Raw genomic sequence first — 143,602 nt, 5'->3', positions numbered from 1 at the left:
CATTTTCCCTGACCCCCAAGAAGAATTAACTGTCTATATTTTAAGATCTCAAAGAACTCTGTGTATACAGTTAAATCTCAATTAATAAGGGCAATGAGGGAGGTTACAAATAATCAAAAATCATAGAGAGAATCTGATTACAGCCTCCTTTATCTTGGAATGGATGAGTTGAACTGAGGTCATAGCCTACCCCTTGCCCCAGATTAATCACAACATGTAATTGCTGAGCACTTCCAGGTCCCCAGTGCACTCCAGCAACTTGGTTAAACTAGTCCTAGGTAACTGATCATACCTCCATTTAGCACTTATTTTGCTTAGAGATAGTTGTGTGTGTATGGGTGTGTGTATGTTTTAACAAGTACTTATATAGCAGTATGTGTCAGGCACATTCTAGGCACTTTACAGATAAGCCCCTGTGTGTGTGTGTGGTTTTACATATATATAAATATATATATATTACTATTTTTAAGTCTACAATTCAGTGGCATTAATTACTTTTATAATGTTGTGTACCATCACCACCACCTTCCATTATTAAAACTTTTCTATCACCCAAAACCCATTAAGAAATAACTTCCTATGCCTTCTCCCTTCAGCCGCTGTTAACCTCCATATAAGTCTCTTAACAACCTTATGATGTAAGTGCTATTATTATCATCATCTCCACTTAGAGATGACAAAACCACCATTAAGGGTTTCACAGCTAAAAAGTGACTGAAACAGAATTTGAATCCAGGAAGCCTGACTCTAGGGTTTGTGCTCTTAATATTTCTCTGTGGCCTCTCTCTCCTTCCTGCATATTATGGAAGCACTAGGCTCAGCAAATTATTTTTCCAAATTGTTGAAACTATAAGGTAGAGATGTGGTAGGGCCCAGGAAGACAAATATAAAAAGAAACAGTTGTTGCTCTCTAAGAATCTATCAGTTATTTATTGGGCGTAACAAACTACAAAACTATGGCTTAAAACAATAGCCATTTACCTGCTCACAATTCTGCAATATGGGCTGGGCTCACTTATGTGTTTGCAGTTAATTGGTGATTCAACCAGGACTGGAGGATCCAAGAGAGCTTTACTCACATGTCTGGCATCTCAGCGGGGATGGGTGGAACAGATGGGAGCTGGCAGGACCTCTGTCTCTCTCTTCAAGGTTTTTCATCCTCAAGAGACTGTCTCAGGTTTCCTTATGTGGTGTCTCAGAGCAGCAGCAGAGCAAAAGGGGAAGCAGCAAAGCCTCTGAAGTCCTAGGACTGTAACTTGCACAACGTCACTTCCACTTCATTTTTCTGGTCCAAGTGAATGATAAGGCTAACTCACATTCAGTGTGGGTGATGATTATACAATGGCTTGAATTCAGGGATGCATGATTCATTGGTGGCCAGTTAATAACAGTCTACCACCAGAAGCTTTTTAGTGGGGAAACAATGTCATAGTACATAGGGCATGAAACTGAGGTTTGTATAATAGATGTGTGTAACAGTGCAGAAGAGATATAGGGAAAGAAACCTCTGAACCTCTGGGCTGGGGTGGGTGGGAGAGGGGATAAGGATAACATCATGGAGGCGGCATTAACACAGGCTCTGAGACTTGGAAGATGGACTGTTTGGGAAGTTCATTTGGTGGTGGTCCACAGGGGAATGGGGGAAGTCAAGGAAGGGCATTCCAGGCAGATAGGAAAGCAGATGCAAAAGTATGGATAAATGATACAGGAAAGCATGCTGTGCTTGGGGAATAACAAATAGATCAGAATGGTTAGAATAAAGTAAACTTGAGGAAGAAGATGGGTGATGGGGTTGAAGAAGGAGGCTGAACGATATCAGAAAGTGGCATGAGTGCCATGCTAAGAAGCTTTCAAATGTCACCCTTAGGTAATGGAAGACCACTGAGAAATTTGATCAGGCACACACACAACCTGATACGTGTATTTGAAAATACTTTGGGAGTCCTTGAAAGGGAGATAAGATGAAAATTAGGAAGACCAGTGAGAAGGCAATTGCAAAATACCAAGTATTAGATGATGAGGCATGAAGACAACAATGGCATAGAGAGCAGAGAAGAGAAAACAGGTTCCAGGTATCCTTATGAGGTAGAATGTACAGGATTTGGCATTGAAGGAAGACTATAGAATGACTCCTAGGTTTTTGATTTTGGCATCTAGAGTTATGGGGGAAATTACTAATTTAAATTTTGGACATGTTGATTTTTGAGAAATCTGTGTGAGAATCAATAGAGACATGGAGTAGCCAGTTGGATACACAAATCTGAAGCTCAAGAGAGAGGACCAGAGTATAGATACTGTGCTGGTTTGAAGCTGTTTTGTACCCCAGAAAAGGTTATTTTCTCTTAATCCATCCCTGTGGGGGCAGACATATTGTGGGTGGGACTTTTTGATTAGGTTATTTCAATTGAAATGTGACCCACCAAATTTAAGGTGAGTCTTAATCCTTTACTGGAGTCCTTTATGAGAGGATAAAGAACAGAAAAGAGCCAGAGAGCTCAGAGAGAGTAACACCCAGAGAAGCTTGGAGGAAAGCTCCTGGAGGAACTGAGAGAGACTGAAGCCAGGAGCTGAAAGCAATGAAACCCAGGAGAGAAGGACCAGCAGATACCGGCCATGTGCCTTCCCATGTGACAGAGGAACCCAGGATTCCAGTGGCCTTACATCAGAGAAGGTATCATCCTATTGATGCCTTAATTTGGATATTTTCATGGCCTTGGAACTGTAAATTCATAAACTAATAAATCCCCATTGTAAAAGCCAACTCATTTGTTATATTGCATTCTGGAAGCTTTAGCAAAACAAAACAGATACAAATATAGGATTCATCAATGAACAGGTGGTAGTAAGAAGTCACAAGATTTCCCAAAGAAGGCATGTAGAATGAAAAGAATGGTGACTAGGGGACAGACCACAGGGGGAGAGTGACATTTAATGGGTAAGGAGAGGAAGAGGAGTCCATATAGGAAATTTAAAAAGAACAACTGGAAAAATTGGAGGAAAACCAGGAGGGTGCTGCACCACAAGACAAGGGATAAAAGAATTGCTAAGAAATTCAGAAAAGATCCTCAAATCCATGAGACTTGAAAATTGATCATTGGTGACCTTACTGAGAATATTTTTAGAGGTACTATGGAAGCACTATCCTGATTGCTACCAGTTGAAGCATCCTATGAGAGAATGCTGGTAAATGATGATGGTAAGGGGGAGTTGTGGGAAGAGTTTCTTCATGGAAAGCAAAGTGATGTACTCAATGGAAAGTGTGTGAACTTGGAGTGTGTGTGTGGGTGGGGCAAGGATCATAATAGTGTGCTGGGAAAGAAAAACTTTGAGCTCCTGACAAGTTTCTGCTCAATTTTCTTCTCAGTTTCATGCTAAACTTCAAGAAAATTCCTTTGTCTCTTGATTCTTTCCTTCCCTTTAATCCTTAAAACCAACCACTTTCATTGTAGTCTGGTATTTGTCACTATACAGAAGTGACTTTCAAAAAAAAATCAATAACTTTTGTGTTTCACCTAGGGTACATTGTAAAAGTCATTCATTATTTGTTCAAGAGAATGAATATGACTGATATTCTTAACAGCATACTCTGTGATTATGTCTAAATTATTTAATTCTGTTTTCCAAAAGTGAAATGGGAATATAAACCCCATTTTCTTGCAACTTCAGTGGAACATTGGAGGAGTTGATAAAATGAGATTGTAAGACACATGGAGCATCTCTGAGATAAGCAGCTATCATTATATCATCTCCCTAATAGGGCTATAGGAAGGATTAAATGGAATAATGCATGCAACATTCTTAATAAGTGCCTGGCATTTGATAGTAAATGCTTATAATTATATTTTAGTTTGGTACAAGTATAAAAAAGAAGGTCTAGCTATTTGGGGGTGCTTAGGTAAAAAATACTTAGGGTTAATGAAATATGTTTGGAATTTGCTAAAAATAATCTCTTATTTAGGGGGAGAATTGGCTTGCTATTGAAGATGTGGGTTCATTATTCTAATTTTGTATAGGTTTTAAATTTTCATAATAAAAAGTCATGATTTGACTTAACAGACACATATAGAACATTTCATCCAACAACAGCAGAATACACATTTTTCTCTAGTGCATATGGATCATTCTCCAGGATAGACCATATGCTAGATCACAAAAAAGTCTCAATAAATTTTAAAATACTGAAATCATACAGTGTATCTTCTCTGACCACATGTAATGAAGCTAGAAATCAATCACAAAGGGAGAACTTGGAAATTCACAAATATTTGGAAATTAAACAACATACTCTTAAACAATCAATGACTCAAAGAGGAAATCACAAGAGAAATTTGGAAATATTTGAGGTGAATGAAGATGAAAACACAACATTTCAAAACTTATGGAACACAGCAAAGGCAATGCTGAGGGAAATTTGTAGCACAAAGTGCTTTTATTAAAAAGGGAGAAAGACCTCAACCAGAGATTTAACTTCACTGGAGGATATAGAAAAAGAAGAACAAATTAAACCCAATGTGAGCAAAAGGAAGGAAGTAACAAGGATTAGAGTGGAGATAAATTGAGTACAGAACAATAACAACAACAACAACAACAAAACAGTAGAATCAATGAAAACAAAATTGTGTGCTTTAAAAAAAGCAATAATATCAACAAACCTTTAGCTAGACTAAAAAAGAAAAGACAGACACAAATAACTAAAATCAGAAATGAAAGGGGGGACATTACTACCAACCCCACAGAAATAAAAAGGATTATAAGAGGATACTATGTAAACTGTACAACAGTAAATTAAATAACCTAGATGAAACAGAATTCCTAGGAACACACAAGCTACCTACACTGCCTCAAGAAGAAATAGAAAATCTCAACAGACAAATAACAAGTAAAGAGATTGAATTGGTAATCAAAACTCCCCCAAGAAAGAAAAGCCCAGGACAAGATGGCTTCACTGCTGAATTTCACCAACATTCCAGAAGTATTAAAACCAATCCTGCTGGTACTCTTCCAAAAACTGAAGAGGAGGGAACACTGTCTTACTCATTCCAACAGGCCAACATCACCCTTATACCAAAGCCAGATAAAGATACCATAAGGGAAGAAAATTACAGACCAATATCCCTTAAGAATATAAATACAAGGATTTTCCAAAAATACTAACAAACTGAGTTGAACAGCACATTAAAAGAATTATACACCATGATCAAGTGGGATTTATCCCAGGTATGCAAGGGTGGTTCATCACAAGAAAATCAATTAATGTAATCCAGCACATTAACAGAATGAAGGAACAAACCACACAAACATCTCAACTGATGCAGTAAAGCCATTTGACAAAATACAGATCCCCTTCTGGATAAAACACTTGGAAGACTAGGAATAGAAGGAAACTTCCTCATAAAGGGCATATATGAAAAACCCACTGCTAGCATTGTACTCAGTGGTGATAGACTGAAAGCTTTCCCTTTAAGATCAGGAACAAGACAAGCATGCCCACTGTCACCACTGTTATTCAACACTGTACTGGAAATTCTAGCCAGAGCCATTAGACAAGAAAAAGAAATAAAAGGTATCCAAATTGGAAAGGAAAATGTAAAATCTTCCCTATTTGTAGATGACATGATCTTAAATATAGAAAAATCTTGAAAAAATCACAAGAAAGCTACTAGTGCTAATAAACTAATTCAGCTAAGTGGCAGGGTATAAAGTTGACACCCAAATATCAGTATTGTTTTTATACACTAGCAATGAAAAATCTGAAGTGGAAATTAAGAAAAAAATTCCATTTACAATAGCAACTAAAAGAATCAAATATCTAGGAATAAATTTAACCAAGGATGTAATAGACTTTTTCCCAGTTTGGTTGTATTATGTCCCCCAAAATGCCATGTTCTTTAATGCAATCTTGTGGGGGCAGACATATTAATGTTGATTGGGTTGGAATCTTTTGATTGAGTGTCTCCATGGAGATGTGAGTCAATCAACTGTGGGTGAAACGTTTGATTAAATTCTTTCCATGGATATATGGACCCTGCCTATTCAGAGAGGTTCTTGATTTAATCACTGGAGTTTTACAAAAGAGCTCACAAACAGAAGGACCTCAGAGCAGCTGCAGCTTAGGGAGACACTTTGAAGACAGCCATTGAAAGCAGACTTTTGCTGATGTTTTGGAGAAACTAGCCCAGAGTTTACCCCAAGAAACAAAGCCTAGAGACATTTTGGAAAATGCTATTTTGAAACACAACCTGGGAGCAAGCAGTCCCCAGCCATGTGCCTTCTGAGCTAACAGAGATTTTCCAGATGGCAATGGCCTTTCTTAAGTGATGGTATACTCATGCTTATGCCTTGGTTCAGACAGTTTATGGCTGTAGGACTTTAAATTTGGAACCAAATAAAACCCCTTTATAAAAGTCAATCCATTTCTGGTATTTTGCATAATGGCAGCATTAGCAAACTGGAACAGACTTGTATAAAAAAAACTATAAAACACTGCTGAAACAAATCAAAGATGATCTAAATAAATGGAGGGACATCCCATGTTTATGGATTGGAAGACTAAATATTAAGATGTCACTTCTCCCTAAAGTGATTTACAGATTCCATGCATCCGCAATCAAAACTCAAATAGCCTTCTTTGCAGAAATGGAAATGATAATCATCAAATTTATATGGAAGGGTGAGGGGCTCCTAATAGCCAAAACCATCTTGAAGAAAGAAGATTGAAGTTGGAGGACTTACATTTCCTGAATTTAATATTTTTTCAAAGTTACAATAGTCAAAATAATGTGGTACTTGCACAAGGACGGACTATAGAATGATGAAATTGAATAGAGTTCAGAAAGAAACCCTCACATCCATGACCAATTGATTTTTTTTTAATACATTTTTTATTGTGAAATTTAACATATATACATGACAGTGATAACTTTCAAAGTACGATTTAACAAGTAGTTAGGGAGTGTATTTCAAGACTGTTAGCGGTTACGGTTCCACAATTTCAGTTATTTCCTTATTATGAAATATAACACATATATAGAAAGGTGATAACTTTCAAAGTACAATTTAACAAGTAGTTATATAGGTAATCTCAAAGAATGTTATGGGTTACAGTGCCACAGTTTCAATTCTTTCCTTATTGTGGAATATAAGATATATAAAGAAATGTGATAACATTTAAGGTACAATTTAATGAGTAGCTGTAGAGCAAATTTCAAAGAATATTATGGGTTACAGTTTCACCATTTTAGTTATTTTCTTCTAACTATTCAATACCCTAGCATCTAAAAATATATATTTATATAAAGATTAAGTATTCATAATCCTTTCTTTTTTTTTATCTTCATTTTATTGAGATATATTCACATACCACGCAGTCATACAAAACAAATCATACATTTGATTGTTCACAGTACCATTACATAGTTGTACATTCATCACCTAAATCAATCCCTGACACCTTCATTAGCACACACACAAAAATAACAAGAATAATAATTAAAGTGAAAAAGAGCAATTGAAGTAAAAAAGAACACTGGGTACCTTTGTCTGTTTGTTTCCTTCCCCTATTTTTCTACTCATCCATCCATAAACTAGACAAAGTGGAGTGTGGTCCTTATGGCTTTCCCAATCCCATTGTCACCCCTCATAAGCTACATTTTTATACAACTGTCTTTGAGATTCATGGGTTCTGGGTTGTAGTTTGATAGTTTCAGGTATCCACCACCAGCTACCCCAATTCTTTAGAAGCTAAAAAGGGTTGTCTAAAGTGTGCGTAAGAGTGCCCACCAGAGTGACCTCTCGGCTCCTCTTGGAATCTCTCTGCCACTGAAGCTTATTTCATTTCCTTTCACATCCCCCTTTTGGTCAAGAAGATGTTCTCCGTCCCACGATGCCAGGTCTACATTCCTCCCCGGGAGTCATATTCCACGTTGCCAGGGAGATTCACTCCCCTGGGTGTCTGATCCCACGTAGTAGGGAGGGCAGTGATTTCACCTTTCAAGTTGGCTTAGCCAGAGAGAGAGGGCCACATATGAGCAACAAAGAGGCATTTGGGAGGAGGCTCTTAGGCACAACCATAGGGAGGCCTAGCCTCTCCTTTGCAGCAACCGTCTTCCCCAGGGTAAAACCTATGGTAGAGGGCTCAACCCATCAAACCACCAGACCCCTATGTCTGTGGTCATGTTAGCAACCATTGAGATGGGGTAGGCCAATACCCCTGCATTATCCACAGGCTCCTCAAGGGGGCACTACATCTTTTTTTCCTTGTTTTTCTTTTTTTTTTTTTTTTTAACTTTCCCTTCTTTTTTAAATCAACTGTATGAAAAAAAAGTTAAAAAGAAAACAAACATACAATAAAAGAACATTTCAAAGAGACCATAACAAGGGAGTAAGAAAAAGACAACTAACCTAAGACAACTGCTTAACTTCCAACATGTTCCTACTTTACCCCAAGAAAGTTACCTAATATAGCAACATTTCTGTGAACTTGTTCCTACTATATCCATCAGAAATTAACAGACCATAGTCTTTCCTGGGTATCCCCAGAACGTTAAATAGCTTATCTGTTCTTCTTGGATTATTGTTCCCCCTTCCTTAATTGCTCTCTATTGCTAGTTCCCCTACATTCTACATTATAAACCATTTGTTTTACATTTTTCAGAGTTCACATTAGTGGTAGCATATAATATTTCTCTTTTTGTGCCTGGCTTATTTCACTCAGCATTATGTCTTCAAGGTTGATCCATGTTGTCATATGTTTCACGAGATCATTCCTTCTTACTGCCGCGTAGTATTCCATCGTGTATATATACCACATTTTATTTATCCACTCATCTGTTGAAGGACATTTGGGTTGTTTCCATCTCTTGGCAATTGTGAATAAAGCTGCTATGAACATTGGCGTGCAGATATCTGTTCGTGTCACTGCTTTTCGATCTTCCGGGTATATACCGAGAAGTGCAATCGCTGGATCGAATGGTAACTCTATATTTAGTTTTCTAAGGAACTGCCAGACTGACTTCCAGAGTGGCTGAACCATTATACAGTCCCACCAACAATGAATAAGAGTTCCAATTTCTCCACATCCCCTCCAGCATTTGTAGTTTCCTGTTTGTTTAATGGCAGCCATTCTAATCGGTGTGAGATGGTATCTCATTGTGGTCTTAATTTGCATCTCTCTAATAGCTAGTGAAGCTGAACATTTTTTCATGTGTTTCTTGGCCATTTGTATTTCCTCTTCAGAGAACTGTCTTTTCATATCTTTTGCCCATTTTATAATTGGGCTGTCTGTACTATTGTCATTGAGTTGTAGGATTTCTTTATATATGCAAGATATCAGTCTTTTGTCAGATACATGGTTTCCAAAATTTTTTCCCATTGAGTTGGCTGCCTCTTTACCTTTTTGAGAAATTCCTTTGAGATGCAGAAACTTCTAAGCTTGAGGAGTTCCCATTTATCTATTTTTTCTTGTGTTGCTTGTGCTTTGGGTGTAAAGTCTAGGAAGTGGCTACCTAATACAAGTTCTTGAAGATGTTTTCCTACATTATCTTCTAGGAGTTTTATGGTACTTTCTTTTATATTGAGATCTTTGGTCCATTTTGAGTTAATTTTTGTGTAGGGGGTGAGGTAGGGGTCCTCTTTCATTCTTTTGGATATGGATATCCAACTCTCCCAGCCCCATTTGTTGAAAAGACCATTATGACTCAGTTCACTGACTTTGGGGGCCTTATCAAAGATCAGTCGGCCATAGATCTGAGGGTCTACCTCTGAATTGTCAATTCGATTCCATTGATCTATATGTCTATCTTTGTGCCAGTACCATGCTGTTTTGGCAACTGTGGCTTTATAATAAGCTTCAAAGTCAGGGAGTGTAAGTCCTCCCACTTCATTTTTCTTTTTTAGAGTGTCTTTAGCAATTCGAGGCATCTTCCCTTTCCAAATAAATTTGATAACTAGCTTTTCCAAGTCTGCAAAGTAGGTTGTTGGAATTTTGATTGGGATTGCATTGAATCTGTAGATGAGTTTGGGTAGAATGGACATCTTACTGACATTTAGCCTTCCTATCCATGAACATGGAATATTTTTCCATCTTTTAAGGTCCCCTTCTATTTCTTTTAGTAGAGTTATGCAGTTTTCTTCGTATAGGTCTTTTACATCTTTGGTTAAGTTTATTCCTAGGTACTTGATTTTTTTAGTTGCTATTGAAAATGGTATCTTTTTCTTGAGTGTCTCTTCAGTTTGTTCATTTCTAGCATATAGAAACATTACTGACTTATGTGCATTAATCTTGTATCCCGCTAACTTTGCTAAATTTGTTTATTAGCTCTAGTAGCTGTATAGTCGATTTCTCAGGGTTTTCTAGATATAAGATCATATCATCTGGAGACAATGACAGTTTTACTTCTTCTTTTCCAATTTGGATGCCTTTTATTTCTTTGTCTTGCCGGATTGCCCTGGCTAGCACTTCCAGCACAATGTTGAATAACAGTGGTGACAGCGGGCATCCTTGTCTTGTTCCTGATCTTAGAGGGAAGGCTTTCAGTCTCTCACCATTGAGTACTATGCTGGCTTGGGGTTTTTCATATATGCTCTTTATCATGTTGAGGAAGTTTCTTTCAATTCCTACCTTTTGAAGTGTTTTTATCAAAAACGGATGTTGGATTTTGTCAAATGCTTTTTCAGCATCTATTGAGATGATCAATTGATTTTTCCCTTTTGACTTGTTAATGTGTTGTAATACATTGATTTTCTTATGTTGAACCATCCTTGCATGCCTGGAATGAACCCCACTTGGTCATGGTGTATGATTTTTTTAATGTGTCTTTGGATTCGATTTGCAAGTATTTTGTTGAGGATTTTTGCATCTATATTCATTAGGGAGATTGGCCGGTAGTTTTCCTTTTTTGTAGCATCTTTGCCGGTTTTGGTATTAGATTGATGTTAGCTTCATAAAATGAGTTAGGTAGTGTTCCATTTTCTTCAATGTTTTGAAAGAGTTTGAGTAAGATTGGTGTCAGTTCTTTCTGGAAAGTTTGGTAGAATTCTCCTGTGAAGCCATCTGGCCCTGGGCATTTATTTGTGGGAAGAGTTTTGATGACTGATTGGATCTCTTTGCTTGTGATGGGTTGGTTGAGGTCTTCTATTTCTTCTCTGGTCAGTCTAGGTTGTTCATATGTTTCCAGGAAATTGTCCATTTCTTCTACATTATCCAGTTTGTTGCCATACAGTTGTTCATAATATCCTCTTAGAATTTTTTTAATTTCTTCAGGATCTGCAGTTATGTCACCTTTTTCATTCATTATTTTGTTTATATGGGTCTTCTCTCTTTTTGATTTTGTCAGTCTAGCTAGGGGCTTGTCAATCTTGTTGATCTTCTCAAAGAACCAACTTTTGGTGATATTTATCCTCTCTATTGTTTTTTTGTTCTCTATGTCATTTATTTCTGCTTTAATCCTTGTTATTTCTTTTCTTCTTCTTGGTTTAGGAGTGGTTTGCTGTTCATTTTCTAGCTTCTTCAGTTGATCCATTAGTTCTTTGATTTTGGCTCTTTCTTCCTTTTTAATATACGCGTTTAGTGCTATAAATTTCCCCCTTAGCACTGCTTTTGCTGTATCCCATAGGTTTTGTACGTTGTGTTCTCATTTTCATTCGTCTCCATATATTTAGCAATTTCTCTTGCTATTTCTTCGTTAACCCACTGATTGTTTAGGAGTGTGTTGTTTAACCTCCAGGTATTTGTGAATTTTTTAAGTCTCTGATGGTTATTGACTTCTAATTGTATTCCATTGTGGTCAGAGAATGTGCTTTGAATAATTTCAATCTTTTTAAATTTATTGAGGCTTGTTTTATGTCCCAGCATATGATCTATTCTGGAGAAAGTTCCATGAGCACTAGAAAAGCATGTGTATCCTGGTGATTTGGGATGTAATGTCCTGTATATGTCTGTTAAATCTAAGTCATTTATCAGATTGTTTAGGTTTTCAATTTCCTGATTGGTCTTCTGTCTGGTTGATCTATCTGTAGGAGAGAGTGATGTGTTGAAGTCTCCCACAATTATTGTGGAAACATCTATTGCTTCCTTTAGTTTTGCCAGTGTTTCTCTCATGTATTTTGTGGCACCTTGATTGGGTGCATGGACATTTACGATTGTTATTTCTTCTTGTTGAATTGCCCCTTTTATTAGTATGTAGTGGCCTTCTTTGTCTCTCAAAACATCCCTGCATTTAAAGTCTATTTTATCTGAGATTAATATTGCTACACCTGCTTTCTTTTGGCTGTAGCTTGCATGAAGTATTTTTTTCCATCCTTTCACTTTCAGTTTCTTTGTGTCCCTGTGTCTAAGATGAGTCTCTTGTATTCAACATATTGATGGTTCATTTTTTTTTGATCCATTCTGCGAATCTATATCTTTTAATTGGGGAGTTTAATCCATTTACATTCAACGTTATAACCGTGAAGGCATTTGTTGAATCAGCCATCTTATCCTTTGGTTTATGTTTATCATATTTTTCCCCTGTCTCTATTAATATCCTTTATTGTACCCATATTGAATCTCTTTAGTACTGAACCTTTCTCCAAGTCTCTCTGTCCTGTCTTTGTTTCTCTGTCTGTAGGGCTCCCTTTAGTATCTCCAGTAGGGCAGGTCTCTTGTTAGCAAATTCTCTCAGCATTTGTTTGTCTGTGAAAAATTTAAGCTCTCCCTCAAATTTGAAGGAGAGCTTTGCTTGATAAAGTATTCTTGGCTGGAAATTTTTCTCACTCAGAATTTTAAATACATCGTGCCACTGCCTTCTCGCCTCCATGGTGGCTGCTGAGTAGTCACTACTTAGTCTTATGCTGTTTCCTTTGTATGTGGTGAATTGCTTTTCTCTTGCTGCTTTCAGAACTTGCTCCTTCTCTTCTGTGTTTGACAGTGTGATCAGAATATGTCTCGGAGTGGGTTTATTTGGATTTATTCTATTTGGAGTTCGCTGAGCATTTATGATTTGTGTATTTATGTTGTTTAGAAGATTAGGGAAGTTTTCCCCAACAATTTCTTTGAAAACTCTTCCTTGACCTTTACCCTTTTCTTCCCCTTCTGGAACACCAATGAGTCTTATATTCGGACGTTTCATATTATCTATCATATCCCTGAGGTCCATTTCAATTTTTTCAATTTTTTCCCCATTCTTTCTTTTATGCTTTCATTTTCCATTCTGTCATCTTCCAGGTCACTGATTCATTGTTCAACTTCCCCTAGTCTTGTACTATGAGCGTCCAGAATCTTTTTAATTTGGTGAACAGTTTCTTTAATTTCCATAAGATCATACATTTTTTTATTTAGTCTTGAAATGTCTTCTTTATGCTCTTCTAGGGTCTTCTTGATATCCTTTATATCCCGTACTGTCGTCTCATTGTTCATCTTTAGTTCTTTGAGTAGCTGCTCTAGGTACTGTGTCTCTTCTGATCTTTTGATTGGGGTGCTTGGGCTTGGGTTATCCAGATCGTCTGGTTTTTTCACATGCTTTATAATTTTCTGTTGTTTTTGGCCTCTTGGCATTTGCTGAACTTGATAGGGTTCTTTTAGGATTTGTAGACCAATTGAAGTCCTTATCTCTAATTTATCAGTTCTACAGCTTCGTGGAGTACACTTTCTCTAACTAACCAGCAGGTGGCGTCCACGAGCCACCTGTTCTCCACAAGCCAGTTCTCCCCTCCTTAGCCTTTTTGGTGAGTGGGGGAGTGAGTCTTGTGGGGTCCAATTGGTGTACCAAGCTTGTGTGTGTAGTTGGTGTTGCCTGCCCGTGTGTGTAGTTGGTGTTGCCTGCCCTGTATATGGGGCGTGTTTCTGGGCAGTCAGGGAGGGGGGGTGGCTCTAACAATCAAATCTCCCTGGTGATCCTAGAGTTTTAAAGCTGCTGCAATAGTCCAATCCTTCAGTTCAGTCCTGCCACAGTTTGTCTCTGCCATTGACCCACAAGTCCTTGGTATTGGTGTATGGCTCCTGAGACTTGCAAGTTGGCCCCTCTTCCAGGCTGTGCACCCCAGGTCCTCTGTTGAGGGATGACTGTGCTATGTCACAGGTGAGTGCCGTCCCCCCAGGGCAGTTCTGGGCTGCTGGGCTGTGTTGGGAGGCTCCCAGTCTGCCGAAGTGATGGCTGAATGGGGCTTTGTTAATTCACACTGCTCCACCTTCCCAACTCTGGGACAATCAGCTGAGGTTGCAGGGAAGGCTAATGTCCACGCCCAGTTTTGTGGTGTGTGCCTGTTATTTGAAGCACTTCCGTCACACTGGGTTGTCTGGGGCAGCTCTGGGCTATGGGGCTGGCTATGGGCAGGAGTGTTTCCTGTCCACCAGGATGATGGCTGTGAGCAGACACCCCCCTTTTCTTGGGAAGTTGTGGTGTTTAGTGAATTTTCTCAGCCACTGGATTATTGCCTTTTGTCTCAGAGCTCTATTAGCTCTGCTCTTGTCTTGACCTGCCCAAATTGCAAGTCTTTGAAGCTTTCTGTATTGGGCTTCTTAGAGTAATTGTTTTAGAAAAAGAAAAAAGGATTAAAAAAAAGGGCCCTCCTCAGAGATCTAATGGGCTATTGAAATGCTAAGAGACAAAGCAATTAGGGCCATTAAGGAAATGTCCACAGGGCAGAGAGATCAGCTTTTCTTCGGGATTTGCATATGAGCCTCAGGGCCTGAGCTATGCCCTTCCCCTTTCTATGTTCACCAGAACTCCAAAAATCCTCCGCTTTTATTTTGGAGTTTTTCGTGTTGTTTTTTTCCATGCCTGTCTCCTCTCTGCTGGGCTGGCTGCTCTCAGATTCTCTGGTGTCTGGTCTCAGTCTATCTATGGTTGGAGTTTGGATCAGTAGAATGAGTTTCTGAGAAGGGCTGCCACTGCAGTTCTCCCTTCTCCTTCCCGGAGCTGACAGCCCCTCCTCCCATGGGACTGAGCCTGGCAGGGAGGGGTGCGGGTCCCCTGGCCACAGAAACTTACAGATTTCGCTGACTGCAGCAGTTCCACGTGTTCATGAGTGTTGTATGAAGTATGCCCAAAGTCCGATTGCTCTGTGGTGTCCAGTCCACGCAGTTCCTGGCTTTCTACCTACTTTCCTGGAGGAGTAACTAAAACATACAGGTCACCAGTCCGCCATCTTGTCCCGCCTCCCGGATTTCCTCACCAATTGATTTTTTAAAGCAGTTTTACTGAGATAAATTCACATAGCATACAATCCATCTAAGGTGTACAATCACTGTCTTCTAGTACATTCACAGAATTGTGCATACATCACCACAATCAATTCCAGAACATTTCACCCATTTTCATTATCTGACTTTCCTTCTAGTGACATACACAACCCTAAACCTTCCCTTTCAAACCCAATCACACCCAAATATCGCTGTTAGTTACACTCACTATAATGTACTCCGATCACCTCCATCCATTTTCAAAAATTTACAATCAACTTTATTACATATTCTGCACATATTAAGCATCAGTTACACATTCTCTGCCCTCATTCTATCTTCTGTTGACCTATGTTCTAGATATTAACACTGTGAATTTGCTAGTTACATTTAGTTCGTATTAGTGAGGTCATACAATATTTGTCCTTTTCTGTCTGACATTTCACTCAACATATTGTCTCCAAGATTCATCAATGTAGTCATATGCTACATGACTTTATTTCTTCTTACAAGTGCATAATATTCCATCATATGTATATACTACCTTTTGTTTATCTAATAATTGGTTGATGGATAGCTGGCAAAAAATTCCATCTTTTGGCAATTTTAAATAATGCCATTAGGAAAATTGGTGCACAAATGCCATTTCAAGTCCCTGCTTTCAGTTCTTCTGAGTATATACCTAGTAGTGGGATTGCCAGATTATATGGCAGTTCTAAACTTAGCTTCCTGAGGAACCGCCAAATTGTCTTCTGCAGCAGTTGCAGCATTCTGCATTCCTACCAACAGTGAATAATGTTCCTATTTCTTCACATCCTCTCCAATATTTGCAGTTTTCTGTTTTTTTTTTAAATAGTGGCCATTCTAGTGGGTGTGAAATGATATTTCATTGTAATTTTGATTTGCATTTCGCTATTAACTAGTGATTTTGAACATATTTTCATGTGCTTTTTAGCCATTTGTATAACTTCTTTGGAAAAATGTTTATTCATATCTTTTGCACATTTTTAAGTTGGGCTGTTTATGTTTTTATCATTGAGTTGCAGGATCTTTTTATATATCCTGGATGTAAAAACCCTTATCTGATATGTGGTTTCCAAATATTTTCTCCCATTGCGTAGGCTGCCTTTTCACCCTCTTGGCAAAGTCCTATGAAGCACAAAGATTTTCAGTTTTGAAGAGGTCCTTTTTACTTTCCTTTTGTTGCTTTGCTTAGGGTGTGAGGTCTAAGGAACCACCTCCTACCAGAAGATCTTGAAGATGCTTCCATATATTTTGTTTTAGTTTTATGTTTCTAGCTTTTATATTTAGGTCTTTGATCCATTTTGAGTTAATTTTTGTATAAGGTGTAAGATAAGGTTCTCTTTTATTCTTTTGGATATGGATATCCAGTTCTACCAGCACCATTTGTTGAAGAGACTGTTCTGTCCTAGTTAGGTGGACTTGCCAAAAAATCAATTGTCAAAAAATTAATTGACCATCGATGTGAAGGTCTATTTCTAAACTCTCAATTCTATTCCATTGGTCAATATGTCTATCTTTATGCCAACATCACGCTATTTTTTTTTTTTTTATCACTTTAGTTTTGCAAAAGTTTGTGAGAGTTTTCCAACTTCATTTTTCTTTTTCAAGATGTTTTTTGGCTGTTCGTGGCCCCTTATCCTTCAAATTTGCTAGCTGGCTTTTCCAATTCTGCATGTAGGCTGATGGAATTTTGACTGGGATTTTGTTGAATATGTAAATCAATTTGGGTAGAATTGATATCTTAACAATATTTAGTATTCCAATGCAGAAACATGGAATGTCCTTCCATTTGTTTAGGTCTTCTTTGATTTCCTTTAGCAATGCTTTGTAGTTGTCTGAATGCAGGTTCTTCACATCCTTGGTAAAGTTTATTCCTAGGTATTCCTTTTAATTGCCATTGTAAATGGATTTTTCCTTGATTTTCTCCCCAGGTTGCTCATTACTAGTGTATAGAAACACTGCTGATTTTTGCATGTTAATTTTGTATCCCACCACTTTGCTGAACTCATATTTTAGGTCTAGTAGCTTTGTTGTAGATTTTTTGGGACTTTCTAGGTATAGGATCATATCATCTGGAAACAGTTAAAGTTTTACTTCCTTTTTTATGATTTGGATGCCTTTCATTTCTTTTTCTTGACTAATTGCTCTAGCTCAAACTTCTAGTACAATGTTGAATAACTGTGGCGACAGTGGGCATCCTTGTCTTGTTCCTGATCTTATAGGAAAAGCTTTCAGTCTATTGCTATTGAGTACGATGTTAGCTATGGGCTTTTCATATGTGCCCTTTATCATGTTGAGAATGTTTCCTTTGATTCTTATATTTCAAAGTGCTTTTATCAAGACAGAATGCTGGATTTTGTCAAATGCCTTTTCTGCATCAATCAAGATCATCATGTGATTTTTCTCCTTCAATTTGTTAATGTTATTTATTACATTAATTTTCTTGTATGGAACCACCCTTACACACCTGAGATAAAACCCACTTTATCATGGTGTATAATTATTTTAATGTGCTGTTGGATTTGGTTTGCAAGTATTTTATTGAGGATTTTTGCGTCTATATCATTAGAAAGATTGGTCTGTAGTTTTCCTTTCTTTATCTGGTTTTGGTATTAGGGTGATGTTGGCTCCATAGAATGAGTTAGGTAGCATTCCCTCCTCTTCAATTTTCTGGAAGCATTTGAGCAGGATTCCAATTGATTTTTGAACTTTCATGCCATGTCCATTCAATGGGAAAAGAACTGTCTCTTCCACAAATGGTACTGGGAAAACTGGATGTATTAGTTAGGGTTCTCTAGGGAAACAGAATCAATGAGAGATATCTATGAATTTAAGATTTATAAAAGTGTCTCACAAAACTGTGGGTATGCATGAGTCCAAATTCTGTAGGGCAGGCAGAAAACTGGCAACTCCAATGAAGATGTTCGATGAACTCCTCAGGAAATGAACTGGCAACTTTGGCGAACTCCTCAGAAAATACTTCGCTGGTCAGATGAAGAAGAAGTGAAGGTCCTCTATCTGTCTTGCTTAAAAGTCTTCAACTGACTGATTGGATTAAATCCAACTGACTACATTCTTTCTTTGTGGAAGCCCTTCGTTGACTCATCAGTCACAGCTGCAGCCAATTGACAGATGGTTTAATAAACCTGCCTGTTGGTTTATTAACCAGCCACAAACATCCTCACAGTAATGGTTAGGCCAGTGTTTGCTTGACGAGACAGCTGAGTACTATCACCTGGCCAAGTTGACAGGTGAACCTAACCATCACACTGGATATCCATGTGTAAAAGACTGAAGGTGGACCCCTAAAAAATTAACTCAAAATGGATCAAAGATATAAGTGTACTAAACAAAACTATAAAACTCTAGAAGAAAACATAGGGAAGCATCTTCAGGACCTTGTGTTAGGCAATGCTTAGACTTTACACCAAATGAATGAGCAACAAAAGAAAATATAGATAAATGGGAATTCTTCAAAATTAAATTTTTGTGTCTGAAAAGAATTTATCATGAAAGTTAAATGACAACCTACAGAATGGGAGAAAATATTTGGAAACCACATAAGTGCTAAGGGCTTAATATACATAATATATAAAGAAATCCTACAATTCAAAAACAAAAAGGCAAATAATCCAATTAAAAAATTCAAAACACTTGTACTGACATTTCTCCAATCAAGATATACAAATGGCCAATTAGCACATGAAAAGATGCTCAACATCATTAGCCATTAGGGGAATGCAAATCTAAACCATGAGATTCCATTTCACACCCACTATACTGGCAACTATTTAAAAAAATAACATAAAATAACAAATTCTGATGAGGATGCAGAGAACTAGGAACACTTGTTCATTTTTGGTGTCAACGTAATAGGGTACAGGCTTTGTGGAAGATGGTTTGGCAGTTCATTAAAAAGTTAAGTATAATATTACCATATGGAGGCGGGGCAAAATGGCAGAGTAGTGAGGTGTACGTTTTAGTTACTCCTCCAGGGCAGTAGGTAGAAAGCCAGGAACTGTGTGGACCAGACAGCGCAGAGCAATCTGACTTTGGGCATACTTCATACAACACTCATGAACATGTAGAACTGCTGAGATCAGCGAAATCTGTAAGTTTTTGCAGCCAGGGGACCCATGCCCCTCCCTGCCAGGCTCAGTCCCATGGGTGGAGGGGCCATCAGTGCTGGGAATGAGGAGGGAGAACTGCAGTGGCAGCTCTTATCGGAAACTCATTCTACTGATCCAAACTCCAATCATAGATAGACTGAGACCAGACACCGGAGAATCTGGGAGCAGCAGCCTGGTGGAGAGGAGATAGGGATAGCAAAAACAGCAAGAAAAACCCAAACATAAAAGCAGAGGCTTTTTGGAGTTCTGGTGAACACAGAAAGGGGAAGGGCAGAGCACAGGCGGAGTCAGGCTAATATGCAAATCCGGAAGAAAAATCAGTTTCTCTGCCCCCTGGACCTTTCCTTAATGGCCCTAATTGCTTTGTCTCTTAACATTTCAATAACCCATTATATCTGAAAGGAAGGCCTTTTTTTCTTTTTAATCTTTTTCTCTTTTTCTAAAACAATTACTCTAAGAAGCCCAATACACAAAGCCACAAAGACTTGCAATTTGGGAGGTCAAGGCAAGAGCAGAACTAAGACAGCTCTGAGACAAAAGGCAATAATCCAGTGGCTGAGAAAATTCAGTAAACACCACAACTTCCCAAGAAAAAGGGGGTGTCCTCTCACAGCCTCCTGCCCATCGCCGGCCCCATAGCCCAGAGCTGCCCCAGAGAACCCAGTGTGATGGAAGTGCTTCCAATAACACATGCACACACCACAAAATCAGGCGTGGACATTAGCCTTCCCTGCACCCTCAGCTGGTTGTCCCAGAGTTGGGAAGGCAGAGCAGTGTGAATTAACATGCACCATTCAGCCATCCTTTCAGCAGACTGGGAGCCTCCCTACACAGCCCTGCAGCCCAGAACCACCCTGGGGGGATGGCACTCACCTGTGACATAGCACAGTCATCCCTCAACAGAGGACCTGGGGGTGCACTGTCTGGAAGAGGGACCCACACGCAAGTCTCAGGGGCCATATGCCAATACCAAGGACTTGTGGGTCAATGGCAGAGACAAACTGTAGCAGGACTGAACTGAAGGATTAGACTATTGCAACAGCTTTAAAACTCCAGGAACACCAGGGAGATTTGATTGTCAGAGCCGTCCCCCCCCCAACTGCCCAAACACATGCCCCATATACAGGGTGGGCAACACCAACTACACATGCAAGCTTGGTACACCAATTGGACCCCCATAAGACTCACTCCCCCACTCACCACAAAGACAAAGTGGGGAAGAATTGGCTTGAGGGGAACAGGTGGCTCATGGATGCCACCTGCTGGCTAGTTAGAGAAAGTGTACTCCACGAAGCTGTAGATCTGACAAATTAGAGATAAGGATTTCAGTTGGTCTACAAATCCTAAAAGAACCCTATCAAGTTAACAAATGCCAAGAGGCCAAAAACAACAGAAAATTTTAAAGTATATGAAAAAATCAGATGATATGTATAACCCAAGCCCAAGCACGCAAATCAAAAGATCACATAAGACACAGTACCTGGAGCAATTAATCAAAGAACTAAAGATGAACAATGAAACCATGGCACAGATATAACGGACATCAGAAAGACCCTAGAAGAGCATAAAGAAGAAATTGCAAGAGTAAATAAAAAAAATAGATGATCTTATGGAAATTAAAGAAACTGCTGACCAAATTAAAAAGATTCTGGATATTCATAGTACAAGACTAGAGGAAGATGAGCAGTGAATCAGTGACCTGGAAGATGATACAATGGAAAATGAAAGCACAAAAGAAAGAATGGGGAAAAAAATTGAAAAAATCGAAATGGACCTCAGGGATATGATAGATAAAATAAAACGTCAAAATACAAGACTCGTTGGTATTCCAGAAGGGGAAGAGAAGGGTAAAGGTCCAGGAAGAGTATTCAAAGAAATTGTTGCGGAAAACTTCCCAAATCTTCTAAACACCATAAATACACAAATGATAAATGCCCAGTGAACTCCAAATAGAATAAATCCAAATAAACCCACTCCGAGACATATTCTGATCACACTGTCAAATATGGAGGAGAGGCAGAAACTTCTGAAAGCAGCAAGAGAAAAGCAATTCACCACATACAAAGGAAACAGCATAAGACTAAGTAGTGACTACTCAGCACCCACCATGGAGGCGAAAAGGCAGTAGCATGACACATTTAAAATTCTGAGCAAGAAAAATTTCCAACCAAGAATATTTTATCCAGCAAAGCTCTCCTTCAAATTTGAGGGAGAGTTTAAATTTTTCACAAACAAATGCTGAGAGAATTTGCTAACAAGACACCTGCCCTACTGGAGATACTAAAGGGAGCCCTACCCACAGAGAAACAAAGAAAGGAGAGAGAGAGACATGGAGAAAGGTTCAGTACTAAAGAGATTCAGTATGGGTACATTAAAGGATATTAATAGAGAGGGGGAAAAATATATATGACAAACATAAACCAAAGGATAAGATGGCTGATTCAAGAAATGCTTTCATGGTTATAACGTTGAATGTAAATGGATTAAACTCCCCAATTAAAAGATATAGATTCTCAGAATGGATAAAAAAAATGAACCATCAATATGTTGCATACAAGAGACTCATCTTAGACACAGGGACACAAAGAAATTGAAAGTGAAAGGTTGGAAAAAAATATTTCACACAAGCTACAGCCAAAAGAAAGCCGGTGTAGCAATATTAATCTCAGATAAAATAGACTTTAAAGGCAAGGATGTTAAGAGAGACAAAGAAGGCCACTACATACTAATAAAAGGGGAGATTCAAAAAGGAGAAATAACAATCATAAATGTTTATGCACCCAATCAAGGTGCCACAAAATACATGAGAGAAACACTGGCAAAACTAAAGGAAGCAATTGATGTTTCCACAATAATTGTGGGAGACTTCAACACATCACTCTCTCCTATAGATGGATCAACCAGACAGAAGACCAATATGGAAAATGAAAACCTAAACAATCTGATAAATGAATTGGATTTAACAGACATATATAGAACATTAAATCCCAAATCACCAGGATACACATTCTTCTCTAGTGCTCATGGAACTTTCTCCAGAATAGATCATATTCTGGGACATAAAATAAGCCTCAATAAATTTAAAAAAATTAAAATTATTCAAAGCACATTCTCTGACCACAGTGGAATACAATTAGAAGTCAATAACCATCAGAGACTTAGAAAATACACAAATACCTGGAGTTTAAACAACAGACTCCTAAACAATCAGTGGGCTAAAGAAGAAATAGCAAGAGAAATTGCTAAATATACAGAGATGAATGAAAATGAGAACACAACATACCAAAACCTATGGGATGCAGCAAAAGCGATACTGAGGGGGAAATTTATAGCACTAAACACATATATTAAAAAGGAAGAAAGAGCCAAAATCAAAGAACTAATGGATCAACTGAAGAAGCTAGAAAATGAACAGCAAACCAATCCTAAATCAAGCAGAAGAAAAGAATTAACAAGGATTAAAGCAGACATAAATGACATAGAGAACATAAAAACAATAGACAGGATAAATAACGCCAAAACTTGGTTCTTTGAGAAGATCAACAAGATTGACAAGCCCCTAGCTAGGCTGACAAAATCAAAAAGAGAGAAGACCCATATAAACAAAATAATGAATGAGAAAGGTGACATTACTTCAGATCCCAAAGAAATTAAAAAAATTATAAGAGGATACTATGAACAACTGTATGGCAACAAACTAGATAATGTAGAGGAAATGGACAATTTCCTGGAAACATATGAACAATGTAGACTGACCAGAGAAGAAACAGAAGACCTCAACCAACCAATCACTAGCAAAGACATCCAATCAGTCATCAGAAAGCTTCCCAGAAATAAATGCCCATGGCCAGATGGCTTCACAGGCGATTTCTACCAAAAAGAACTGACACCAATCTTACTTAAACTCTTTCGAAACACTGAAGAAAGTGGAACACTACTTAACATATTTTATGAAGCTAACATCAATCTAATACAAAAACCAGGTAAAGATGCTACAAAAAAGGAAAACTACTGGCCAATCTCCCTAATGAATATAGATGCAAAAATTCTCAACAAAATACTTGCAAATCAAATCCAAAGACACATTAAAAAAATCATATACCATGACCAAGTGGGGTTCATTCCAGGCTTGCAAGAGTAATTCAACATAAGAAAATCAATCAATGTATTACAAGACATTAACAAATCAAAAGGGAAAAATCAAATGATCATCTGAACAGATGCTGAAAAAGCATTCGACAAAATCCAACATCACTTTTTGATAAAAACACTTCAAAAGGTAGGAATTGAAGGAAATTTCCTCAATATGATAAAGAGCATATATGAAAAACCCGAAGCCAGCATAGTACTCAATGGTGAGAGACTGAAAGTCTTCCCTCTAAGATCAGGAACAAGACAAGGATGCCCGCTGTCATCACTGTTATTCAACATTGTGCTGGAAGTGCTAGCCAGGGCAATCCGGCAAGACAAAGAAATAAAAGGCATCCAAATTGGAAAGGAAGAAGTAAAACTGTCATTGTTTGCAGATGATATGATCTTATATCTGGAAAACCCTGAGAAATCAATGACACAGCTAGTAGAGCTAATAAACAAAATTTAGCAAAGTAGCGGGATACAAGATTAATGCACATTAAGTCAGTAATGTTTCTATATGCTAGAAATGAACAAACTGAAGAGATACTCAAGAAAAAGATTCCATTTTCAATAGCAACTAAAAAAAATCAAGTACCTTGGAATAAACTTAACCAAAGATGTAAAAGACCTATAGAAAGAAAACTACATAACTCTACTAAAAGAAATAGAAGGGGACCTTAAAAGATGGAAAAATATTCCATGTTCATGGATAGGAAGGCTAAATGTCATTAAGATGTCAATTCTACCTAAACTCATCTACAGAGTCAATGCAATCCCAATCAAAATTCCAACAACCTACTTTGCAGACTTGGAAAAGTTAGCAATCAAATTTATTTGAAAAGGGAAGATACCTCGAATTGCTAAAGACACTCTAAAAAAGAAAAACGAAGTGGGAGGACTTACACTCCCTGACTTTGAAGCTTATTATAAAGCCACAGTTGTCAAAACAGCATGGTACTGGCACAAAGATAGACATATTGATCAATGGAATTGAATTGAGAATTTGGAGATAGACCCCCAGATCTATGGCCAACTGATCTTTGATAAGGCCCCCAAAATCACTGAACTGAGTCATAATGGTCTTTTCAACAAATGGGGCTGGGAGAGTTGTATATCCATATCCAAAAGAAAGAAAGAGGACCCCTACCTCACACCCTACACAAAAATTAACTCAAAATGGATCAAAGATCTCAATATAAAAGAAAGTACCATAAAACTCGTAGAAGATAATGTAGGGAAACATCTTCAAGACCTTGTATTAGGCGGCCACTTCCTAGACTTTACACCCAAAGCACAAGCAACAAAAGACAAAATAGATAAATGGGAACTCCTCAAGCTTAGAAGTTTCTGTACCTCAAAGCAATCTGTCAGAAAGGTAAAGAGGCATCCAGCTCAATGGGAAAAAATTTTTGGAAACCATGTATCTGACAAAAGACTGCTATCATGCATATATAAAGAAATCCTACAACTCGATGACCGTACAGACAGCCCAATTATTAAATGGGCAAAAGATATGAAAAGACAGTTATCTGAAGAGGAAATACAAATGGCCAAGAAACACATGAAAAAATGTTCAGCTTCACTAGCTATTAGAGAGATGCAAATTAAGACCACAGTGAAATACCATCCAACACGGATTAGAGAGGCTGCCATTAAACAAACAGGAAATTCGAACTCTTATTCATTGTTGGTGGGACTGTATAATGGTTCAGCCACTCTGGAAGCCATTCTGGCAGTTCCTTAGAAAACTAGATATAGAGTTACCCTTTGAGCCAGCGATTGCACTTCTCAGTATATACCCGGAAGATCGGAAAGCAGTGATGTGAACAGGTATCTGCATGCCAATGTTCATAGCAGCATTATTCACAATTGCCAAGAGATGGAAACAACCCAAATGTCCTTCAACAGATGAGTGGATAAATAAAATGTGGTATATACACATGATGGAATACTACGTGGCAGTAAGAAGGAACGATCTCGTGAAACATATGACAACATGGATCAACCTTGAAGACATAATGCTGAGTGAAATAAGCCAGGCACAAAAAGAGAAATATTATGTGCTACCACTAATGTGAACTTTGAAAAATGTAAAACAAATGGTTTATAATGTAGAATGTAGGGGAACTAGTGATAGAGAACAATTAAGGCAGGGGGAATAATAATCCAATAAGAACAGATAAGCTATTGTGGGTAAATTTAACGTTCTGGGAATGCCCAGGAATGACTATGGTCTGTTAATTTCTGATGGGTATAGTAGGAAGAAGTTCACAGAAATGTTGCTATATTAGGTTACTTTCTTGGCGTAGAATAGGAAGATGTTGGAAGTAAAGTAGTTATCTTAGGTTAGTTGTCTTTTTCTTACTCCCTTGTTATGGTCTGTTTGAATTGTTCTTTTATTGTATGTTTTTTTTAATTTTTTAATTTTTTTTTTATTTTTTATAATGTTGATTTAAAAATAAAGAGTTAATTAAACAAACAAACAGAAAAAACAAGGAAAAAAATATGCAGAGACCCCTTGAGGAGCTGGTGGAGAATGCAGGGGTATTGGCCTGCCCCACCTGGATGGTTGCTAATGTGCTCACAGACAAAGGGGACTCGTGGTTTCATGGGCTGAGCACTCTACCACAGGACTTGCCCTTGGGAAGACTGTTGCTGCAAAGGAGAGGCTAGGCCTCCCTATAATTGTGCCTAAGAGCTTCCTCCGGAATGCCTCTTTGTTACTCAGATGTGGCCTCTCTCTCTAGCTAAGCCAACTTGAAAGGTGAAATCACTACCCTCCCCCCTACGTGGGATCGGACACCCAGGGGAGTGAATCTCCCTGGCAACGTGGAATATGACTCCCGGGGAGGAATGTAGACCCGGCATCGTGGGATGGAGAACATCTTTTTGACCAAAAGGGGGATGTGAAAGGAAATGAAATAAGCTTCAGTGGCAGAGAGATTCCAAAAGGAGCTGAGAGGTCACTCTGGTGGGTACTCTTACGCAGAATATAGACAACCCTTTTTAGGTTCTAATGAATTGGGGTAGCTGGCGGTAGATACCTGAAACTATTAAACTACAACCCAGAAACCATGAATATTGAAGACAATTATATAAAAATGTAGCTTATGAGTGGTGACAGTGGGATTGGGAAAGCCATAAGGACCACACTCCCCTTTGTCTAGTTTATGGATGGATGAGTAGAAAAATGGGGAAAGGAAACAAAGAAACAAAGAAACAAACAAACGAAGGCACCCAGTGTTCTTCTTTACTTTGTTCTTTTTCACTTTAATTATTATTCTTGTTATTTTTGTGTGTGGTAATGAAAGTGTCAGGGATTGATTTTGGTGATGAATGCACAACTATGTAATGGTACTGTGAACAATCGAATGTACGATTTGTTTTGTATGAATGTATGGTATGTGAATATATCTCAATAAAATGAATATTAAAAAAAAATATTACCATATGACCCGACAGTCCCACTTCTATGTATATATGCAAAAGAACTGAAAGCAGGAACTCAAATAGATATTTGCAGAACCATGTTCATAGTGGCAGTATTCACAATTGCCAAAAGATGGAAGTAACACTAATGTCCATCAACCTAAAAGCGAATGAACAAAATGTGGTATATACATACAATGAAATCTTATTTAGCCATAAAAAGGGATGAAGTTTTTGATACATGTTACAAAATGGATAAACCTTGAAGACATCATGGTGAGTGAAAAAAGCCAGGTACAATAGGAAACAAATTGTGTGATCTCACTTATATATAAACTATGGGCTATAGTTAACAGTATAATCATAATATTGTTTAATCAGTTTTAAAAGAGGTGCCACACTGATGTGAAGTGTTAATAGGGCAAACCGTGTGTTTGCATGGGGGCAGGGTTGCGGATGTGTGTGTCTGTATGGGAACTCTTAACTTTCTGCATGATTTTTCGGTAAACCTAAAACTTCTCTAATAAAAAGAAAGTTATGATTTGTTTCACTGCATGCAATTTTGTTGACACAATATACTTTGTATATTGCAATGTCCTGAAAAACTTAAGTTTATAACAGATCAAATGACTTGTACGGGAATAGAAACATACCCAACTCCATGCCCCAAGGTAAGAGAGTTATGCAAGGAAGATTTAAGTTGAAATTTAGGTAATTATTTGATTTCACGGATTTTATATCACAAATATACCTACCTTTAACAACTAGCCTTCAAAAATCTTTTTTCCAGTGCACACAACCCACTTCTCTCATCATTAGGAAGAAATTCTAGGTTCCAGGATGCATTGCACGATATGTCAAATTGAGGGCTTTACGTTTCCGACGTGGTTACCCTCGTCCTATGTGAACTGGAAGAATTCCGGGGAAAATTGATTCTTGTGACTCAAAGAAGATTTTTTAGTTTTTCATACCCCTGCGTAGGCCTAGCACGCCGTTTAAAAAGGGCAGCGTGGTGTCTTTCTTTTCAGGCGCCTCGTCGGGCAGCCTCACTCTTTCTGGGTCCTCCAAGCGACTGTAGGGCTCCGTTAGTGCGCCTCCAAAATGGCGACGCTGTTGGCGGTAAATTCTGGTAAGTACGGCCGGGGTAGAAGGGAAACAACGGAGCAGGGCGGTGATCGTCTTTTTTATGGAGACACATGAGCTAGGAGGTTCCTTTGTGTCCAGGTATCCCACTTGTGCTCGGTGCATACTTTCCCCTAACTCGGGGCCTAGGGGCCCGCCCCTCCCCTGTTGGAATGGCGCGCGTAGCACTGCTGCTTAGCCCTTGGGTTGGGGGTTGAGGGTCCAGGCAATGAGACCTGGTACCTAGGAATCGGGTGTTACGGTCTCTCGCGGACCAGGACCGCTTGGGTCCTCCCACCCGGGAATTGAATTGTCTGCGGCCGGATTTCGCCGGGATCTATGTCAGGTCTCCGGCAATGAGGCCAGAGGACCCAGGATAGTTTTCATAGAGCGGCGGAGGCTGAGCAAATTCGAATCCCCAATCCGTAGGGAAACACCGGAGCCCCCACGAGGAGCTCTCTCATTTTTGCAGCCTGCAGCACGGAAGGTGACCGGGCAGTGGTGGTCGCGGGCTCAGCAGAGGATTCCCAGCTCTGCGGGTGTTATCCGACCCTGGATGCTTCTGTACCTTTGGGGCAATAGATCTTCGGGGCAAAAGCAGAAGGCGGTAAAATGCAGTATTGTAAAAAGTGGTAAAAACAAAACAAAACAAAACAAAAAAAAAACCCAAAACTCTAGAAGATTTGGGATGGGGCTTCTTGGTGATTCTCGAGCCGGGGTGGTACTACCCCACAAGGGCGTTTGAAAGAGGGGGTGATTTTTGATTGTCACAGTTCCTGGGGTGCTTTACCGGCATTTGTGGGCGGCTCAAGGATACCTCAAGTCTCGCACGGGGCAGGACTGTTATGAAAACGAATTTCATGTTCAGAATGTCAGTAACACTTCGGCTGAGACTAACCTATCTTCATTGTGCACTATTTAAGAGAATATTTGCGTGGTAAATCCTTGTACAGAATCTCACCCCAAGAGGATGCCTTCGTGGGTGCCTTTTCTTTCTGTCTCTAGGCACTTTTATTTTTTTAACTGGCTTGTTCTACTTTTCACAGAACTGTTATTCCTGAAAAGTCTAAATCTAAGCTGTAAATCAAATATTTAAGAAACGCAATGATATATTATTTTGTATAAATGAAAACTTATATCTATTGAGTACCTATGTCCGAGGCACTGGAATAAATATTGTGCTTGCATTAACTCAATCCCTTTAACACTTTTATGGAGTTGCTGCTAATAAATGCCCAAACTGGAAATAGAGGCTTCCGGCCATTAAGTGACTCCTTCAAGGTTATACAGCTAATGATTCTAAGCCAGTCTTTTTTTTTTTTTTTTTTTTTTTTTAATATTCATTTTATTGAGATAAATTCACATACCACACAGTCATATAAAACAAATCATACATTCGATTGTTCACAGTACTGTTACACAGTTGTACATTCATCACCAAAATCAATCCCCAACACCCCCATTACCACACGCACAAAAATAACCAGAATAATAATTAAAGTGAAAAAGTGTGCTTCAGGTTTTAAAGCAGGGAAGGATAGTGAGGCATTTGCCTTGGGCCCCAAATTTAAGGGGCACCAAAAAACTCAGGAAATAGTATTTGAATGCAAGGTTTTAAAAAATCAAAAGTAATTCTAAGCCAGTCTTAGGTGCTTAAAGGACTACATACTACTAATCATAACCTAATTCATTTTATTATATCCAATTTTCATACATTTGAATGTTATTAGTGAACTCATCTCCTTAATGTTGCTGTCCCTCCCCCAATCAGATGTAAACTTAAAAGCAGGGCTTATATGTTATATGTGTAATTAGAAACATTTGTTGAGTAAATAGCATCCCAAGTTAGTATTACTGTACACAAATCATTGAAGCAAAAAGTAAAAAGGGAAAGGTGTTGCCAGCAGCTGCAAAGAGTATATACATTGTATAGTAAAGCCTTGACCTCTCCCTTCTCTCAAAAGATATGTCACTACTCACTGACTCCATTTCCATAACTCCTTTTCCTCAGCCCACTTGGCTTCTGCTCCATCTTCCTAAACATCTCTCCATAAGGTTAACATGCTCTTCCATTTTGCTAAATCCAGTAGACATTTTTTTCCCTCTTTTTTTTTAACTTATTAAGATTTATTCACACATCATACAATCATCCAAAATATACAATCAGTTGATCACATTACCATCATATAGTTGTTCATTCATCACCCCAATCTATTTTTTAGCTTTTTTGTACCAGAAAAAGTGTTAATAAGAATAAAAAAATAGTAAAAAAAGAACACCTAAATCATCCCCCCCCGCCCTATTTTTCCTTTAGTTTTTTGCCCCCATTTTTCTACTCATCCATCCATACACTGGATAAAGTGAGTGTGATCCACAAGGTTTTCAAAATCACACTGTCATGCCTTGTAAGCAACATTGTCATACAATCGTCTTCAAGAATCAAGGCCACTGGGTTGGAGTTTGATTGTTTCAGGTATTTACTTCTAGCTATTCCAATAGATTAAAATCTAAAAAGTGTTATCTGTGTAGTGCATAAGAATGTCCACCAGAATGATCTCTCGACTCCATTTGAAGTCTCAGCCACTGAAGCTTTATTTCGTTTCATTTTGCATCCCCCTTTTGGTCAAGAAGATGTTCTCAATCCCATGGTGCCAGGTCCAGATTCATCCCCAGGAGTCATATCCTGCGTTGCCTGGGAGATTTACACTCCCGGGAGTCAGGTCCCACATAGTGGGAAGGGCAGTGAGATCACCTGCCGAGGTGGCTTAGTTAGGGAGAGAGGACCACATCTGAGCAACAATGAGGGGTTCGGTGGGGGGAGACTCTTAGGCACAATTATAAGTAGACCTAGCTTCTTTGCAGTAACAGGCTTCTTAAAGGCAAGTCCCATGATAGTGTTCAGCACATCAACTGCCAGTCCAGAACATCAGCAACCATCCAGGTGAGGGAGCCCAACACCTTTCTAGCAGACATTTTTAATCTTTATCTTGCTTTTCCTTTTTGGGTAAAGACCAAAATCCTTAACATGGCCTGAGAGACCTTGTATACTGTGGCAGTTGCCTCCTTTGCTAAATCCTTGTTTTCTGCACTCCAGCTCTCTTCTCTCTTGGCCTTTTCATTTCTTTGAGAGTGCAGTGTTCCCTCTTGCCAAGGGAACCCACATATTCTGTCTTCCTGGAATGCATGTCCTCATTTCCCACCCCCCAGTTAACTCCCACTTTTATCCTTCAGATTTCAGACTACTCATTGCTCCTCAAGGAAACTTTGCCTTCTCTGACCTCCCTGACTAGGTCAAATTCCTCTGTTATGTGACCTCATGCCCTGGGTACCTCTACTTCACAGCACTTATCACAATTGGATTTTACTTTTATATATGATTATATGATTAATGTGTTTCTTCACTTGATTTGTAAGCTTATGGTACTTTAGTACATGATAAATGAGTGAATAAATGGTGACTTGCTAGAGGGATCCGCAGATGCTAAGGGAAATAAATATACTTCTCAGCTGAGCAAATCACTTATATTAAAAACACATCTTCATATTCTCTCAAGCATTAGAGACTCCTGATTTAATAAGTCAGGCCCTTCATCTTGGAGTTTGCCCATGTGAAACACATTCCTGCAAAGGAAAAGCTAAGCTTACTAATAATTATGCCTAAGAGTCACCCCTAGAGAACCTCTTTTGTTGCTCAATGTGGCCTCTCTCTCTAAGCCAACTCTGCAAATAAACCCACTATCCTCTCTCCCATGTGGGACATGACTCCCAGGGGTATAAATCTCCCTGGCAACATGGGACACGATTCCCAGGGATGAGTCTGGCCCTGGCATCAGGGAATTGAGAATGCTTTCATGATCAAAAGGGGGAAAAGAAATGAAACAAAATAAATTTTCAGTGGCTAAGAGATATCAAAGAGAGTTGAGAGGCCATCCTGGAGGTTATTTGTATGCAGTATATAAATATTTCTTTTTAGTTTCTAGTGTATTAGAATAGCTAGAAGGAAATACCTGAAACTGTTGAACTGTAAAACAGTAGCCTTGATTGTTGATGATTGTTAACTGTATAGCTTTTATTGTGTGATCATGTGATTGTGAAAACCTTTGACTGACACTCCCTTTATCCAGACGAGTAATAAAATAAAGACAAAAAATATATGGGGGGGGATAAGGGGTGTGGGATGTTTTAGGTGTTCTTTTTTGGAGTAATTATTATTTTTTGGAGTAATGAAAATATTTTAAAATTGATTGTGGTGGTGAATGCAGAACTATATGATGATGCCATGAGCCATTGTTTGTATTCTTTGGATGGATAATATGGTGTATGAATATATCTCAATAAAATTGCATTTAAATATACATATCTTCAGTAATCTGGAAAAATGTATAGCCTCCTTTCATTTGTAGTCAATAGCAAAGATATTTACTAAAATTGATCAATTTGAAAATAAAACTGAAGATAAAACTTTGTTATAGCTGGCATCTGTAATGTGCCGATATTATGATGGATTAAAGAGGCCAGTATATATGTGTTTTTTGGTTTAGATTTTTGACCTGTTATTGGGTGCCTCCCCATAAAAAGAAAAAAAAAATGAAACTTTTTGTTAGAACTCACTGAGCTTGTTAAACTAAGACTGTAGAGTACAAAGAAATTTATTAGTTATTAAGAGGTTTTATCATATATTAAATATTACTTTTAAGGGCAGAGAATTAATTTCTTTAATTTTTTTTGTTTATTAGAGAAGTTTTTTTTGTTTGTTTATTACAGAACAATCATGCATAAAATACAGGATTCCCATATACCACCCTATTACCAACACCTTGCATTGGTGTGGGACATTTGTTAAAATTGATAACATTTTTATAATTGTAGTGTTAACTATGGTTCATGTTTTAACTTAAGGCTCACTGTATAGTGAAGTTCTATGGATTTTTTAAAAAAAATTATTCTATTAACATATATATTGTCTAACATTTCCCCTTTTAATTATATTCAGATGTATATTTCAGTGCTGTTAATTACATTCACGTTGTTGTTGTACTGTCACCACCATCCATTACCAAAACATTCCCATTATTCCAAATAGGAACCCTGTAAATTTTAAGCCTTAACTTCTTATTCCCTATTCCTACCCCATCCCCTGATAACTTATAGGGAATTAGCTATTATCAGTTCTTTATATCAGATTTCTGATACAGGTGTAGTAAAACAAGTTTCAGATTTGCCTGGAAGTTGTTTTTGATACCTTCCCTTTATACCCTGTGCCAATCAGTTACCAATTCTGATTCCTTTCCATTGCTAACAGAGCTTTTGTTCTACTTTATTGCCCTACTTTAGGTTCTGTCACCCCATGAGTGGCTTTCCTACCTATCATCTTTGTATTCTGGCACTTCCTGTTTTAGTCCGTCTACCCCACCATTGTCCTACAATGCCAATTTTATTTGTCATTCTGTTACTTGAAAATTTCCTGTTTACTAATGGGAAAAATTCTGTCTTGGCCTGGAATTTAAGGCTCAAGCCTATTCTGTCCTCCGCAGTTAGAAAAGGCCAAGAAAATGACCCATAGTGAAGTCAGCTAGTCACCAGCCAAATTCACAGGTGGTCACCAGGATCCAGTGTCTGGTCTTCATTTTGCAGGCTGAGCAATCTGTAGTATATCCAGAGTTGATTAGGTCCCAACTAATTTTCTCTAACCAAGCTCAGAAGAGCAAAAGTATAAGCTAGTATGCCAATTTATTAATTTTTTATGGGGAGTATACCTGCCACAGATACTCATTGTGGTTTGTCAGCATATTCTTCACCCTAAAGAGAAATTTATATGACAAGCTGTATTTTTTAATCGGAAGATTGGCAAACATGGCATCAAAGCAAGGGAAACAAAGCAGGGAGTTGGATGATTACACTCTAGGAGAGATCTTTATATGCTGATGCCTGTTCTCTGTACTTGTCCCCCATACCTTTTATTATACTGGTGATTGATTTTTGATTTCTATGCTTAATGTCTGACTTTTTGTCAATCTGTTAAGTTCCAAGAGGCCTGGGATCCTTTCTGTCTTGTTTAGTCTGTAGTCACTGGCACATAGAATGTCCTCAGTAAATATTTGTTGAATAAATGAATGAAACAATGAATGATCCAACTTGACTGGTTTAGGCTGTACTCTCCCTGCACATCATCAGATTTTGTTTCTTAACATGCTCTTTCCCTTTAAAAAAAAGTTCCAAGTACGTTGTCCACTTCTTACTTACAAGGGTTATAATGCATTTAATTAGGTAATAGTTATCTTTCATGTCATTCTTAACTGCCTAGTAACTTTATTTGGATTTGTGTTTTCTCAGGCAGCAGTTAAACATGTATAGAGACCATCCATTAAAGTTTAGGCTTTAGTCAGTGTTAAATTCCATTTGTTGATTGATTTGTTTTGACTAGTTTTCCATTCAGTCTGTAAATGCATATGGGTGCTTTAACTGGTTGTTTCCAATCAGAAATCTTGGACTTTAAGGTATAGTTTTTCATATACTGAGTCATAAAATACATATAGTGGGTCTGCCACCAAAAAAGGGAACAGAATACAAAATGGATTACATTGAATATAATAAATGGTAATAAATGAAAGTTAATGTTTTATATAAAATTTTATTTCAGTTTTGCATATAATATATATTGGGTTGAGATATGGAGTATTTTTTACTATGGGTTACAGTCAAAAAAAGTTTGAAAGCCACTTCTCTGATCTGTTTAATCTTATTACTACTACATGAAATTCTCCATCATTTATACTTTTACACCTGTCTTTGAGCCTTTGCTCATGCTTCCCCTTGGCTGTTCTGTCATCCCTTTGTCATTCAGATTCTCCCCATTCTTCAAATGCTGCACAAATGTATTAATAACCCTTTAGAACTCTTTGACCATCATTTTGATGTTTGAAAGTAATAACGAAGAAGTGTGGGGTTCTGTGCCCAATGTGCATAACAGCCAATCCGTGGCACCGGAGTTTCAAAGAGAGAGTTCATTGCTACATGCAAAGCAGGAGATCAGATGGCCTTCTGGCCCAAAAGTCTGTCTCCCCTCTGTGTTCAAACTTCAACTTCCATGTGAGACCAAGGGAAGAGATGTTTATTTGGTGTAGGATCTATATTTTCTAAACAATATAACTTCTACAGTCAGTTTGTTCAAGCACTACAATTACATGGAACTTTGAATAGGAAGTGAGCTATGGTAGGTCTGTATAGATTAGAATGAAATAGCAACACATCCTAAAGTAATTTGGGTGGAGATTAAAAATATATATTCAGGGCCCCCCTGAAGAGCTGGGGGAGAATGCAGAGGTGTTGGCCTTCCTCACCTGACTTGTTGCTGATGTTCTCACAAACATTGGGGACTGACAGCTTGACATGCTGAGCCCTCTGTCTTGGGGCTGGCCCCTAAGAAGCTTGTTGCTGCAAGGAGAGGCCAAACCTGCTTATAATTGTGCCTAAGAGTCTCCCCAAGTGCCTCTTTGTTGCTCAGATGTGGCCCTCTCTCTAAGCCACCTTGGAGGGTGATCTCGCTGCTCTCCCCGCTACTTGGGACATGACTCCCAGGGGTGTAAATTTCCCTGGCAACGCAGGATACGACTCCCCGGGATGAATCTGGACCCAGCATCATGGGATTGAGAACATCTTGACCAAAAGGGGGATGCGAAATGAAATGAAATAGAGCTTCGGTGTCTGAGAGGTTTCAAATGGAGTTGAGAGTTCACTATGGTGGGCATTCGTACGCACTATATAGATAACACTTTTTAGGTTTTAACATATTGGAATAGCTAGAAGGAAATACCTGGAACTACCAAACTCCAACCCAGTAGCCTTGACTGTTGATGATTGTTTAACAATGTAGCTTACAAGGGGTGACAGTATGATTGTGAAAACCTTGTGGATCCCATTCCCTTTATCCAGTGTATGAATGGATGAGTAGATAAATAGGAACAAAACCTAAATGAAAAATAGGGTGGGATGCGGGGGTGATTTGGGTGTTTTTTTTTTAATTTTTAATTTTTATTCTTATTGTGATTCTTTCTGGTGTAAGGAAAATGTTCAAAAATAGATTGGGGTGATGAATGCACAACTATATGATGATACTGTGAACAGTTGATTGTACACCATGGATGATTGTATGGTATGTGAATATATCTCAATAAAACTGAATTAAAAAAAAAAAAGTCTGTCTCCCTGAGTCTAAGGAGTTCAGAGTTTTTATGAATTCAAGCAAGATGAGATGGAGTTGTTACCATTACAATATCGAGTACAAAAAGGGCTGAGACTAGGCTGGAATGACTGTTAATATAGTAAGTATACATAGAGCTGAGACTGCTAGAATAACCATTACAATAGTTGAGTATACACAGGGATGAGACTATTTGAGTTTCAGTAATTTCAGGTATTAACTTTTGGCTTTTCTACAGTATAGAAAAAAAAATCTGTATAATGATTCAGTAATCATAATCATCTGTTAATTTTTAATTTCTCGGTATGAAATGCTTTATTTCTTTGTGGCAACAATCCTAATTTGTTTTTGTATTGTTATTGAAATATTTCACTTATGTACATTTTGTCTCCCAAACTTGATCATGAACTTTTTAAAAACCAGGATTGTTTCTCTTATCCCCAGTGGCACTTTACTGTTCATTTATGGAGCTTAAATGTTTCTAGGTAAATGAAATTGGCTGAATTTAGATAAATTTGCCTAGGTATGTGCAGATGTGATTTTTTTTTTTTTTTTTTTGCCTGAATGCAAGAAAGTTTAATAAACATTTAAAAAATCTCTCACCCTCACTTAGAAATTAACAGAAAAGAGGTTTCTAAAAGTCCATCCTGATTATCTAGGAAAAACTATGGTCACTATACTAAAAAGTAAATCATATAGAAAAACACATTAACAAAGACCAAAGAGTAATAAAAGTGTGCTCATCCACCCATATCAGTGAGGAAAGGCAATTTTTTTTTTTTTTTTTTTTTTCTTTTTTTTTTTTTATCATCATTTTATTGAGATATATTCACATACCACGCAGTCATACAAAACAAATTGTACTTTCGATTGTTTACAGTACCATTACATAGTTGTACATTCATCACCTAAATCAATCCCTGACACCTTCATTAGCACACACACAAAAATAACAAGAATAATAATTAGAGTGAAAAAGAGCAATTGAAGTAAAAAAGAACACTGGGTACCTTTGTCTGTTTGTTTCCTTCCCCTACTTTTCTACACATCCATCCATAAACTAGACAAAGTGGTGTTTGGTCCTTATGGCTTTCCCAATCCCATTGTCACCCCTCATAAGCTACATTTTTATACAACTGTCTTCGAGATTCATGGGTTCTGGGTTGTAGTTTGATAGTTTCAGGTATCCACCACCAGCTACCCCAATTCTTTAGAACCTAAAAAGGGTTGTCTAAAGTGTGCATAAGAGTGCCCACCAGAGTGACCTCTCGGCTCCTTTTGGAATCTCTCTGCCACTGAAGCTTATTTCATTTCCTTTCACATCCCCCTTTTGGTCAAGAAGATGTTCTCCGTCCCACGGTGCCAGGTCTACATTCCTCCCTGGGAGTCATATTCCACGTTGCCAGGGAGATTCACTTCCCTGGGTGTCTGATCCCACGTAGGGGGGAGGGCAGTGATTTCACCTTTCAAGTTGGCTTAGCCAGAGAGAGAGGGCCACATCTGAGCAACAAAGAGGCATTCAGGAGGAGACTCTTAGGCACAAATATAGGGAGGCCTAGCCTCTCCTTTGCAGCAACCGTCTTCCCAAGGGTAAAACTTATGGTAGAGGGCTCAACCCATCAAACCACCAGTCCCCTATGTCTGTGGTCATGTTAGCAACCATGGAGGTGGGGTAGGCGAATACCCCTGCATTCTCCACAGGCTCCTCAAGGGGGCACTACATCTTTGTTTTTTTTTTTTTTTTTTTTTAACTTTCCCTTCTTTTTTCAAATCACCTGTATGAAAAAAAAAGTTAAAAAGAAAACAAACATACAATAAAAGAGCCTTTCAAAGAGACCATAGCAAGGGAGTAAGAAAAAGACAACTAACCTAAGATAACTGCTTAACTTCCAACATGTTCCTACTTTACCCCAAGAAAGTTACATAATATAGCAACATTTCAGTGAACTTGTTCCTACTACAACCATCAGAAATTAACAGACCATAGTCATTTCTGGGCATCCCCAGAACGTTAAATAGCCTATCTGTTCTTCCTGGATTATTGTTCCCCCTTCCTTAATTGCTCTCTACTGCTAGTTCCCCTACATTCTACATTATAAACCATTTGTTTTACATTTTTCAAAGTTCACATTAGTGGTAGCATATAATATTTCTCTTTTTGTGCCTGGCTTATTTCGCTCAGCATTATGTCTTCAAGGTTCATCCATGTTGTCATATGTTTCACCAGATCGTTCCTTCTTACTGCCGCGTAGTATTCCATCGTGTGTATATACCACATTTTATTTATCCACTCATCTGTTGAAGGACATTTGGGTTGTTTCCATCTCTTGGCAATTGTGAATAATGCTGCTATGAACATTGGCGTGCAGATATCTGTTCGTGTCACTGCTTTCCGATCTTCCGGGTATATACCGAGGAGTGCAATCGCTGGATCGAATGGTAGCTCTATATCTAGTTTTCTAAGGAACTGCCAGACTGACTTCCAGAGTGGCTGAACCATTATACAGTCCCACCAACAATGAATAAGAGTTCCAATTTCTCCACATCCCCTCCAGCATTTGTAGTTTCCTGTTTGTTTAATGGCAGCCATTCTAACCGGTGTTAGATGGTATCTCATTGTGGTCTTAATTTGCATCTCTCTAATAGCTAGTGAAGCTGAACATTTTTTCATGTGTTTCTTGGTCATTTGTATTTCCTCTTCAGAGAACTGTCTTTTCATATCTTTTGCCCATTTTATAATTGGGCTGTCTGTACTATTGTCATTGAGTTGTAGGATTTCTTTGTATATGCAAGATATCAGTCTTTTGTCGGATACATGGTTTCCAAAAATTTTTTCCCATTGAGTTGGCTGCCTCTTTACCTTTTTGAGAAATTCCTTTGAGGTGCAGAAACTTCTAAGCTTGAGGAGTTCCCATTTATCTATTTTCTCTTTTGTTGCTTGTGCTTTGGGTGTAAAGTCTAGGAAGTGGCCTCCTAATACAAGGTCTTGAAGATGTTTTCCTACATTATCTTCTAGGAGTTTTATGGTACTTTCTTTTATATTGAGATCTTTGGTCCATTTTGAGTTAATTTTTGTGTAGGGGGTGAGGTAGGGGTCCTCTTTCATTCTTTTGGATATGGATATCCAACTCTCCCAGCCCCATTTGTTGAAAAGACCATTATGGCTCAGTTCGGTGACTTTGGGGGCCTTATCAAAGATCAGTCGGCCATAGATCTGAGGGTCTATCTCTGAATTCTCAATTCGATTCCATTGATCTATATGTCTATCTTTGTGCCAGTACCATGCTGTCTTGGCAACTGTGGCTTTATAATAAGCTTCAAAGTCAGGGAGTGTAAGTCCTCCCACTTCGTTTTTCTTTTTTAGAGTGTCTTTAGCAATTCGAGGCATCTTCCCTTTCCAAATAAATTTGATAACTAGCTTTTCCAAGTCTGCAAAGTAGGTTGTTGGAATTTTGATTGGGATTGCATTGAATCTGTAGATGAGTTTGGGTAGAATTGACATCTTAATGACATTTAGCCTTCCTATCCATGAACATGGAATATTTTTCCATCTTTTAAGGTCCCCTTCTATTTCTTTTAGTAGAGTTATGTAGTTTTCTTTGTATAGGTCTTTTACATCTTTGGTTAAGTTGATTCCTAGGTACTTGATTTTTTTAGTTGCTATTGAAAATGGTATCTTTTTCTTGAGTGTCTCTTCAGTTTGTTCATTTCTAGCATATAGAAACATTACTGACTTATGTGCATTAATCTTGTATCCCGCTACTTTGCTAAATTTGTTTATTAGCTCTAGTAGGTGTATCGTCGATTTCTCAGGGTTTTCTAGATATAAGATCATATCATCTGCAAACAATGACAGTTTTACTTCTTCTTTTCCAATTTGGATGCCTTTTATTTCTTTGTCTTGCCGGATTGCCCTGGCTAGCACTTCCAGCACAATGTTGAATAACAGTGGTGACAGCGGGTATCCTTGTCTTGTTCCTGATCTTAGAGGGAAGGCTTTCAGTCTCTCACCATTGAGTACTATGCTGGCTGTGGGTTTTTCATATATGCTCTTTATCATGTTGAGGAAGTTTCCTTCAATTCCTACCTTTTGAAGTGTTTTTATCAAAAAGGGATGTTGGATTTTGTCAAATGCTTTTTCAGCATCTATTGAGATGATCAATTGATTTTTCCCTTTCGAGTTTTTAATGTGTTGTAATACATTGATTGTTTTTCTGATGTTGAACCATCCTTGCATGCCTGGAATGAACCCCACTTGGTCATGGTGTATGATTTTTTTAATGTGTCTTTGGATTCGATTTGCAAGTATTTTGTTGAGGATTTTTGCATCTATATTCATTAGGGAGATTGGCCGGTAGTTTTCCTTTTTTGTAGCATCTTTGCCTGGTTTTGGTATTAGATTGATGTTAGCTTCATAAAATGAGTTAGGTAGTGTTCCATTTTTTTCAATGTTTTGAAAGAGTTTGAGTAAGATTGGTGTCAGTTCTTTCTGGAAAGTTTGGTAGAATTCCCCTGTGAAGCCATCTGGCCCTGGGCATTTATTTGTGGGAAGATTTTTGATGACTGATTGGATCTCTTTGCTTGTGATGGGTTGGTTGAGGTCTTCTATTTCTTCTCTGGTCAGTCTAGGTTGTTCATATGTTTCCAGGAAATTGTCCATTTCTTCTACATTATCCAGTTTGTTGCCATACAGTTGTTCATAATATCCTCTTATAATTTTTTTAATTTCTTCAGGATCTGCAGTTATGTCACCTTTTTCATTCATTATTTTGTTTATATGGGTCTTCTCTCTTTTGATTTTGTCAGTCTAGCTAGGGGCTTGTCAATCTTGTTGATCTTCTCAAAGAACCAACTTTTGGTGATATTTATCCTTTCTATTGTTTTTTTGTTCTCTATGTCATTTATTTCTGCTTTAATCCTTGTTATTTCTTTTCTTGTACTTGGTTTAGGATTGGTTTGCTGTTCATTTTCTAGCTTCTTCAGTTGATCCATTAGTTCTTTGATTTTGGCTCTTTCTTCCTTTTTAATATATGCGTTTAGTGCTATAAATTTCCCCCTTAGCACTGCTTTTGCTGCATCCCATAGGTTTTGGTATGTTGTGTTCTCATTTTCATTCGTCTCTATATATTTAGCAATTTCTCTTGCTATTTCTTCTTTAACCCACTGATTGTTTAGGAGTGTGTTGTTTAACCTCCAGGTATTTGTGAATTTTCTAAGTCTCTGATGGTTATTGACTTCTAATTGTATTCCATTGTGGTCAGAGAATGTGCTTTGAATAATTTCAATCTTTTTAAATTTATTGAGGCTTGTTTTATGTCCCAGCATATGATCTATTCTGGAGAAAGTTCCGTGAGCACTAGAAAAGTATGTGTATCCTGGTGATTTGGGATGTAATGTCCTGTAGATGTCTGTTAAATCTAATTCATTTATCAGATTGTTTAGGTTTTCAATTTCCTTATTGGTCTTCTGTCTGGTTGATCTATCTATAGGAGAGAGTGATGTGTTGAAGTCTCCCACAATTATTGTGGAAACATCAATTGCTTCCTTTAGTTTTGCCAATGTTTCTCTCATGTATTTTGTGGCACCTTGATTGGGTGCATAGACATTTACGATTGTTATTTCTTCTTGCTGAATTGCCCCTTTTATTAGTATGTAGTGGCCTTCTTTGTCTCTCAAAACATCCCTGCATTTGAAGTCTATTTTATCTGAGATTAATATTGCTACACCTGCTTTCTTTTGGCTGTAGCTTGCATGAAATATTTTTTTTCCATCCTTTCACTTTCAATTTCTTTGTGTCCCTGTGTCTAAGATGAGTCTCTTGTATGCAACATATTGATGGTTCATTTTTTTTGATCCATTCTGCGAATCTATATCTTTTAATTGGGGAGTTTAATCCATTTACATTCAACGTTAAAACCGTGAAGGCATTTCTTGAATCGGCCATCTTATCCTTTGGATTATGTTTGCCATATTTTTCCCTCTCTCTATTAATATCCTTTATTGTACCCATACCGAATCTCTTTAGTACTGAACCTTTCTCCAAGTCTCTCTGTCCTGTCTTTGTTTCTCTGTCTGTAGGGCTCCCTTTAGTATCTCCAGTAGGGCAGGTCTCTTATTAGCAAATTCTCTCAGCATTTCTTTGTCTGTGAAAAATTTAAGCTCTCCCTCAAATTTGAAGGAGAGCTTTGCTGGATAAAGTATTCTTGGCTGGAAATTCCTCTCTCTCAGAATTTTAAATATATCGTGCCATTGCCTTCTCGCCTCCATGGTGGCTGCTGAGTAGTCACTACTTAGTCTTATGCTGTTTCCTTTGTATGTGGTGAATTGCTTTTCTCTTGCTGCTTTCAGAACTTGCTCCTTCTCTTCTATGTTTGACAGTGTGATCAGTATATGTCTCGGAGTGGGTTTTTTTGGATTTATTCTATTTGGAGTTCGCTGAGCATTTATGATTTGTGTATTTATGTTGTTTAGAAGATTTGGGAAGTTTTCCCCAACAATTTCTTTGAATACTCTTCCTAGACCTTTACCCTTTTCTTCCCCTTCTGGGACACCAATGAGTCTTATATTCGGACGCTTCATATTATCTATCATATCCCTGAGGTCCATTTCGAGTTTTTCAATTTTTTTCCCCATTCTTTCTTTTATGCTTTCATTTTCCATTCTGTCATCTTCCAGGTCACTGATTCGTTGTTCAACTTCCTCTAGTCTTGTACTATGAGTGTCCAGAATCTTTTTAATTTGGTCAACAGTTTCTTTAATTTCCATAAGATCATCCATTTTTTTATTTAGTCTTGCAATGTCTTCTTTATGCTCTTCTAGGGTCTTCTTGATTTCCTTCATATCCCGTACTAGGGTCTCATTGTTCATCTTTAGTTCTTTGAGTAGCTGCTCTAGGTGTGTCTCTTCTGGTCTTTTGATTTGGGTGCTTGGGCTTGGGTTATCCATATCGTCTGGTTTTTTCATATGCTTTATAATTTTCTGTTGTTTTTGGCCTCGTGGCATTTGCTGTCCTTGATAGGGGTCTTTTAGGGTTTGTAGACCAGTTGAAGTCCTTATCTCTAATTTATCAGATCTACAGCTTCGTGGAGTACACTTTCTCTAACTAACCAGCAGGTGGCGTCCACGAGCCACCTGTTCTCCACAAGCCAGATCTCCCCTGCTTAGCCTTTTTGGTGAGTGGGGGAGTGAGTCTTGTGGGGCCCAATTGGTGTCCCAAGCTTGCGTGTGTAGTTGGTGTTGCCTGCCCTGTATGTGGGGCGTGTTTCTGGGCAGTCGGGGAGGGGGGGTGGCCCTAACAATCAAATCTCCCTGATGATCCTAGAGTTTTAAAGCTACTGCAATAGTCTAATCCTTCAGTTCAGTCCTGCCACAGTTTGTCTCTGCCACTGACCCACAAGTCTTTGGTATTGGCGTATGGCTCCTGAGACTTGCAAGTGGGCCCCTCTTCCAGGCTGTGCACCCCGGATCCTCTGTTGAGGGATGACTGTGCTATGTCACAGGTGAGTGCCGTCCCCCCAGGGCAGTTCTGGGCTGCTGGGCTGTGTTGGGAGGCTCCCAGTCTGCTCAAATGATGGCTGAATGGGGCTCTGTTAATTCACACTGCTCCCCCTTCCCAGCTGTGGGACATTCAGCTGAGGTTGCAGGGAAGGCTAATGTCCACGCCCAGTTTTGTGGTGTGTGCCTGTTATTTGAAGCACTTCCGTCACACTGGGTTGTCTGGGGCAGCTCTGGGCTATGGGGCTGGCGATGGGCAGGAGTGTTTCCTGTCCACCAGGATGGTGGCTGTGAGCGGACACCCCCCTTTTCTTGGGAAGTTGTGTTGTTTAGTGAATTTTCTCAGCCACTGGATTATTGCCTTTTGTCTCAGAGCTCTCTTAGTTCTGCTCTTGACTTGACGTGCCCAAATTTCAATTCTTTGAAGCTTTCTGTATTGAGCTTCTTAGAGTAATTGTTTTAGAAAAAGCAAAAAGGATTTAAAAAAAAAAAAAAAAAAAAAAAAAAAACGGCCCTCCTCAGAGATCTAATGGGTTATTGAAATGCTAATAGACAAAGCAACCAGGGCCATTAAGGAAAGGTGCCCTGGGCAGAGAGATCAGCCTTGCTTCGGGATTTGCATATGCGCCTCAAGGCCTGATCTCCGCCCTTCCCCTTTCTGTGTTCACCAGAACTCCAAAAATCCTCTGCTTTTACTTTGGAGCTTCTCGTGTTGTTTTCCTTCTATGCCCGTCTCCTCTCTGCTGGGCTGGCTGCTCTCAGAGTCTCTGGTGTCTGGCCTCAGTCTATCTATGGTTGGAGTTTGAATCAGTAGAATGAGTTTCCGATGAGAGCAGCCACTGCAATTCTCCCTTCTCCTTCCTGGAGCTGACAGCCCCTCCTCCCCCGGGACTGAGCCTGGCAGGGAGGGGCGCGGGTCCCCTGGCCGCAAAAACTTACAGATTTCGCTGATCTCAGCAGTTCCACGTTTTCATGAGTGTTGTATGAAGTATGCCCAAAGACAGATTGCTCTGTGGTGTCCAGTCCACGCAGTTCCTGGCTTTTTACCTACTTTCCTGGAGGAGTAACTAAAACATACAGCTCACCAGTCTGCCATCTTGCCCCGCCTCCTCGCAGATGTGATTTTAATTTCTTCATTTACCAGACTATTTACTAGGTAGTTCTGAAATACCTAAATTCATCCTTTCAAATATTTTCACTTTCCAAGTATCATTTACAGAGGCAGTATAACCTAGTCATTAGGAAACATTCTGATGCCAGACTGCCTTGGTTCAAGTTCTGCTTATCTAATGTGATCTTGCATAAGTTTCTTGTCTTCTCTGCCTCAGTTTCCATCTCTACAAAATGGAGAAAGAAATAGTGCTGGCCTCATAGGGTGTTATAAGATAGAATAGCACATGTAAAGATCTTAGCACAGTACTTTTAGTACATAGCAAAAGCTAAGTATTACCTTTTTTTTTTTTTTTTTTTTTTACTTTCATCAGGATCTGTAATAATATACCCCCTCTCATTTATTATTTTGTTTATTTGGGTCTTCTTTCTTTTTGACTTTGTCAGTCTAGCTAAGGGTTTGTCGATCTTGTTGATATTCTCAAAGAACCAAGTTTTGGTTTTATTCTATTTTTTTTTTCCATATCATTTATTTCTGCCTTACTCCTTGTTATTTCTTTTCTTCTACTTGTTTTAGGATTAGTTTGCTGATCATTTTCTAGCTTCTTCAGTTGTTCCATTAATTCTTTGATTTTAGCTCTTTCTTCCTTTTTAATGTATGCATTTAGAGCTATAAATTTCCCTCTCAGTACCACCTTTGCTGCATCCCATAAATTTTGATGTGTTTGTTGTGTTCTCATTTTCATTCATTTCCAGATATTTAACAATTTCTCTTGCAATTTCTTCTTTGACCCACTGATTGTTTAGTAGTGTGTTGTTTAACCTCCAGATATTTGTGAGTCTTCTGGTTCTTTGATAGTTATTAACTTCTAGTTGTATTCCACTGTGTTCAGAGAATGTGTTTTGTATAATTTTGATCTTTTTAAATTTATTGAGACTTGTTTTATACCACAGCATATGACCTATCTAGAGAAAGTTCCATGAGCACTAGAGAAGAATGTATATCCTGGTAATTTGGGATGTTATGTTCTGTATATATCTGTTAAGTCTAATCAGTTTATCACATTGCTTAAGTTCTTAATTTCCTTATTGTTCTTACATCAAGATGATCTATCTGTAGGAGAGAGTGTCTTATTGTGGAGGCATCTATCGTTTATGATTGTTATTTCTTCTTGGTGAATTGTCCCTTTTATAAATATATAGTTTCCTTCTTTGTCTCTTATACCATTCTTGGATTTAAAGCCTATTTTATCTGAAATTAGCCTTGCTACCCCTGCTTTCTTTTGTCTGTAGCTTGCATGGAATATTTTTTTTCTTTCACTTTCAGTTTCTTTGTGTCACTAGGTCTAAGATGAGTCTCTTGTAAACAGCGTATTGATAGTTCATATTTTTTAATCCATTCTACCAATCTGTATCTTTTAATTGGGGGATTTAATCCATTCACATTCAGTGTTATTACTGTGAAGGCTGTTCTTGGATCAGCCGTCTTATCCTTTGGTTTTTATTTGTTGGATTTATTTTTACTCTCTCTTTCTTTATTTCCTTTAAGGTACCCTTACTAAGACTCTTCAGTTCTGTGGCCTTCTCCAGACCTCTCTCTCCTTCCTTTTTTTCCTCAGCCAGTAGAGCTCCCCTTAGTAGTTCTTGTAGGGCGGGTCTCTTGTTAACATATTCTCTCATCATTTGTTTGTGAAAATTTTAAGCTCTCCTTCAATTTTGAAGGAGAGCTTTGCTGGGTAAAGAATTCTTGGCTGACAGTTTTTCTCTTTCAGAATTTTAAATATATCATACCACTGTCTTCTTGCTCCTTGGTGCTTGCTGAGTAGTTAAGTCCTCAATCTTATATTGTTTCCCTTGTATGTGGTGAAACTTTTGTAGCTTGTGGAGCTACAAAAGTGTTCTGTATTTCTGTGCTGTCTTTTAAAAGCTAGGGTCCTAGCCAAAGTGCATTTTTTTCATGTTCCAGATTTTACAAAATCTGATTTTTTTTTTCCTATTTCTGCTTTTCATTTGGATGATAGGGAAGGACAGAAAGGTACTTATTTTTGAGTGTCTTCAATATGCCAAGCACTCACTGTATTATTCATTTTACTTAGTTTGTCTCATTTAATTCTTAAAACTCCCTGAAGCAGATGATGTCCCTGTTTTATATATAAGGAAACTGAAGTTTAGAGGGGTCATTCCTTTTGCTCCTGGTCACAATGCTAATAAAGTGGCCAACCAACTTCAGCTGATATTCCAATCTAAAGTAAGGATTTATTTTATTTTATATTAATTTAGATAAAATGATGCTTACATTGCTGCCTGATACAGTTCCTTATATGTAAAAGTAACCTTGAGTATGATTAAAATATGTGGAAGGTAACATCCCATTATTTGTCAAATTTATGTTTTATTTAATGTTGCTTTTATTTATTTTTTCTTTAAGCTTCTAGTCTATGGGGTCCATATAAAGACATTTGGCAAACAGTGGGAAATGCTCTCTGGAGAAGACAACCTGAAGCTGTCCACCTTCTTGACATGATTTTGAAGAAATATAAACCTGACTTCATCTCATTGTTCAGAAACCCAGTAGGAAATTTTCTTTCTTCTTTTTTTCTCCTTGGATTTTTTTTTTTTTTTTTAAGATTGAAGAAGCAGCAAGCAAAATCTTAATGCCTATAAAAAATATTTTACTTGTCCTATTTCAGTGATTCATGATTTCTTTAAAAATGTAATGTTTCCTAGGAGCAATTATTATCTTGATCTCCATAGGAGTTAATATTGTATTTATCTCTATCTAGTAGATGCTAATATTTGAATATGATTTAGGAAGTTCAGTAAATTCCAGAAATATAAGCATCTTGGAATTTCTGACCTATGGTTAATAATACATCAAAGCTTAATAAGATTGGTTAATTGATTTATTTAACCCTTGGTAATGTTATATAAGTTGTTTTAGCTAAACTAATTAATACTTATGTACAGTCAATCACTGTATTTTGAGATACTTTAGTGGAGGGAATTTGTATTTGGAAATTCCTTTCCTTGCTGTTTGACAATATTCTTTTATATACTAAGAAGACCATCTTAAGTAATGGGATGGTGTTACCAGGAAAAAAGCAAACTTTTAATCTAATGGTATAGTAGATAGAGCCCTAGCCTGGGAGCCAATTGAACTGAATTCCAGCCTTGGCTGTATCACTGGAGAGTTGTTTGAGCACAGGCTTATTGTGTGACCAGTTGTATGATACAAGCTGTGTCAGTTTTCTCATCTGTAATAAAGGGGTTAGCTTTTTTTAAGGTCTAAATTAAAAAAAAAATTTATGATCCATCAAGTAATTCGATTACTGTATAATATTTGTTAAATATTTGAACTAAATAAATCTTTTTGGGATAACCCCATATAAAGTAATATGTTAATAAACTATCATTAGCCCAATTAATTTAAAAATTCATTATATCCACTTGCCATTTTCCACTTGAAGACCTTATTGTTTTCTTTATTAAATATATAATTAGAAATGTTCCTTAGAAGCATGAAAAATAGTATGCTATTTTGAATGGTTTTTTAAAATTTTGTAGTTCAGAGTTTAGTGGAAATAGTTATTGAAGAGGTATAAAATATTGTCTCAAATTTCTAATTCTAGATTATCTGATAAAAAGTATTTCTGTTGTAGTGTTACCAGGTTGTATTGTCATAAATAAACTCATACTTTAGGACCTTGTCTTCAATTTTACTATTTTCATTACATGACCTTAATTTATTTTTACCATTATAGCCAAAAAATGTTCAACAACATGAGAAGGTTCAGAAAGCCAGTACAGATGGTGTCGCCATCCAGGGCCAACAGGGAACCCGACTTCTTCCTGAACAACTCATTAAAGAAGCCTTTATCCTCAGCAACCTTTTTGATATTGGAGAATTGGCAGCCGTTGAGCTTCTCCTTGCTGGTAGGTTGACATTTAGTTGAACCTATGGTAAGGTAGTACAGAATTATAAAATTATCCAATCATAGTTTAAAGTATTATATTATTTAGATTCCAAAATAATTTCCAAGGATATAATTTAATTGAAAAACCATATTCAAAGTATTTCCTTTGTTTATCTTTGATTGAAGGGAAGGCTTCGTTTTAGTGATCAGAGTTTTAAAGGCAAAATTTAACTATTTTAAGGGAGACTTTTGCATGGTGATCTATTAGCAAAGAATAATAGGTTGTGTCTCAGAAGTTTTATAGCACAAAGCATTTATTATCATACAGTGAATAAGAAGGCAAGGTCATTGTTTTTTTCTGGAGTTTCTTTTTAGGGGGTGATTTAGATGATGTATAAGTTAAAAAATAGATAATTTCAATAATACTAAGTTTTAGGAATAAAATAACACAAGGCAGTGGGATATAGAGAAATGGGAGCTGAATAGGGGCAATCCAAATAGGGTACTTCAAGAATACCTCTCTGAGGGTGGGGCATTTGACCTGAGAACTGAATGATGAGAAAAGTGATGCACACACAGAGCTGTAGGGGGAAGACTGTTCCAGGGAGAGCAAACAGCAAGTTCTTGAGGTGGAAACCAATGCATGTTAAAACAAAAAGACTATTGTGGCTGGAGTATAGTGAATAAGGGAGAGATTGGAGGAAGATGAAGAAATAGCAGAATGAGATCTTGTTGGATCTTGCAGGCAATGAAAGTCATTTGGATTTTATTGTAATCACAATGAGATGTTGTTTGGATTAAGCAGAATCATTACATAGTCTAGTATAATTTTGAAATGTTGTCTCTGGCTGCTGTATAGAGAAAGGACTGAAATGAGGCAGCAATGGTCAATGATCAGTTAGGAGGTTTTAAATAATAGTACAGGACAGTGTTGGCAGTGGCTTGGACAGTGTGATAGCAGTGGAAGTGGTCCGAAGTGGTCAAGGTTGGTATATGTTTTGGAGGTAGAGTTGTTGGAAATGATGTGGGGAGTGAGTGAAAGAAAAGAATTGAGAATGACACCAAGGTTTTTGGCCAAAGAAACTAGATAAATAATGAAGCCATTTATGAAGGTGAGGAAGATTGGGGAGTAATCAAGTTTTAGAAGATAATTTAAAAATTCAGTTTTGGATACATTAAGTTTTTTTTTTTACACTTTCAAGTGGTTAAAATGGAAAATTTGAGTTGTATACATGTTATTACAATAAAAATTTCAACACACACACAGTAATTATTTCCACCACTGCTAAAAAGGCCTTCAACAAGTTTAAGCACTATTCTTGCAGAAACTACTCAAAAATAATAATTGATAGATAATTCTTTTACATTATAAGATATATGTATACACCCTTCTGTGTTTATTTTTTTTTATTTTTTTTTATCATCATTTTATTGAGATATATTCACATACCACGCAGTCATACAAAACAAATTGTACTTTCGATTGTTTACAGTACCATTACATAGTTGTACATTCATCACCTAAATCAATCCCTGACACCTTCATTAGCACACACACAAAAATAACAAGAATAATAATTAGAGTGAAAAAGAGCAATTGAAGTAAAAAAGAACACTGAGTACCTTTGTCTGTTTGTTTGCTTCCCCTACTTTTCTACACATCCATCCATAAACTAGACAAAGTGGAGTTTGGTTCTTATGGCATTCCCAATCCCACTGTCACCCCTCATAAGCTACATTTTTATACAACTGTCTTCGAGATTCATGGGTTCTGGGTTGTAGTTTAATAGTTTCAGGTATCCACCACCAGCTACCCCAATTCTTTAGAACCTAAAAAAGGTTGTCTAAAGTGTGCGTAAGAGTGCCGACCAGAGTGATCTCTCAGCTCGTTTTGGAATCTCTCTGCCACTGAAGCTTATTTCATTTCCTTTCACATCCCCCTTTTGGTCAAGAAGATGTTCTCCATCCCACGATGCCGGGTATACATTCCTCCCCGGGAGTCATATTCCACGTTGCCAGGGAGATTCACTTCCCTGGGTGTCTGATCCCACGTAGGGGGGAGGGCAGTGATTTCACCTTTCAAGTTGGCTTAGCCAGAGAGAGAGGGCCACATCTGAGCAACAAAGAGGCATTCAGGAGGAGACTCTTAGGCACAAATACAGGGAGGCCTAGCCTCTCCTTTGCAGCAACCGTCTTCCCAAGGGTAAAACTTATGGTAGAGGGCTCAACCCATCAAACCACCAGTCCCCTATGTCTGTGGTCATGTTAGCAACCATGGAGGTGGGGTAGGCGAATACCCCTGCATTCTCCACAGGCTCCTCAAGGGGGCACTACATCTTTTTTTTTTTTTTTCCTTGTTTGTCTTTTTTCTTTTTTTTTTTTTTTTAACTTTCCCTTCTTTTTTAAATCAACTGTATGAAAAAAAAAAGTTAAAAAGAAAACAAACATACAATAAAAGAACATTTCAAAGAGACCATAACAAGGGAGTAAGAAAAAGACAACTAACCTAAGATAACCGCTTAACTTCCAACATGTTCCTACTTTACCCCAAGAAAGTTACATAATATAGCAACATTTCAGTGAACTTGTTCCTACTACATCCATCAGAAATTAACAGACCATAGTCATTTCTGGGCATCCCCAGAACATTAAATAGCTTATCTGCTCTTCTTGGATTATTGTTCCCCCTTCCTTAATTGCTCTCTACTGCTAGTTCCCCTACATTCTACATTATAAACCATTTGTTTTACATTTTTCAAAGTTCACATTAGTGGTAGCATATAATATTTCTCTTTTTGTGCCTGGCTTATTTCGCTCAGCATTATGTCTTCAAGGTTCATCCATGTTGTCATATGTTTCACCAGATCGTTCCTTCTTACTGCCGCGTAGTATTCCATCGTGTGTATATACCACATTTTATTTATCCACTCATCTGTTGAAGGACATTTGGGTTGTTTCCATCTCTTGGCAATTGTGAATAATGCTGCTATGAACATTGGCGTGCAGATATCTGTTCGTGTCACTGCTTTCCGATCTTCCGGGTATATACCGAGAAGTGCAATCGCTGGATCGAATGGTAGCTCTATATCTAGTTTTCTAAGGAACTGCCAGACTGACTTCCAGAGTGGCTGAACCATTATACAGTCTCACCAACAATGAATAAGAGTTCCAATTTCTCCACATCCCCTCCAGCATTTGTAGTTTCCTGTTTGTTTAATGGCAGCCATTCTAACTGGTGTGAGATGGTATCTCATTGTGGTCTTAATTTGCATCTCTCTAATAGCTAGTGAAGCTGAACATTTTTTCATGTGTTTCTTGGCCATTTGTATTTCCTCTTCAGAGAACTGTCTTTTCATATCTTTTGCCCATTTTATAATTGGGCCGTCTGTACTATTGTCATTGAGTTGTAGGATTTCTTTGTATATGCAAGATATCAGTCTTTTGTCAGATACATGGTTTCCAAAAATTTTTTCCCATTGAGTTGGCTGCCTCTTTACCTTTTTGAGAAATTCCTTTGAGGTGCAGAAACTACTAAGCTTGAGGAGTTCCCATTTATCTATTTTCTCTTTTGTTGCTTGTGCTTTGGGTGTAAAGTCTAGGAAGTGGCCGCCTAATACAAGGTCATGAAGATGTTTTCCTACATTATCTTCTAGGAGTTTTATGGTACTTTCTTTTATATTGAGATCTTTGGTCCATTTTGAGTTAATTTTTGTGTAGGGGGTGAGGTAGGGGTCCTCTTTCATTCTTTTGGATATGGATATCCAACTCTCCCAGCCCCATTTGTTGAAAAGACCATTATGGCTCAGTTCGGTGACTTTGGGGGCCTTATCAAAGATCAGTCGGCCATAGATCTGAGGGTCTATCTCTGAATTCTCAATTCGATTCCATTGATCTATATGTCTATCTTTGTGCCACTACCATGCTGTTTTGGCAACTGTGGCTTTATAATAAGCTTCAAAGTCAGGGAGTGTAAGTCCTCCCACTTCGTTTTTCTTTTTTAGAGTGTCTTTAGCAATTTGAGGCATCTTCCCTTTCCAAATAAATTTGATAACTAGCTTTTCCAAGTCTGCAAAGTAGGTTGTTGGAATTTTGATTGGGATTGCATTGAATCTGTAGATGAGTTTGGGTAGAATTGACATCTTAATGACATTTAGCCTTCCTATCCATGAACATGGAATATTTTTCCATCTTTTAAGGTCCCCTTCTATTTCTTTTAGTAGAGTTATGTAGTTTTCTTTGTATAGGTCTTTTACATCTTTGGTTAAGTTTATTCCTAGGTACTTGATTTTTTTCGTTGCTATTGAAAATGGTATCTTTTTCTTGAGTGTCTCTTCAGTTTGTTCATTTCTAGCATATAGAAACATTACTGACTTATGTGCATTAATCTTGTATCCCGCTACTTTGCTAAATTTGTTTATTAGCTCTAGTAGGTGTATCGTTGATTTCTCAGGGTTTTCTAGATATAAGATCATATCATCTGCAAACAATGACAGTTTTACTTCTTCTTTTTCAATTTGGATGCCTTTTATTTCTTTGTCTTGCCGGATTGCCCTGGCTAGCACTTCCAGCACAATGTTGAATAACAGTGGTGACAGCGGGTATCCTTGTCTTGTTCCTGATCTTAGAGGGAAGGCTTTCAGTCTCTCACCATTGAGTACTATGCTGGCTGTGGGTTTTTCATATACGCTCTTTATCATGTTGAGGAAGTTTCCTTCAATTCCTACCTTTTGAAGTGTTTTTATCAAAAAGGGATGTTGGATTTTGTCAAATGCTTTTTCAGCATCTATTGAGATGATCAATTGATTTTTCCCTTTCGAGTTTTTAATGTGTTGTAATACATTGATTGTTTTTCTTATGTTGAACCATCCTTGCATGCCTGGAATGAACCCCACTTGGTCATGGTGTATGATTTTTTTAATGTGTCTTTGGATTCGATTTGCAAGTATTTTGTTGAGGATTTTTGCATCTATATTCATTAGGGAGATTGGCCGGTAGTTTTCCTTTTTTGTAGCATCTTTGCCTGGTTTTGGTATTAGATTGATGTTAGCTTCATAAAATGAGTTAGGTAGTGTTCCATTTTTTTCAATGTTTTGAAAGAGTTTGAGTAAGATTGGTGTCAGTTCTTTCTGGAAAGTTTGGTAGAATTCCCCTGTGAAGCCATCTGGCCCTGGGCATTTATTTGTGGGAAGATTTTTGATGACTGATTGGATCTCTTTGCTTGTGATGGGTTGGTTGAGGTCTTCTATTTCTTCTCTGGTCAGTCTAGGTTGTTCATATGTTTCCAGGAAATTGTCCATTTCTTCTACATTATCCAGTTTGTTGCCATACAGTTGTTCATAATATCCTCTTATAATTTTTTTAATTTCTTCAGGATTTGCAGTTATGTCACCTTTTTCATTCATTATTTTGTTTATATGGGTCTTCTCTCTTTTTGATTTTGTCAGTCTAGCTAGGGGCTTGTCAATCTTGTTGATCTTCTCAAAGAACCAACTTTTGGTGATATTTATCCTCTCTATTGTCTTTTTGTTCTCTATGTCATTTATTTCTGCTTTAATCCTTGTTATTTCTTTTCTTGTACTTGGTTTAGGATTGGTTTGCTGTTCATTTTCTAGCTTCTTCAGTTGATCCATTAGTTCTTTGATTTTGGCTCTTTCTTCCTTTTTAATATATGCGTTTAGTGCTATAAATTTCCCCCTTAGCACTGCTTTTGCTGCATCCCATAGGTTTTGGTATGTTGTGCTCTCATTTTCATTCGTCTCTATATATTTAGCAATTTCTCTTGCTATTTCTTCTTTAACCCACTGATTGTTTAGGAGTGTGTTGTTTAACCTCCAGGTTTTTGTGAATTTTCTAAGTCTCTGATGGTTATTGACTTCTAATTGTATTCCATTGTGGTCAGAGAATGTGCTTTGAATAATTTCAATCTTTTTAAATTTATTGAGGCTTGTTTTATGTCCCAGCATATGATCTATTCTGGAGAAGGTTCCGTGAGCACTAGAAAAGTATGTGTATCCTGGTTATTTGGGATGTAATGTCCTGTAGATGTCTGTTAAATCTAATTCATTTATCAGATTGTTTAGGTTTTCAATTTCCTTATTGGTCTTCTGTCTGGTTGATCTATCTATAGGAGAGAGTGATGTGTTGAAGTCTCCCACAATTATTGTGGAAACATCAATTGCTTCCTTTAGTTTTGCCAATGTTTCTCTCATGTATTTTGTGGCACCTTGATTGGGTGCATAGACATTTACGATTGTTATTTCTTCTTGCTGAATTGCCCCTTTTATTAGTATGTAGTGGCCTTCTTTGTCTCTCAAAACATCCCTGCATTTGAAGTCTATTTTATCTGAGATTAATATTGCTACACCTGCTTTCTTTTGGCTGTAGCTTGCATGAAATATTTTTTTCCATCCTTTCACTTTCAGTTTCTTTGTGTCCCTGTGTCTAAGATGAGTCTCTTGTATGCAACATATTGATGGTTCATTTTTTTTGATCCATTCTGCGAATCTATATCTTTTAATTGGGGAGTTTAATCCATTTACATTCAACGTTAAAACCGTGAAGGCATTTCTTGAATCGGCCATCTTATCCTTTGGATTATGTTTGCCATATTTTTCCCTCTCTCTATTAATATCCTTTATTGTACCCATACTGAATCTCTTTAGTACTGAACCTTTCTCCAAGTCTCTCTGTCCTGTCTTTGTTTCTCTGTCTGTAGGGCTCCCTTTAGTATCTCCAGTAGGGCAGGTCTCTTGTTAGCAAATTCTCTCAGCATTTGTTTGTCTGTGAAAAATTTAAGCTCTCCCTCAAATTTGAAGGAGAGCTTTGCTGGATAAAGCATTCTTGGCTGGAAATTCCTCTCACTCAGAATTTTAAATATATCGTGCCACTGCCTTCTTGCCTCCATGGTGGCTGCTGAGTAGTCACTACTTAGTCTTATGCTGTTTCCTTTGTATGTGGTGAATTGCTTTTCTCTTGCTGCTTTCAGAACTTGCTCCTTCTCTTCTATGTTTGACAGTGTGATCAGTATATGTCTCGGAGTGGGTTTTTTTTGGATTTATTCTATTTGGAGTTCGCTGAGCATTTATGATTTGTGTATTTATGTTGTTTAGAAGATTTGGGAAGTTTTCCCCAACAATTTCTTTGAATACTCTTCCTAGACCTTTACCCTTTTCTTCCCCTTCTGGGACACCAATGAGTCTTATATTCGGACGTTTCATATTATCTATCATATCCCTGAGGTCCATTTCGAGTTTTTCAATTTTTTTTCCCCATTCTTTCTTTTATGCTTTCATTTTCCATTCTGTCATCTTCCAGGTCACTGATTCGTTGTTCAACTTCCTCTAGTCTTGTACTATGAGTGTCCAGAATCTTTTTAATTTGGTCAACAGTTTCTTTAATTTCCATAAGATCATCCATTTTTTTATTTAGTCTTGCAATGTCTTCTTTATGCTCTTCTAGGGTCTTCTTGATTTCCTTCATATCCCGTACTATGGTCTCATTGTTCATCTTTAGTTCTTTGAGTAGCTGCTCTAGGTGCTGTGTCTCTTCTGGTCTTTTGATTTGGGTGCTTGGGCTTGGGTTATCCATATCGTCTGGTTTTTTCATATGCTTTATAATTTTCTGTTGTTTTTGGCCTCGTGGCATTTGCTGAACTTGATAGGGTTCTTTTAGGGTTTGTAGACCAGTTGAAGTCCTTATCTCTAATTTATCAGATCTACAGCTTCGTGGAGTACACTTTCTCTAACTAACCAGCAGGTGGCGTCCACGAGCCACCTGTTCTCCGTAAGCCAGATCTCCCCTGCTTAGCCTTTTTGGTGAGTGGGGGAGTGAGTCTTGTGGGGCCCAATTGGTGTACCAAGCTTGCGTGTGTAGTTGGTGTTGCCTGCCCTGTATGTGGGGCGTGTTTCTGGGCAGTCGGGGAGGGGGGGTGGCCCTAACAATCAAATCTCCCTGATGATCCTAGAGTTTTAAAGCTGCTGCAATAGTCTAATCCTTCAGTTCAGTCCTGCCACAGTTTGTCTCTGCCACTGACCCACAAGTCTTTGGTATTGGCGTATGGCTCCTGAGACTTGCAAGTGGGCCCCTCTTCCAGGCTGTGCACCTCGGGTCCTCTGTTGAGGGATGACTGTGCTATGTCACGGGTGAGTGCCGTCCCCCCAGGGCAGTTCTGGGCTGCTGGGCTGTGTTGGGAGGCTCCCAGTCTGCTCAAATGATGGCTGAATGGGGCTCTGTTAATTCACACTGCTCCCCCTTCCCAGCTCTGGGACATTCAGCTGAGGTTGCAGGGAAGGCTAATGTCCACGCCCAGTTTTGTGGTGTGTGCCTGTTATTTGAAGCACTTCCGTCACACTGGGTTGTCTGGGGCAGCTCTGGGCTATGGGGCTGGCGATGGGCAGGAGTGTTTCCTGTCCACCAGGATGGTGGCTGTGAGCGGACACCCCCCTTTTCTTGGGAAGTTGTGTTGTTTAGTGAATTTTCTCAGCCACTGGATTATTGCCTTTTGTCTCAGAGCTCTCTTAGTTCTGCTCTTGACTTGACGTGCCCAAATTTCAATTCTTTGAAGCTTTCTGTATTGAGCTTCTTAGAGTAATTGTTTTAGAAAAAGCAAAAAGGATTTAAAAAAAAAAAAAAAAAAAGGCCCTCCTCAGAGATCTAATGGGTTATTGAAATGCTAATAGACAAAGCAACCAGGGCCATTAAGGAAAGGTGCACAGGGCAGAGAGATCAGCTTTGCTTCGGGATTTGCATATGCGCCTCAAGGCCTGATCTCCGCCCTTCGCCTTTCTGTGTTCACCAGAACTCCAAAAATCTTCTGCTTTTATTTTGGAGTTTTTCATGTTGTTTTTTTTCTATGCCTGTCTCCTCTCTGCTGGGCTGGCTGCTCTCAGAGTCTCTGGTGTCTGGTCTCAGTCTATCTGTGGTTGGAGTTTGAATCAGTAGAATGAGTTTCCGATAAGAGCAGCCACTGCAATTCTCCCTTCTCCTTCCCGGAGCTGACAGCCCCTCCTCCCCCGGGACTGAGCCTGGCAGGGAGGGGCGCGGGTCCCCTGGCCGCAAAAACTTACAGATTTCGCTGATCTCAGCAGTTCCACGTTTTCATGAGTGTTGTATGAAGTATGCCCAAAGACAGATTGCTCTGTGGTGTCCAGTCCACGCAGCTCCTGGCTTTTTACCTACTTTCCTGGAGGAGTAACTAAAACATACAGCTCACCAGTCCGCCATCTTGCCCCGCCCTCTGTAATTCCTTTTGTACTCTTTTGTTGAGACAGAACACTTTATAGAACACACTGAAAACATTACCTGAAGGACTGTTAGAAAACAAATGATTTTCTTATTTATGCAAGTTGACTGTTTCAAATAATAGTTTTTTTCTCCTTTTCCAAGTTTGGTAATAGAAAGACAGTGTGATTTTATGTTTATTTTAAAATTTATGCGTACCAAAACTTGAATTAGACCTAGTGTAATTTTGAAATTATAGGGCTCTTAACACTTGGCAGTTAACTGTTGCTTCTTTTTTTTTTTTTTCCATTTGTTTTTTGTTGTGAACTTTAACATATGTACGTAACAGTGATAACTTTGAATGTACAATTTGGAGAGCAAATCTCAAAGAATGTCATGGGTCATAGTTCCACAACTTCAGCCATTTCCATAATTGTAAAATATAACATACATACAGAAAGGTGTCATCTCTTGATGTACAGCTCAATAGCTGTCACATAGGTAATTTCAAAAATTGTTATGGGTTACAGTTCCACAATTTCAGTTCTTTCCTTATTATGGAATACAAGGTATATACAGAAAGGTGAAGACCTTCAAGGCACAATTCAACGAGCAGCTATAGAGCAAACAGTTCCACCATGTCATTTACCTCCTTCCAGCCATTCTAAGACCCCAGCATCCAAAAATATATATATATAATTATATAAAGTTTCAGTATTCATACCTGTGTTCAATCTTATCTTGTTTTTTGCTACTCCTTCCTCTCACTTAATATCTTTCTCTCTTTTCAGGGGTGTCTAGGCAGTGAGCACCCTAACTTGTTCATATTAAAAGGGTGTGTTGACAGTATGGGAAGGGGGCCACATCTGATAGTTGACCTTAAAGGGGCTGTTGCCTCTGGGTTTTGGGACTTGTCTGGTATGGGAACACTCTGGTGGATTTAAGTTTCTGAAAGATAAAACTTAGTGAGTGCATCTTCTATAGAATATCATTTGGGTACCTAGGTGTTTGGGGACTGCTTTTGGTAAAAGCGTGGCATGCTGTGGCCAGTTGGAATGTCTAGTTGGAGCTTGTAGAAGAGAAACCTCCAGGATAACCTCTCTCGGCCTCTGTGACCTCACCTTTCTTTGTCTCTCTTTCCTTCCTTCCTTCCTTCCTTCCTTCCTTCTTTTTGATTTTGATCATGAATGAATTCACTTAATGAAATTACAAAGTATTTCATGATTATACTAAGTCCACTAGGGTTTGGAGAAAAACATAAGAATAACAAGATAATCCTTTCCCCAGAAGATGAGAAAAGATAAAGAAAACATGGCTGACAAATGAGGAGAAATTTATGAATCTTAAGTGATTTTACGTATCTGTGAGGCTACTTGAATGTCATGTGTTTGTTGGTCAATTCCTAAATAATTAAGAGTTTCATCAGAGACTAGAATGCGATAGGTGATGGTAGGCTAAGATTAATAATACCTTATAATAAATGTGGCATAGGAGTTGCTTTTTTCTAATAAGGAAATGGTTTCATAGATAGGCTATTTCAGATGGGTAATACTTTTCTCTAATTGTATAGTGAAATAGTTAATCACCAGGCTTTGGAATCAGATGGGCCAAGCTTTGAACCCTGATACCTTCCCCTTATCTTTTCCATTTCTCTGTCCTGCTTTCCTGCTGAAGATTTGGGCTACTTTCAGATCTTTCCCTAAACCTTGATCTCTTCTCTCTCTGAAATCCTTGGGAGTTTTGTTCTGGCTAGTGTAAAAACGAAAAATCAGGAATGGAGTATCTTAATACCTATTGACTAGAATTGTAAGCTTGATTTTAGAATACATTTCCCCCCAAATGCTACGTTATAAATGTGATCAGCGTCTATGTACACTTGTAATGAGTTAGGTACATTTTGGGGGAGGCGGCTTCTGGGACCTGATTGTCTGTAATATTGTTTATTTAGGGAAATGTGTTACCCAGCTTCAGAACAGTATTTGAATGTTTAGAACACAATTCCTTTGTAACATGGAAATAGCTTTTCTGTGTGTTGTATATAAATTTGTAAAAATAGGTATTTTAATTGAAAGGAAGTTCATTATATTTAAAAATATCAAGTAGCTGCCTAACAACTTTTGAATTAAGGCTCCTTTAGAAGAAAGATGATATTGAGAATGAAGAAGGTAGTTTTCCCATTCTTTGATGGAGATGTTAACTGCACATGCTTGCATTCTGAGTTTAGCTCAGGACTTTCTTTTAACAAACACTTTTTCTATACCTACCGTATGCCAATCATTTTGTTAAGACTCCGGGGACATAAAGATGAATAAAACCCCAACTACTGTATGAGAATTCATAGTCAAGTAATTAAGAAAGACATAGAAACAAATAATTGTGATAATTAAGTGCATTAATGCAAGTTTGTGCAAGATTAAGTGATGATCCAGAGGGAAGGAAATTAATTTTCCTTGAGGTGTACAGAGAAGTCTTCACAAAAATGATGAGGCTTAAGGTAAGCGTTGAAAACAAGTAGGCATATTTCGGGTGGAATAGGTGTACACTCAGGAGGAGGAAGGGCATTCAAGGCAGAGGAAATAGTACAGAAAGACAGATGTGAGGCAGTGTGATGAATGTGGGGAGCAGAAGGGAGTGGAGTTGTGGAGTAATTGGAGTAAGGGCATAAGAAAACTATAGGTGATGAGATTAAACTATAGGCAAGTTACATTAAAAAAGACAGTGGAACCCGTTCAAAGAAGAGCAGTTAAAATGGTGAGTGAACTTGAAACATAAGAAGAGGTAATCTAATTTTCAATAAACTTACTTCCAAGTATTTGAAAGATTTCATATGAAAGAGTAAAATTTGCGTTAAATAAAATTAGGTTTAGTGGACAACAGTGAGACCAACATTCTCACTCAGCATATGGAAATCATAGATGAAGGTGCAGCTGGGAGTTTGGAAAATGGTGAATTGCATGTCTCTGCTGGTATTCCAGTATAGGTTGGATGGCTTCTTGAGTATGTTTTGGAAAGAATAAAACTGGATAGATGTTTGAAGTAGAGGATCCTTATGGCACCTTAAAACCCTGAGATTCTGTGATTCTTTGAAATGAACATTGGTATTGTGAATTTTGTCTCATCCTTGACACCTGTGCTTTTTACAAAATTTCTTCTTAACTTCCTTGTCTAGGAGAGCACCAACAGCCACATTTTCCTGGCCTCACCAGAGGATTAGTGGCTGTTCTTTTATACTGGGATGGAAAGCGGTGCATTGCGAATTCCCTGAAAGCCTTAATACAGTCTCGACGAGGAAAGACATGGACTCTAGAACTCAGGTCTGTTTGCTTCTTAGGATTTCAGGTGTTAATTAGTAATTCCTTAAAAAATTATAAATCTTCAGAGAAAGAATTTCCCTCAGAAAATATTTAATAAATATATATAATAAATAATATATTAAATAAAATATAATATGAAAGCTGATAACATGAACTGAGTAATAAGTATTCCCTTATTCCGCCAAGAAGAACATTACAGTGTAAACCTGTTTTATATTGTTTGCAAATATGCATAGAAGTTTATTGAAACCCAATGGTCTAGAAAAGATGAAAGGAGCAAGGTTATAATTCATCCTGATTGCTTTCAGTAATGCAACATTATTGTCAAAAGAGCTTTTGCTGTATCTATTATGGCGAGGAAATATAAGCATTATTATTATTTATAGCTTTGTTTATTTGATTTCTTTTCATTACAGTCCAGAGCTGGTTTCCATGACAACACGCTTTACAGATGAGCTGATGGAGCAAGGGTTGACTTATAAAGTCCTTACTCTGGTGTCACAGATTGATGTGAACAATGAGTTTGAGAAACTACAGCGAGAGAGAGGTTTGGGCAGTGAAAAACATCGCAAGGAGGCAAGGATTCATGGGTTGTCTGTCAAATCTGAGAGGCTGAAAAGTCATATGACAATTAGAAAATTCTTCTAATACAGGCATTGAAAAATTAATAATGCATATTGTAGTGTGTAGGCAACTATGCCCATGAAACTGACCTGCAATTGTTTTCAGCTTCTTTATAGCCACTTATATGCCATTCTTGCTTTTTTTTCCTGGAATGAACTCTTCAGGAAATTTAAGAATGAGAGATAAACAGTAGGGTTTGTTTGGAATTCCAGAGGCAAGATTTTAGGATCACAGATGAATTCAGATAGGTTTGTTTAGTTAGCCTATATAAGAGAGAGTTTACGTTTTTGAATAAGACCAAGCTTCACTGTAATTTATACTGATAATCATATGTTTTTATTTCTAGGTTTCTGATCTCATCAAGGAGTGCAGGCAGTCTCTGGCAGAAAGCCTTTTTGCATGGGCTTGCCAGTCACCTTTAGGCAAAGATGACACTCTACTCCTTATTGGACATTTGGAAAGGGTGACAGTTGAGGCTAATGGCTCATTGGATACAGTGAATCTGGCTCTTCTTATGGCCCTTCTTTATTGCTTTGATATCAGTTTTATAGAACAAAGCACAGAGGAACGAGATGGTATTGGACTTTATACCTATTAACACATTAATTTTAAAAAACTGGATTTAAAATTGTGGCGATAACACTTAGGAAGGGCAAGATTTTAACTACTAAAATAAATTGTGTATTTTATTCCTGTATGTGCAGTTCACACATATTTGAATATTTAGATATATCACATTTTGAAAAAACTTGCAACCTTGTTTGGTGTTTCTATTGTCCTTTTGGCTTTTGGATTGGGAACGTGTCAAAGGGTACATGCCTAGGTTATATAATTGCTTGTTTCCTTATTATTTGAGTACATTTTCCAACCTTTCAAAAACATTCTAGGGGAGGATAATTATAGTTTCAATAATATATCATCTTTGACTTAAATTTTATGTGAAGTAGATAAAATTTCTCTTGGTAACCTTACAAATAGATACTATTTAGAATTGAGGATCTCAAGAATGATTGCCACAACAAAAGATTATTACCATTTAGTGCCATAACTATTTATAATTATTCCAACAATTATCCCCTCTCCACTTTTGATTGTATCATCCAGATCTCCTCTCATTAGGTATGTGGGGAAAAATGACATTTTCAACTCTTTGGTGACCATTCTTAGCCATTAGGGAAGACTTGCTTAAATCATAACTACCTATTTCCTCCAAGCAAATTGTCACACAGTAAGTTGTATGTCACATGGTAAACAGAGACGGTACCTCTGCTGTTACAAGGAATGCTAAGAGTTAAAGCACTGGTTGGATTTACTGTGTTGAATGAATGAAGCAACGAATTAAGTAGTGTTGTGCAAGACTCTGGGGTCCCCAGACCCTAGTGATCTTTGAGGTGTTAATGGAAGTTTGTAAGCAGGAATTTTCACAAGCCAAAATGGAATACTTTAAAATTTTGTAGGCTAAGATGTAATTTTTTTGTGTGTTAGATTGAAATTGTGTAGTGGGTGTTTATATTGATCAACTCATTTTGATTATAAGTTCTTGTTGGTCATTTTGTATTGATTAATAAGTGGGAGAAGCAAATTATTAATGCAAGTGCAATAGTAGAAACTTTTTTTAAAGCACAGGGGATTAAATAAAGAATGGGTTCTTGATTAAAATTAGAGTACCACTGAACTAGTTATTTGTAAGATGGCATCAAAAGAAAATAATGAAGTAAAATAAATGAAATATTAGATGGTCAGCGGTGTTTCCCATTATTTTAGTATTTATTCAGAATCCTGTCCTTGTTTGAAGCATTACAGTACAATTGAGTTGTAAATTGAAAATCCTTTAATTATTATTTGGTTCTTTCATTTATGTTATAGCCAGAGCCGATGCTTGTTTGCACTTTTCATCCTTTGTTTTGGTCAGTTTTTGTTTGATATTTTAAATTCAGGTAAACTCTTATTTTATCTAATAAAATTCTATGTTTAGATAGTGTTGATTTATATTTTAGAATTTATATGCGGAAAAAAACAGTTACACTTTTTTTCTAGCTTAACTTCATAGTACCCTTAAAAATTATGAAAATATTGAAATTAAAATTTAGGATTATTGACTATTTTCTCTTTCATTTTTGGGTTGTGTACAATCATCACAGTAGTTGTACTTCTTAGTATATCTAACATTAATGTTAATTAGTCAATTCTGTGGTGAGAATACTCTCATTTTCTGATTTTTAAATATTATACCTGTATATGAAAAGTGAGAATTTATTTTTCCAGTTTTTGATACAGTGGTCTTATTTTTGTATTTTCAGATATAATTCATCAATTTCCACTCTTGACAGAGAGACAATACATTGCAACAATTCATTCTCGCCTTCAAGACTCACAGCTTTGGAAACTGCCTGGCCTGCAAGCCACTGTTAGACTTGCCTGGGCATTGGCATTGAGGGGGATATCCCAGCTACCTGATGTGACAGGTAAATTGATTGTAGGGAGTTTGTTATGAAAAATGACAATTTCAACATTTAATGATATTTTGGAAAGGGTGTTATATAGGACATATATAAGGATGAGCATAGGAAGATACCAAAAGTTGTGTTAAATGAAACTTTGTAATGTCATGGTGAAATAGAGACCTACTAATTTTTTTTCTTGACTACCAAAAGAAAGTATATGAAATAATATTTCCTTTTCTTGGAGTCAGTGATAATGCTTTTTTTTTTCTTTAAGAGTTGAAAATTTGAAATGACGGTATCTTATTAAGTAAATTTTTAAAAGCAGATAAATCAACTTTTGACATGTGACAAATTTAAAATGAATATTATTTTAAAATGCAGGATATTAAAAGGAGATATTTATACCAAGAATGGATGTGGACTTTTGACTTAGCAATCAAAAATAATACCCACTATTTGTATTAAATTGTTCACGTTAGTTCATCTCTCTCATGCTCATACAAAGGAATACAGTATTTTGTATTCTGTTTGCATTCATATAAGTATCATTCTTTAGTGGTTTACCCTGATAGGATGAGAACTGTGCTTTTAGCTGTAACTTGAAGCCCAAAGATATCATTTCGGTAAGTTTTTATGGTAAATCTGCAGACTTTATTAAAGTTTGTAGTCCATGTGAGTGTTTTCCAATCCCAGAGTGTTCAGATGCCATCATCTTATCAGTTATATGATTCTAGAACATTTTGTTCACTAGTGTCATGCTGTTCCCAAGGTATCTGCAGAAAGCAGTTTTTTGTATTAGTTGATTTTTATGGTCAAGGTTGGTAGAGGGCTGATTCTGTTTCTGTTATACCCTTTATTCATTTATAAGTCTTATTTCAGTACTTTTCTGGCAATAAATTGCCCTTTAATTTTTAAATGGTTATGTAATAGTTAATCAAATTCATATAATTTATTGTATTCTTGCCCTAATCTTCAGAGCCAGAGTAGAATGTTATAGTTCTTACATATAAGAATGATATATATATATATATATGAGAGATAAAAACAGGCTTGGAGTCACAGACCTGGTTTCAAGTCCCGGATTTTTTGGCTAATCTCCTAATTTTTTGGTTCTAATTGCTCATACCTTTTTATAAGCTTTGATAGTGGTTTTATAATTAAAATTTTAAAACTATAAAAAATTTTCCATGTTAATTTGCATTTTAAAAATTGCTAGGAAAGATGAATAGTTTATTTTTTGTTGCAGAAATGGTCTCTTGAAATAATACCAACAAGTTTTAACAGTGTTCACAATTATGAAAAATTAGTTATTTTCTTAATAGATATCAGAAAACTTTATAAAACATGTTTACTATATTCTAATTTTATAAAAAGGGAAGTGTTTGGAATTTTACTTAATGTTACAAAATTTTAATATACTATTTTTAGACATTAAAGCTCAATTTACATTGATATTAATGCTGTTTTGTTACTTAGTCTTCTAGAAATAGTTCTTGAATTGATCATTATGCAATTTTAATTCCATTGTTTCCATATTCAAGTGAAAGTTCAAAATTAATCATTATTAATAATATTTAATATTAGTAATATTATGTAGGGAAAGGGTAGGTGTGCAGGCTTTATTTCAAAAAACAAAACAAAACAAAATCTGTTTTCCTCTAATTGATACTATTCTGGCTTAATTTATTCCTGATACCTTTCAAGACAATGAAAATGTATTTTAAGTAACCAGTTGACTGTGTATTTGGTCTCTATAATAGGCGAGCAGAATAACCTAAGTAGCAGTTCTTTTCCAGAGCCAAATTACCTCAAAATTACCTAGCCCTCTTATACTTAAAATTTCAAAAGAAGTCATTACCAATTTGTCTCTTTATGGAAGGACACGTTACCACCTCTGACCATATTCTTGTCAAAAAAATTGAATGTAAATCAGATCAAGCCTTTGTATCTCAAACTGCCAATTTTCAGAGTATCCAGAAGACAGAGGAATATATTAACCTATATATGGATGCAATACCAAGTCACATTGTGGACAGCTCATCCGGACAAAAGACAAAGTTTCTTCAGTAAATATGTTGCTAGGGAAAAGTAAAAAGATCTAGGGAGAGCCTACAGACTTGTCAGCCAAATGCAATGTGCAGACTTTATTTGAAACCTGATTCAAGCAAACATACATTACAGAAAATAAAAAGCAAGAACAAAAATGAAATCTTTTCTTGACATGTATGAGACCATTGGAAATTTGACCACTCTCTGGATATTTGATATTAAGAAATTGTTGACTATTTTTAAAGATATGTTGATGGTGTTATATGCATATATGTAGTTCATTTTTGTTTTTGTTTTTAAGTATCATTGAGTTGTATATGGAAATATTTATGGTGAAATGATCGAATGACTGGAATTTGCTTATATGTAATAAGGATGGAGAGGAGGTTTGCATGGGGATATAGATGACTCAGGACTGGCCGTAAATTAGTAATATTGAAGCTAGGTGATAGGTATGTGGAGATTATTATACTAGTCTATTTTTAGATATCTGTTTGAAATTTTTCAAATAAATAAAAAGTTGTACAGTTTTAAGTAGACCAGTTTATCATTAAGGTTTAGTGTTTCAATTTTAGCTGCTTGATTACCAAATTCTGTAGCATTACCTAATAGGTCATGTTCAAGTTTTGGGTTTTTATTTGCTGGCTGTCAAAACTTTTTCTGAATGACCCAGTTTATTTCATTGAGATTAAAGCCTTTGCATCATTTTAGTATGTTAATGTTTGGATAATAGCTCCCTGTCTACATCAGTGTTACAACATGTATCTCTAAAGTAATTTTCAATAAATGTGATGTTAAGAAGAGCACATTTTCTTCTAATGTATTTTTTGCATTTTTATAGTTCTTCTGTGGGGTTTGAGAGTCAATTACCATTATATACAGCCTAATTTTGTGCATGGCACATGCTGGCAGGTTGGAAGTGATCTGAATTTTGAACCGTCAACAGAGTATTATGAGATACTGTAATCTGATTTTCTCTCCATGTACTGTTTTTCAAAATATATTTCTAGCTCTAACTGAATTCACGGAAGCAGATGAAGCAATGGCAGAGCTCGCTATTGCCGACAATGTTTTCCTGTTCCTCACTGAATCTGTAGTGGGTTCAGAAAACTTCTATCAGGAGGAATTTTATATTCGTAGAATCCATTATCTCATTACAGATTTCCTTGCACTTATGCCAATGAAGGTAAGTGCAATGTAGAGTGAGTAAAAAGTCGTGGAAGAATTTTATACAGTATTTAAAACTGATGATTAACTGACTAAACCTGATTAGTTTTGAAATGATTGAAAACTTTAGGCACAAACTAAAATTTGATAGTAGTAGTGTTACAATTTGTCCATCAGTTTGTTGAATCAGTTTGTGACTCGTGAAAGTAAAATAATATAAAACCTGTTAACTGAGAATATAAGCTAAAAGGAAGAAATAGTTGACATAGAGAGTGGTTTAGAGTGAGGAAGAAGTAGATAAATGAAAATGTTTCTGTGGGTAGAAAATTATTAATCACAGGCTTACCCCATGGATCAGTATTAAGGTTGGCCTTATTTAATATTTTTATGCATTATCTGGAAGAAGCACAGTGGGAAATGTCCAGCTTTATAGATATTTAAACTTCGTATTGTGTAAATGGGCTTCAGCAATGATACATATAAAGCAAATGGACTTAAGAAACTGGAATGGAAAGGCTGTAACTTTGATTCAAAAAAGGGTTCTTAGATCCATTGCAGACAGCACCTTCAGAATATATGCTTTGTGTGCTACTACAGCCAAGGAAACCATCAAAATGGTGGTAGGAAGTAAATGAGGGGGACAAAGCCCTATAAAATCCTTTTTCTGTGCGTGTGTGTTAAAAAAAAGACCCTGATGATTCTACACTTCTAATACCATTGTGTGATTCTGATACCATACCTCCTGACCTCCTGAAAAACATAAGGCAATTGGAAAAATGTACCCAGAATGGCAACAAAGAGGAAGTTCTTAAACATTATTTGATGAATAAAATGCTTACTGAGTGTTCCAGTTTGCTAATGCTGTCTTTTCGCAAAACACCAGAAATGGATCGGCTTTTATAAAGGGGGTTTATTTGGTTACAAAGTTACAATCATAAGGTCATAAAGTGTCCAAGATAAGGTGTCAGCAGTCGGGTTCCTTCACTGGAGGATGGCCAATGGTGTCCGGAAACCTCTGTTAGCTGGGAAGGCACGTGGCTAGCATCTGCTCCAGAGTTCTGATTTCAAAATGGCTTTCTCCCAGGACGTTCCTCTCTGGGCTGCAGCTCCTCAAAAATGTCACTCTTAGTTGATCTTGGGGGGTTTGTCCTCTCTTAGCTTCTCTGGAACGAAAGTCTGCTTTCAAAGGCTGTCTCCAAAATGTCTCTGTAAGCTGCAGCTCCTCTCTCAGCTCCTGTGTTCTTCAAAGTGTCTCTCTTGGCTGTAGCAAGCTTGTTCCTTCTGTCTGAACTTATATAGTGCTCTAGTAAACTAATCAAGGCCCATGCTGAATGGGCGGGGCCACGTCTCCATGGAAATTATCCAATCAGAGTTAGCATCTACAGTTGGGTGGGTCGCATCTCCATGGAAACACTCAAAGAATTACAATCTAATCAACACAATGTGTCTGCCCACATAAGATTGCATCAAAGATAATGGCATTTTGGGGGACATAATACATTCAAACTGGCACACTGAGTTTCTCCTACATTATGGGTACTATGCTAGGTGTTGTGAAGACAACAAATAAATAGGATACTCTTTCCCTACCAGCAAAGAATTGATAATGTAGTTGGAGATAAGACATATATACTGAAAAATATAGATAGTAAGTGAGTGAGAGATTTGGACAGTAAATTACAATGGATTTCTTGAGGCTAAGGATAGCTTACTCAAGACTAGAATAGTTAAGCAGTACTTACAGATAAGTTGGGACCCCAGCAACCTTGAAGGTCATGATAGGTTAACATCACAGAATTTTGGAATAGGAAACTTGCTTACCCTTTCATTTTACATCTGAGGAAAAGAAGTCAAAAAGGCTTAAAGTTTTTTAGTTAGTAGTCCTGATGGGACTTTGATTATGGAAGGATAATCTTACCTTAGTTGTGTCTTTTAAGGAGCAGAAGTTTTAATTTTTTTATGATGTCTAATTTATCAAGTTTTCTCTTCTATAGTTCATGCTTTTTATGTCTTATTCAAGGCGTCTTTGCCTAACCCAAGATCACAAAGATTTTCTCCTGTGTTTCCTTCTTGGGTTTTTAAATTTTAGGCTTTAAGTCTATGATGTGTTTTGTATTTTTATAAATGATGTATGATGTGAGTCAAGATTTATTTTTTTTGCGCATGGATGTGCAATTGTTTCAGTATTATTTGTTGAAAAGACCATCCTTTTTCTGTTGAATGACCTTGGCTCCTTTGTCAAAATTCAATTGACCCTATGTATTTGTGGATCTCTTTTCTACTTTCTGTTCTGTTCCATGGAGCAAAGTCTCTATCATTTCTCCAGTATCACACTGTCCTGACTACAGTAGCTTTATAGTAAGTCTTGAAATAAGGTGATGGAGGTACTCCAGCTTTCTTTTCTTTTTTTCAGAATTGTTTTGACTATTCTTGTTTCTTTACTTTTTCGTATAAATCAGTGTCAATTTCTGTATAAAATTCCTGGCAGGATTTTGGTTGGGATTGCCTTGACTTTATAAATCAGTATGGAGAAAATTGGCATCTTAATATTGAGTTTTATGATCTGTAAATATGACATTATCTCTCTATTCTCTATTGATTTTGGTCTTTTTTGATTTGTCTCATTGATATTTTGTAGTTTTCAGCATACTTATCTTGTTTATATTTTGTTAGATTTATTTCTAAGTATTTTATGCTTTTAAATGTTATTGTAAATAGTACTTTAAAAAATTTAAATCACATATTATTTATGGCTAGTATATAGACATACTGTTGATTTTTGTTTATTGACCTTGTATTCTGTGACCTTACTATACTCACTTATTAGTTGTACTGGCTTTTTTGTAGAGTATTTGTAGATGATCTTGTCATCTGTGAAAAAAGTTTAATTTCTTCCTTTCCACGCTGTGTGCCTTTCTTTCTTTCTCTCTTTCTCTCTTTCTCTCTTTCTCTCTCTCTCTCTCTCTCTCTCTCTTTACTATGTTCTGCACTGGCTGGCTATGCTCTCTAAGTACAATGTTGACTAGGATTCGTGAGACCAGATACCTTTGCCTTTTTCCCAATTAGGAAATAAGCATTCAGTCTTTCACGTTAAGTACATTAACTGTAGGGTTTTTGTGATACCCTTTGTCAGGTTGAGATATTCCTAGTTTGCTGAAATTTATCATGAGTGAGTGGTGAGCTTTGTCATGCTTTTTTTGTATGTTAAGATTATCATATGATTCTACTACTTCTCTATTCTGTTGATATGATGAATTACATTAATTTGCTTTTGAATTTAACCAACTTTGTATTCCTGGGGTAAACCTCACTCAGTCATGTGGCTTTGTTCTTTTTGTATTTTGCTGGACTTGATTCACTAAAATTTGTTAAATATTTTTGTGTCTATGTTCATGAGGGATGTTACTTTGTAGTTTTCTTTTCTTTAAAGATCTTTGCCAGATTTTGGTATCAGGGTAATGCTGGTCTCATAAAATGAGTTGGGAAATTTCTTCCTCTTTTATTTTCTGAAGCAAGTTGGGTTGAATTGGTATTACTTCTTTCTAAAATGCATAGTAGAATTCAGTAGTGAAGTCATTCTGGGACTGGGTATTTCTTTGGGGAAAGTTTTTGATAAAAACATTCTATTTCTTTCATATATGTAGGACTATTTAGATTATCTATTTCTTCTTAAATGAACATTGATAAAATGTTTCTCTCAGTGAATTCGTCCATTTCAGCCAAGATATCAAATTAATTGGCATAAAGTTGTTCTTAATACTCTTGTATTATCCTTTCCATATCTGTAGGGTCTTTAATGATATATTCTCGTTCATTCCTAATGGTAATTTATATCTTCTCTCTTTGCTTCTTTGTTAGCCTGGCTGGAAGTTTGTCAATTTTATTGATTTTTGTAATGAACCAGGTTTTGGTTTTATTGATATTCTGTAACATTTTGTTTTAGTTGTATTGATTTCTATTCTTATCTTTGTTATTTTCTTCATTTTTCATGCTTTGGGTTTAATTTGCCCTTCTCATTTTAGTTTCTTAGGATAGAAGCTTAGATTGTTGGTTTGAAACCTTTTTTCCTTCTAATATAAGCATTTAAGGTTATAGATTTCCCTGTAGTCACTGTTTTAGCTTCCTTGCATGAATTTTGATATGCTGTGTTTTCTTTTTTGTTCAGTATAATTTATTTTCTAATTTTCTTTGAGACTTCTTTGATTGATAGGTTATCTAAATATATTGTTCAACTTTCAAATATTTGTGGATTTTCCAGATATCTCTTTGTATCTGACTTCTTGTTTAATTCTGTTGTGGTCAGAGAACATAATTTGTATGGTTTCAATTATGTTAAATTTGTTGAGGCTTGTTTTATAGCCCAGAATATGGCCTGTCTTGGTAAATGCTCCATGTGCATGTGAAAAGAATGTATATTCTGCTGTTGTTGTGTGTAGTATTCTATAAGTGCCAATTAGTTCAAGTTGGTTGATGGTGTTCCATATGTTTATTGATTTTCTGTTTACTTTTTCTATTGAGAGAGCAATGTTAAAATATGCAACTATAATTGTGGATTTGTCTAGTGATTTTTTTAAAGGGAGAAGTAGTTTCCTGTTTCTGTTGACATTTGTTTCATCCAATTATTATAAGGCAGTGGATTTCAATCAGTGCTGTAATGTCTCTAGAGGGTGTTTAGGAAATGATTTGGGCCAGATTTGCCTATTACAATGACTGTAGTGGTGTTACTGGTGTTATTAGTAATTCTTGGCATGCTAATGTCCTACAATCTGTAGGATAATCCTAAACAGTGAAGAAATGTCATGCCCAAAATGTCAGTAGCATCCCCACTGAGAAATACTACAGTTATACTTAACTTCGTTATAGTGGTAAATTCATTGAAGTTTTAGCTATTATAAATTATGGATGGTAATTTTGCAGTAAAATTCCTAGCATATTTCTTTGCATCATTAAGGTGGAATAGATATTTAAATAATATTTTTCTTTTTATGTAATCACTTTAAGACAGTTGCCCTAATTTCCTTATTTTATTGTTATTAACCCTTGTGTCATAAATTTATATTTTAAACCACATGTAATACATTTAACAGGTGAAGCAATTAAGGAATCGGGCAGACGAAGATGCTCGAATGATTCACATGAGTATGCAGATGGGTAATGAACCTCCCATTTCACTTAGAAGGGATCTGGAACACTTAATGCTCTTGGTAAGCCATTATATTGGATAGATTGTCATTTCTCCCTCCCTCCATTATTTTCACACCCTAACTTTTGAAATTTTCAGGTCTGATACCTTAAATCCACAAGTGAATTCAATGGAAATGTACATTTTTATTTAAAAGTAATTTTTAAAATATGGTCATTTTCCCTTAGAGGCTTTGCTTACTCTTTGCAGATTGGTGAGCTATATAAAAAGAATGCTTTTAATTTGGAGCTTGCTCTGGAATATTGGTGTCCCTCAGAGCCTCTTCAAACATCCACTATCATGGGTTCTTACCTAGGGGTGGCTCATCAGCGACCTCCTCAACGCCAGGTGAGGTTTTAGTTTTTTCTACTTTTATACTCTTGAATAGTAATTGGGAGTCTTGGGCACAGATGAAAAAGTGCTGTTCCCTGATTTTATTGCTGTTAACCCAAATGACCACTAGTATAATCTTTAGAAATTTATACTTTTTCCCTTAATTTAAGAAAACTTGAATCCCTTAAATTTAAGTTCTGATCGTTTTGTACTCCATGTAGAACTTTATTAGATACCAGGTATGTATCTGAATCATTAGAGACAGAATCTGTCTGGACTCTTTTTAATTGTCAAAAAGTTCTTTATAAGTCACTTATTGAATTTTAAAATTTTAGTTTGTCTTCTATATGCATTATAATAACCAAAATGCATCACTCTTACCAGGTTGAAGAAGATAGGAGAAGTACAGATACTGCAGAAAAAGACTTAGAAGTTGTAATTGATGAAAAATGCTTATGAATCAATAGATAATATAGGAAAAAGTCCATTTTCTATTCTCTGTTAACAAAAGTATGATGCGCAGTAGCAAGTAAATAAGACAGATTGTACTATCAGTCATCATCTGTTTTGGATTTCCTGTTATAGAAGCTTTTATGCTATATATTTTTATTTTTTTATATAGTCTTCTTTTTTTTTTTTCCTGATTTCAAATTTTATTTCAAAGCTACAGCAGTCAAAGCTGTGCTACTGGCACAGGTAGAGAAATATAGACTCCTGGAATAAAATTGAGAGAATACATGGCCATAATATAGTCTTTTTTATATAGCTTTTTTTTTTACTGTCTTTCCTACATTTATTGTTTCATTTTGTCCCCATTTTTAAAAAGTGAATAAGGATTTATTCAAAGATGTAAAAATTTTTGAAACTTTCTGTTATGAAAATATTCAGACATATGGAACAGAAAATAATTATAATGAATGTGCAGCATTTAAATTTAATAGCTAACACCTTGCCATATATGCTTCATCTATTACTATTATTTTTACTATTTTTAGTTTGCTGGGGTATTTTAAAGTAAATTATAGGCAACATGGCATTTCATCCCTAAATAGTTAAGTATTTATCTCTGAAAAATAAGTATATATAATTATATACCCTATGTCCTCATAAAACCATTGTTACCTAATAGATTTAACAATAATTTCCAGAGATCTATAGCATTTTTTGTTCTGAGTTCCAACTAATGAGCCTGAATAATATTTTTAATTGTAGATAATACATTTAAGACGTAGGAATGAAAGGAGGAAAAATTAAGAAGTGGACTAAGCGAACAGGAGTGTAGGAATATGGTTTTGGAGGGACCAGAAAACAGTATCTGTTTATGTTACTGTCAAAAATTATCTTGCCTTCCTAAGTCTTTGTGCTAAATTTCACTAGGATTTAGGAACTATGGGCTCTAAGTATACCTATTAGTTTGCTGGTTAACTTTAAATGAGTAAATTTCTTCAGCTGTTTTATATATTTAAAATGTGAGTAGTCACATTTTGCAATATTGAGATGTTTTAAAAGAAATGTACTTCGCTGTCACAAAAAGTTATTCTGTAATTTACATTGAATTGCTAATGGCACATTTCAGAAAACATTTTTTCATAACTAAAATGCCAGATTATTTTGTTCTGAAGGGGATTACATCAGAGCACTTAAATAATTTGGTTTAGATATAGTTTATCTTGCCTTAAAGTTAAAATGTGCCTTATATAGACTATTTTTTTTTTCTATTTCAGGTTGTCTTATCAAAGTTTGTTAGGCAAATGGGTGACTTACTGCCTCCAACTATTTATATTCCTTACTTGAAAATGCTCCAGGGATTGGCCAATGGGCCACAGAGTGCCCACTACTGTTTCAGCCTGCTCAAAGTCAATGGTAGTAGCCATGGTAAGGGAAATCTGAAGGTTGCTTAAGTTTGTTATGACACTCTTGAGTTCATTATCCCCAGATTGGTAAAGAATATTGGTTATTTGTGCTAGATTCTACCAAATATATAAATTATTTTTACAGTAATAGGGGGAAAGAAGCACACAATGGCTTTATGCAGAGTGATGTCTTGATTATGGTCTCACAGATGGGAGAATTCTGTCTTTTAAAATACAGTTCAGTTTAACAAATCTCAATTCATATATATATACATTTCTGAGAACACGTATGGTATATATTGCTACATCAGTTCGATTTCTTTAATTTATCTTCCTGAGTGCTTATTTTCTAAATTTCAGTGCTTACAGTTTTTCTCTTGACCCGCTCCCAGTTTCTTCATTTAATTTTCAGAGTTGGGCCTGATTAAACCAAAAACACTGCAAAAGGGAAGGGAAACAAATACTTATTAAACATCTATTTTGTTAGGTAGATATTATTTTCATTTTAACAGGTGATGAAACTGAGATTAATTGATTTATACAAGGTGACAGGTAATTAGGCAACTACAATTGGAATGCAGTTCTGCCTGGCTCCAAAGCTAGTGTTTTGACTGTTCTGTCATGGCTTGCCTGTCTTGCATGCTATGCTTTTGCTCCCATAGCTTGGTATATAATGGTATAGGGTAATTAATAAATCTAGACCATACTTCTCTCTTTCTTTGGGAATTTAAGTTCAACATTTGGGAATTATTCTGTGGGAAAAAGCAACCCTATATAATTATATGACAGCAGAGAGAGCCATCCTAGATATCAAGTAGGTAACTAATATCCAAAATAATTTACATTTACATTTACATGGATATCACCCTGTTATTAGCCATGAGGAAAAATTAATCCAGAGATCTAGCTATCGAAGGGATTCTAATCCATTTTCAACCACTACTCATCTAGACAGGGCAACATGCATCTAGGGCGAAGTTTGCTTTGTTCTAAGACAGGCAAACAAGGTTCATTGTTTTAAATTCATTTTTGCTTTCCATTTCCAAGCAGATGATTAGAAACTTTTGAGAAAAAATTCTGTGCTCCCTTTCTTTACAGTTGAAAATATTCAGGGAGCAGGTGGCAGTCCTGTTTCCTGGGAACATTTCTTTCACTCCTTAATACTTTACCATGAACACCTTCGGAAAGATCTTCCAAGTGCAAGTACTGTCCAGTATCGTCACCTTCCTTCACGTGGCATCACCCAGAAGGAGCAAGATGGATTGATTGCTTTTTTACAGCTCACATCTACCATCATTACTTGGGTAGGTGACCCATCCACAGCATGTGAGAGTATAATTTTATCTGTAATACAACACAGTGGCTTTTTAATGGGCCCCTTAAAGTTTATGGATAATAAATTTAGCATATATTTAGTATTCTATACTTAACTTTTTGATTTCTTAACTTTAGAGGGTAAAAGTGTGGTAGCCCTGTTTGTTGGCATAAACTTACAATGAAAATAATAGCCTACACCTGAAAGAAAATAATCAGGACAGATAAGTATCTTTGTGCAGGCTTCCACATTTCCTAGCATAGGTGTGGATATATGTGTATGTATGTGTGTATGTGTGCCCTAAATCTTTGTAAAAGCACTATTTTCATTGCCTCACTTCCCTTCTCAGAATCTCTTCCAGTTACTATTATTCATCAGAACAAAGTTAAGTTGCTTAGTCTGACATTCCTTCTGAAGTATAGAGATTGTTTTCTTTTTGATTTTTCTAATAGTGCTTAACATTAATCACCTAAACTTAAAGTTATTAATATTTCCCATTGAATTAGAATGGATTAATGCTTCATTTTTCTTCTTAGAAAAGTACAAGGCATTTATTGGCTATTCATTCATATATTATGTTACAGTGTTACATTGTTCCAGAAACAATTTAAAGTGCCTAGGTAAGATTTATGTGACTCTGACAGAGAGCTTATCTCTGTTTGTATTCTTTTCCATCTTTGGAACTGTAAGATTAATTCTGCAAAGACAATTTCTCCCCCATACTTTGAAATTGACTGAAGTAGTGATCTGATTTAGATTTAATCCACTAGTAAACTTCAAGCATAAATGATAGGCTTATCTTTGTTTTAATATGTGTTAAACCAAAGAGTACTCAGTATAAGTACTAATTTAGATGGTTCTTAGTCTTTTTTTTTTTCCTTATAAAAATGGTAAGTCTTTCTTGTTCTTCTTGTATTTAATTATCAGAGTGAAAATGCTCGTTTGGCACTCTGTGAACATCCTCAGTGGACCCCTGTTGTGGTGATACTAGGACTCTTGCAATGCAGTATCCCCCCTGTTTTAAAAGCTGAACTACTGAAGACACTTGCAGCTTTTGGAAAATCTCCTGAAATTGCTGCTTCCCTCTGGCAATCATTGGAATACACTCAGGTAATATTAACGAGCTCTCTTATTTTTATTATTGCAGTTTAGAAAGTGAGGCTTGATAATATCATAGAAACAAGAGTATCCAATTTGAGACTTGTAGCATACTACAAACTTTCCAATTAGAAAGTTAAGATTTTGGGACAAAGCATAGCGTCTGCTTGGGTTTTCCTCTTGGATCAATTGACTACTTCACTAGGTTACTGGAGATTGGTTTTTCATATATTTTTCTTACTACTTTGTTTTTCAACATCTGTAAGATATTAATAAATGAACAGAATTCTTCAACTCTGGTTTCAATACTAGGCTAATGAAAGCCTTCGGAAGGTATTTGTGCTCATTAAGTTTGGGGAATACCTCTTTTTCTGCTTCTTCCTTCTATGCCCTTCGTGACCTCTACTGGAAAAATGAAGTATCTATAGCAACATATTGTTACTGGGTTTGTTTTCCTATTTACATGCGTGGCCCACTATGTACTAAGTTTGCACAGAAACATTAATAGCAGCCAGAAGAGGTTTTTATTGGTGATCATGAAGGTTTATTTCCAGAACCATAAACTTAACCTTGGGTAAAAGTGGAAATGTGATGGAATGAATATATGACTTCTGCACCCTTAGGGAATGTACATATGCTGACATAGGAGGGAAAATATATGGGTTGAGAAAAAGTTTGAAGTGTCAGGTATTATGAACTTTTTATTTCTCTAAATGTAGTCCTATTGGAATTTTACTGTCAAATGTAATTATTCTGATATTGGTAAAATAAAAAAGGAAGATAAGGATGTGCATTATAAATACCTCTAGGAAAATGGTTATGTGGAATATGTGTTTGGCTTGGAAATAAAACAGTGTAAGAGAGATGCAGCCATTTTGAAGCAGTAAAATATTCTAGGTTATTTCCTAGCATATGTGGCCTAAAGATGTAATAATACATTATAAAAACAAAAATTGAGTTGATGGTGAGAGGCTGAGTCACTTTTGGTTTTGTATTGATACTACACTTTTTGATTCTTGAGTGTGTCAGTACTTATCAGTGTCCTAAGATCTTAGTGCTTCTTTATACTTAAGTTGAAATGTAATTGGGTTTACATTTCTATCTTTAGAGCAACACTATTGTTTAAAAGGGATTCTACCTAATGCTATATTCTTGACTTGCAAGAGAAAAAAGTATCATGATAGTAAGTATATCATGACATTAAGTATCATAGACCTCTTAGGCCCCTAGGAAGGTCACAGAGAATATCTTAACCTGCCCACCTTAAGAAACCTATTCTTGTTAAGTTTATATCTTGTTTTTCTCTTTCCAGCAGTAGGCTGGTTGTGAACAGACAAGTGTCTTGAACACTGGTGAGATTTCATCCCATAAGTCCTTTTTAAGATTCATTCCTAGAATACTTGAGTGGAGATTTGCTGGAAAATAAACTCGTGTGTGTACTTAAAAATCACCAGTTTTCTGCATCCCAGATATTTGAAAGCTATAACAACCTGAGACAGATGCTAATGAAAGTCCATCAGATGCTCCTCAATGATCATGTCTGATAGGCATTGCTGTAAGATGTGTGGATGTGATGGGTTAGTATATGACTATTATAATACAAAGCCACTACTGTTCATTGATGAATGAGGAATGCTCCTAACATCTAATTCTTATTATTTAAAGATACTGCAGACTGTGAGGGCTCCGAACCAGAGGCAAGCTATTGGTATTGAGGTAAAGTTTTCCTTTTAGTTTAAATGCTATATTCATGCATTCATGTAATGATGAAAAGAATGACAAAAGAAAAATTATTATTATGCTCTTAAGTTCCTGTAATTTTCAAATTTAATGCATTTTCATTTGAAGGGTTTTCTGGTCAGTGTTAACATGGAGATGAAACTCTTAGTAAAAGGAATCAAGATACGTAAGGTTTCAGAGTTGGAAAAAGATGTTACATGACAGCCGTCTAAACTGAAAGTTCTGGATTTGAACTCAATTTAATTAGGTTACTTGAGTTAACCTGAAGTGAGAATTTACTTGCTGTAGTTTATCTTTTCTTCTGTCTCTACTCTCACTCTTTTTCTTTTTTTTTAATTCAATTTTATTGAGATATATTCGCATACTATGCAGTCATACAAAGGGTACATTCACTTGTTCACGGTACCTTTATATAGTTGTGCATTCATCACCAAAATTAATTTTTGAACATTTTCATTACCACACACACGAAAATAATAAGAATAAAAATTAAAGTGAAAAAGAACAATTAAAGTAAAAAAGAACACTGGGTGCCTTTTTTTTTTTGCCCCCATTTTTCTACTCATCCATCCATACACTGGACAAAGGGGAGTGTGGTCCATATGGCTTTCCCTCACTCTTTCTTTTTCAAAGAAACGTTTAAGATCTCTGTTTTTTAATTCAAGGCTGGGAACAGTGTGTGGGAATTGGAAATTCTTTTTTCTGATTGGTACAGTTTCATATGATAATTTTGAGTCTTTTTCTAAATGAAAAAAGGTAATACCTGTTATGTTTGTTTTAGTAATGTGATATTATGGCAATATTAATGAGGTAAAGTCTGCAAAATGCTGCATTTCATATCTGATAGTTTTTATTACCAAATTTTCCTTATTTTCTTTGGAAGGTTGAACTAAATGAAATAGAATCTCGATGTGAAGAATACCCACTGACTCGGGCCTTCTGCCGGCTTATTAGTACCCTGGTGGAGAGCTCATTTCCTTCTAATTTGGGTGCTGGACTGCGGCCCCCTGGCTTCGATCCTTATTTGCAGTTCCTTCGAGATTCTGTGTTTCTCCGATTCCGCACAAGAGCTTACCGGAGAGCAGCTGAAAAGGTTAGAGAAAAAGTTAGAGAAACACTTGTTTTCCTTATTCTTTCACTGTCTTTTTTTTTTTTTTAATGAAAGGTATGAGGTACTGTAAATTCATGTTAGCTTTTGAAAGTAGTAAAATTCATATTTTTAAATCTGAAATCCCATGATGTAATTAAATAATGTGCATTAAAAATAAATTTGGTCATTAGAATCAAAGCACTGAGTTAATAGTGATTAGTAATTTAATTGATGAATCATAGTCATTCAGGTCCTTCACAAAATTTGACCAAAATTGAACCAAAAATGTCAAAACTTTGGCTGTTGGAAATGCACTACTCCTTACTGGGATGATTTAGGTAATTGGTAATTTCATTCTTTACTCTGAATATTCTGTGATCCTCTAGGTTAGGGATCAAAATAAGTTTAAACTTGCACACAAATTTCTATTGATTAATAGTACTCTAGGTTGTGGAGTCTTAAGTTTAGTGGGAAGGAGTATTATCCATTAGACATGTCTTCCATGGTGGAGGCTGAGGGAACATTGACATTTATGTACATAATTGCTTTGTTTGCAAGGTGCTTGCCACTGAGTTTATCATATATATCATTTTATGTAATTCCAGTATTATTGTGAGGCAGGTACTATTAATATTCCCATTTTACAGATGGAGGCTTAGCAAGGTTAAGGAACTTGCCTAAGGTCCAGGACCAGGATATGAACCTAGGACTCTTCCAGATCCAAGCTCATAACCACTAAGCTATGTAAGAGACCCTTCCAGGTTCTGATGTAATTCACTTTAGTTTATAATACTGTTTATTGCCTCACAGAATACCCTTGGATGTATTTTGTAAGGACAGCTCTGCTTTATTTTTATAATTTGCTCTTTTTGAACCTGTTGGGTTTTTGTTTGTATTAATGATTATTAAAATAATTCAGTTCATACTGATTTGGGGCAATTAGGACAATATAGAAAAATATAAGAAGAAATTAAATCATCCATAATCTTGTTATCAAAGGATAATTGCTGGTAGTCTTTCTTAAGCACATATACATGAATAAATTTGAGATATTTTTGTACGCCTTTTTTGCCACTTAATGTAGTGTATCTTGAACATTTTTCATGTCATTAAAGATTCTTTGAAAACTTTGTAATGGCAGCATAATATCCATTGCTAATATATAGAGTAGGTTATTTATTCATTTCTCTATCAATAGACATAGTTTATTTCTAATATTTAATCACAAATAACTGAAGTTCCTTCTTTGTCAATTACCTTATAATTTTTGCTTCCCATGTAGTAGTAATAAACACTGAGAGGAACGTAACATTTTATTTAAGCTCTGCAACTACCTTGTTAACATATATTTTCTGATTGGATGAAAACAATAGCAGCCATGCGTCATTAAAGATAAGTCATTTCAGATGAGTAATGGATGCTGATGATTGCAATCTCTTCAACAAAATGTTCTGATATGTTTTTAAACTTGTCTTAAATGTCTTGTCTTTCTTTTCTTCAGAAGGTCGTTATGACCTAAGTGTTTGTTTAGCTCAGTCAAATTTTTGCTAGGTGTTACTGATTTTCATTTATGCATATTTGTACACTTCAAATGCTGCTTTCCCTGCCTAACACTGATTTCAATTCTTCCTCAACATAGTTACCCTAAAAAACTTGCTCTCAATTTTGTGAAATCATTTCACTATTTAAAGTTTTCTTGATGCTTACCTTATGTAACTATATTTGAGGGCACTAATTCTTTACCAGAAGCACTGCTTTGGATTCAGATAAATAACAGACACAGATTGTTAGAGGAAGTGTGTATATTTGTCAAGCCAAATATCCATTATTGTACAGTGATATGATTTTTTAATTTAAATAAAGAGATTTCCTTAACAGATTTGGAAAATACAGAAAGTGAAATAATAAATATAATGATTTAAAAAATCATCCTGTAGGCCCAATTGATAAAATTAGGTGCAATGGAAATAATGATTATAAAATAACTTAAAAAAACTATTCTGTACTCAGCTACCAAATGCATATTAATATTCCACACAATGGCTTTTTTAAACAAAGTTTAATTTTATGTACAGTTTTATATTCTTCCTTTGACATAAATAGTTTTCCTTATTGTTACATAGGTTTTAGAAACATTTTTAATAAGGAGATGGTACTGTGGTCCTTTGGGACAAAACTACCAATTATTTGTGTCTGCTTAACTTTTTTGGTTGTAGCCATAGGATGGAACATGGGTCTGAAATTAGAACACCTAGGCTTGACTTTCAGCTCTTGCTGCCAAGGTTTATGGTCTTGGGTAAATCATTCACTGCTTTGAGCTTCAGTTAGCTTCCTGTAAAGTAAGGTGGTTAGCTTAGATGATTTCTCAGAGCCTATCCAGCTGAAATTCTTAGAGAAATGTGAAATATTTGACACTTTGGAAAATTGTCCAAGTCTGATGTTGTTTAATTCTAAATTAAATATAACCAGACACTAAGTGCTTAAGATTTGTTAATGAAGCCCAAAAAGCTGCTATAGAAATGTTTGAGTAATGCTTTTTAAAATATTTTACCTTGAAAAATTAGACAGTTGCCAAGTGAATTAGGATTTCCATATTGCTTAGCATAAAATAATAATGTAGATGGGGGACTTGACTCATTTTCTGGTGAAAAGAAGTGGGAGGAATAAAAAGTCTGGCAAGGATATCATGTTGGCCTATTTTATTGTTCTTGAAATATGTGTTTTTCTGTAGTGGGAAGTTGCTGAAGTTGTTTCGGAGGTGTTTTATAAATTGCTCAGAGATTATGAGCCCCAACTTGAAGATTTTGTAGACCAGTTTGTGGAACTACAAGGTAATTTGTTCCTTTCACTTTCAAACAAACTGTCAGCTATTAGTTAAGTATAGAATTAGAATTTAATCCTTTTTATTCTATTGTTTTAATCATTTTAGTTGTTCCTCTTAAGAGAAAATAAAATAACATTTTTACTGAAGGAAAGACCAAGGACACTGCCTTATAGATTCTTTAATGACTTAATATGTAATAGGTAACTGCTATATGCAAATCAGCCCTTATGGGACTCACCATCATATAGGTGTGTGTCATGTCTTTAAATTGAAAATTGCTTTCATCTGTTTAGATGCCATTTAATTTACAAATCTCATACATTTCATAGAAATGAAGAGTGTGACAAAAATACTAATTCACCATCTCTTGGACTGTGTTATGTTCTATTTAGGAGAAGAAATCATAGCCTATAAGCCACCAGGATTTAGTCTGATGTATCATCTTCTGAATGAGTCACCAATGTTGGAGCTTGCTCTTAGTTTACTGGAAGAAGGAGTTAAACAGCTTGATACCTATGCTCCTTTCCCTGGTATGTGCTTGAATATCCTTGTATCTTGTAAACAGTCTTGATAATTTCATCTTTTTTAAACCAAAGGTTTGAAATAGATGATCTCTGAAATTCTCTTTCACTGTAAGGATCTCTCTCTGTATCTGAGGTGGTATATTCAGAGAGTCGTAAAATGAAAATGTAAGTGAAAATAGGCTACAGTACAGAGACTTTCACTGTGTCCTTGCAGGATAGTTTGTCAGTAATTCTAGTTATCTTTCTATCACTTTGACTGCCTAACTGTAATCTAAAGTACTTTTTCTTTTGTTTGCCCATAATATTTATTAAACACTTATTATAGTGCCTGATACAGTAAATGTTTAATAAATTTCATTTAATATGGTTATTATTACTACTAATTATTAATACCTATTGACTGCTTACTATGCCTTTGGCTCTTTAAAAGTGCATTACATATATTAACTCATTTAATCTGTACCATATGTGGTAGGTATTATTATTTCCACTTTCCAGTAAGGAAACTGATGCTCAGAGGTTTTGCATTTTCCCAAGTAAATGTCAGAGCTGTGATTTGAACGTAGGCAGTTTGACTCCACAGCACAGCTTTGTTATGGAGTATGCTATGTATGCAACTATGCTATATTTCCTCTACTTCAGATGGTTGTGATCTAAATGAGAAAAGACAGACATATGAATTGGAACTGTGTAATCAGAATACACAGATAAGAAACTGTAGAGAGAAATAGGCCAAAATTTTAAATTTGAATTTTGGAATTTTAGGAGATCCTTGTTTTTCTGCTGCTTTGCAGATTTTCCATGAGTTATGTGTATTGTTGAATCAGGATTTCTCAACCTTGGTAACTCTGATGTTTTGGGCTGAATTATTGTTTGTTGTGGGACTGTCTTGGATATTGTGGGCCTGTACTCATTAGATACCAGTAGCATTTCCCCAGTTTCAACAACCAAAAGAGTCTCCAGATATTACCAAATGTTCTCTGGGGGTCAAAATTACCCTCTGTTGAAAACCACTGCCCTAAAAAACCACTACCTAAAAGGTAAAGGAGAATTGAATCAAGAAGCCATTCCATAAATGTAATCTGGGTCATGAAAATAACTGAATTGCATGGGTGAGTCATTTTGTGAAGTTGCTGCTGACAGTTTAAAAAATTCAAGTTCTTTAGAATCTGGAACTTGTCCTTTATCCTTTTTCCCTAAGAATTGATTATTAATTTCTAAGATTCAGTTAGAACTTTCTAATTTCATTTTCTGTTTATAGGGAAGAAACACTTGGAAAAAGCAGTACAGCATTGCCTTGCACTTCTCAATCTTACTCTTCAAAAGGAAAATCTCTTTATGGATCTTCTAAGAGAGAGTCAGCTGGCTCTAATAGTCTCTCCTTTAGAACAGCTATTGCAAGGAATTAATCCCAGGACTAAGAAGGCAGATAATGTAGTGAACATTGCCAGGTAGGTTACATTTGTAGATAGAGAAATGAAGAAATGATGATCAGAGGGGCATTTCTAGCTTCGATTTCCAAATCTAGTAGGATCCCTGATTCATTACCTGTTGTTTTTGTATTTTTGTGGGGTTTTTTTGCTTCATTTTTTTTTTTTTTTTTTTTTTTTTTTTTTTTTTTTTTTTGCCTTCTCTAGCCTCTCTGAAACTTGGAATTTATTTTCTCCTTCCTAATTTATTCTATCTCCTAAAGATTTCTAAGTCTAAAATGATGTTATCTTAATATTGTTTGCCTCCCATAGGGTTATTGGTATTTGGAGGATAGAGGTATGGAGCAAAGTTTATGTCCTTTGATACCTTTTTAATTGTGTACCATGTAAATATATTACCTTTCCAAAAATAAGGTGAATGTTAAACAAATGAATAAATAAAACAAAAATGTAGTAATCATTTTCTTTTTAGGGAAGGAGATTCACAGATTGATATTTGTTTAGTAGCCATATTTCTGTTTTTGTTACATGTTTGCAGATTGAAAGGAGATGTATTTTTTTTGTTTTAGTAGTAAAGACTCAAAGTATCCTCAAGTTACTTGATAACAGATTTGGCTTAAATTTAGACCTTAATCTAGCTTAAATACTTGGAGATTTGTAGTGTACAGGGATTCACATTACCTATGTTTACAATAATGGAAATTTGTAATTTATGTTTGTTAAAAATTTGGAATCAGTCTAATGGTCCAATAGAAAGTGGCTAAATAAATTTTGGAATATTATATAGCCATAGAGTTTTTTTTAAAAAGAATTTTTAATAGTTTGGTAATATGATCCTAAAATAGCAATTAAAAAAATAGAGCAGTAGAATGAGTTAGAAGTGGCTCTCCCTAGACTGTGTGCTTATGATTTAATTTCTTCTTGATACTTTTTCACACCTCCATGTTTTCTATAGTGAACATACTTCTGTAATAAAAAAAATTAGAGTATTTATCTATGTGTATACACACACACACACACACATGCATACAGTTCAGATTAAAATATTGACCAACAAGTTTAGATTTATTTCTTAGTCTAATATATGGTTATGTCAGTTATCCAGTGAACCAAGGATTCCTGGCTGATGGCGACTGAATTCCAGTCAACATGCTGCTGTGCTCTGGCTGAATCTACTAAAAGAGGGGATTCTTTTTCAAGTTCGCCCAAAAGTGCTCAGTGTGCTAGTGGAAGCCCTGGTTCTAAGTGTTTTTATTGAAAATAGTCAGAAGCCAAAAGTTTCCTCACATGGTTCTTCAAATGTTTTCCTGTTTTAAAGATACCTGTATCATGGCAATACTAATCCCGAATTGGCTTTTGAAAGTGCCAAGATCCTCTGCTGTATCTCTTGCAATTGCAATATTCAGATAAAATTGGTTGGAGATTTCACACATGACCAGGTAACTGATTTTGTTGTTCTTGTCATTGTTATTTTTTGGTGAATTCTGAGTAATTTAAAGTCAGATGTGTCTGTGGAGAAATCATATTCTTACTTGTGGAAAAATTCTCTTTAAAGTGAATATTAGGATGGGTGAAAAACCCTATCCATGTACTGGGCTGTATGTATTTGTAGATAATACTATTCACAGTGGTAAGTGTGTGGCTGTATAACCTGATGTGCCTGCTGCTATCCCAGTCACATTTAAAGTGGTTAGGTTTACAGTTGCAGCTTATGTTTGTTTTTTGCTACTTTTGTTTCACCCTCTGTCAATTGCCTATACATGAGCCTCTGCAGTTCAGGATGGTTTCCTAGAGAGCCACAGCCGTGTCATTTCATTTGATACTACACTGTAGATTGTTTTAAGTTTTCCTTTTATTCAACTTGTAATAGTTCTGTTTCTCATTACTCAGTAGCTACAATTGGGGAATCATCTATTTTTCCCCCTATATATAGACATTTATCCCATTAAATCTTTATGTTTGGAAATCACTGCTTTAGCTAGTTGAACGATTTTATTGTTTACTACTTCACAAAGTTTTTAAATAGGACTCTTCTGGCATTTGGATTGGACAGTTCTTCATTTTGTGTGTAACTATCCCTTACATGGCAAGAACTTGAGCATCCCTGGTTTTTTGCTTACCGTCTGTCAATAGTAACCTCTAGTTGTTGTGGTATCTCAAAACAGCCCTACGTATTTCCAGTTGCTCCCATGGAGAGGTGGCACCATCCAGATTGAGAATCACTATTTATGATTTTATATATATATATAGTGGCTTTTGGATAAGGTTCATGAAATTGCCCAAGAAATCACATGTCTGTAATCGGGATATCGAACATTTTCAGTTCACTAACATTCATTTTAGTATAAATTATTATTCTCAATATCCTGCTTAACTTCTAGAGAATTTGAGGAGTATCTCATCTCTCAGCCCAGAAATATAGAACTGGTAATACATAATTCATTTTGAAAGAGAAAAGATGAGAATTTTATTTTATATTTTAGTTAAGGTCTCATAGCATTGAATATATAATGAAGAGGTCATGACGCAGTGATTTAATGTTACTTAAAAAAACTAGTTTGATTCTTTTGGGAGGGAAACTTATGTAAACAGATTTTGAAATGGACAGTTTTGAATTTTTGTTTCTTTAATTATTTTTATAGAGTTGACTTGTGGCAATTTAAAGAACTGACCTTTCTATGAATTAAAAAATAAGAAACTAAAACCTAAGTACTTTGTTTGGAGCAGATTTGCCTTTTTCTTTACAGATAAATGTTTATATAAACCTACATCATTTATCATAATTTCTTTAATATTTAGAAACTTTTGATAATTTGCCATTTTTATCTCTGTATGACTTCAGAGTGTAAGTCAGAAGCTGATGGCTGGATTTGTGGAATGTTTGGATAGTGAAGATACAGAAGAATTTGTACGTCTAGAAGATGGTACGCATTAGAGTGATATGCATATTTCTTATTGTGTATGAATACTTAAGATAAAGAATAATACCTGAAGTTGTTAATTGCCTAGTGGTGATAGAGAAATTAAGAATTTTCTAGAATAAAATGTTCAAGACCTTTGGGAGACCTCTTTGAACAAAGTGAAACCAACATAATGGTTAATTAGGTAAACTAAAGTTTAAAAAAAAGAATGGAGAGTTGGAATAAATTTTTTTCATTTTTAAATTTGGCTTATACTAACTTTTGTTTTGTAATTGTGTTTTATCATTTTCGAATTAAGGAACAGAACTTGAAAAGAAATTAGCTGTAATTCGTCATGAAACAAGAATCCACATCTTGAATCTTCTCATCACCTCTCTGGAACGCAATCCACCCAATCTTGCTCTCTACCTATTGGGCTTTGAATTGAAGAAACCTGTTAGTACCACAAATCTACAAGATCCAGGTATAGCCATAAGACACATAGGCATTTATTTCTTTCCATATTTGTGTATTTAAATGGTCATTTATTAATTTCTGGGCTCATGGGATAATTCATTGAAAGAAATAAGTAATGTATGACAGCTAATGTGATGGGTCAGTCTTTAGGTCTTCAGATTAAGACTAGACAAATGGAACCTTAGAGAATTGGAATTTTACCAATTTTCAGTATTTGAAAGGGTGTTAAGAAGAGCATATGTTTACTTTTGTAAGGGTAATTTAAGGTTTTTAATGCAGAAATTCTGATAGAAAAGTTGAATTTCCTTTTGGTTTGTGTAGGAGTGTTAGGTTGCCCTCGGACGTGCCTTCATGCCATCTTAAACATCTTGGAGAAAGGAACTGAAGGGAGAACAGGCCCAGTGGCAGTGAGAGAATCTCCGCAACTTGCTGAGCTGTGTTACCAGGTATATAGAACACTGTACTTTCTAGCATTTAATAGAAGACACTTAACTAGATGCTTGAATAGTGAGACTGAGTTGAATTGAGTTCAGAGAGTAGTTTACCAGTCTTTCATTTACAGATACAATCCATAAATAACAAAACCAAAGATCCTATAGATCCAAAGGTCCTATAGGTTTATCACTTAAAAAATGAGGGAAATTGTTTGTGGTGGATTTTGACTAGGTAGTGTAGAGACTTTCTAGTGTGCTGTGTTTAATGTAACTTCTTTTTGGTGGAGAGGGCAGTGGATTTCAGTCACAAGACTTCTGAGTCTCAGCTCTGCCCCTTATAGTTAAGTCACTGTCTTAGTTTGCCAGGGCTCCTGTGGTGATTTGAAGCTTTATGTGCCCCAGAAAAACAGCTTCTTAAATTTAATCCATTCCTGTAGGTGTGACCCATGGTAAGTAGGACTTTTTGACGATGTTACTTCAGTTAAGATGTGGCTCAGATCAATCAGGATGGGTCTTAATCCTATTACTGGAGTCCTTTATAAGTGGAATGAAAAACAGACTTGGAGAAAGCCATGGAAGCGAGAAGCTGAAATTCAGTGGTACCCGGAAAAGAATAGAGAGGCCAGAAGAGGCCGCCATGCAAATTGCCATGTGACAGAGGATCCAAGGACCAGGGATTGCCAGCAGCCAGCCCCAGAACACCAGTCTTTGGGAAGAAAGCATTACCTTGATGATGCCTTGGTTTGGGCTTTGTTTTAGTCTCAAAACTGTTGTTGAGCCCAACCCATTTCATGGTATTTATTTAGGAAACAAAAACAGCTGCTATGGCAAATTAACAAACAATAGGTTTGCTTAAACAAGAAGCCTTTATTGTCTCATAGTTTCAGAGGCTAAAAGTCCAAAATCAGGACATTGGCAAGGCCCTGTGTTCTCCCTGAAGTCTGTGGTGTTCTGGAACTGGCTTGCTGCAATCATTCAGGTTCCTTGGCTTGCGTTTGTGCCTCCCATTATGTTCTCTCTCTCCTTGGGTCCACTTTTCCAGTTGGCATTGGCTTCTGGCTCCTCGGATTGTCTCAAAATTTCCTCTCTTAATAAACTCTCTAATCTTATGGATTAAGGTCTTCTGTCATTCAGTTTGGTCATACCTATATAGGATCTTAGAAAATCCTATTCACAAATAAGTCCACCATTTAACTGATAATACATCCTCAAATCTTCCTATTTACAAATGGGTAAAAACCCATGGGAATGCAGGTTAAAATAAAGAACATGTCTTTTGTTGGGGTACATAATTCAGTCTACTGTACTCACTTGGACATGCCATGAAACATTTCTGAGTCTCAGTTTTTAATCTATGAAATGGACGGTTGTAATACTTAAATGTGAATGTGAGAACGGTGTAAATTATGAAGTCCTACAGCTGTGTAGGGTGGTAGAAAGTCAAATTAGTGTCAAGTTTAAACTAAAATGAGGACTTTGTTTTATTTATTTACTTGTATTTCTTGTTTCATGAATTCTGTAAGTATTTGGAGGACTAGGCTTTGTAAGATGTGACTTGACTTCTCAAATTAAGTGATATTCTGATTCCTACTTTCATAAGAACAAATGCATCAGTAATTTTAGTGGCTTGTAGATTTTTCCTTGTTATTCTCTTAATTTTCTTTTTGCAATCTTAGTGATTTTTTTTTCCTGTCCTCGGTCCAAATAGTCCTTCACTATACCACAGTTAGTCTTCCTGTGTTTCAAAATTAATTTTTCCTTAATGAGGAACAAAGTTGATGTACGTTTGATATTTTTAGATAGAAGCAATTGATTGGCTTGGTCATCTAGGCCAAAGGAGTTAGGCACGTGAAATAAGTGAAGCTGTGTTTCAATCAAAAGGGAATTGGAGGAAAGGATGGGGATCTGGCAAATTGAAGAGCACATGGGCTGCTTTATAACCCCTGCTAATTCTTACCATGTTGGAATGGCAAGTCTTGTGGGGCTTTCTTTTTTTGTTTGTTTTGTTTTTTTTTTAAAGAATTTTGAATTTGTATAGCTGTGAAAATTTTTCCAATTTTTAATATTGTGCTGGCCAAACAATACGTATCTGTACCAGCAGCCTACCAGTTTACAACATACACATTTATGACCTTGCTACTCAAAATGTGGTCTGTGAACCAGCATCATCTATATCACCTACATGGGAGCTTGTTAGTGCATAATCTCAGGTCCTTTTCCAGACCTGCTGAATCAGCAGTCTTCATTTTAACAAGAAATATTGATCTATTTTTGATGAAAGGTGCTTTTTTCACTTCTTGGTTAATACTTAACCTGTTTCAAAAAAGAATTTAAGCCAGTAAGAAGAGCTTATTAGCGTAAATAAATCTGATTGTAGCAGAAGGACATAAGTTAGGACTTATTGGTATCTTTATCATCCTCTAATATAAGGCCTTCGGGGTGAAGAAGTTGAGACTGAGCCTTATGCCTCTGTTCTCTCTTGTAGGATGGAGATTTTTTCTAACTGGTTTTTGGAAGGGTATAGGGCACACCTGAGCAAAATAGCTTCTAGTATTTTTTCAACTCATTTTTTTTGTATTCTCCTCAAACAGTATTGCCTCTCACATTTTTGAGCATCTGTTCTTGTATTTTCTTAATTTACCTGCTAATATGTGTAACTGCATATTTTTGTTTTGTTTTGAGAAGTTCATTATTGGCTTAAGTTTTTGTTTGTTTATAGAATATCAAAAGAGTATCACAGCTGGTTGGAAGATAAACATACATCTGCAACAGAACTCTTTAATTTCTAACTTGTGTTCTTTTCTTGTCTTTTTTCTGGTGTATACATACTGTTTATTGAGCTATACTCAGTACACGTACAATTTTTTTCTCAAATTCCCTACAGTTTAATAGCAGTGCTTATAAAGAATTTGACTATTTCAACTTTAATAGTAGATAATGATTCTAAAAAAAGCTCAAATGAAGTTACAGTCCAAATATGAGTTTTTAAAAACTTTTTATTTTGAAATAAATTTAAACTTACAGAGGGCAGTTGCAAAAAATAACACAAACCCTCTACAGAGAACTCCAGCATACCCTCACTCCCTCAGAAGCCCAGATCCACCAAGGTTAATGTTTGTCTCCTTTGCCATTTCCTCCTTTCCTTCCTTCCTTCCTTTTTATCTATTTTTTGAACATTAGAGAGCAGATTGCACACATCATACTCCTTGAACACAAAATACTTCCATGCACATTTCCTATGAACAGGATATTCACTTCTTTGCTTGATGGTACCCCACAGATTCCTCAGGCTCAGTTCACATTTCTTCATTCTTTCTTCTTCCTCTCCCTCAGACTGGTTGATTTCTATTGTCTTATTTTCAGGTTCATTCTGGGGAATTTTTTACTTCTGTTACTATATTCTTCAGTTCTGGTTCCTTTTCATAATTGCCATTTCTCTTGATATTCTGTGTATCTTCTATTGTTTTCCTGATTTCCTCTTGTTCTTTGTTTATGTTTTCCTTTAGCTCTTTGAGCATAATTAGGTCCATTTTTAAAAAAGTCTTTGTCTGGAATGAACCCAGTCTGATCTTCCTTATTGATGTTTCTAAGGTTTAATTTTTTTCTTTTGCCTGAGCCATCACCTCTTGCTTCTTTGTATGTTTTGTAATCTTTTGTTGAAACCTGGACATGTTAATATTTTAGTGTGTTTTTTCTGGAATCTAGACTTCGAGGCATCAGTTCCTTAAGTCTGTATTGAGCTAATATTATGACAGTTTTCCCTGAATACCAGGAATTAACAACAACAATGACAACAACAACAAAAAATAAGAAGAAGGAAAAAGGAAAACATCTTCTCAGTCTGTAGATTTACCTGCAGGAGTGTTTTCCTTCAGGGCTTATCCATCAGTGAGTTGGGAGGAAAGCTCCAGGCAAAAGCTTAGGGGCCTTCCTGTACCTTTCTACTCATGGGTGTTGTCTGGGCCATGCGTGTGTGTCCTCAGGAAGTCCCACATTTACACAGATATAAATAACCCCTCTTCCTTTCCCCAGAAAATAGTTTCCTCTAGGTCCCAGGTACCTCACTATATATCCTGCAGCCAGCAATCCATTGCCCCAGGTAGCACAACTTGACTGCTCTCCCATAGAGTTCTATCGGAGAGCTCCTTGAGCCCCCGTCTACATTCTGGGCAAGTTCTGGTAGACTGAGTCCCTCAGGCCACCATCAGACAGGTTGGGCCAGACATACATGTTCCCAGTGTGTGCACAAGGGTTACTCTGCTCCCTCTGGAACCGGGATCGGGGATCCACACTGGGGGTATAGACCAGATCTGTGCTGAGCCAGTTAATATTAGGGGAAGGGCAGTCGGGGCACCATGAGATCCTCCTGCTTTTAACTGGTCTTTTTCTTGATTCAGTGCTCACCCAGTTACTGCAGTTCTTTAACTGTTTTCATGAGCTTTTAGAAAGATGTTTTTGTGGAAACTGGTTGGTTGTTCAAAGCTAATGTGTCATTTTACGTGTTTTTAAATAATGTATTTCTAGGCTTGGGATTGTTGTGTCAAAGGATATATGAATAGTTTTATGATTTATACTTAAAATGATAGCAATTGTATTTGTATTGATGATGTTAATAATAGAGGAGTCTAAAGTCCCTGGTATATGGAAAGCATTAATAAATACTTTCAAAATGAATCACTAATGAATGACAGTTTTCAGTGCCCCTTTGCCAAATACTGCGGTTTGCCTTTTATAATTTAAAAGTTTGGTGATTTACAAGATATAAAACGATGCTTTATTATTGCCTTAATTGTTTTTATTAGTAAGCAGAAAGGACATTTTTCTTTGAGTATGGACTTTTTAAATTTTCCCATGTTAAATGTTTTGCCAATTTAACTTTTTGCATCTTTATGATATTCTTACACCTAACAGAAATCTGTATATATATTGTAGCAATTTTCTTTTTGTTGTATTTGATATAAAAGCTTTTTCTCCCTGAATCTATTGTTTCTTTCTTTCTTTCTTTCTTTTTTTTTTTTTTCAATTTGCTATTAGAGTAGTTGTGGGTTTACAAACCAATCACGTATAAAATACAGGATTCCTATACACCACCCCACTACCAACACTTGCGTTGGTGTGGAAAATTTGTTGCAATTGATAACACTTTTTTTTTTTGTAATTCTATTTTTTTAACAGTACTACAATTATTACAATTGATGAAAGATTATTTAAGTAATACTATACCTATTGTCCATAGTTTACCTAGGGGTATTTTCCCCTCATATTCCCAACCTATTATTTTTTTTCATGCATGTTTTTATTTTATTACTTATCTACCCTACACTGGATAAAGGCAGTTTCAGTCACATGGGTTTTACAATCACATGGCCACATGATAAAACCTATATAGTATTACAATCATTATCAAAGTTCCAGGTTACTGGGTTACAGTTCAACAATTTCAGGTGTTTCCTTCTGGGTATTTTGATAAACTGGAAACTAAAAAAAAATATCTGTGTAATGAGTCAGTATTCATAATCATTTGTTAAATACTGATGTGTCAGTTACACCTCCTCCCTCTCATTTGATCATTTTCTCAGTCTTCAGGGTTATCTGGGCAATGACCATTTTAGCTTCTTTGTGCTAGAAAGGGATGTTGAGTTTATGGGGTAGAGGAATGAAATTGGTTGATGTTCTTGGAGAGACTGGTGACAGTTGTATTTTGAAAGTTCCAAAATCTGAAAATCAAAGAGATGTTCCTTCGGAGATTGTTTTAACTAGCTATGAAGGTCCTTCAAAAACTTTGACCAAAATTTTCTACCAAGCCAAAGAGGACGTTTCCCTCGGGTTATGTCCAAAGGTATCTTCTTGGAGCAGAGTTGGGTAGGACAAAGGGGGAGTCCCATGGCTTTGAGACCCCCCCCCCCTTCAGAGCTACTCAGGATTGTGTCACCTTCACCCCCAGAGGAGTCCGTGGGCCATGGGCGGCTATGGATCAGGAATCCCTAGTCTCCATAGATGCTGGAGTCCGTGGTCCAGTATTCATCTTTTTGGCTGAGCCCCTGACGAAAGGGTGAGATTTCCTGGAGTCAAGTTCCAAAGGTTAGTGTAACAGGGACTTTTAAAGCGATAGCAATAGAGAATTAGGAGGCAGAATTTCTGAATAAAATCTGAATAAATTAGAATAAAATTAAAATTCAGAATAAAATAGATTATCTGAGTAAAATACAGTATTCCTAATTCAGGCCTTGAACTGTCGAACTCCTAATAAGACACAGTTACTAATAACTGAGCTAATTGCCTCCCCTCCAGGATAATTTCTTACATTTGCCCTTTACTTACCAAAAAGACAGTTGTTGCAATTACAGGATGTCTTGGATGAAATAAATCTCTGACTCTAAGATTTAGTGGATGCAGTCTCTGCCTTTTACCCCTAAAGCCCGAGGTCGGAGAGGGTGAGAGACTTGCCAGGCCTCTGGGCTCCTTGGCACGAGGCCTGGGTCTCCGATGCCCAGGGACTGACAGGGCTGCAACCAGGAGGGCTCTCTGAGGACCAGGGCACCTCAGGGTCGGTCACCCCTATGGGTCTGCAGTTTTCCTGCAGCCTTGGCCGTTCTGGAAACCCAGTTTCTGGAACCCCAATGTCTGGAAAACGGGGCTGAGAAGCGCAAATGGCTAGAGGGCATGAGGACCTGGAACAGCTTATGCGACCCAGAGCTTTGGGCTGCATTCTAGCTTTGTTTCCTGGGCAGCAGCCATCTTTCTCTAGTTTAAACCAGAACATATAGGAACTATTGTTTCTTTAAAAATTTTCATTTAGTTGTATGAGAGTTTATATTTGTTACATAATTGAATTTGTGGATCATTTTTGTAATTTCTTCGATTGTTTCAATTTGTCGTCTTCCCGAGTTTGAGATAAAATAACTGGTTTTCAGAAGTTAATTCCAGGTAATTTGCTTATAATAATAGTTAAAATACCAAAGCTTGTTAATTATTTATGTATCAATATATATATTTAGAGTGATTTCAAGGTGAGTCTTATAATAATGTCATCAGTATTGTCATTTGTATTCCAGTATATTTTCTTGAGTTTAGGTGCCAGAGACTGCTTATTATTCTGAACTTTTTGCATGTGTTTTTATCCATTTGGCTTGAGTTGTTGATGGATCTTCATTTTCATTTGATAGATGTAAGCTCACATTTTATGATGTTAACATGCATAAATCAAAAAACACTGATTTAGGCATTTTCTTATTTTAATTCTGCAGGTAATACATCAGTTATGTGCATGTTCTGATACATCTGGTCCTACAATGAGGTACTTAAGAACCAGCCAAGATTTCTTATTTTCTCAGTTGCAACATCTACCTTTTTCTAACAGAGGTAGGGTATTATTTTCTGTTATTATTATATCAAATTTCCAAGTCCAGTGTTAAATGACTTTATTTACACAGCATTTTGGGGAGCGGTTATATCGTACTTGTGGAATTCTGTTTTTTTTTTTTGAGTCATTTCTGTTACTTTACTACTTTGTTAATTGCGTTCGTGATTTGTGTTTAAGAAGCCTGATGTTTTAACTGCTAGCACAAAATTATTTGAACATAACTTATCAAGGATGAAACTTTTTTTTAATCTTTTTTTTAATTGTAGAATATAACATATATACGTGGGTCAAGTGCAATTTAATAAGTAGTTAGAGAGCAAATTTCAAAGAATATTATAGGTTACAGTTCCACATTTTCAGTTATTTCCTTAATGTGAAATATAACATATACCAAACAAGAATAATATTTGATTCTCTTACTAACATAAAATTTGAAGATTGTATTGCAGGAATAAGAAAATACTCATACAAAAACATTCTAGAAATACAAACTTTCCGAATGAAAATTGTTGCATAAAAATCTCTTTGAATCAATTTAGATTTTGAAATGAAAACCAGAAAACTAATTTTGGTGGAAACCATTTATGACATAGTTTATTGACATGACTAACACAATTAACCAGGCTAATTCTGGGTTATCAGTATTCTACTTTTGTTTTTTATTGATTTTGAACAGTTTTCCAAATTCTGATTATAGTCAGACAGTGATGGTCTATTTCCAAAAATTTTAAGTGTAATCTTTGTGTTTAGGAAATCTAGGCTCACAGATTTCGTAGCAAGTTTCCATTTCTTATAATTGTGAGCTTCTAACTTCGGGTAATGGTGTGAGATGCTTGGAAATTATCTATGGCGTAAAAGTTTTTCACTTAATTTTTCACTTAATTTTCATAAGTGTATGTTTATTTTAGTGCTAAGATTTTGTTTATATAAGCAGCTTTTAGAAATTCTCTTGTATCTAATTAGAAAGAAAAGCTAATATCTTGCCTATTATGGTGTTTTCTAAAAAACTGTCTAGCTTTGCCTGTTATTATTACTAGTAGTAGTATTGGTGTTAATTTTTATTTGGTGAATTTTATGTTTATACTGTCACAATATAGGACTTCATGGTCCATAATGTTAGAATAATAATTGATTCAAAAAGTCCTAATGTATCCGTGATTCCCAGCCCTAATTATCATTAAGCCAGATGTCCTTGATTGTTTTGAGAGATACTATAAAGTTATTGAATTTATTTTAATTTATTTTAATGCATTTCTTTCGTGAAATAAAAATCAAACTATGTGGTAATTTGGTTTTTTTTTAAACAAGCTGGTGTATTTGAGAATTAATTACTTTTCTAAAAGTATTAAGTTCTATATTCCTGTCAAAATCTGACAGGCTCATAGTTCTGCAGATCTGTGTGAAATTATCCTGGTAACGAATACTTGATTCTCTTTCTTTCTTCATTTGCTTTAGCTTGTCTTTCATAGACATAGCCTAGCTTATTTTTTATGTATGGTTATCTTTTTCCCCCCTTTGGTAAGTTTGCAGAATGATAAATTACTGTGTCACCAAGTTTCATAAATTATTGACTAAGTTAAATTGAAAAATATCTGGTTATGGAATTTTAGGTCTCTTCTGGTTTTGTGTTGTTGCTCTGGGAAACTAAACTTATGTATTTAACCTCCAGAATATGAAATATCTATGCTGAACCAAATGTCATGGCTGATGAAGACTGCCTCAATAGAATTACGGGTAACTTCTCTGAATCGTCAACGGTCACATACCCAGAGGCTCTTGCACCTGTTATTGGATGACATGCCAGTGAAACCATACTCAGGTGAACTTGTGAATATTGGCGTTTGTTATATTTTGCTGCTTAGTGGTATATGATTGTAGACCAAAACATTTCTTCCCACCTTTAAAACTTTTTTCCTTAAAGCACAAAATTTAAAAATAATCTCATGATTATTTTATTATTGCATTAAACATCTACACTATGCTGTGGTCATGTACACAAAATATTCATTGTAGGTTGTGATACTGAGCCAGCATGAATCAAGCTATTTCAATATGTATTATACATGCAAATTAATCTTAAGCTTTTTGAATCACCTCATTGGCATGATTGGGTCTTCCTTTTTGGAGTTCTGATTATCCTCCCTGCATTTGTGAAGTGGATCCTGTAGGGACAGAAAGAGTTAGATGAATGTTGGTAATAAATCCTAATCAAATTTTTGCATTTTAATTATCTGTTAGCAAAAGGCTCCTTTGACCTAGAAACAGTGACCTAGAAATAAAATACCTTATGTTTGCTATTTCCAAATAAATGTAGTTTTAAGAGTATTTTTTTCACTTTTCTGTTCCGTTATTATTGATTCTCCAGCAGATGGTGAAGGTGGAATGGAAGATGAAAATAGGTCTGTTTCTGGATTCCTTCATTTTGATACTGCTACAAAAGGTAAAGCCCTTTGAATTTGAATAAACTTATTTTACAGACATGGATGAAACTGTTTAAAACTTGAGAGAGAAGTATTATGCCTATATCTTCGTATTCTAAATTGTTATAGAAAAGCTACATAAAAGATTATTTGTCATCCAAAAAAATCTTTAAACTAGGTTGAAAGGATGGAAAGAAATATTTTTGCAAAGAGATGTATTGGAAATGAAATGAAATTTAGACTTCAACACCATCTTCAGTTAACTTAGCACTGTCATTGAAAGTGAGTGGAATATGATGGGTTGCTCCTTTCCTTGCTATCCCAATTAAAAGTGAATTAATTTTTATTTTTCCTAGTACGTCGAAAAATTCTAAGCATTCTTGACTCGATTGACTTCAGTCATGAGATCCCCGAGCCTTTGCAGTTGGATTTCTTTGATCGGGCCCAGATTGAACAAGTTATTGCTAACTGTGAACACAAGAATTTACGTGGACAGACCGTCTGCAATGTCAAGGTGAGGCCTGGTTTAAAGTTTTTGTAGTATCAAATGGTTCAAACTTTGAGTCATCAGAAAAAAAACATAACTGTACAGTTGTTTTTTCCTACATTTTTATTACTAGCTAATAAATAATTTATTAATATTTTTGGGACTAGTTTTCACTTGTCAAACTGCCAGGAAAATAAAAATCAATAGGCTATTCTAGCTTTACTTTTTTACAGGTTCCTTGTCACCTCCTTCCTCTCAGCAGTCATCCCACCCAGCTAGAACTATGGAGTGGTTTTAACTGTCTGCTAAGTAAATTGTAATGACTTTGCCAGTAGGAAGAAGATATCCAGAGCTTTAATTTACCCACCACAGAGGATTTGGTATCTTTCTTTTACATAAAGTGATACTTAACAGTTTTGACTGTAAACTGGAGAGTGCCACTGTTAGATCATAAATTGTTCTATTGGTGTCTGAAATGGTCTTGTTTTTCTTTTTCCAATTATACAGCTTCTTCATAGAGTTCTTGTAGGTGAAGTAAATGGCCTTCAGGGTATGGCAGCTATAGGTCAGAGACCTTTATTAATGGAGGTAAGCCCATGTTACTTTAAACTACTTAAATTGATGGTTAAAACACAAAACAGTAACTTGATTTGTAGTTCATTAATTAGTAAATTACATAAACAATAAATATTAATGGAATCTTTCACTTTTGACTTTATAAATTTTAAACAAATGAACTGAAGTTAATGTATAGTATGCCAGAATAAATAACATCTTTTTTGTTAGGCTGATTAAGGATTTGCAACCTATCCCTAATTTAGACTTCACTTACTCCCTATGATTGAGGGAGGAAAAAGTCATTTGTCATCACATGTAGAGAGTTATGGGTAAGAGGGCAGATGTGGAAAACTAAACACACAGAAATACATCTGGCTCAGCAAAAGCAAGAGTCAAAGAAATAAATGTCATGGAAACATGTCAGTGAACTTAGTTTTAGGCAACTCTAGTGTTCCAGGATAAGTATAAGTGAACAATTACAAGGAGAAAGAAGATGGGGTTAAAACCATCTGCGCCTGTACTTCTATATATATACAGGTGTATACATAGCCTCGTCTATTATTTTTCATAGCCCTGTCCACAAATATAACATAAAAGTTATCTGCTGTCTGGCATACTGATGGTAGGTTTCCAAACTGTAATATACATAATTTTTTTCTGAGTAGTTAACAGTGTTAAACATAGGAATCTGTTGGTAATAGACATTATTTGTCTGTGTATTAACCTTGTGATTTCAATTTCTGTGGCTTTAGGAAATCAGCACTATACTTCAATATGTGGTAGGAAGAAACAAATTGCTTCAGTGTCTTCATGCAAAACGGCATGCACTGGAGTCATGGAGACAGCTGGTAGAGGTTATACTTACAGCTTGTCCCCAGGATCTCATTCAGGCAGAGGACCGACAACTGATTATTCGAGACATCTTACAAGATGTGCATGATAAGGTGATTTACTTTCTAGATTACAATATATTGCTGAAAAAATATTTACATAACATTTGAATATTAAAATATAGTATGCCACCTTAATTTTTTTTTTCAGTTTTAAAATTAGGAATAAAATAGAACTGTGCAGTGCAAATGTTACGACTTTCCTTGTGGAGAGAGATTAAATTTACACAGTAGTGGCTCTCTGGTAGGGTGGGTATCAGAAATTTCTAGGGAACTTTTCCAAAATACCCATGGATACATCCCACCCCAGACCTACTGAATGGGAATCTCTGGTCATGTGACCATTTATGTGAATTGCCCCAAAAACACCTTCTTAGGTGAATTCTGGTAGAATCCCTTTTGTTAAGAACACCTGTCTCCTAGAATCATATTTAAATTTCTCTCTCTGTATTAGTCTTCTTTTCTCTGAACCTTCTTACATTTCCATTCTTATATTCTAATAGTTGAGAAGCTAAATGTAAATTTGTTAATGATTGTATCTGAAAGCAGGATTCTAACCTTAATTTATCTTTCTACTTTAAGATACTGGATGATGAAGCAGCACAGGAGTTAATGCCAGTGGTAGCAGGTGCTGTGTTCACCCTGACGGCTCACCTAAGCCAGGCTGTTCGCACAGAACAGAAGCAGCCATTAGTCTCAGGACCCAGAGAAGCCCATTATGCTTTAATGCTTGATAGTTCTTTCACCTCCTCTCCAGCTGAGAACCCAATGGTGCGTTTTGCTTCTGTTGGAGATTCTTCACTTCACATCATATTGAAGAAGCTGTTAGACTTCATTTTGAAGACAGGTTCTTTCTTCTAAATTTTCCATAAATTACATTTTGGGTATTTGTTTTAACTTTAATTAAAAAGATTTCACTTTACTTTATCTCCCCAGGTGGTGGATTCCAACGAGTGAGGACTCACCTGTATGGCTCTCTGCTTTATTACTTACAGATTGCCCAGAGACCAGATGAACCAGACACCTTAGAAGCAGGTAGAATCAAATAGATATCTGATCTTTTCTGTTTTTAGAGATTGGTGACTTTAAATTTAAAAGCCACTTCTCCATCTTTTGGCTAAACACAACTGTAATAAATGAGTCTGTAACTATTAGAGCATTTACTACGAAGTCTAGGAACAATATTTGGTTTTAAAAATTATGGAAATAATACATGTGTAGTATTAAAAAAACCTCAATAATATTTCTGTTATACTTCTCCCTGCAGTCCTTCTGAACAACATACTGTGCGTAGTGTTCTACAACATCTTTCTTCCCTTTGCAGTACATCATAGTACATATCTAGTTGATTTTTTAAATGGTTCTGTTATTCTATCAAATAGATGAAACATTTATTTAAACATTTTTCTTATTGATAGGCATTTAAATTGTGTCTTATTTTTTACTATCACAAACAGTGGTGCATCAAATATTCTTTTATATGCCTATGTGAGTATTTCTTTAGAAGGATGCTTCATGGTCAAATTTCCATGTGAAAAAGTTTTCACATTTTAATTTGAATAGATTATACCAAATAGCCTTCTACAAAGCCTTTACCGACTTGAACTCTGTATCAGTTGTATACAGCTTTTTGTAGTAGTGTGAGATTTTCTTAGGATAAATTCCCAGATGTAGAATTTCTTGGTAAAAAAATAAGTGTATTTAAAATATTGATAAATACTACTCTCTAAAATGTTGGTAGCATTTTTAATTGAGAACAATAATCTGGAACCTTTGGTTTCCAGACATAAAAAAACATTTTTAACTGTTCAACAGACTAGTACAGTAACTCTATACCAGTGTTATTCTGCCTTTTGTTAAAAACTTGTCAGAAGCATCTTCTGGTAATGTACTTTTTTGGTGCCCATCTCCTTTAAGAATGTTTATTTCTACACAAAAATCTTAAAACCCACTGTGTGTGTAAGGTATAGATTATTTTATATTATCCTTTTAATGGCTATGTATTATTCCACAGTACAAATGGTGGATTTACAGAAAGGTAGTACCTGCTTAAATAATGCACAAAAATATTTTAAAAAATACTTTTTTTAAAAAAAGCAACAGAATATTTCAGAAAAACTTTAAAAATATATATTAGTTCTTTTTAGAGAAGTGGTAATGGGGATTTCCCCTCCCTCTCCAATCACACCTCATTTTCCTCTCTTTTCACATATCTAAGTTGTATTTTTTTTTACATCACAATTAGCTGAATTGGCAAAAATCACCACTTAACCACTTGGTGGAGTTCTGCAGCATGCTTTTTCACAGATGTCATTATCAAGACTTGATAAAACAGTATGACCATAAAATAAAATTTTTCTATGATTTTAATTTTCAAGTGATCCATTTTAAGAATAATTTCATCCCTTAATTATTTTTTGAAGTTTTTTCTTAATCATAATTAATGCTTATTTTGACTTATTTTACAGAGTAAAGTGTCTGTTCCCTGGTGTGTTTTTATGTTTCAAATTAGAAATGTTAATTAAATTTAATAAATGTTTGTTGAGCAGTACTTCTGTGCCAGATGCTGCCTAATTCTGTGTTGGTTTAAATCAAATAATTGAATTTTCAGTGTTTATATTTCCACATCTCTTTACTTTATGCTTAAGATAACCATATATGCTGAACCCAGGGCAGACATTTTCCCTGTTTAAAGGAATCTGACTTACAGAAACTAAATGACTATTTTGACAGACCTGAGAATTGGTATCTCAGTTTTTTTGACTTCCAGCAAAATGTTGTTTTCCCTGATAGCACCTCACACCCTTATCTTTTTATTTTTCCTTTTTGTAATTTGTAGTTTTTCCCTATTATAATTTGATAGAAAATTTCTAATAGCAATGCCTTTGCAACTCATATCACAAAGGGCTAATTCCTAATGTATGAAGACCACGTATAAATCAATAACCCAATAGAAAAATGGGCAAAGGATATGAACAGACAGTTTAGGGAAAAGGAAATTCAAAACACTCTTCAGCATATAGTTAGCTTTCTTAACATACATATGCATAGATCCCGTTGCCTGGAGTTGGGGATGTAGTAGATCTGGGTAGGAATCCAAGCATAGAATTTTTGGATAAAATTCCTTGAGGGATTCTTATAAGTATCCCTTATTAAGAAACACCGGTGAAATTAAAATACAGCATTGCTTATACATATGTAATCCCTGGGGCTTGGTTGGTAGAGTTTGATATTATGAATATATTCTCTGTTTTTGTCTGTTTTTCACTCCTTTCATTTTCTTTCTGTTTTCTACCGATGACCACTGCGGACAAATGTGGATACTTGACCAGAGTCTAAATGTTTAATATGAATCAGTTTCTGTATTCTTAATTTAGTATGTTTATAAAGCCAGCCTATAAAGTTAGGCTTCCCTGCTTTGGTACAAGGCATCTAGTGTGTGCTTGGTTTTACTTCCATGAGATTAGCCCTGTTTTGGTGCTTTTGTATTCTCAGTAAAATTGAGTATATTGGTTATATTTTTTGTTAAGCAAATTAACTATTAACTTTACATTTTTTTGGAGCTTATCATTCAACCTTTAATTTATACTTAATTGATAGAGATGTATGGAAGATGTCAATTTGAATACTTCATTTTAAAATAAAAATTTACCAGCTCTTTTATTTTTGGCTTTTCTCCATTTTCTTTTAAATTGGCTTTTCTTTTTCCTTAAACAAATTTGACAAGTTAATGGTATTCAGCACTATCCTTTTCATAATTCTTTTGGGCTTTTCTGACTTTTGAGCAAGACTTATTTTTGTTGCTCTTTATTTATGAAACCATAATATCCATTTATCTTTCTAAATATAGGATTAGAAGAGACAGTTTATTGCCATTATTAAGTTTTTGATGGTATATGATAAAAGAATGCTACTGTGGGATTTTCAGTTTTTGTTATCTAGGAGTCAGTGTAACCTGGCTACAGCTGTGCATGTGTGTGTATATTAAGTGTGGGCTTTTTGCTTGATGTGAAATTTTTTTTTTAATTCAATTTTATTGAAATATATTCACATACCATGCAATCAGTTGTTCATAGTACCATCATACAGTTGTGCATTCATCACCCCAATCTATTTTTTGAACAGTCTCCTTGTACCAGAAAAAGTAAAAATAAGAAAAAAAATGAAAGTAAAAAAGAACAACGAAATAATCCCCCCACCTTATTTTTCATTTCATTTTTTCTCCCCATTTTTCTACTCATCCATCCATACACTGGATAAAGGGAGTGCGATCCACAAGGCTTTCACAGTCACACTGTCACCCCTGGAAGCTACATCGCTATACAGTCATCTTCAAGAGTGAAGGCTATTGGGTTGAAGTTTGATAGTTTCAGGTAGTTACTTCTAGCTCTTCCAATGCATTAAAACTTAAAAAGGGTTACGTATATACTGTATAAGAATGCCCACCAGAGTGACCTCTCAACTCCATTTACAATCTCTCAGCCACTGAAACTTTATTTCTTTTCACCTCGCATCCCCTTTTTGGTCAAGAAGATGTTCTCAATCCCACGATATCGGATCTAGATTCATCTCTGGGAGTCATATCCTGTGTTGCCAGGGAGATTTATGCCCCTGAAAGTCAGAGCCCATGTAGGGGGGGAAGGGCAGCGAGTTCACCTGCTGAGGTGGCTTAGAGAGAGAGAGAGGGCCACATCTGAGCAACAAAGAGATACTCAAGGGGAGACTCCTAGGCACAATTACATGCAAGTTTAGCCTCTCCTTTGCAGTTACGAGCTTCATAAGGGCAAGTCCTGTGATAGAGGGCTTGGTACATCAAACCGCCAGTCTTCTATGTTTGTGACAGCATCAGCATTAGTCCAGGTGAGGAAGTCCAACACTTCTGCATTTTCCCCCAGCTCCTCACGGGTGCCCTGCAAATATATTTTTATTCTCTGCCCAAATTACTTTGGGATGTGTCACTATTTCACTCTAACCTGTACAGACTTACCAGGTCTCACTTGCTATTCAAAGTTCCATGTAATTATATTTGAACAAACTGACTGTAGAGTTATATTGTTTAGAAAGTATAGATCCTGCACCATATAGAAATCTCTTCCTTTGGTCTCATATGGAAGTTGAAATTTTAAAACACAGTCAGTTTCAACCTTTACCCTTTGGCCCAGTTTGCCCTAGTCCTAACCAGAGCTGCTTCATTCATATCACTAATTGAAGTCTGGGGTCCTTTTCAGCTTTTTTTTTTTTTAAACAGTTGCTGTATGCACTAATACTGACATTCATATCTGCCGAGCTCTAGCTCTGAGTTTCAGGTGTCACACAGATACCCAACGTACCAGAGACCAATCAGGTTATACACTAAGGGATCAGCATCTCACAGTTTGGAGATAGCCATTACAATTCAGGAATAGATTTGACTGCTGTAAGAGTCATTACAATAATCGTTCCCCTGTTAGGCTGTGTTGTAAGATTCAATTCTAAGTTTACACATTGTATTTAGTCCATATTGGTGAGGCATTATAGTGTTTGCCTTTGTTTGTGGCATCCTTCACTCAAAATACTGTGTACAAGATCCATTCACCTTGTGTGTCTCACAGCTTCACTCCTTCTTTTAGTTGCTCAGTCTTCCATTGTATGCATACACCACAGTTTACCATTCTGTTCCTCAGTCTGTGTACCCTTACGCCTCCTCCACCCATTGCAAATCATGAATACTGCCTCCATGAGCACCAGTGTGCAAATGTCCCTTCATGTCTCTGCTCTCACATCTTCCAATATTGAGGCTGCAGGATCTTATGGCTCCCACATACTTAGTATAGCTATCATTTTTTATTGATTTGTAACTTCCCTTTTCTTTTCACTTGGTATTTTATGAACTTCTTTTCACCATTACATAACATTTTTAATGACTGTATAGATTATGTCACTTACAGATGTCCCATTTAGTCTATCCAATTTTAGACATTTAGATTATTTCCAGTTCTTCACAATACAAAGCAGTAATCAGTAGTAATTTGGTGGTTGATTATATTCATTTGTTACAGGAAGCAGAAAACGTTAATAGGATATAACAAAGAATTAAAAGACTGTGGTCTTGCTTTCATAAAACTTATACTCTAGTTGGCAGTATTAATAAATATAAATATTTATAAAATAGTAAGTGTTAAATTGGATGATACAGATCCAGGGTGCCAGCAAGAGAGGGTTTTAGTCAAGGGAATGACATAACTGAGAAACAAAAGTCTCATGCCCTCCTTTGATACTAATTTGGAAGTTAAAAGTAAGTATGACTGTGATGCTAGGTGAAATAGCCGGATACAAAAGGACAAGTACTGTATGATTCCGCTTATATGAAATACCTAGAATAAGCAAATTCATAGAGACAAAAAGTGGATTGGAAGTTACCAGGGGGCATCGGGGAGGACACTGGAGAGTTATTACTTAATGGGTAAAAAGTTTCTCTTTGGGATGATGAAAAAGTTTTGATAATGGACAGCAGTGGTGGTAGCACAACACTGTAAATGTACTCAGTATCACTGGATTGTACGCTTAAAAATGGCTAAAATGGGAAATTCTGTTATATATATGTTACCACAATAAAAATGAAAGTGAAAAAAAAAAGTGACTACAATAAAGTCAAAGCAGTGGTGAGCATATTGCTTTTGCTTACTGTAATTTATTTATGAAACTTTTTTAAAAGGTTTATATGAAACCTGTGTAATGTATGATAATATCTTTAATTGCTGTTGTGCATTTAAATTGCTTTTATAATGTATGTGCTTTTTATTTTTAATAAGTATTTCAATTTAAGAAAACAAAGAATAAAAATATCTGGTTTTCTGGACGTAGGTTTTTGTCTACTTTGTGTCAGATCCAGTCAAGCCAGATTCTCAGTAGAACATCAAAATAGAGTGATTAGCAATACAAATACAGGATATTGCTTCTCTTAGAGTTTTATAATTCATTTTCAATTTCTTTGATCATTTATCCTTTCCTCATACTGTGATTATTTTAGTGTATATATATGAAATATGTGCATTGTGTTCTTCAAGTTAACTTGCCCAGACTCATTGCTTGTATAAGGCCTTTGTATATATGCAGTAATGGAAGGATATTTTTGTTTCGTATGAAGTATAATCATTCAGTTACTATGAGGAGTTTTCATTGGAGTGTTTTTAATTTTTTTTTTTTTTTTTTCTATTTTAATGCTTTTAGCCAAGAAAACCATGTGGGAAAGGTTGACAGCCCCAGAAGATATGTTTAGTAAATTACAGCGAGAAAACATAGCCATCATTGAGAGTTACGGTGCTGCACTCATGGAAGTTGTCTGTCGAGATGCTTGTGATGGTCACGAGATTGGAAGGGTAAAGTAACTTTTGTTTAGAATTATAGTTGAATAGATATTTTGACTTAAGTATAAACTGAATCCACTTATAAAATGTAGTTACATATTGATAATTATTTTTTGCAATATGCTATGATAAATTTGCTTATTTATCATAATTTGGAACTTCTGTTTTATTTACATGGTTTTTTTTTAAATTCTATTCAGAATCCTAATTAGCTCGGAATTTTCCCTTAGAATTATCTTTTTGCTAATTATGAGGTTAGGCTTACACCATAGAAACAACAGAAAGCTGCTTCATAAAGATCTTTGTTAACGAGAATTCTGGATAAGTTGCTTTTATGCTTATCTTTCTCTACCTAAATACTTTGTAGAGGAGAATTTGCCTTTTTATTTTTTTTTAAATATTGTGGTATAGTGGTGATGATCCAGTGAAAAGATAACTTCCTACTAGTGGAAAATTATGTAGCTATTTAAAATCATGATTTTGAAAACCTTTCAGTGACCTGGGAAACAGGATTTTAATTAAAAAAAAAATAGGGTAAAAAATAAACTATGTAGTAAACTCTCCATTATGTTAAAAGATTTTTAAGTATTTTTATGTACTGAAAAAAGACTGGGAGGAGATAAACAAAAATGGATTAACTGTTTATTTGATTATATATTTTTTAACACACTTTTCCATGTTTTCTAGGTTTTCTGTGATGAGCTTTTAAAACTTTACAATTGGGAAAAATAGCTATTAAAATATTTCCTTTCCTCTAACATATAATATCTAGATTCTGCTAAAATGTATTTAATGTCATTATTTTAATGTATCAGGTTTTTTTCAGAAATGTAACTTTACCCTGAAATTTTTACTTTTATTAATAAATTGAGATTTTGGATACATAGTTTCCAACTTCTCAAAAAAAAACAAAGTAAGGATATTTTATTGTAAGCAATGATTCTCCTTCTTAAAGAAAAATTCCAAATGTTTCCAAATAAAGGCAGTTATTGTGGTTGATTGTGGTAGCTATCTACATGAACTTTTTGGGCTTTGATGTATTCTTGCTTCAGATGCTGGCACTGGCACTACTTGACCGGATTGTCTCTGTGGATAAGCAGCAGCAGTGGCTTTTGTATCTTTCTAACAGTGGCTATTTGAAGGTGCTTGTGGACAGCTTGGTAGAAGATGATCGTACTTTACAGAGCTTACTCACTCCACAACCTCCCCTTTTAAAAGCCCTGTATACCTATGAATCCAAAATGGTAAGGCTTTATAGACATTGGAAGTTAGATCAATAGAGCATTTCTCCTTGGGGCTATGGATATATTAAAGAAAATTCATGTGGTATACATTTCAAATATTTCTTTCTACTGTTTAAACTGTAATAATTTCTAAGGAGTTTTAAATTGGGGGATATATATGCAAGAAATGTATATTCTAAGTGGGCCAAAGTTGGGTTGAAGTGATCTTGAGAGGGTTAGTTGGACAGTGGAACTGCTGCTTTTCTCACTCAAATTGCTGATGATGGCGATATGACAACAGAGCTCTGGGAGGAGAGCAGTGAGCAGAATTGTCCCCTCACAAGAAAATTCAGACTGTCTTAGCTGCCTTTTGAACATTATAATGTAGGTACTTTAAACACAGTATTTTTCAGTACAGTATATAATTCATCATTTCCTCCAAATCCATTTTAATCTCTGTTTCCTCCTAGTTAAATGTATCACAAATTTCAATCATAGAAGCACTGGAGTCTTGGTTTCTTCATTAACTCTTCTTTCTTTTCCTCCTTCATTTATTCATCAAGTTATTTATTTAATACCTGTTATATGCAGGCATGGTACTTGGTACTAGAAATACAGGTGTGGGCAAAATAGACCAACTCCCTGCCCTCCATAAGCCCATGTAGTAACAGAAACAATAGTTTAATTAAGTGCTTAATTCATGCAAGCCATTATTTGCGGGCACTTCTGATATGCTATTATTTAATCCTCAAAAAAACCCTATGAGAAAGGTGGTGTAAGGTCTCCCTTCTTAGCTAGCTTACAAAATTTATCTTCAATGGTGATTTAAAGATCAGAGAGGTGCTGTATGAGAGTTTTATTTTTATGAGGTCCTTGGATATGATTGCAGCACTGATGATTTTCTGTTCATAACTTCTTAGGCATTTCTCACAAGAGTGGCTAAGATACAGCACGGCGCTCTAGAGCTGCTGAGGTCTGGGGTGATTGTGAGACTAGCACAATGCCAAGTCTATGACAAGCGCCCAGAGATGGACCCTCAGGGGTAAGTGTCCATAAAGACTGGTTTTGTTAAGACCCAGTAAAGGATTACTAAGGGCAAAAGAAATTGCAAACATAGTTATGCCATTTGTTTATCATTGTTTGAGCAGTACTCTTTCATCTTGAGTTTTTAAAAAATAATACACCCCTGTCATTTACTAATGAGTGGAAGTTACTTTAGAGTAAAGATGTGTAGGAACGTAATGCCTTCCATTTTAGAATAGAAATATAAGGGAGAATTAGAGAGAAATTTTGTCAGTAAATGTTTATCTTCCCATCTGTGTTTTGTTCAGTAGAAAGGCATGTGTTCAGCTAAAGTGGTATTCTAAAGTATTGTAGTGAAATTATAATTTGTCATGAATTCCTTCTTCCTGATAACTTAACTGGATAAGGATTTCAGAGTTTATATTATTTTCTCATTTTAGCATATTACCAATTGCGTACTAATTTAAAAGCTTTAAGTGAAATTCTTTTCAATTCTTTTAAGCAGATTTCTCAGTTCAATTTGAATATGGATCTATTTTTGCTTCTCCTTGGCTGTAGCTTTGTTTGATAGCATTACCCTCCTAGCAATAAATAGCACTTGGTCTGATGTAGTAATTTTCTTCAGAGGATCCATTGCCAAACTAAATGTTTGAGTTTTTCAGGCTTTATCTATGGAACTTTTTTTACCATCAGACAAAAAAAAGGTATTGCTTTCTAAAAATTTAAGCATGAGAATTATTGTTATTATTTTCACTTGTGGTGAAGAGGGTTGTGTTAAATTTCTCAGTTCATAGCATATTGTTATCTCTCATCTATATGAAGCATCTCTCATTTTATTTATTCCCTTTTATTTCCAAATTTTGCTTCTGTTCCCATCTCTTCAACAGGCAACCATTCTATTGTGTTTAATATAAAAATTGACAGATTTAAATACAAATATTTATGACAAAACAGTTGATTAATAGTTTCTTAATAGAATGTTTTGAGGCATAATCCTAAAGGGTAAATGATTTTTCAACTTTTTTTTTTTTTTTTTTTTTTTAATCTTGTTTTGTTTTTATAATGGATAGTTATAAAACTATCATTTTGGGCTTTTTATAATGGATAGTTATAAAACTATTTCATTTTGGGCTTGGGTATAGGAAAGGAAAATTTGGGGAAAGTAACTTTTGTTTCATCTGTTTTTCACCCATATTCTCTATGGCCCAAGGGCACATTTAGAGTAAATAAGTATCTTTGGGAAGTTTCAAGCATTATCTTTTCAAATTGTGCTGATTTTCTTTAATAATATTTTTCAAAATTCAGATAATTCAGTTTTACTAACTAAGCTATTAGCTTAGGCAAAGTCTTTACACCAATAATGTATATATGGAATACAGAGTACTCATAGCTTCACATCTTAATCAGTTGGCTGTGATTTGTTTGCCATGTTGATGGTAATGAACTATTAGAGTATATCTTAACTCTTGGAATGTTTCTTTCTCCTTGTTGGAATGAAATGAATGAAGAATGTTTGGCATAAGAGACCCTCCAGTGTTCATCCCTGCTCCACTGGATCGATACCGTCAGATTCTCCTTCCAGCTCTCCAGTTGTGCCAAGTCATTCTCACGTCTAGTATGGCCCAGCACTTGCAGGCAGCAGGACAAGTAAGAGAACTCCTTAGTTTAGAGATTGTCTAGTGTAAAATCCTCTGTTTTACAAATATGGAAACCTTAAGTAAATTTACTTTAATCATGCTATTTTTAGTAGAGCTGGATACAGAAAACACCAGTGGTACAAAGGTCCGTTGTATTCTGCTCTGAACTACATTGGTCTGTTTTTGTACTTTTGTTTGAATGAATGAAATGCTGTAGCAAATTAATAGAATAGTGAGGTGAAAATCAAGAGTTCTACATGTGTTCTTCTAAAGGAAGCAGTTATTGTGATAGTAATTAACTGGCTTCTAAAATTTAATTCAATCAGTATGTATCGAGAGAGGGCTTTATACTATGCTAGGCCTTGCAGAAAATGCAAAAGATAGAAGGTACTGCCATATTTATTTATGATATTTAGAGAATGAAGTAATTTAAATGAGTGCATTTTCCAGGTAACAAGATTTTTTCCTTTAAACACTGGAAATTAGTTTTATTTTCATCACTTTTCAGTGAAACTTTAAAAAACATATTGCATATTTCTTTGCTTCTTTAAACTGATTATACAATATTTAGGCTTTTGCTGATTAATTAGGTTCAACATTGTGAGTCTACGATTTTCTGTTGTATTACTTTATTGTACTACAGTGCTCTCAAGTAATTGATTTGTGGTAATTTTGTCTGCTTTCCCTTCCATCAGTCCTCAAGCTTATCTCACAGAGATAGAATGCTGCTGTTTCTTTGCCACTTTATTCTATACCATATTCATTGGTGACCTTTGAGTCAGTTCTTTAAAACTCAATTACTTTTCTTGTTTTCTACTTTATTGAGATTTAGATTATTTATTACAAGTGAGACATTGTGATATATTGGTTCTCTAATACCAGTCTTGTACTTACTGTAGCAGAATCACCTGAGGAACCTCTTTTAAAAATATAGGTGACTGAGTCCCACATACAGAGGTTATGAGCTGAGGTCAGGAATCTGTATTAGAAAAATGAAATGGGGCACAGTTCCTGAGTGATTCAGATATTTGGGTTGGTTTGCCATAGTTTGCTTTCAAAGCATTTATGATCTAGTTGAGGAGATATTCATATGGGAAAATAATTAGAGAATCCTCCATGTCAGTACACTATAAAATGCCAGGATGGAAGGGGCAGAATTTGGAGGTCAGGATTTTTATCTCCTTTGTTTTTACCGTACCAAAAGGAGAATTAGACAAAAGTTTTTATGTGATCGTCTCCATGTCATGCTAGTCAGACTTTTTATAGAGCAACTTCTTGAATCTGATAGGTCATTTTTGTACCCAATTCATTTTAAATTCTTGTTGTAGTTCCATTTGGAAAAACAATAAAAGAAGTAATATTGAGGTTAAATAATAGTTTTCATGCAGTTGCTCCAAGTTAAATATTCTACTCTCCTATAATAGCCTCTAAATGTATTAATTTGAAATAATCCTTATCTTTAGCTTCTTTGTGAGTTTTAGTTAATTGTTTGCTTTTTGAGAAATTAAACTATGTAAGTGTAGAGGAAAATTACTTATCTCTTATTCTTCTTCAGTATACTGAATCACTTCAACATTATTAAAAAGATAAATTATAAATTTATAGTAGAATTTTCTACTCTGTTCCACCTTTGCTTTTTCCATTTCTCCCCCTTTTCCATGGCTTAGGTGTTGCAGTTTCTCATTTCCCATTCTGATACCATACAAGCAATTCTGCGCTGTCAGGATGTTAGTGCTGGGTCTTTGCAGGAATTGGCTCTGCTGACAGGAATTATCAGTAAAGCAGCACTTCCTGGTGAGTTGATTATGTTGATTGGACTTTTAATAGTTCTTTACAGAATGGCATACACTTTTTTAATAAAATGAGGTTTTATTATTTTGTGACAGAAGAGATAGTGAGGGAGTTGCTGAATTCCACATAAATGTTTTCTTCACTCTAAGTACAAGAGATATTAGTCCTTAAAAGATCACTATGATTAAGGAAAAAAAGGTAATGAAAACTATTAAGATGTTTTGGTCATTTTTTAAATTTGATTTTTTTTTACTAATGTAAATTTTAAACAGATTCTTAACTCTGGTGTGAAAGATGAAGTGATGATTTCTATTACTCTTCCTTTTCCACTTTCAGATTATGTTGCATATATTATTTATATTTTGTCAGGTTATATAACATTTATATTCAGTCCCACAACCATAATACTCTCAGATCTTTACTTTTAGTTATTTATTAACATAGATTCACTGCAAAACATAAGTTCTTTTTTTCCATGGCTTCATTATCTCTTGGTATTCTTAATTTATATTGAGGTCCCCTCCCCTGAGAAAAAATACATCATGTTGCCTAGTTCTCTAACATTTGAGAATATCAGAGGTTGGATGACAGCATGGCTATATGATTTCCTTTCCCTCAGAATTTGTAATATTAATGATAACAGCTCATATTTATTAAGCATTTTTAGAGACTCTTTTAAACACGTAACATGCTAATTGATTTAATCTTCACGACAGAATTATTATTACTCACATTTTATGGATGAGCAAACTGAGGCACAAAGAGATTAACCAAAAGTCACACAGATAATATGGGAGCATAGAGTTCCCCAGGCAGTCTGCCTATGCGTTTAATGACTAAGCTATATTATGTCCATTTTTATGTTGCTTTACAGAACTGTGAGGCCAACTTCTGACCCCATTCTACCACCCCTCTCCCCCCACCCCTACCCACTGCCGGTATTTTTCTGCTCTGGATACTTCAGTGCCTGATCCCTCTGGGTTGGGCAAAGTAGAGCATTTAGTAGGACTGAATACAGGGCCTTGCTCTGAGGTACTTGGAGCCTGTACTCATTCTGAGGAGATCCCACAGTACACTCAACCCACTCTGTGTTGTGTCCCAGTCGTGGGCTTATAATCATTCCCCAACTAATTCCATTTTCCTAAGGTGATACTAAGTCAGGCCACCCTTCCTGCCTCTACTAAGGTCCCATAGTGCTACATAGTAGTTTTCCTCCTAAGGGTTTTTCCCTTGATTTTTGCAGGACTAATTAATTACTCTCAATATATTTCTTTACAAATTGGAGGATCTCCATGAGAATTTTTAAAAGTTTGTTGGCTTATCTTCTTTCCTCTATACTGCTTCTGAAAGGTGGGATATATGGGTCATGAGCTGAATTATGTTGCTCATTTTACCAGAATTTTCTTTCTCTTTTTTTCTTAGCTACCACTATTCTTCAGTATTTATGGCATAAGTTGGCCCCTTTCTTTGTTTGAATTTTTTTCTTTTTATACGTTGATGACAGCAGGGACAATCTATGATACTACTTCCTTCTGCCGTGTTAACCCAAAAGCCCTGAGTTAGGTATTTCTTTATGAGAATTTACGTTTTATCAAATCCTCTGCAAGGTGCTTTTATTGATGAAGTCTTCTTTGATTAACGTTTATTATATTATTATTATTATTCACCACATTTATTGAGTGTTTACTATGTGCCAGAAACTGTATAAGGCCCTGGGAAACCAAAGATGAAAAGCAAAATTCCTGCCTCCAAGAAGCTCAACCTCTATCAGAAAAAATACTGAAGATAATGTGGAAGCATCAAAATGGAGGCCTGAAACAGGTTCCTTAGGAACCATTGGGGAAGAGGTCCCTCATTCAAGCTGTAAGAGAATGAGCAAGCTAATCAGTCATTCTCTATCTTCTGTTTTCTCAGTGACCAGAGGCTGCTGAGAGTATGTAGATCACAACTATGCTGTGGAGTAGGATGTAGCCATATAAATTGCCATCTTTGTTATATTTGGTGTAGTTGTTGGTTTTAAACACAGACCAAATGAACTTTTCCTAGTGAGCAACTTTGATTTATGGAACCTTAGGTTATCTGTGATTAACTGTTAATACCTAACAATTTTTAACACCTAAGAAATCTATATTTTGCTGAGTGCAGCATTTGGCACTCCCAGTATATTAAGGTTGCATTCAGAGAAGCACGATTTATTTTAACGTGCTCATATCAAATTCAAACAGAAGACATGAACAGGGTAAAAGCATCCTGATGGCAATTACTGCTCTCTAAAAGGAACCAGTCATCAATTTACAATTTTTTTTTTAGAAATATAAACTTTATATTTGTATAAATTTTTCTCTCCCCACACAAATGAAATCATACCCTAATACTGTTCTGTAACTTTTTTTTTCACTGTCTTCAAGATCTTTTCTCACCATTGCATCTAGTCCTACCTCATTCTTTTTTTTTTAAATTCATTTTATTGAGATATATTCACATACCATGCAGTCATACAAAACGAAGCGTATATTCAGTTGTTTACAGTGCCATTATATAGTTGTGCATGCATCACCAAAATTAATTTTTGACATTTTCATTACCACATACACAAAAATAATAGGAATAAAAAATTAAAGTGAAAAAGCACAAAGTTATAAAGAACACTGGGTGCCTTTCTTTTGTTTTTGTTTTGTTTTGCTTTGTTTTTTTTTTTTTGTTTTTTTCCTTCTCCCATTTTTCTACTCGTCCATCCATAAACTAGACAAAGGGGAGTGTGGTCCATATGGCTTTCCCAATCAGTGTCACCCCTCATAAGCTACATTTTTATACAGTTGCCTTCAAGATCATGGGTTCTGGGTTGTAGTTTGATAGTTTCAGGTATTTACTGCTAGCTATTCTAATTCTTTAGAACGTAAAAAGGATTGTCTATATTGTGCATAAGAGTGCCCACCAGAGTGACCTCTCGGCTCCTTTTGGAATTTCTCTGCCATTGAAGCTTATTTCATTTCCTTTCACATCCCCCGTTTGGTCAAGAAGATGTTCTCCATACCATGATGCCAGGTCTAGAGTCCTCCCTGGGAGTCATATTCCATGTTGCCAGTGAGATTCACTTCCCTGGGTGTCAGATCCCATGTATGGGGAAAGGCAGTGATTTCACCTGCCAAGTTGGCTTAGCTAGAGAGAGAGGGCCACATCTGAGCAACAAAGAGGCATTCAGGAGGAGGTTCTTAGGCACAATTATAGGGAGGCCTAGCCTCTCCTTTGCAGCAACAAATCTTCTCAAGGGCAAGTCCTGTGGTAGAGGGCTCAGCCCATCAAACCACCAGGAAGTGACTTCTTTATGATTGATGTACACAAATTATTCAGTTCTTCCTAACCAATCATCCTAAAAATGAATGCTCATTTAGTGCCCATATTGTGAGACGTAGGGTCATAGACTTGCTTTTCTCTTCTTCAATCCCATTATTTTTACTACCTCCTTCCTGTTACAATTATAGATAATATGACCTCTATTAATGTTTCTATGGTAACAAATGTTAAACCTTAAGACAGATAAATAACTCTTTACTGGTGGAATTTCAAGTGTCCTTGATAGGCTAAGAAAGAACTATTTGAAAACAAGCTTTTAATATTTTCCTTCAAATCACTATAAATTCTTAACTTCACTATGTAAAACACAGAACCTTAGTGGTTGAAGTATTTTATCTTAACCCTTATAATTTCAGCACTAGATAATTACAATTTATTTTCAAGAAGAGACCATAGATTTCTTCCTTGGCCTAGAGCAGCCCTTACAATGCAGGGAGAGGAGGGTGGGCTGGGACCACCCTCAGAACGAGCCATGGCTGAATAATGGAGACCTCGAACTCCATTACCAAGAAGATGAAAGTGATGATGACTCTTAAAAAGTGTTGGATTTAGCAGAGTATGCAAGAAGACACCACTGGTGGAATTGAGTGTTTGGTCACAGTTCCAGACTTATGGTAGAAATGGGCCCGTTTGTGCACATAAAGCTCTTAAGGTAAAGTAGGATTTTGGAGATAAGAAATATAAATTGATCAGAGTATGAGAGTTAGCGTCAGCTACCACCTTGGTATCCTTTGTACTGACTAGTGAAGGAGAGATATCCAAAGTAGTCAAATTACCTATCAAATTCAACTAACAATTGCATTTTAGACTTTTTTAAATTTTATTTTGAAATAATTTCAAACTTACAGTAACAGTTGCAAAAACAATACAAAACCCATGCACAGAACTCCAGCATACCCTGACCCCCCTCCCCCGATACCCCAATCCACCAACTTTAACATCCTGTCACACCACCATTTCTTTCTTTCCCTCCCTCTCTTTCTCCCTCCCTATCATCCATCATCTGTTGCTCTGTCTTCTGAACATATGAGAGCAAGCTGCACACATCCTTGAACAAACAATGTAATTCACATATACAATTCCCATGAACAAGAACATTCTTTTATGCAGTCCCATTAAGCGCAGCTAAGAAGTTCAAGAAATTCAACTTTGATACAAAGCTTACATTCTATATTTCCTCTTTTTTTTTTCTTATGTCCCAACTGTGTCCCTTTGAGCCTCCTCTCCTCCATCCTCAGATCCCATCCAGGATCATCCTTGGCATTTAATTGTCATTGCCTGTTTAGACTGTCTTTTTCTGTTTTTTTTCAATTGTGGAAACATATATACAGCCTAAATCTTCCCATTCCAACCCCTCCCTAGCATTCCATTAGTGTGATTAATCACATTTAGAATGTTGTAATGCTATCACCTTCCCACCATCCATTACTAGAAATTTCCTTTCACCTCAGACAGCAACCCTACACTCATTTCTTAACTCCCCATTGCTCCTTCCCCCACTTCTCATAACCCATATTCTACTTTTCATCTCTATGGTCATATTCTCTGATAATTTCTTTGTGTTTACTGTGGGGCTTAAATTTAACCCCTTAAATCTATAACAATCTTGTTTTTCTTTGATACCAGCTTAACTTCAATAGGACACATAAACTATGTTCCTATACTCCTTCATTCCCCCGCCTTTATATAGTTCTTGTCAAAAATTACATATTTTACATTGAGTCCAAAACCACTGATTTGTCGTTAGAGTTTATGTATTTTATATCCTGTAGGAAGTAAATAGTGGAGTTAAAAATAAAAAATTATTGACTTCTATTTGTATTCCATTGTGGTCAGAGAATGTGCTTTGTACAAATTCAGTTGTTTTTTTGTTTTGTTTTGTTTTGTTTTGTTTTTAATTTATTGAGGCTTGTTTTATGTCCCAGCATATGGTCTATTCTGGAGAAAGATCCGTGATCACTAGAGAAAAATGTGTGTCCTGGTGATTTGGGATGTAATATTCTATATATGCCTGTTAAATTTCTCTAATCTCTCTCTCTCCTTTCTTTGTTTCTTTGTCAGTAGCGCTCCCTTTAGTATCTGAAGTAGGGCAGGTCTTTTATTGGCAGACTCTCTCAGCATTTGTTTGTCTGTGAAAAATTTAAGCTCTCCCTCAAATTTGAAGGAGAGTTTTGCTGGATAAAGTATTCTTGGTTGGAAATTTTTCTCTCTCAGAATTTTAAATATGTCATGCCACTGCCTTCTTGCCTCCATGGTGGCCGCTGTATAGTCACTACTTAGTCTTAACGTTGTTTCCTTTGTATGTGGTAAATTGCTTTTCTCTTGCTGCTTTCACAACTTGCTCCTTCTCTTCAGTATTTGAGAGTCTGATCAGAATACGTCTTGGAGTGGGTTTATTTGGATTTATTCTATTAGGAGTTTGCTGGGCATTTATGCTTTGTGTATTTATATTGTGTAGAAGGTTTGGGAAGTTTTCCCCAACAATTTCTTTGAATACTCTTTCTAGGCCTTTACCCTTCTCTTCCCCTTCTGGGACACCAATGAATCTTAAATTTGGAGATTTTATTTTATCTATCATATCCCTGAGATCCATTTCGATTTTTTCGATTTTTTTCCCCATTCTTTCTTTTGTTCTTTCATTTTCCGTTCTGTGGTTGTCGAGGATGCTGAGTTGTTGTTCAGCTTCCTCTAATCTTGTATTATGAGTATCTAGAGTCTTTTTAATTTGGCCAACAGTTTCTTTTATTTCCATAAGATCTTCTATTTTTTTTTATTTACTCTTGCAATTTCTTCTTTATGCCCTTTTAGGGTCTTCTTTATGTCCTTTATGTCCTGTGCCATGCTCTCGTTATTTGATTTTAGGTCTTTGATTAATTGCGCCAAGTACTGTGTCTCTTCTGATCTTTTGATTTGGTGTTTGGATTTGGGTTCCCCATATCGTCCGCTTTTGTCATATGCTTTAAGATTTTCTGTTGTTTTTGGTCTCTTGGCATTTGCTTTACTTGATAGGGTTCTTTCTGGATATAAAAAATACCGATCTCTAATTTGTCATATGTACAGCTTGGTGGCATACACTTTCTCTAACTAGCCAGCAGATGGCATCCGTGAGTCACCTATTCCCCTCAAGTCAGTTCTCCCCAACTTTGTGGTGTGTGGCGATCTGATTCTTGTGGGGTTCAGTTGGTGCACGAATTTTGGGTGTGTTGTTGGTGCTGTCTGCCCTGAATGTGGGGCATGTGTCTGGGTAGTTAGGGAGGCAGGGCAGCTTTAATAATCAAATCTCCCAGGTGTTCCTGGAGATTTAAGGCTCTTGCAAGAGTCTAAGCCTTCATTTCAGTCTTGCCACAGATTGTCTCTGCCACTGACACACAAGTCCTCGGTATTGGCGTAGGGTCCCTGGGATTTCCGAGCAGGTCCCAGCTGTGCTCTTCCAGGACCTCTGCTGAGGGAAGGCTGTGCCACGTCACAAGTGTGCACCGTCCTTCAGGGAAGCCCTGGGCTGCTGGGCCATGCAGGAGCATTCCCAGCCTGCTTTAAAGATGGTTGAATAGGGCGTGTTAATTTCCCCCTTTTCGCAGAGCTCCACCTTCCCAGCTCTGGGACAATTAGCTGTGGGTGCACTGAAGGCCACTGTCCACGTCCGATATTGTGGTGTGTGCACGATGCTGTGGGAAACACTCTTGGCCCAGCTCTGGGCTATGGCTCCGTCCCCGGGCAGGAGTGTCTACAGCTCACCGGGGAGATGGCTGCAAGGGGCGCGGTTTCTTTCTCCTTTTGGTTCCCCTCTGTCCCCCTGTCCCCGAGACAATCAGCACCGGGTGTGGGAAGGGCTATCTTCCACACCAGGCACTGAGGTGTTGGCTACAGCCCACTCGCGCCATGCTTCACTGCGTGGTTCTCACTGCTGTATCTGCAGTTGCTCTAGGGTTTTGTTTTGTTTTTTTAAAAAGGACTAGTCTGTCTCCATATGCCAACCCGTGGTTTCCCCACACCACAGCGTGGCCGCCAGACTTTCAGCCAGCTTACTCACTTGTTTCAGAATACAGACTCCCGGTTTCACCAAATGTGTGGTCCCTGTGGATTTAGCAGACCTTATCCGGCCGGTGCATCGCCAGAACTGGTGTTCTAGGTCACTTTCTGGCTTTTATCTAGTATTTTTCACGGAGGTGTTTTTTTTGCCCCGTCTCACCTAGCCGCCATCTTAGGTTCTCTCTCATTCTTTTTTAATGGCTCCATTGTTTGTTGGTTGTGAGAATGTTATCCAGACCCCTACTGTTCAACGATATCCTTGTTGAATGATATGTTGAAAGTTTCCAATCTTTTTGAAATTTCAAACTGTGTGGCATTTAGTAACTTTGTGCAAATGTGTGTGAGTGTGCGTGTTTATGTGTATGTGTACATAAACATTCTCGTATTTTTGGTTATATTCGAGCTACTAGGCTTGACAAATTCCTAGCACTGAGGGTCTGAAAAATGTGCTTAAAATTTTTTTAAAGAAAATGCCAAATTAAACTCCCATACATACAATATTTTTAAAAATCAGTTTATACTCCTATCAACAGTCTCCATCAGAAAGCATAATTTATCCAGCAAACACTTAATGAATCCATACTATTTGCCAGATGGGTTTTTTTTGTTTTTTTTTTTTTAAAAAAAAAACAGGGGCTGGTTGGCAGATGGAAGGAGCATAGGGGATAGGAAAATAGAAGATGTCTTTTTTTTTTTTTTTTAATTCACAGTATCATCATATAGTTGTGTATTCATCACCCCAATCTATTTTTGAATATTTTCCTTATACCAGAAAGAATCAGAATCAGAATAAAAAATAAAAATAAAAAAGAACACCCAAATCATGCCCCACATCCCACCCTATTTTTCATTTAGTTTTTGTCCCCATTTTTCTACTCATCCATCCATATACTGGATAAAGGCAGTGTGATCCACAATCACACTGTCACCCCTTGTAATCTACGTTGTTATACAGTCGTCTTCAAGAGTCAAGGCTACTGGGTTGGAGTTTGGTAGTTTCAGATATTTACTTCTAGCTATTCCAATACATTAAAACTTAAAAAGTGTTATCTATATCGTGTGTAAGAATGTCCACCAGAGTGACCTCTCAACTCCGTTTGAAATCTTTCAGCCACTGAAGCTTTATTTCGTTTCATTTCGCATCCCCCTTTTGGTTAAGAAGATGTTCTCAATCCCATGATGCCGGGTCCAGATTCATTCCTGGGAGTCATATCCTGTGTTGCCAGGGAGATTTACACCCCTGGGAGTCAGGAACCACATAATGGGGAGGGCAATGAGATCACCTGCCAAGGTGACTTAGTTAGAGAGAGAGGGCCACGTCTAAGCAACAAAGAGGCACTCGGGGAGACTCTTAGGCACAATTACAAGCAGGCCTAGCCTCTCCCCTGCATCAACAAATTTCATTGGGGCAAGCCCCCAAGTCAGAAAAGAAGAAGACATGATCTTTTGAGAAGCTTATTATCCAGCTGGAAAGATAATTTAAACACACAAAACAGCTAAGATACAATTACAAGAGAAGCTTATAAGGCTTCTTTGGACATTTCTTCCCTTCCATCTTTGTCCTGAGAAGCAACAAGTTTGAATTGATCATTCCTCCTGCTCATATCACTTCACTTCTATTTACTTATGCAGTAGCTTCCTGACCATTCCATTCCTCTTATCTAAATCCTATTCATTCTTCAAGTACCACCAGTTTTATGATTCATTCTCCATGTATATTAGATATACATGATTTGTTCCATCTCCAAACCATACAAAGAAACCTTGGTTTCATATTTTTCTTCTGTACAATCCAAAATATATTGGTACCTCTGAACCACTTTTCATGGATAGTTTCATTGCCTGATGAAGAGTAACTTTGGGAGAAAAAGCTGGTGTTTGCTTAGCTGCTTGGTGATATATACCCTGATAAGTGATTATGGGAGATACCAGTCTATGCCTAACACAAGTACTGCTCTAGAACCTCTAGGGCCCTTTTGCATCTACATGTTCCCTGACCCCGCCAGGCTAAAGAGATTCCTTTCCCTCCCCCCACCCCCATTCCCTGGTGATTTGGCCTTGGGGACCTAGAGTTTGGAGAGGTATTGGTCATTATTTGTCCCTAGCAGATATCCCTTGCTAACTCAACCTTCTCTCCTATTCAGTGCTATCCTCAGTTCCGTTTCCCACTGCCTAGCAATAGGCTATGCAGAAGTACAGGCAGACAGAAGTTTGGATGTATATTAAGGGGCTGGCCAAGGCCCTTTCTTGGATCATGGTGGAAAAAAGAAAGTACCTTCTCTCTGCTCACCCCTCTCCACTCCCATCTCCCATTCTTGCCCAGGAACATGGGCATTCTAACATTCAAAGTTGCCTGGACATCTGGTCTGGCTTTGCACCCTACTCCTAGTCCTTCCTACAAATTTGTGGGAGCAAAGCACCATTTGCTGTCTTCTATTCCAAGTCCCAAGTGTCTGTTAAGGTATCACCTGCTCACCAAATGCCTGAAGTTGCAAACTCCTATATTCTTCATAATTAGGAATTGTATGATATTTTTAAGCTCCTTAGAAATAAATTCTTTTATATTATGAAAAAACTAGGGAATTGTATAGCACTTGCACCCACTTTGCACAGTCTAACCCTTGATTACATATAGTGTAATTTCACTATTTTTTTCTTCTTAAACTCTGCCATTATATTGTAAGCCCATCTATTACTTTGTAGCCCCCATACTACCTAACCCAGTCCTGAATATGTCTTATCTCCTCAAATGTTTAATAATAGTTTGACTTTTGTTTTATGACCCACTGATATTTCTCTGAAAAGTGTCTTGGGGTTGGGAGTGATCTATTTTTGATATTACACATGGTATAGTTAGGTGGCACTTAACAGGTCTTATAGAAATTGAGAATTGGAAATCTTTAAATAGAAGCAGCAGTTGATGTGTAGGGGGCTTAAAAAAACCTTAAGAACAGCAATACATGTTACAGAGATCAGAAAGTTTGAGGACAGAGGAAAAAGCCATAGTTTCAAGATAGTGTTAAGTAAAATCCAGCTTTCAAGGGGTTAAGATGGGAAAGGAAGGCATAAGAATTTCAAGCAGTAGGTGAAGAAAAAATATTTCAAAAATTTGATATAAACCAGATTTTTGTTTGTTCATTTTTTTGTTTTTGTTTTGGGGCAGAAGGGAGACGTGAGCATATTTTCAAATAGTGAGGAAAAATACTGTAAGGACAAGGTAGATTTAATATGATGGAAAAGAAAGTAAATCTGGGAGCAGAGTCTCAGAGTAGGTGGAAAGGGATAGTCTCTAGTAGAGTAATGAGGCACAGGTGAGGGATAACAAGTCAACATGTGCCAAATGATGTATTTTCTGTAGGTTGGTATTCTAGTTTGCTAATGCTGCTAGAATGCAAAGCACCAGATATGGATTGGCTTTTATAAAAGAGGGTTTATTTGGTTACACAGTTACAGTCTTAAGGCCATAAAGTGTCCAAGGAAATGCATCAGCAATTGGGTACCTTCACTGGAAGATGGCCAGTGGCGTCTGGAAAACCTCTGTTAGCTGGGAAGGCACATGGCTGGCATCTGTTCCAAGTTCTGCTTTCAAAATGGCTTTCTCCCAGGATGTTCCCCTCTAGGCTCCAGCACCTCAAAAATGTCACTCTTAGTTTCTCTTGGGGCGTTTGTCCTCTCTTAGCGTCTCTGGAGCAAAAGTCTGCTTTCAACGGCCATCTTCAAACTGTCTCATCTGTAGCTACTCTCTCATCTTCTGTGCATTCTTCAAAGTGGCCCTCTTGGCTCTTCTTCAAATTTCACTATCAGCTGCACTGAGATCCTTCTGTTTGTCAGCTCATTTATATGGCTCCAGTGATTTAATTTAGACCCACCCTGAAGGGGTGGGGTAACACCTCCATGGAAATTATCCCATCAGAGTCATCACTCACAGTTGGGTGGGGCACATCTCCACGGAAACACTCAAAAGAATTACAGCCTATCAACACTGATACGTCTGCCCACACAAGATTACATCAAAGATAATGGCGTTTTGGGGGACATAATACGTTCAAACCAGCACCATTGGAATTGAAGAAGGAGTTCATCTAGAAAGAAGAAGGCTTGTTTTAAGGAGAAAAGGATAAGGTTCTGGGTTACGTGCTATGGGGTGTATGCTTGAATGTCAGTAAGAAATGAATTAAAGAGATTGTGAAAACATGCCTTTTAAAATCATGGTTTCAGTCTAGATTTTAGACTGCATATCAATGAATTACTAATTCATGCATTAATATATAAAGGAACAGAAATCTTTGTAAGATCATATTTCTCAGAACTTCTCCATCGTATGGGTCTGTCATGCAAGTAAAGAATATAAAATAATAGAACATAAAATCTTAGAACTGCTTTTCCTAGTTTTTAGTGCTTTTTATTTTGTTGATTATAAAACTACATTTAAAAGCATCCCAAATTTTATAGATCTATTAAGTGAACTTGATGTTGATGTAACTGAAGGATCTCTAATGGAGCTACAGGGACATATTGGAAGATTCCAGGTAACTGATTTTTATTTCTTTAAATAGCAGTTTATGTCTGACTTATCATCTTTCTTTGGTAAATGTTCTTTATGCGGATACATCACAGAGCTGTATGTATAAAATTTAAAATAAATGGGATCACATTATATATAGATATGTGGATATCAGATATGTGTCCATCTGTTTTGTGATCTGTTAATGTTATCACTTTTTAAAATGTGGTTTTCATGTTTATCATTATGCTGTACATGCTTGTAGTCTAGAGTCACATATTTCTATAAGTCGTATTAAAAAATACAATAGCTGTCTGATCTGTCTTCTCCTTTCTGCTCCCTAGATTTGGGAACCCCTTTCAACTATTTTAATTGATTATTTCTTGTCTGCAAATAACATACTTATACTGCTATTCCTGATATTTTAACTTCAGAAATCAACTATTGATTTTTCATTAAGGAGGATGAGAATTTAGATCTCTACTCCTTTTCTTCTACCATACAATATACACACTTCCTGTACCTTCTTCTTCCCTAAAACCCTCTATATAATTATGTCATAATTTTGATTAAATTAATATTTAGTGTTACATTATTGAGATTGTATAAATGTTATTTATGATTAAGCCATGGATGATATGGTTACTTTTCTGTACAACATTTTGTTTTCCCTAGAGTTAATGACTGTTTTCGTTTTTTAAATTTTCTTCATTTTCATGCATTTGTTATCAATTTATTCCCAAATTCTTCTCTAGTTTTATCTCCTTTCAATATATGCAAATACACTAGGCAGTTTATCTGTTAGATATTTCATCAGTCTTTCTGGGACCCTGTGGCCTGCTATCAAAGCATCTTCACTTTACTTCATTGAACATTTTTACCCTTTATTGCCTGCCAATTAATTGTATTTTTATACTAGAATTTATATTCTTTTGTTTTTGATGCTGTTATTGTATGAAAAACACCAGAGTTTCAAGCTGATGACATTTGCATTTTATCTGCCAAAGCCATTTGTACATTCTCTATCCCTTTATGACGTCTCCAGAAGCAGCCACAGCAGAAATAGCATTTAAATTTTTTGTACTTCAGTAGACAAAATTATCATGGACATTCTTTTCCAAACCATGTTCTTTTTGCCCTCTCATCTTGCTTTTTATTGTTTATCAACTTGTATTTCATTTAATGAATATCTATCAAAGAATTATTAAACACATTTTTGGTTGTGATGAATATTCTTTTGCAAACACTTAGATTATATTGGGGACTAACTGCTAAAACACTGGTACTCTCAATGGGTTGACTACCAATCAGATACATTTGCAGAAAGGTAAATTCTGATAGTGTTAACTTTGGTTAGCTTAGTTGGGAACAGGATATCAGACACTTTAAAAGCATGATTTCACTTCCCGCTGAAGTTTTTTTTTTTAAATCCCCAAGAAATAGAGGTCATTAATTTTAAACATATTCAACTTGGTATCAACAAAATATCTTTCTCTTTCTTAGCGCCAGTGCTTAGGGCTACTAAGTCGATTTGGTGGCTCAGACAGACTGCGTCAGTTTAAATTTCAAGATGATAATGTGGAAGGAGATAGAGTGAGCAAGAAAGATGAGATTGAACTGGCTATGCAGCAGGTAAGAGTGATGAGAATTGTGTCAACTATTCTTTGACTAAGATTTTTATGTTTTTGGAAATATTTGATAAAAATAACTTGATATGAGTAATTTTAGGAATTGAATTATAACTTTATTCTTTAAATCTATGCCATAGTGCATTGTGATGGCTGATCTTTTTGTTACTGCTGGTTTTCCATTGTAGATTTGTGCCAATGTAATGGAATATTGCCAATCACTCATGTTACAGAGTTCCCCTACTTTTCAGCATGCTGTGTGTCTCTTTACACCCAGCCTTTCAGAAACGATTAATAGGGATGGACCACGGCAAGGTGAGCCTATTTCTTACTGTATTTGAGGAATTATGTTTCTATAATTATGACAGGGCTCTAGTTGGCTCTGGTAAGGTGCAGATTTTTTCTGCATGAAAAATTAATAGGGAACAATATTAAAGACTTTTAAGAAGGAATAATGAGGAAATACTATTGTCAGATCTGTGAATAAGGCTGGAGAGCTTGAGAGAATAGGAAAATTTGATTTTCTGAGGATAAATCTAGAAGATCCATGTGGAGAGAGAATAATTTTTAGTAGTACTTAAGACTTTTAAAGAAAGGATCCAAGACTGGAGAGGAAGCTAGCTGGGTGAAAAAATATGAAAATACAACATTTGGTTTATATGTTAAATTATGATAAGCTGAATTAGGATCTTAATTGGGTTTCATATTATAATTTAAAATTTCTGTAACATAGAAAAATAAAACTATGTACTAAGTAGGCTGACTTAATCTGATTTCCTAATGACCCAGTAGGGAACAGCTGGAATTTGACGGCAAGATTATGCAGTGGTTAAGTATTTTATCCCTTGGGATAGTATCAAAGGACAAAAACCCATTAATATCTTGGTTTGGTGGTAATGTAATGGACTGGTGGTGATTTCAGGTTGTCTTTTGTTTGAGATTTCTAAGAATAATTTTGCCACATTTTCAACCTCTTCAAGATTTTATTTTCCCTGAAAATTACTTAATAACATAAAACATATATTGACAACTATATTAATCTAACCACATATCCTCTGTCTTATGTGGATTAATGTTAAGAATGCTATGCTATGTGTGTCAAACTGTATCATAAAATGTCCTAGTTAGTAGGAGTAAAAATTTTTTAATTGTGGTATTGTTTATGTACAATAAAATTCACACATTTTAGGTGCACAGTTTGAATAATTTTTGTAATTATATACAGTTGTATAACTACTGCCACAATCAAAATGTAGAATAATTTCCTCTTCCTTAAAAGTTTTTCTTTCCCCTTTGGATTTGATTGTTTCCTTTGACCCCTGGCCCAAACAAATGCTCTTCTGCTTTCTGTTCAGTAGTTTTGCCTTTTCCAGAATTCTATGTAAATACGATCATACAGTATCTTTCATTTAGCTCAATGTTTTTGAGATTCATCCACGTTTTTTGTGTATTACTATTTTGTTTCTTCTAATTTCTGGGTAGTATTCCACAGTAGGAATATACCACAGTTTGTTTATCTCTTCACTTGTTGATGGACATTTGGATTGTTTCCAGTTTTTATCTATTTGAATAATGCCAACTGTGAGTATTTGCATACAAATGTGGACATAGGGTTTCATGTCTCTTCACTAGACACCTAGGAGTGGAATTGCTGGCTTTTATCATATATATATCTAACTTTATGTTTAACTTTATAAGATACTGCCATCTGTTTTACAAAGTGACTGAATCATTTTGCATTTCCACCAGTGATGTATGAGTGTTCTAGTTGTTCCAAATTGCTCCACATCCTTGCTCATGTTTAGTATGTCTGTGTTTTTTTTTTAACTTTAGCCATTCTAGTGGGTATGTTGTGATATCTAACTGTGATTCTAATTTGCATTTCCCTGGTGGCTAGTGGTGTTGAGGCTGTTTCGTGTGCTTATTAGCCGTTTATATATCTTCTTTTGACATGTCTGTTAAAAATTTTACCCACTTTTTATTGGAGAGTTCGCCTACTTATTAATGGGTTGTAAAATTCTTTATATATTCTGGGTATAAGCCCTTTGTCAGATATATGCTTTGTAGTTAATTTCTTCCAATCTTGCCTTTTCGTTTTCTCCGCTTTGACTTTCAAAGAATAGAAGTTTTTAATCTTGATAAAGCCCATTTTTCCAAGTTTTCCTTTTAAAATTCATGATTTTTTGTGTCCTATTCAAGAGATCATTGCTAAACCCAATGTCACAAAGATTTTCACCCATATTTTCTTCTGGAAATTTAATAGCTTTAGTTCTTACGCTTATTACATTAGTAATCCATTTTTTAATGCAATTTTATTGAGATATTTTCATATGCCATACAATCATCCAAAGTGTACAATCAGTTGTTCACAGTATCATCATGCAGTTGTGCATTCATCACCACAATTTTGAACATTTTCATTACTCCAAAAAAAATTAGAGTAAAAATAAAAATGAAAGTTAAAAAGAGCACCCAAAACATCCCATATCCTTCATATCTGCCTTTTATTCACTTACTTTTTGTTCCCATTTTTCTACTCATCTGTCCATACACTGGATAAATGGAGTGTGAGCCACAAGGTTTTCACAATCACACGGACACGCCATATATGCTATATAATAACAAAATTGTCTCTAAGAATAAAGGCTACTGAGTAATCTGTTTTGAATTAATTTTTGTAGGATATGAAACAAGGGTCGAGGTTCATTTTTTTTCTCATAAATGTCCAGTTGTTCCAGCACCATTTGTTGAAAAGACTGTCTTTTATTTGAAAATATTCTTGATTTCACTTTCCTTCTTGTGGGATAATGAGAAGTCAGCTGTTGATTGAAATACTGTTCTTCTGTATGTGAAGTGTTATTTTTCTCTTGCTGCTCTTAAGGTATGTTGACAGATAGTTTGTTTATTATGTGCCTTGATGTAGATGCTGTTCTTATTCTGTTCAGTGTTTGTTAAACATCCAGTATCTGTATTCTTTTATCAATTTTGGGAAAATTTCAGCAATTCTTTCTTGAAATACTTTTTTTCTGTCCTATTTTTTCCAGACATATATTAGGCTATTACTATGTAATAGGTCCTTAAAATTCTGGTAATTTTTTTCCCCCACCTTTATCTCTCTGCTGTTTATCTTGGATATTTTCACTTGCTTCATCTTCACGTTTATTTACTTCCTCCTCTATCATCTGTTTCGCTGTTAGATACATCCAGTGAATTTTTTATGTTAGAAATTATACTTTTCACTTCTAGAATTTCTATTTGTTTTTTTTTCCCCCTTATCATTTCTGTTTTGTCTATTGAGATTTTCTGTCTTTTCATTGGTTGTGAGCATATTATTTTTCCTTCAGTTAGGATAGTTATAGCAGCTGCTTTGAAACCTTTGTTCACTAGTTTCCAGCATCTTGTTTATTTGGGGTTGGACTTGATTGATTTTCTTGTCTCTTTAGAATGCATTCCATTTTATTACCTGTTTGTATGTTGGGTAGTTTAAATTGTCTATTGGACGTTGGGAAGTTGTGGAGGTTCTGGATTCTGACATTTTTTTTCTTCTATGAGTGTTTTTGTTTAGCTGGGAGACATCTCCTAGTTTCCTGTCCTCCCAGTGAGCATGCATTCCCCACAAGTGTCTTGCTGCTTCTGTTCACTCTCTGTATCTTCAGGTAGTTTTTTTTGTTGTTGTTTTTCTATTATCTCTAGGTTTTTTTTTTTTTTTAATATTCATTTTATTGAGATATATTCACATACCATGCAGTCATACAAAACAAATTGTACATTCAGTTGTTCACAGTACCATTACATAGTTGTACATTTTTTTTTGTAGGGAAACAGGCACTTTCATTTATTTTTGGGACCCTTTATGGAGGACAACTTGCCAATATACATAAAAATGTTAAATGCATATACTCCTTCAGCCCAGCCATTCCACTTCTACGAATTTATTACATATATAGTCATGTGTACAAAATGACAAGCGTACAATCACAGCATTGTTTCTAATAGCAAAAGGTTGGAAGCAGTCTGTACATTCATAGTTGACACTAGTACTTCATTGTATGGCTGCATCATAGTTTAATTGTTACAAAGAAAGAGGAATTTTTTTGCACGGATATAGAATGATTTCCAAGATATATTATTAAGTGGAAAAGTGAGTACAAAACTGTGTGTATAAAAAGCTCCATTTGTGTAAAGTTTTCATATTCCTATATTAAATATATTTATCTAAGCATATGCTTTTATATTTGCCTAGAATATCTGGAAGGACACACAAAAACCTGATAAATAGTAGTTAACTGAGAGGACAGAGCTGAAAGAAAGATTTAGTTTCCACTGTATATCTTCTGATACCTTTTCAACATAGTGCTTATATTACCTATGTGAAAACGTGTGTACGAGTAGGTATCCTCCGTGTGTGTGTGTGTGTGTGTGTGTGTGTGTATTCTCCAAGTTTTAAGAACTTGTCTTTCCTGCCATTTAATGAATCAACTGTAACTTATTTAACCAATTCCCTACTTTGGATATTTGGATTTTTTTTTAATTTTCTGTTATTATACAGAAATATATACAGGAATATTCCTGTAACCATTAATGATCCTTGTCTGAATCAGTTATTTCATTGTGAGTTGTGGAATGCAGTTCTGAAAAATTCTGTCATTCCTTCTACTTTTTTTTTTTAATCTTCATTTTATTGAGATATATTCACATACCATGCAGTCATACAAAACAAATCATACTTTCGATTGTTTACAGTACCATTACATAGTTGTACATTCATCACCAAAATCAATTCCTGACACCTTGATTACCACACACACAAAAATAACAAGAACAATAATTAAAGTGAAAAAGAGCAATTAAAGTAAAAAAGAACACTGGGTGCCTTTGTCTGTCTGTTTGTTTGTTTGTTTCCTTCTCCTATTTTTCTACTCATCCATCCATAAACTAGACAAAGGGGAGTGTGGTCCTTATGGCTTTCCCAATCTTACTGTCACCCTTCATAAGCTACATTTTTATACAATTGTCTTCAAGATTCATGGGTTCTGGATTGTAGTTTGATAGTTTCAGGTATCCACCACCAGCTACCCCAATTCATTAGAACCTAAAAAGGGTTGTCTATATTGTGCATAAGAGCGCCCACCAGAGTGACCTCTTGGCTCCTTTTGGAATCTCTCTACCACTGAATCTTATTTCATTTCCATTCACAACCCCCTTTTGGTCAAGAAGATGTTCTCCATCCCACGATGCCGGGTCTAGATTCCTCCCCGGGAGTCATATTCCACGTTGCCAGGGAGATTCACTACCCTGGGTGTCTGATCCCACGTAGTGGGGAGGGCAGTGATTTCACCTTTCAAGTTGGCTTAGCTAGAGAGAGAGGGCCACATCTGAGCAACAAAGAGGCATTTGGGAGGAGGCTCTTAGGCACAATTATAGGGAGGCCTAGCCTCTCCTTTGCAGCAACAGTCTTCCCAAGGGCAAATCCTGTGGTAGAGGGCTCAATCCATCAAACCACCATATCTCTAGGTTTTATAATTTTCCTGCTGGGGTAGGACGTGGGGTGTTATCCAGTAGTCATATTGGAAGCAGGAAGTCCTTAATTCATCAATAAGATTTTACATACACCTTTCATTGGAGTAGCCTTGCTTAAGTGAAGGTATGTCTTGAGGAAACTGGGGGAGTTTAGCTATAAAGATTTATAGTAATATTCTATGGGATAAAATACTTAAGTCATTTGGACTGGAGATATCAAACAATTCTTTGCCTTAGTAAAGCAAATTAATTCTATGTAATTCTAATTTTCCCCTAAAGTCAAAAACTTCGCTGCCTGGAAGATCTCTCTATAATAAAAAGGGCTACCATGGGAGGATTCTAAACCATGCATGCTTTCTCACCAGCATAAGGGAAAAGTTATCATTCTAGCCAAGCTGGCTGAATGTGAAAAGAGAAGTTATCTTCACTTTGGGAATCCTACTACAAAGACCCCTTTTCACTCAGAAGAGTGGTTTTCTGATTACTCAGCAATGACTTTTAACCTGATCTATTCTGTTTCCATCTGGCAGTTTTTAAAATAATCATGAATCTGTTTTATTAATCTCTGTAGTTCTGAAGTAGCTTGACAGAGATCTCTAACTCTGCCTCAGAAGGGCAGTCTGTCTTCTCCTTTGAATCTAACCAAATGTAAATAATCTAAGTGAATTTAACCTGAACGTTTTCAGGCAAAAATATAATTTTGTCATTTATTCATCATTAACCATGCTAATTATGTATCACTGGTAATTATTAAAATTTTATGTAGTTCCTTCTTTCAAGGCAGTCTTTTATATACTGTATCATCTTTGATCTTTAATACTTAAGATGAACTTTATGAAACTTAATAAATTGATCTTTTTTTCCCTGAGTTTTTTTTTTTTTTTTTTTTTTTTGAGTTAATAACCATATTTTCTCCTGCCAATTATAGACACATGAATGAGTAGGTATTTGGCAAGTTCAGGAATACTTAGTGTTCAGACTGATGGTGAACTCCCTAGGTGTTCTACTAGTAACTATTGGTGTGACTTTAGAAAGGTTACTTACTCTCTTTTGTATGCAGTGTGATTAAAGGAATCTGTTAAAGTGTCTGATAAATGGAAGTAATAATAAGCCTTACTCCAGTGAATTATTTTTAGGATTAAATGTGTTAATACATGTAAAGTGCTTAGAACAGTGCCTGGCACTTAGTACTACACAAGTATTATCTATTATTTTCATTATTGCTGTTGTTATTGTTATTATTTAGTATGTTTATTATTATTTGTGATTCAGAGATCCTTTTCTATAGCAACATTTCCTAAACCTCATGGTCTTTCTTATGGAAATTGTTTCTGTAGCCAAATTTCTTCTGAGCCATCCTCATCTGATCTCTAATCTGATAGCTTCTGAATGCTCTAACATTTTTAGACTTGAGCAAATTAGAGTGCTCGTAATTCCTGAAATACTTTGGAGTACTCAAAGCATTAGATCATCCTATTTGTGAATATGCTCCTACCAGAGTAGAGATCACACAAATGTTACCTGGGGACCAGGGTACCTAATTTCCCTGGGAGAAGGCTCTCTAGAACAACTCATAATGTAAAGAATGTCACATTTTCAAAGTTTAGGATATTTCTGCATGGAGATGTATAAGATGTGACTTTGAGGCAATGTTTAGGAGGATGGTAAGAGAAGCAATTGCAGATCTCTCCTTTAGTGTTCATGGCAGTTTTGACCATTAAGCAAAGATTGTCTCCAAATTAAACTTGATATTACCAAGGTATTTCTCAAGAAATCCCTCAGTCATTAGAGGGGATTGCTGTACTTGAACTAGTTTTTTTTCCCTCCTCAAACAACTTTTACATGACATGTCAGAAGACAGTCATGTAAGAGGCAAATCATTTTGTTTTGCTGCCTACTAGAGATGTGGTAAAATACATGTTAAAGTTTCAATCTGATTATGTTTTTAAATATTTCAGTAAGTATTCTCCTTTTCTCTTTGGAAGAATGACTTTGAGCTCTCAATTCAGAAACCAGAAAGAAAGATGGAGGCTAGAAATGAGTCCATATAACTAGAGCCATAGGGTGAGCCAGGGGTTATTTCCTGGGGTTCAGGAAACCCCTGAAATTGTTTCTGTATAGGTGGTGCTGGTGGTGGTGGTGTATGGGTTTATAACTTTTGTAGAGTTCTCACAGAGGTCTTCACCCAATAAAGAATAACCTTTATCATTGTCTATCAGCCAGATATCCTTATTCTCTCAAGGTCTCCAGCCTTTGGATGTAACTGATTACAGTAACTCCTAATCACTTTGAACTGCCAGTGGCATTTAAAAGTAGTCTTGGGTTGGTTTTAATGACAGTTTATATGCCCTTAAATTCCTGGTCAGCCCATGTTTTAAAACAGATCATTTGAAATTCATATAAAATGATTATGAGAGCATTGTTTTATGTCATCAACTCTATTAGAAACCCAAGCTCCAGTGGTTCCATATTGGCACCTGCCTGGTTTGGGCATTATTGTCTACCTGCTGAAACAGAGCGCTAATGATTTCTTCAGTTATTACGACAGTCATCGGCGGAGTGTCAACAAGCTCCAGAATGTTGAGCAACTTCCCCCAGATGAGATAAAAGAGGTATGAAACTTATAGTGAACTGTGGGAGTTTTTGAGAAATCATTACTTTTACTAATAAAGGCCAGGGTACTTTTCTCAGTCTCATGAGTAAAAGTGATGTATGCAATGTGACTAAAGGAATTAGAATTATTCTTCTGTATGATTTGAAGTAGAGTCTCTCACTTCAGCATCACACCTCATAAGCATAGAAATTCTTGACTGAAAAAGTGCAGTGGCACATGTTCAAGAAAACCTCCTGCTGTTCAATAGAAAGGCTGTTGGCCTTTGAATAAAGAGTTTTGGTAATTTGTACTCTAAAATCTGTGCCGAGAAACTTAGGTTTCTGTGGTAGATGCTTTTTCATAGGTGCGACGCCTTAGGTAAGATTTCTGTATGCCTTAGGTATCTTCAGTATCTGTTTAGTGAATTTTTCAAACAAGTAGGATGGTATATCAGACTCGACTAGTTTCTCTTAATGACCAAGAATCAGTCCCTTGAATTTACTGTAGCTAAAGATGCCAAATTACTAAGCTTCTTACCTAAATAGCCTGCCTTCTTTTCCATTTGGCACAGTTGAAATATAAGGTATCTTTTGGCCAGTTGCTGAGGCAGTGCTGAAGCTTCTTGGTGTTTTATAGCAGTCTGGATATTGAGCCATTTCGCCAATCCTGGTTCACTGCAGGTTTCCTAAATAAGTCCATGTCACGCTTAAGGGTAGTCAAAACCTACTCCATCTTGCCACTCTGAAATTATAGGTAATATTTATTGAGTGCTTACAACTTGTCAGGCCCTGAACTACGTGCTCTACTTGATTGATAAGAGGCAGATATTGTTGTTACTCCTGTTTCTTATATGAGGTAACTGAGACACAGAAGACTTAAAACACTTAACCAAAAACACACTGCCAGCAAGTACAGAGTGAGGCAAAAGTTAATGACTGGGTTTCAGGTGACTACCAGAAATTGTGTATCAGATGGTTTACATCTGAAAGTCCTTCCTCCTGAATATGTAGCTTGTTGGCCATTTGCCAGAAGATGGTAGTACCACTAGAGGAGCTACATCATTATAAATAAAGTATGTGGCTGTACTACAATCAAGATGGTGGAGTGAGATGCTTCAGGGTTCCGTCCCCCCCACAGAAGCTTTGAACAACTAGTAAGAACTGCCAGAAACATCTTTCTGAAATCTCCAGGAAGCAGTTAAAAGATTGCAGGAACAACGTGAGAACGGAATCAAGAAAAAGCTACTTAAAAGTAGTGGGATCTTGTGGCGCTCTTGCTGGCCCCTCTGCCACCCTTCCCTGGCTAGGTGCAGAGCCAGAGTGTGCTCCCAGTACAGATCTCTGGTCCTGGTTCTGGAGGGAGCAAGGTCACATACTGGGAGCATTTATGTCTGACCCAGCCTATCTGGTGCTGGTCTGAGGGACTCGCCATCCTGGAACTTGCCCTGCATAAAGGCAGTTCACAGAGCTTTCCTATGGAACACTGTGGAAGAGCAGTCAAGACATTCTGCCCGGGGCAAGGACTTGCTGGCTATAGGACATTCAGTGTATTCCCAGGACTGTGAGGAAACTGTTTCTTATGAAAAGGGGGATATTTGTTTGTAAATGGAGGAATTCCTAGGGCTGCATGTGCATGCACCAGACAAGACACGTTCAGGAAGGATCAGGAAGGCCCCTATGCTTTAGCTGGGAGCTATTCCTTAAACTCATTGTATGGATAAGCCCTGAAGGAGAGAAATCGCACAGGTCAGTCTGCAAAGGCTGGGAAATATTTTTTTTTCCTCCTTTTCCTTCTTTTTATTTTTTGTTAGCTCCTGGCTTTCAAGCAAAGCGCTGTCATAACTAGCTGGATACAAGTTTAAGGAATAGATACCTTAGAGTCCAGCCGTAGTACTAAAAATCATAATGTCTGGGTTTCAAAAAAAGATTACAAAACATACAAAGAAACAGGAGGTGTTGGCTCAGGCAAAGGAGAAAATTAAAACATTAGAAACCATTAATGAGGAGGACGAGACCTGGACATACCAAAGACTTTCAAAAAATGGTTCTCAAATATGCTAAAGGAAAACATGGACAAAGAACTAAAGGTAATCAGGAAGACAGTAGATGAACACAAAATATCATTAGAAATGGAAATTATGAAAAGGAACCAAACAGAGCCGAAGACCACAGTAACAGTAATTAAAAATTACCAAGAGGTGTTCAACAGCCGATTGGAACTGGCAGAAGGAGGAATCAGTGAACTTGGAGATGAGACCATTGAAATTTTTGAGGAACAGAAAGAGGAAAGAATGAAAAAAAGTGAACACAGTCTGAGGTATCTGTGGGACAGCATCAAGCATGCAAATATACATGTTGTGGGAGTTCCAAAATGTGAAAAAAGAGAAAGGGACAGAACATTCAAAGAAATAATTTAATGAAAGATATGAATATATACATCCAACATATTCAAACTCCAAATAGGATGAACCCAAATTAACCCACGTTGAAGCACATTATAATCAAATTGTTTTATGTCAAAAATAAAGGGAGAATTCTGAAAGCTGCAAGAAAGAAGCAATGTGTCCCATACAAGGGAGACTCAATAAGATTAAGTGCCGATTTCTCATCAGAAGTCATTGAGGCAAGAAAACAGTGGAATGAGATATTTAAAGTGCTGAAAGCAGAAAACTACCAATCAAGAATTCTGTATCTGGCAAAACTGTCCGTCAAAAAATGAGGGAGAGATTACGATATTCGCAGATAAACAAAAGCTGGAGTTTATCATCACTAGACCAGCCCTAAGAAATGCTAAAGAGAGTTCTGTTGGTTGAAAGGAAAGGACAACAGACAATAGATTGAAGCCTTATGGAAGAAATTAAGGTCTCTGGTTAGGGTAATAACCAGGGTAAATATAAATGCCAGTACAATTGTATTTTTGGTTTGTAACTCCACTTTTTATCTCCTACAGGATGTAAAAGGCAGATGCATAAAATGTAATGAGAAATCAGTGGTTCTATACTCATAATATATAAGCATGTAACTAGAGGCAAGAACTATACAGAGTTGGAGGACAGCAGGGTTTAGGAACATAGTTTGTCTATACTGTTGAAGTTAAGTTGGTATCAAAGTAAATTATAATGTTACAGATTTAGGATGGATAGATAGAATAATACAGCAAATGTGGCAAAATGTTACAATTGCCAAATCTGGGTATCTGGGGAGACGGGTATGTTGGAGTTCTCTGTATGAGGTTTGTTTTATTTATATAATTATCCTCTAAGTTTGAAAGTATTTAAAAATAAAGTATGTGGCATTGCCCAGCCCCACTTCACTTCAGTAAACATTGTCAAACTCGGTCTGAATGTTAAATTGAACTGTTTCCATTGAAGAATCATGTTTCCCTTAGGCTCTAGAACTCGCTTTTACATTTTCTTCAGGAGATACCTGAGATCTGTTACAGAAATTCCCCATGGCATTGTTACAGAATTTGTTAACCATTTGAAATAATTTTATTTTAATTTTACAGGACATTCAGGGTTGGTAGGCACATCAGCAGATTGGAAATGTCTGTCTATTTCAGGGACATGACTTTTCTGAAAGGTGACAGATGAAGATTAATTTGTGAATCCAACTACTTAGACTCTCGTTTTTTCTTTAATTACTAGATTCTTAACTAAATAATAAACTCTTGTTTACAAGGATGTTTAAATTTGAGTATTTCTCATTGCACTTACAGCAACTTGCTTACTGTAGATTTTAATTAAATTTTGTAACCATTTTTGTCATTCTGAATGGTGCATTTGTTTTTATCTTAGTTATGTCAGTCTGTGATGCCTGCTGGAGTTGATAAAATCTCTACAGCCCAAAAATATGTTTTAGCAAGACGGCGTTTGGTGAAGTTGATCAACAATCGAGCTAAACTGCTTTCGCTCTGTTCTTGTATCCTTAATGAAATTGTAGTAAGACTTGACTAGTGATCTTTAAGAGAATCTTCAAATGTAGGCCCTGTTCACTTATTCTCACATTATTTGGGTAAAATCATATGAAAGGGGACCTAATTGTTCTTATTTTCTTTTTCCAGTAAAGGCCTTATATTTCTAAGCTGAAAAGTTTTTCTTATCTTTTAGAGTAGCTAGTAATACTAGTAGTATATTACAGATGCTCTCTCTGGGTAGAAGATTAGGGCAGTGGAGACTAGTGGCACACCTCCTCACAGTCCAAACCTCCTCCTTCTCAGCTTGCTGATTTCTATACCTGTCTGTTAGACTGTGGTTGTAGATAGATGCATCACTAAGTGGTCCCAGTTTCTTCTTTTTTCTCCTCTTCAGAAATTGTTTTTTCAAAAATACATAATGAGATTGTTTTTCTTTATTCTGAGCTCTTATATATATAGTTATCATAGAGACCTGCCTTTTTATTCTTTGGCGCCATCTGGAATATTACTTGTTACATTGCACTCCCACTGATTCTCAAGATTCTTTGTTTGTATCCAGGACCTTGTTTAAAAGCAAAAGACTACAAGGTAAACTTTATTCTGAAACACAAGTATACATTTTAGTGCTTTGAAAAACTAGTTACATTTTTATTTATTTATTTTTTTATGCTTCCAGATTACTAAAAGTGGATTGGGTAATCCAGAGCTACTTAGTGACTAGACAAAACTATTTTTTGTGTTTTAACTTCTGTCCATGTGAAATTGTACTGAGTATAAGAGTATTCTAAAGGCTGCTCATCAGTTGCTCTTCAGTTTCTTTAAGTTAAGGGCTGACCCATCTCTGGAGCCCCTTGGTCACAAATATTTGTCCAAAAGAATGGCAGTAGGTTAGCCTAGGCCCTGATTCTTATAGCTGGAGTGAATTTCTGTTACTGATGTGGAAGAAACAGAAGAAAAGTTTGAGAACCCTGGCTAAGACCAATGAAATCCTTTCCAGGGGCTTCCATTTACTGAAAGTTGAAAATAGAGTTTCTGATCGTGAACCGTGGTTTTTTTTTTTTTTTTTTTTTTTTTTATGTCATTGTTTTCTTGGGCTATGCAATAGATATATACTTGCAAAACTGATTTGATAGTGTCTTATATCTCTAGATTCTTTTGCCTCAGAAACCAATCTGGATTTTAGAAGTGGGCTGACCATAGTGAGCCAACATGACATAGACCAGGTAAGGCTTTATTTCCATACTTTTTTTTTTTTTTTTTTAAGGTAAAAAGGAAAGTCTGGTGGATTAGTAAGATTATAATTTTCAGGGTTGACTACAGGGACTTGATTCGAATTCTGGCTTGGCCACCTAATGCCTATGTGACTTTGAACAACTTTTGTGCATTCATTTCCTCATTTAAGGAATGAGAATGATAATGTAATCTCAAAAGGTTTTATCAGAGTTAAATGAGGTGTCATGTATGTGAAGCTCCTAGTATAGTGCCTGGATCATAGTAAGTGTTCAGTAATTGATAGGCATTAATATCTGGAAATTCCAACTCTGATGTAGAGAATAGGAACTCTGTTTCTTTTTATTTCTTTTGATAAGTGCTGTAGGCACAAAGTATCATTCAACATTTCATTTTTTTAGGAAATAATCTAGTGGTAATATTGTGATCAGCCACTAAAATTTCACTATACTAGGTATAAAATTATAATATTATACAGTGTTTTGCTGTTAGTAACCTCTTGATCATTGTTGAAATGAATGTAGAGCATTCTAAAAACAATGAAAATGAAAACCTCATATTGAACTAATAGCAAAGTCTTGTTCTTAACAAAGCAGGTCTCAAGAGTATGTGATTAGGGAAAATGAATTATAGCCAGATCTGCTACTAGGCATCTGAATGTCCTTAGCAATGATTTGATAAAGCCTCTGTTCTTCCCTAATCCCTCTTTGTCACTGTCCTTCTTAAAACTGAAGGTTGGGTCTTATCCAGGAAGGAGAGGGATAGCAACCTCCAGGCCTCACCCATTTAGGTTTTATAGATATCATGCTCCCATCCTAGCCCTGACTACATTTGCCCCTTAGTGACTTCATAAAAATAATTTGTTTCTTTTTGCTAGGCTTGCTTAGGGAAGGTAGCATTAAATGAAACCATGTGCAGAACTAGCTAAAGAATGGATCATCCAGAAGATGCTTAATAAATATATTGAATTATTGATTGTTATTGTTTCATTTCGACTGGTCTGTTCTAAAGTTGGACAAAATGCAGGATTAATAAATAAACTCACGCTATATTGTGATTTTTAATGCAAAACTGAAGGCAGGTAGATTCATCGAATTTTGAATTTAATTTTAGCATTTCAGTATAATACAAAAAGATCCATCTGAAACTACATGTGCATTCTTAAATACACATGAATTCTAAAGAATATACCAGAGAACCCCCACCCCATTCATATTTCTTGAATATAAAAGCCTGCAAATAGTTTTTAAAAATTACAAAATAAAATAAAAAGTGAAAGTCTCCCTTCCCACATACCCTTTATTTCTTTCCCCAGAAGCAGCCACACTTCTTCTGTGGCCATTCAGGAAATGTTTTTGTGCATATGCCAGTGTATAGCAACAGCATCAACAGCTGTTGTTCTTTAAAGCAGATTTTAAAATTTACATATTTATACCAAAAAGGAAAGAGAGAAAAACATTAATATCATTCCCCAAAATTCTAGGGTGAGAAATGTGAATGTTTCGTTAATTTGTACATGAGAAAGGACCACGTTACAAAAATTTAAAGATATTTTAAATTGGAAGATACAGGATAAAAGAAATATTTGACACTGCATTTTCAATAATAAAATGTCATCTGTATTACTTCTAGCTTCAGGCTGATGCCGTCAATGCTTTCGGAGAATCACTGCAAAAGAAACTTGTGGACATTGAAGGATTATATTCAAAAGTTCGATCTCGCTATAGTTTTATACAAGCCCTTGTTAGACGAATTCGTGGCCTGCTGATGATATCAAGGAATTGAGAGCACATGCTTATACTCTTCTTATGGAAGAGATGAATTGGGGAATACTGTCTCCTTTTTATACATTAATTTGTTTCTAAATTATGACCAAAAAATATTTTGCTATCTCTTTCTTTATATATGGACATCTTTTCTGCAAACTTCTAGCCTGGTTCCATCCTCACTAGTAAAAAATAAATACTTTTTAGAAAAACAAAATAAACGTATGGTCAATCTTTTGAAATTTTATCTAAAAAATGAACAACATTATTGGGAACCCAAAAAATAAACCTTCCACAGTGGTGCTAGGGATATTATTCTGACTGCTAAATTAAAGGAATATTCTGGAAACTTTAATTTTTTCTCCCTTTGTACCGATATTATACTTTTATAATATTCAGGGTTACTATATGGGCTTAGAGTAGATAATACACTAAAGCCATGTTCTTTTATAGAATAGCGTGCTTAATACTATGAATAATCTATTATAGAAATGTTTAAAAAAATCGTCTCCTTTCTAAAATTATTTGACTTTTGCTTTTTTAAAAAATACTTTCTGAATATAAATGGCAATTTGTATTTATTCCTTAAAAATGATTATGAAATTGGTCAAATAAATCATTTGCCTTTATTTCTCATATAATAAATATGGCTACAACTAGGACAAAAGAATTTTACAGTCACCACTCTTACCCAGTTGTATTGATGTTCAAGTAACTACGTCATCTGAAAGTGCATTTTTTCCCTTCCTAGCCAGCAATTTTTTCAGCCTAATACATAGGAGAGGCTGCTAAGAGGAGAGTCTTGAATCTCATGAGGTAGCAGAAAATTTATACTTAGTTCTATGGTGGTGTATTTTTTTTCATTGAGTTACAAAATTTTCTTCGCTCTTAAGCATATTTTTTAAAGGCTTCATCATTGTTATATTTTAAAATTAATTTTCTGTCCATCACTTATAAAAATTAGTCTTTAGATGGAAAGTGTTCTTTTAATAGAACTCTTAGAGGGATGTGAATGAATAAGTAACTGGATCCAAAATGCAGTTATAATGCCTGTTGTTCCACAGATCAGGCATATGGTAATCTATATCATTGGGAACACAGCCATGAACCTAGGAATAATTAGGAAACAGCCTGGGGCACAGAATCAAACCTTTTTATAAACCTCTTAAGTATGAAGCCTTTCACAGGACAGAGATATTAGCTAAAGTTGGGATTAAATAAAATTTTGGAATTACTAAGCTTCATTACCTCATTTCCCCATCATTTCTTCCAAAATTATAGCAGATTGTGGATCAGAAGTTGGGGCAGTGGAGAAGTATGGGCAGGATGGGAGGGAAGTGTGGCTGCATGTGTGCTGCTTCAAAAGGCTGACCAGAAATGCTTCTTCTATGATACAGGAGGAATGACTACAGAGAATATGCAGCATGACTCAGCATTCTGTTACCTGGAATATGGAGAGAGGATGTTAGGTGCAGCACATGTTGTTCTGCATAGCAAAGAGCCTTATAAAGGGTCTCTAGATTATATAACTAGAAATGGAAATCCTGGGTTGGAGGCTATGAGTGCCTTTAATTCACTGGACATCGCAATATTT

At 36.1% G+C, this 143,602-nt stretch overlaps 1 protein-coding gene across 4 annotated transcripts; it reads left to right on the top strand.

Annotated features, from left to right (window-relative positions):
* The first annotated feature begins 27,892 nt into the window (after window positions 1-27,892).
* On the top strand, window positions 27,893-142,510 carry NUP205 (nucleoporin 205). Of its 4 annotated transcripts, none has more exons than XM_037836097.1 (43): window positions 27,893-28,003; window positions 47,229-47,371; window positions 48,562-48,733; window positions 61,103-61,247; window positions 61,664-61,823; window positions 62,218-62,446; window positions 64,172-64,336; window positions 67,375-67,550; window positions 72,619-72,735; window positions 72,924-73,061; window positions 74,771-74,921; window positions 75,998-76,203; window positions 77,142-77,324; window positions 78,978-79,028; window positions 79,936-80,145; window positions 82,874-82,973; window positions 83,359-83,496; window positions 84,752-84,941; window positions 86,239-86,359; window positions 87,763-87,844; window positions 88,140-88,304; window positions 88,619-88,743; window positions 95,979-96,093; window positions 97,764-97,913; window positions 98,460-98,534; window positions 98,871-99,028; window positions 99,509-99,589; window positions 100,312-100,503; window positions 101,032-101,296; window positions 101,386-101,484; window positions 107,659-107,807; window positions 108,848-109,039; window positions 109,939-110,060; window positions 111,550-111,688; window positions 113,346-113,472; window positions 125,305-125,381; window positions 126,860-126,988; window positions 127,173-127,299; window positions 134,950-135,116; window positions 138,894-139,017; window positions 139,472-139,600; window positions 140,177-140,235; window positions 141,875-142,510. In XM_037836097.1, exons 1-43 carry the CDS (start codon window positions 27,976-27,978, stop codon window positions 142,025-142,027), a joined length of 6,024 nt encoding a protein of 2,007 aa, XP_037692025.1. In that variant the 5' UTR covers window positions 27,893-27,975; the 3' UTR covers window positions 142,028-142,510. The 4 variants fall into 4 exon arrangements, with proteins under 4 accessions (XP_037692025.1, XP_037692022.1, XP_037692026.1 ...); XM_037836094.1 differs by having other exon boundaries at window positions 140,162-140,235; window positions 141,875-142,500; XM_037836098.1 differs by having other exon boundaries at window positions 98,463-98,534; window positions 141,875-142,027.
* The last annotated feature ends 1,092 nt before the right edge of the window (window positions 142,511-143,602 follow it).

This window comes from Choloepus didactylus, chromosome 5 (genome assembly GCF_015220235.1).
Source record: "Choloepus didactylus isolate mChoDid1 chromosome 5, mChoDid1.pri, whole genome shotgun sequence".
Taxonomy (NCBI): domain Eukaryota; kingdom Metazoa; phylum Chordata; class Mammalia; order Pilosa; family Megalonychidae; genus Choloepus; species Choloepus didactylus.
This window is presented reverse-complemented; position numbering and strand designations above follow the sequence as displayed.

Bases quoted from the DNA above. Each gene is read 5' to 3' on its own strand.
- NUP205 (XM_037836094.1), top strand. From the start codon at position 27,976: ATGGCGACGCTGTTGGCGGTAAATTCTG. The intron at 64,337-67,374 runs GTAAATTGATTG...ATATATTTCTAG, and splicing joins CCAGCTACCTGATGTGACAG to CTCTAACTGAATTCACGGAA. The intron at 140,236-141,874 runs GTAAGGCTTTAT...TATTACTTCTAG, and splicing joins GCCAACATGACATAGACCAG to CTTCAGGCTGATGCCGTCAA.